The sequence below is a fragment of the Dipteris shenzhenensis genome, chromosome 29 (genome assembly GCF_047967505.1).
Source record: "Dipteris shenzhenensis isolate YYH24624 ecotype China chromosome 29, Dip_SZ_1.0, whole genome shotgun sequence".
In the NCBI taxonomy this organism is placed as follows: domain Eukaryota; kingdom Viridiplantae; phylum Streptophyta; class Polypodiopsida; order Gleicheniales; family Dipteridaceae; genus Dipteris; species Dipteris shenzhenensis.
The window spans coordinates 2,476,764-2,620,942 of record NC_141624.1 but is presented as its reverse complement, the minus strand read 5'-3'; the positions used below and the strand labels follow the sequence as shown (position 1 = coordinate 2,620,942).

The following is a 144,179-nucleotide window of genomic DNA, read 5'->3' as shown; positions in this document are numbered from 1 at the left end:
AGTTGTGAAAGCCAAAAGAACTCTAGTACAAAGAAAATAGAAGAACCCTATATGTGGGTCTCAAACCAAACTCAACTAACTAAGGTGGCATACTAACTGAGCCACAAACTAGAGTAGATAAGGATAGCTGTCATCCAGCTATTATTCGTGGGCGGTGTACCAACCGCATCTCCAACTAACAAGTCGGTGACATAAATGCACAACAGTCACCCTAGCATATCGCGAGTGGAGCTCGATATCTCAACACTCCCCCTCGAGCTCAATCCCAATTCCTGCACACCAAGCAGGTCTCTGAACTTGCGCAGCTTCTCTGCGCCCAATGCTTTCGTGAATATGTCAGCTACCTGATCCTCTGTGCTGACATAAACTAGATCAATAAGACCTAGTAAAACCTTCTCCCGCACATAGTGATAATGCACCTCAATGTGCTTTGTTCTAGCATGAAAGACTGGGTTCTTTGCCAAATGTATACTACTCATGTTGTCACAATAAATGACAACCGGCCCATCTGTAGGCTGATGCATATCATAGAGTAGCTTATGCAACCAAGCTACCTCACATGCAGCCATTGCTGCACCTCTGTACTCAGCCTCTGTGCTCGACAAGGCAACTGTAGGATGTTTCTTGCTGCTCCAAGTGACTGCAGCACTCCCAAAAGAGAACACATATCCACTAGTAGATCGCCTATCAGAAATACTACCAGCCCAATCAGCATCAGTGTATCCATGCAACTGTATCTGAACCCCAGCCTCATAAAATAGTCCATGCTGCAATGTGGACTTCACATACCTGAGTATGCGTCTAGCCGCATCCAAATGCGGTTTCCTTGGAGCCTGCATAAACTGACTTACCAACCCAACAGAATAGCTCAAATCTGGCCTGGTAATAGTCATGTAAATCAAACTTCCTACTATGCATCTGTACATAGTAGGGTCTTTCAGAAGCTCACCTGCATCTGCACTCAGCTTCACATTCTGCTCCAAAGGAACTGAAATAGGCTTACAGCTTGTCATCCCATATTTGGACAGCATGTCCAATCCATACTGCCTCTACAAGAGCTGTATCCCACTTGGTGATCTAATCACCTCAATGCCCAAGAAATAATGCAGCTCTCCCAAATCCTTCATCTCAAACTTCTGTCTCAATAGCATTTTCACATGAAGGATATCTTCATCACTATCACCTGTGATGATCAAATCATCAACATAAATGACCAGCAGCATAATCCCTTTCTCTGTTTTTCTTACATAGAGTGAGAAATCTGCCTTGGAAATCTGAAAGCCAATAGTGACAAGATACTGTCCTATCTTGTCAGACCATGCTCTAGGTGCTTGCTTCAAGCCATACAAGGCTTTCTTCAACCTGCAAACAAACTCAGGATGAATAGCATGAACATAACCTGCTGGCTGCTCCATAAAGACCTCTTCTTGCAAATCACCATGCAAGAAGGCATTCTTTACATCCATCTAATGTAAAGACCATCCCTTTGATGCAGCCATAGCAATGGCTGCTCTTACGGTTGCCATCCTTGCAACCGGGCTGAAAGTTTCTTCATAATCAATGCCATATGTCTGTGCATACCCCTTGACAACTAATCTTGCCTTGTATCTATTCACAGAACCATCTGCATTGTGCTTGATCTTATAAACCCACTTACAGCCAATTGCATTCTTGTCTTTACGCAAAGGCACCAATTCCCATGTAGCATTAGCATCCAAGGCATCCATTTCTTCATCCATGGCTTTCTCCCATTTTTCATTTCCCATGGCTTGCTCAAAAGAAGTGGGTTCTGGTTCCTGTATCACTTTGACCATATAGGCATAGTGAATGGCTGTAAATCCATCATATTTCAGCCTATCCACAGGATACCTAACCTTGGTAGACCTGCGCAAAATAGGCTCACTTCCAGGTGCTCTCAAAACATCCCTGGTCTTCCTTACTCCAGGTGTAACAATAGAAGGAATACCCAACACATCATCAATGCTCTGTTCTGAGCCACTGGATTCACCATCCACATAAGAGTGACCTGCATTCACATCAAACATGGGCTGATCTACCTTCTCTTTTCCTTTTCGTGATACCTGCATACCACTCTCTGCATTGCTTTGAGGAGATTCTCCTAATCTCAATCTGCCTGTCCATGGTGAAGTATGTGAACCACTGCTAGAGGACACTCCAGGTCCACTAATATTTTGTGATTGCTGCTGTGAAATCTGTGCAGCATTACCATTTTGTGCATCTACATCAATCATCACATTCACTGGTTTATACCAGCTGCTCATCTCATCAAAAACAACATCTCTGCTCACTGTGAACTTACGTGTAGAAGGGTTATAGCATCTATACCCTTTCTGCTGCAGAGAATAACCAATAAAGATGCACTTCTCAGCTTTTGGATCCAACTTGGACCTCAACTCATCTGGCACATGGACATAGGCAACGCAACCAAAAATTTTCAAATGAGAAATATCTAGTTTCCTACCAGTATACATCTCCTCTGGCGTCATGCCATGTATTGCTGCAGTGGGAGTCCTGTTCCTGCTGTAGCAACTGCTTCAGCCCAATAATAATCTGGTAGATCTTTTTCATTTAGCATAACCCGTGATACCTCTCCAATATGCCTGTTTTTCCTTTCTGCAATTCCATTTTGCTGTGGGGTATGACTGCATGAATATTGCTGCTTTATACCATGCTCCTGTAAGAACCTTGCAAACTCATTTGAGAGGTACTCTCCCCCTCCATCTGACCTTAGGCATTTTATTTGCAGGCCTGTTTCTTTTTCAACCATAGCTTTGAAAGCTTTGAAGTGCCCAAACACTTCACTTTTCTTTTTCAAAAAATACACCCAAAGTTTTCTGCTGAAGTCATCAATAAATGTGACAAAATAGTGACAGCCACCAATAGATGTAGCTTTAGTAGTCCACACATCAGAGTGGATTAATTCCAATGGCTTTTTACTCTCTTGAACATGCCTAGGAAAAGGTTTCCTTGCCTGTTTCCCAAATTGACAGGCTTCACAAACCTTGTGCATTTCTGCAACCTTGAATTTAGGCAATCCTGCAACAATATTTTGGGCTTGCATTGATTTAAGTCACTGTATATTAACATGACCAATGGCGTTTGTGCCAGATATCAATATCTGCAACTACACCGGTCCCATGTGCAAACATTGCTGCACTCAATTCAGGCATGTCCACATCCAACGTAAACATCCTGCCCTTCTTCTTTCCTTTTGCTATCAAGCGACCATTATTTTTCATATCCTCAACAAAGCATCCATGAGGATTAAATCTGACCTGCAAGCCCTGCTCCACCATTTGACCAACAGAAACCAGGTTCTTGGTGATGTTTGGGACATGAAATACATCAGACAAGTATTTCTTTTTCCCATCCTGCATAGACAAAGGAATTTTGCCAATGTGCTGTATCATCACCAGTCTCCACAAATCCTGGTTTTTCCATTTTCCTTGCATCTTGCATCCATTCTACATGACCTGTCATGTGGTTTGATGCACCTAAGTCAACATACCACACATCATTTCATTCTTCTGCACTTGTCACAGAATTGGTCATATGCTGCACCATAAATAGATGCTCATTTCTGTCATCACCCTGCCTACTAGAAGATGCATAATTGCCTTGCTGCAATTTTCCAGTCATAATGTCATTCTGCTTTTTATAGCAGTCCTTAGCCATATGACCCATTTTGCCACAATAGTAGCATTCAACATTGCTGTTTGCATTTTGGCCTCTCTGCCATCCACCACGGCCTCTTTGGCTCCCCCTGCCTCTAGAGTTACCACGTCCTCCTGCATAGGACTGGTTTTCTTGCATTTGCTGCATATTCTGATTTCTACCACGGCCTGCAGATCGGCCTCCTCTACCTCTGCCTCTACCTCTGCCAGCATTTGAGTAGAAGATAGTTTCTTTTGAAGTTCCTACTGAAGAAGATGCACCCCCATTTCTCTGCTCTTCAGAAATTAGAAGAGCAATCAACTCCTCAACATCTGGAAATTTTTCACGGACGGCAATGGATGTCCGGAATTGTGCATAATCCTTTCCTAGACCATTCAAGGTCACAGAAACCAAATCGTCATCATCCACTGGCGACCCAATGGAAGCAAGTGCATCCGCAATTTTCTTCACCTTCATGTGGTAGTCATTGATGCTCATGTTTTCTCTCTGCACATTGTGCAGCTCCTGCTTGAGCTACATTTTCCTGGCTTGCGTATTTGTGCTGTACATTTTTGCCAAAGTATCCCATGCCTCCTTTGGCGTACTTGCATCCTGAATATGCACAATCATGGAGTCCGAAATACTGATAGACAGCCAGTACATAACTTTCCTGGCTCTCTCATGCCATCCTTTGAATGCCTGCATTTCCTGTTGACTGGGAACATTAGGAAGAACAAGTTCTTCTTCATTTCCTGTAATGAACTCCCAATAGCCTTTTCCCATCAAGAAATTCGTCATTCTAAACTTCCATGCCTGGAAGTTGTTCTTGTCAAGCTTTTCAGTGACAATCTATGAAAGAGAATCAGATGCCATTACAGAACACTGCAAAATATTCTGTCACTGCAAAAAACACAGCTTTCGCCTCACACGGGCAGAACTGCAAAACTGACGAAAGTGGTATTTTACCACACAGTCACTTCCTAGTGACGATTTTGCATCAACAGGCAACAAGCATGAATTTGCAACTCCCAATATCTCTGCACAAAGGCATACGATGCAATTTCTGCGACAACTTTTCACCGACCCGCAGAACAATGGTCGCACAACAAAAACAGGGCCTTTTTCTGAGTGCCTGCGGAGAACTTCTGTCTCCAAAACGGGCCCCGAAATGACCTCGAATCAGAAAAATAACGTCACACCGCGAAGGGTGTCTCAATCTGAGACAGTGCACTCTTGCACTTCTGGTTGTGCTACCTGCAGAGATTTGCTCCCAAACTCGAAATAGGAAAGCAACACCGGTCCTCTTACTAGGACACCACGAACTTGGCTTGCTTTCTTGAGCTCCTTACCACGAACAAGGCTCTGATACCATGTAAAGATAGTGGGAGAGAGGGAAGGAGTCTCACTTGCGGCTTTCTCACATGAACAATTGGGGGAATACACACAAAGGTGGAGGCTGAAAACAGTTTTCCTCTTCTTAGTTGTGAAAGCCAAAAGAACTCTAGTACAAAGAAAATAGAAGAACCCTATATGTGGGTCTCAAACCAAACTCAACTAACTAAGGTGGCATACTAACTGAGCCACAAACTAGAGTAGATAAGGATAGCTGTCATCCAGCTATTATTCGTGGGCGGTGTACCAACTGCATCTCCAGCTAACAAGTCGGTGACATAAATGCACAACAGTCACCCTAGCATATCGCGAGTGGAGCTCGATATCTCAACAGTTTTTTGGAAAGAAAGACAAAGACCACTGCATGGAAGAATGCATCAATGTACAGGTGAGTGGAGTTACCAGTAAAAATGGAATCATATACAGAAGCCGATCTACTAGCGTTTCAGGCTGAGAGTATTCAGTGTCTAATTGCTACCATTGGGAAACAACCTGAAAATATGACTACATTGCAGCATGTATGAAACCTTATCTTTATACTTGTATGCTTGTTCAAGCCTTTAATTGGGATGTGTAAATCTCATAACTTTTTTATATTTTCCTCCAAGAGGAGAAGAGACTGAGTCTAATGAAAGCATGCTATCTTTATACTTCTATGATTATTTAAATCTTTATTTTTATTTGGGATGTGTAAATCTCATAAATTTTTAAATTTTTCCTCCAAGAGGAGGAGAGACTCACTCTAATGAAAGCATGTATGAAACCTTACTATTTAAATTTTCGCTCCAAGATGAGGAGAGACTCACTCTAATGAAAGCATGTATGAAACCTTATCTGCTTGTTTAAGCCTTTATTTGGGATGTGTACATCACATAACTTTTTTATATTTTTATAGCAGAAGGAGGATGTAGCAGACATAGCAAGTGAAGAAGAATACGATGTAGACTACTCTCTCAATAAGATGAGTCATGAAAATATGACTCTATTGCAGCAGATTGGAAGTTCATTCACCGCTATGTTGTTAATTCGACAACAACCTCATTTTTTTGAATTTGGTGAACAAGAGATTTTAATCCTCTTGAATCCTAAGAAAGAGGTTAATGTCAAAGTCATTACAACCATCCTTAGGTTTGATGCAGCCTTTTCCTTGGCTTTATACTTTGCTTATTTTGATTAAACCCAAGAAGCTAATTTTATAGTAATGTTATAGCAAATTTTCCTCAAAATATACAAAGCGTTTCATATATGCTCAATCCTCTTATTTTGGAAGTGCTTAGCAACAAAGAAGAAACCATAGAGGATGTCTGCAAGTGGTTGAAGCACGTTCCTATGAATGAGGCACGAGTTATCTTTACAGCATAATATTATGAGAAGTAAGCATCAAACCCTACTTGTTTTTTCTATTGCATTGCTAGAATTGTCTCAAACACAGTAATTATTCTTTATTGATAATGCAGCTCACATTAGAGTTTGGTAGTCATGGACATCTTTGCTAAGAAGTGCTTCTTTGCCAACTCAATGACATCCGTCCATGGCACTGTGTTAGAGTAAGTATAGACTACACTTGTTGTCACTTCTTGACATGTAGATTGATATGCAATTCACATATTCACTGTTGTTATATGTTTTGATGTGCAGATCGGCTCGAAAGCTAGTAGGTGCTATCGACACAGTAATGCAGCAATGTGACTTGGCACAACAAATAGAGTATATAACATGTCAGGTATCACATCAAGAGGATAGCCACATCTATAATTGTGGATGGAGGGTGGGCTACAATTGCTTTTTGGTACTTGGTCAAATTTTTGAGATACAAAATGACACCACACTATCAACATATACGGATTTGTATCTCTATGCATTTATAACATGTACCATTCAAGCAATCATTAAGGGTGACATTATGGACCCTCCCACAAGGCAAATAGATAATGGCTCAGAGGAGTGCAAAATGAATGCCGTCAAAGAGTCAAAGGGGATAGAAGACCTCAACTCCACAAACATGGCTTCATTGGAAGAATTGGGAAGCTCTTTTAATGTTAGGGTTATGATTCAACATAGACCTCAGTAGCTTGAATTTGGGGGAGAGGAGATTTCAATCCTCTCTAGAGCTTCAAATGAGGTCAATAACAACGTTATGATGGCCATTCTCAGGTTTGATACAAACTTTTTCTCTGCTTGATAATTCAATATTTTGATTAAATCTAATAAGCTAATATTCATTTATTTGTTGGTGCAGTATAGTTATCTCACGATTTTGTAGAGCCGTACAAAACCGTGTGTATATGTTGGATTCCCTCCTTTCTCCTATACTTAGCGATAGCAAAAAGATGATAGCCAATGTTTGTAAATGGTTACAGCCTCTACATTTACATGGCGTGCGAGTCCTATTTATGGCATATCACGAGATGTAAGTATCATGGCAACCTTTATTTTCATCTTATACTGGCAACATTGTGTTAAATGATAATGGTTCTTAATTATTTGTGTAGGGAACATTGGAGTCTGGTGGTTTGGGACCTTGAAGACAAATATTGTTGGTTTGTCAACTCGATTGCAGGCTTTCATGGCTCAATGCAAACGTTAGTAGTTTATTAATCTGTTGTTACTTCTATATTATGTACGTTATGTAATAAACACACTAAGTTTTTTAAATATGTCATGATGAGCAGGTCGATTGAGAAGTTGGTATCTGCTATCAGAGAAATAGGACAGTACAAAGACTCGGTAGACTTCCAAAAGCATTTAGTAGTAGAGCAGGAAGATGGGCATAGTTGTGGGTGGAGAGTTGCCTATAACTGCATGATGTTGATTTTCAAAGAAATTTTCTCACTTAAGCCACAGGTCTCATCGAAAGACTCTTTGGAGCTCAAATATTTAGAGGAGGATATACAATTATTTAGGGCTGAAATCATTTGAGACCTAATTGCTACCATTAGTATTCAACGTGCAACTGAAGCAATATCAGAGCTTGCATTTAAGGAAGAAGAGACTGAGTCTACTATGAAAGCACTGCACACTACAGAAGAAGTAGAGACTCAATATACACCTACAGCACCACAGCCTCCATAGGAAGCATCAGAAGAGTTGCCACAGCCTCCGCTTCTTGCATTTAAGGAAGAGGATACTGAGTCTACTTTGAAAGCACTACATACTACAGAAGAAGTAGAGACTGAGTGTACATCTAGAGCACCACAGCCTCCATTGGAAGCATCAGAAGAGTTGCCATAGTCTCCACTAGAAGCATCAGAAGAGTTGTGATGCATGTATGATGTGTTTGTATATAGGCATGAGGAGCATATTCAAGCATATTCTCATGATGTTGTTTATTACATGAATATTATGGTTGACATTTATTTGTTGCAATGTATGAATCATGATGTAGTTTTTGTTGATTATACACCAATTTGTGACTTATTACTTAAGTGGCATTTAGTCATGATATTTATATATTTATTTCATGCACACAATTTTATGATATGAATGTGTGATGATGTGATTATTTGGAAATATAACCTTCTGTGATGAGAATTTTGATATGAATATGTGATGATGTAATATTTGTAATATATTTCACTCCAAAGTATCAATTCCCATTGCTCCACTCACTTAAAGTACAGCATTCCCAATGCTCTACAAAATTTTATTCACTTGGACAATTTCCACTCACTTAAAGTAGAGCATTTCCAATGCTTCTCTCACTTTATTCCAACCCTTATCCTTATCATCGCGAACACATCGTGCCTTAGTGCACTTGTATTCTTCCATCATAGTCCTTCAACAAACACTCTCTTATTTCTTACATCCTAGTCCTTCTGATTAACTTGTATTCATCTTTCACTTTACGTCTTCCCTCACTTTCTATCACTCTTGAAGGAGGGGCAGCTCACTGTGCATCCCTCGCTATCGCTCCCTCACTCTCCTTCTCCCACTTTCCCTCTAAGACGATGACTAGTTACTACCCGACTTCATTTACTGAACTCAAATTCTATCTTAGATCTCTTTTGTATGGACCAATGAAGGGAAAATCATTCGAGGAGGATATGTTACGCACATGGCTGCTTGATTTGAACTCAGCAGAAGAGGTGAATATCCCTAGCTTTCTTTTTCGCTTCTTTTAATCACGTACTTCTTATGCTAACGAGTTAAATTTGTTGAGAGTTCACGCTCAACATCATGTGATCATGTGTGCATAGCACCATCACGTGATCATATGTGCATAGCACTAACCTTATAGAGTGCTATAAAGGAAAGGGTTAGATCCCCTAACCCTAACCCTAAAAGGGTTTGTATATATTCTATTTTTTCAACTAATTCTAGTGTACAGTTAGTCATTTGTGGTGTGCTCTCTAGCTGTGCCCTCTCTCCTCATCTCCACTCTTCTCCTCTCCCCTCTTCATATTTTGTCATGGTATCAGAGCTCCCTTGTCTTCCGCTGAGACATTGCGATTCTTGAGAGTGTGAGAGAGATTGTGAGATTTGAGAGTTTTTTCTTGAGTGATCTTCTCTTCCGTTGAGAGAAACTTCCGTTCACTTGAGAGATTATTCCGTTCATTGTGAGATTTCATTCATCAGAGATTTCCGTTTGTTTGAAAGAACATCTGTTCTTTCCATTGTGATTTGAGAGTGAGAGAGGTGTTTTCTTCTTTAGAGAAGTTCTTTGTAAGGTTCATTTCGAGATCTCTGAGAGAGAGATAGGTGGGAGGATCCATCCAAACGTGCACTCCCAGCTCTCGAGCTTCTTCAAAGGCTACTACAGGTGCATCTACTCCATCGACATCTAAGGCCCTCCAGTGATTAGGAGCTTCGATGTGGCTGGCTGACCACCGGCTCTGCAATGAGCCTCTACATACAAGCGCAACTAAGCTTCTCCAACGTGCCTCGCCATAGTTAAACGCAGCCAAGGTTCCTTCTGGAGAAGGCCCAACTCTCGACCGGGTTGCTCTTGCTTTGCTGCTGCTAGCCGAGTTTGAGGTCGTAGCGGCCGAGCCAATCCCTCCAAAGCAGTTCTCTGCCACCAGGCACGTCGAATGGTGCAGAAGACAAGACTCCTCCCTGAAGCACGGCCGATGGCAAGCCATACTCAGTGTGGCTGGATTCTCCAAAACCGATGTAGGCGCAGGTTGCTGAGGTTCGAGAGGAGTGAGTGTAGGGCGCAGGCGCGCAGGTGAAAGCAGGACGGAGCTTCCGCAACATGGCTTCAGCATCATCCACGCTATTACTCGGTCGCAGTAGTGCTCCAGTCTTCGAATGATCGTTTGAGCGGCTCCTCCCTGCACAGCCAAGGCTTCATAGCTCGCGGGGCTCACAGAATACCTCAGCGCCGACTACCCAAGCCTCTTCGTCGACCCAATCTATGAGCAGCGCCTCTGACGAAATGGCCTCCCAAGCAAGGATAGCGTGGCTCCATCGATGAGCAGTCCAAAGGAGACAACGGGCCTTGCTCAACGAGTTCCGCCTCCATAGCCCACGAGTCGACGGAATCTTCAGATTTCACCACCTATCACTCACCTTGGGTTCCGATTAACCCGGGTGTAGTTAGGAAAGGATAGGGTTGATCCACGTGGCATCTTATCTTGCCACGTCAGCAGACTCCAGCATCTGCCACGTCACCATCTTATCATCTGCCACGTCATCAGCCAATCCTATCTGCCACGTCAGCAGCGCCACGTAAGTGGGCCACGTCATCACCGACTGCCACGTCAGCACCGACTGCCACGTCACCTGCCATGTCATTAGTGACACGTCATCAGCCACGTCACCTGCCACGTCATCAGTGACACGTCATCAGGCCACGTCACCTGCCACGTCATCAGTGACACGTCATCAAGCCACGTCATCTGCCACGTCATCTGTGCCACGTCATCTACCACGTCACTTGTGCCACGTCATCTGTGCCACGTCATCTGCCACGTCACTAGTGCCACGTCATTTGGCCATGTCATCTGTGCCACGTCATCAGTGCCACGTCATCAGTGACACCTCAGCACTGCCACCTCAGCACAGAGCTTCACTGGCACACCTCTTGCTAAGCACAGTGCCACATCATCACTGCATGTGACTCACAGTGACACATCATCATTGAGCACCATTTGCACTCCTTTTGCCCCTCCACCTAGATCAAGTCATATCTCTTGATCCAGGAAGAATTTGAGGGTGCTCCAAAAAGGAAAGTCACTCGATTTTTTGTGCTCTACGCGCTCGTTACATCACGCGCACATTTCGGCGCAAGTTACACTCACATTTGAGCCTCGCCGACAAAACCACTTCCTTCACGCACATTTGCCTCTACATCGACGCATCTGACCCAGCACTTAAAAAGAACAAAGGAAAAGGAATTATTTGCTGCTCTTTCATCGATCGACGGTTGGTTTAGATTTAGATCAGAGTAGACTAGATCGCCATAGAGGGGATGCTTTGAATTCCCCAAGTTGCCAATCTAAGCCATGCTCGAAATTCCCGACTAGTACCTACTCGGAGTCAGTCCATACGCTCACATCCGATTTCACATCATTACATTACCTGAAACCTTACGTTCATCAGTTCAGTGAGCAGACTTCAGAGTTCAGAGGCATTGCAGATTGATTCAGTGGGCAGATAGCACTTGATTTCACACACACATGCCACCATTGTAAAGCCTATTTGGCTATCTCACGGCATCGTGCACATCATTTTTTAGCCTTGTAAAGCCTCTTGGCTATTCCCGGCATCATTGCCACAAGCCTTGTAACACAGGTCAGATCTTATTTACTACAGTTCTATCTTCACCGACGGTACAGAGATTTCACTTGGCATCTTCAGTGTATTTGCAGTTGATTCATACAGAGTTTTCCAGGACACTTTTTTGAGTACATTGTTTGGAGATAGGCGATAAAGCGAGCGATGAAAACCGAGCGAGGTAAGAAAAGCGAGTAGTGAAAACCAACAAAGTACACTTTATATAGTTAAAGTCATGATTCCAACATGCAATTGAAAACATGATGTTGCATTCCTATCCTATCAAGTAACACATTGAACATGGTACATCTAAGAAATACATGGTCCATTAACAAATTAAACATTAATTTTTTGACTAGAAGGACATTAAGATAAATAGTGATGTTGTATGTGAAGTCATGCAAAAAGGCAAAAATAATAAAATAAAGCAAGCATTTGCCTTCTTGCAAATGGGAAAATAATAGTCCCATCATCACCAAACCAACAATAGCCCCATATGGCTATATTGTAGCCCAAGTGTTCCTTTATAACTTTGTTCCATGGAGGGATCCCAACATTCCCCTCCATCTTAAAACTATTTAGGAAGTCAAAAATTCCACCCAAAATTTTTGCACAACTGCGATCTTATTGGACCTCTATGAAACAAAGGTTTAAAGTTGAAATAGGCTAGTATATCCATTTCGTTCCACCCATCATTTTTGCATTCATAGTGGCCATATAGTATTTACAACTAGATCCATTCATCCTTCAAAAATTTTCTATCCAATTTATACAAGAGGAAAAAAGGATGCATTATAGAACATTATTTGGATGTTGACATCTGTCCTTCAAGCATGGTGATGGAACTCCATGAAACAAATTTAAGATAAGAAAAAACCTAGAAATATTGATCACGAACTATTCTATCCGTGTGATCTCGAGGCCTGTAGGTGGTTCGAGGATTCAAAAACCCAATGCAAGAGTCAGGCGCACCCCATGATACCAATTGATACCACTCTAACTGAATTGATCTAATGGTTTACATTCATCACATTAAATCCAAGGTCCCACATTCTCTGAATGATCCTATCCAATTGGTGTGCTTAGTATATTATAGATATGACAATTGACTTAGTATCTGACAACTAGAAACAAAAAAAGCCAAAAAACATGATCATAGAAGCACTAGAATATCTTATGGTACATGATAATCCATCACCAATAGTCTTTCTTAGTTTCCTTTCAATAATTGAAGATCAAGTTGAAGCAATAAATTGACTTATAATTCAACAACAAACTAAAGCTCAGGTTGAACTTGTTGAGCATTCATCATCAATAAAGATGCAATGAACTTGTTTCATCTCTTTGATCCTTTGAAGAGTCTTATCTGTTTTTACCATTTCCCTTGCCATTGCTTTTGCATAGCATGGTAGTTCACTACACACACAATATACACCGTAAATATATATGAATGTACAAATAGCACTAAAGTCTATGTGACTATTTGACTATTGAACATTATTGAAGTATTTTTGCGACATATCACATTTAAGAATGCAAGCAATGAGCTCTACACCCAAGCACACCATGCTCCATTCCTACCTTCAAACAACATGTATGACAAGACGTACTCATCCTAAAGCATTGCATTTGACTTTCTAAAAGAAATTACTTATCATTTGCACTTCATAGTTTGTCACATATCACATAAGATCACATGGAGTGAGTCTTTAATTAAGTGTGGCATAAGATAATATTTAGATGAGTGCTAGAATTCATGTGTCTTCCTTCAATCAAAAGTATTAAAAACACTAATCACCATAAATGGTCATTACCCTTGACCATGTTAATCACATAACTCTAAAATGTCACTAAATATCACCAAAACAAGCACAAAAAAGTCAAGATAAAAGTAGCTCACTATGAGTCATAAGGGTTTTTGAGAGGCTCAATAGCATTCTCATCACCCTCAATGTCTTGATCAAGAAGTTCCAATCGAGCTCTCTTTGCATTGGCGGTCTACACAAGTGGCTCCACAACACTACTCACAATGAAAGCATCATTATCAAAAGAGAATCATGTATGCCGATTTGCCAAGAATGCTCTCATGAGAGGTGCAACACCACATCCTATCTCCATGCACAAGCCACCAGGAGGACACAAAAGGATCAACAGACACTCAATGAAACTAGCAGATTTCTCTAATGCTCCCCAAGCTGTCTTTTGTATGTCACGGAGATAATGAGTCCAGTGGTCACTCATTTGGCAAACATTCAACTTGTCAAAAAGAGGTTTACTCTCTACATGGAATGTTGGTGGTTTATGACCCGCACACCTCACAAACACAGAAACAATGAAAGCCCTTTTTTCAGGTAAGTAACCTTCATATTGAAAAGCACTTTTAAGTATTGCCACATCAGACCTTAGACCACGTACACGAGCATATGGAATCATCCTACACAATGGTATTCGTGGACACTCATCAGAGCTAAGGACTTTGCATCTGCCAATGACATCACCTCCTCTTGCCATCTCCACCTCCATTTCTGCAAGATCCACATCTATCTCTTCATCCTCTTGTGGAAGTGACCGCTTAATGTCTTCATCCATACCCTAAATTGCAACAATATCCACTTTAAGAACCTCTCTTTCATTCCCAACATTGTCATGCACAGATCCCTTACTCGAGGGGCACTCTCTTTTCCTCCTTTGTTCCCTTGCACGAGTGGTAAGAGGAGGCTTTTTGTTTTCACAAAGTTTCAAAGCCCTCTTCTTTACCATGATTCCAAGACTGAAATCCACCAACAACAAAAAGCAATCCATGATGAAAAAACAATCAATCCGTTACTTTTCACTTCAAATGGGGAGGAAACAAAAGTCACAAATGAAGTCAGAGAAACATGGACACCATTGTGGAGGGAAGTTGAAGGTGAATTTAAAAAGGAGCTTACAAGTAAGAAAGAGTGGCAATTTATGTGTAAGAAGATGTTTTATGTATGGGAGGGCAATCATCGTACCATAGCATGGATGCAATTGATTTTTGAGGCCTACCCATAGTATATGTAAATATACTGTTCATATATTGGAGTTGTACCGATAGTATACTTACATCATTGATATATTGATGTAGGTCAAAAATCACCTTTTTGCTTGAGCCCCAATAAATGGCTCCAAGAGTAAGCAAGAGCACAACACTAATATGCCCTCCTAAATTTACACGAGGTACAACCTTTTGCACAGCGTATTAATACGCTGTGCTACAACCTGCAAATTGCCTTGTTTAATGACCTCTGAAATCTTGCCTTCCTCAAGCACAAATATGGAATTGTCACAATGTTTGGAACCGTATTAATACATTGTTCCTTAGCCAACAAATCATTGCCTAAAACACATCATTCTTGCCAATAAATCACCTCAATGGAGAACTAAAAAAGGCAAACTATAAAATATTTGTAGCATGAGACAATGATATAATATTTGAAAAAATGCAAGATTTAAAGGTTTCCCATTGCGTATTAATACGCATTCTCTACCAATGAAAATAATGCATTCAAAGCTTGCCTGCAAGCCCTTCATTCCAAACTTGCTATGGTACTAGATTTTATCTCCACGGCTCTAGTAGAGTAGGAGATGACAATTTGAACGAGAAGCATTGTGATCTGTGAAGAAGTGGTTATTCAAAGAGTGATTTAATTAAAGATAAAGTGGTAATTCAAACTAAGAGGAAGTGAGAATTCAAACAATGATTCAAGTAGAGGCAGTCATTTCAGCTTACTATAATACCAATTTGGCACCGCGTATTAATACGCGGTGCTCAACCCATGAAAGGGCGAAGAGAGCTTGTAGAGAAGGCAGCCATTTCAACGTACATGAGACCAGTTTAGCACCACGTATTAATACGCGGTGCTCAAGCCATGAAAGGGCGAAGATGAAAGGGCGAAGAGCGCTTGTAGAGAAGGCAGTCATTTCAGCTTACATGAGACCAGTTTAGCACTGCGTATTAATACGCGGTGCTCAAGCCATGAAAGGGCTTGGAGTTTCATCCCTTGAGGCTAGAGTCTAGAGGCTTTTTTGGCTGGAGGCTGGAGTGTGGATGGATGCGTAGGAGCGAGCGAGCAGGCAGGAGTCACAAGCGGCCAAGGCAAGAGCGGAGCCATTCTGAGAGCCCCAGAGGCCAAGCCCTGTCTTCAAAATCAGAGAAAGGGCTAACAGGATCGTTGGGCTTGGATGTGAATTTGAAGGAAGGGCTGGCAGGAAAGAAAGTCCCAACATGGATAGCGAGGTCTTGGCCATTGCCCAAGGCGATGCCCGAGGAGAGGGGGATGCCTCCCACAGTGAAGGGGAGCTTGGCCCAAAGCAAGGGGCATCGCTCCTCATGAAATTGGAGCGACGATTTCATGTTCGGCAAGCAAGCAGCAGCAAGAAACAACTGAGCCAAAATGATTGGAAAAGCGGTTCTCAAGCTTCGATGCTTGATAACTGGGGAAGACGATTTAAAGGAAGTAGTGATGATACGTATCAAGAAGACTAGCACCACGGTCAAGCAAGACGACCACTATAAGAAAGCAATATAATGCCTCCAAAAACCTCATTCATCAAGGAAAACGAGTTGCTCTTCCAAAGCTTTTTTCAAGTGTGTGAGGAGGAGGTGACGGAATCTGTTGGATGACAATGGCTGACGATGGAGCGTGAGGAGCACGGGCAAGCAATGCCAAGCAAGTAAAAGAATGGATGGGGAGGATGGAGGGGAAGCTATGGCGATGGAGATGTGAGGGGAAGCTATGGTGATGTGAGGAGAAGATCATAGGCTGTGTGAGAAAGATGAAGAAGACCATCAACAACAAGTACCCAAATCAAGCAACACTACATTTCCTCTCATCGGTCACTCCAGCAGAACACGCAAAAACCTTTCTTCCTCTCTTTGTCGTCATCTTCCTCCTCCTCAAACTCCCCTTTTCTTTGAATCCCCTTTGCCTTGCATCCCGCACCATAGCTCACACCTTTGGGACCCAACTACTCAACTCATCAACACCCACCGTAGAGCACAGACTCTCTGCCCACATCCCTCACACGATGCAATAGATAGACACACTCGCAGACAGACAATTGCGAGTCAATTCTTGAGCCTCCCCCATCATGCAACATCAACAGGGAGACATACAAATAGCAACCGAGAATTGCTAGTCAGTTTTTGAGCTTCCTCGCCAACCAGAGCATGCACCATCAACAGTGATTTATATCATGCTCGTGAATGCTGATTTGAGGTTCAAGAGTGCCCATTATGCGAGATGGTGAGGAGTCCCCTCTACCATTTATCATTTGCATCGCCTCGTTCCCTGGCAAATGCACTCGTTGCATGAGGTGCTATGCTTGAACGATCTATGGATTACTATGCTAATTTGTTTGCAGCCCCTCCTCCTTTGCCTGTACATCATGACGAGAAGGTACCTGATGAGAAGGAGAAGAATGCGGAGGAGAAGGAGTGGCTGGTGCTGCTAGTGAGCTCACAAGGCAAGAGTCTTGGCATCAGGATTGAGTCTTGGCATCAGGAGCAAAGATGCTGGAGTCTAGAGGAGCAAAGATGGAGCAAAGGAAGCTTGAATCAAAGATGTGTAGGATGTTTGAAGCAAAGCTTGAAGGAAAGATGGGGAAGCTTGAGAGCAAACTTTGCCTCTTAAATCCTTGACCCTCATAGAAGCAAAGCTTGAAGCAAAGATGGGGAAGATGGAACAATGGAGAGAAGATGAAACAATGAAGGAGCAACTGACAAATTTTCAGCATCCATTTTTCAGTGTGATGGGGCGTCAGTTTTATAGTGAAGATGGCAGCCGCTTTGGAGCATGATGGAGCATCAGATTTTTGGCAGCCGCTCACTTAGGCAGAATGCTCAGTAATTTTTTTCCAGTTAGGCAGAACGCTCAGTTTGGCAGAACACTACTAATGAATCGTTCAGCTACAAATATTTAGAAGATTATTAGCATGATCGTTAGAAGTTAGCATGATGGATAGTTAGATCCTTAGCATGAAGTTAGAGGATCATAGTTCTGTTGATGGATAGTCACAAGGATAGTTACAAGTAAAAATGAACTTCGAATTTAGCATGATGTTAGAAGTTAACAAGAACTTGGATAGTTAGCATGAAGTTAGCAAGAAGAGCAATCAACTCACTATGTAGCTATTCACACTCTCAGGCTTCATAGTCGACATCATCACTTGGTTTCCTCCAAAGTGCCATGAAGAAAAGTGGTAGGTTTCCTCCAAAGTGGCATGAAGAAAAGGAGTGGTGGGCTACCTCCAAAGTGATGGGCAGAGATTCACACAATGAATACGTATCTGACAATGTGCACCATCTACTGGTCCGTTGTTTTGGACTGTTCTCCTGCTAATAAAAATAACGCATCATGTACAAGTTAACTGAATCAATTCGTATCCACCAATGGTAATTGGTAGATTTTATCACATTGAAACCTTTGCAATACAATAATAATATCAATTTAAAATTGTAGATTCAAGATTAATACATGTATTCATTCTTGTCACCTTTCTACCTATGGTGAGTGTTCTCCACTTCTTATCACCTTCTACTAGTAGCTTTGCAATTCTCAAAGCTCTCCATTTCTTATCACCTTCTACTAGTAGCTTTGCAATTCTCCAAGGCCTCCCCTTCTTCTCACCTTCTACTAGCTTTGCACTTATGTCCTTCTATCTGAGACAATAAAATGTCACCTCAAACTATTCTACTACAATATTTGTAATCTCAAACACTTGTTATTAGATATGATACTGAGTTTTTTGAGGTTGCGTTAACAGAAATTAAGGACCATTTTGCCATTGGAGATCAAGAGATTCAAGTACATCAACACATTGGAATTGAAGATGTTGCTATCTGTCAATCGTTGGTGGATTTGGAAGGGGGAGAGAAAGGCTTCAGATTGGATGGCCGAACCCATCAACATTTCATGGTGGTCATAAGAAACATAGTGTCAAATGCATCATCAACTTCTCTTGAAGAGGTGAGTGTACTTACAATTTGCAAAGGCTTCCATTGTCTAGCTCTTTGCATGTCACCTTTTCAAGTGCATAATCGATGCATGTCATGCAAGAACTTCCAACGAGATATGATGGATATGTTTTGTTTGAGCTACCACCAATAAGTTCAAGCTCTCCTATGAGAGAAATGGATCAGAGGTGTGATGGGCATATTTGGACAGAGTATATGACAAGCACACAAGAGTTTTTTAGAGGTGGTGTGAGATTTAGTAGATGTGGAGGTTATTTGAGGTATTATAATGTGGATTGTGCTTAAAATGAGTGCACTGGTTTAGTAAATGAAACACAGTGGAAAGGCAACCTAAAGAAGACACCTTTGTTGAGATATCCAGCTCCACTCGTGATATGCTAGGGTGACCATTGTGCATTTATGTCACCGACTTGTTAGCTACAGATGCGGTTGGTACACCGCTCATGAATAATAGCTGGATGATAGCTATCTTTATGTACTCTAGTTAGTGGCTCAGTTAGTATGCCACCTTAGTTAGCTGAGTTTGGTTTGAGACCCACATATAGGGTTCACCTATTCTTTTATACTTAGAGTTCTTTTGGCCTTCACAAGTAAGAAGAGGAAAACTGTTTTCAGCCTCCACCCTTGTGTATATTCCCCCATTGTGTATGTGAGAAAGCTACAAGTGAGACTCCTTCCTTCTCTCCCACTCTCTTTACATGGTATCAGAGCTCGGTTCGTAGTAAGGAGCTCAAGAAAGCAAACCAAGTTCGCAGTGTCCTAGTAAGAGGATCAATGTTGCTTTCCTTTTTTTCGAGTTTGGGAGCAAATCTTTGCAGGTAGCACAACCGAAAAGTGCAAGAGTGCACTGTCTCAGATTGGGACGCCCTTCGCGGTGTGGTGCAGTGTGGTGAGAGGTGTGGTGCGGTGTGGCGAGAGGTCATTTTGGGGCCCGTTTTGGTGGCAGAAGTTTTCCCCAGGCACTCAGAAAAGTGCCCTATTTTTGTTGTGCGACCACTGTTCTGTAGGTCGGTGAAAAGTTGTTGCAGAAATTATATCGTATGCTTATGCACAGAGATATTGGGAGTGACAAAATCATTCTTATTGCTTGTTGATGCATAATCGTCAGATTGGGACGCCCTTCACGATGTGGTGCGGTGTGGCGAGAGGTGTGGTGCGGTGTGGCGAGAGGTCATTTCGAGGCCCGTTTTGGTGGCGAAAGTTTTCCGCAGGCACTCAGAAAAGTGCCCTATTTTTGCTGTGCGACCACTATTCTACAGGTCGGTGAAAAGTTGTTGTAGAAATTATATCGTATGCCTATGCACAGAGATATTGGGAGTAACAGAATCATTCTTATTGCTTGTTGATGCATAATCATCACTAGGAAGTGACTGTATAGTCAAATACCACTCTCGTCAGTTTTGCAAATTCGCCCTTGTCAGGCAGAAGTTGTGTTTTTTACAGTGACAGAATATTTTGCAATGTTCTATAATGGCGCCTGATGCCCTTTCATAGATTGTCAGTGAAAAGCTTGACAAGAACGACTTCCAAGCATGGAAGTTTAGAATGACGAATTTCCTTAAGGGAAAAGGCTATTGGGAGTTCATTACTAGAGCTGAACAAGAACCAGTTATTCCTAATGTTCCCAATCAACAGGAGTTGCAGACATTTAAAGGTTTGCATGAGGGAGCCATAAAAGTTATGTACTAGCTGCCTATCAATATTTCAGATTCTATGATTGTGCATATTCAGGATGCAAGCACGCCGAAGGAGGTGTGGGATACTTTGACAAAAATGTATAGCACAAATACACAAGCCAGCAAAATGCAGCTCTCAAGCAGGACAATGTGCAGAGAGAAAATATGAGCATCAATGATTAGCACGTGAAGGTGAAGATGATTGTAGATGCACTTGCTTCTATTGGGTCACCGGTGGAAGATGATGATTTAGTTTCTGTGAACTTGAATGGTCTAGGAAAGGATTATGCACAATTCCGGACATCCATTGCCGTCCGTGAGAATTTTCCTAATTTTGAGGAGTTGATTGCTCTTCTAATTTCTAAAGAGCGGAGAAATGGTGGTGCATCTTCTTTAGGAGGAACTTCAAAAGAAGCTGTCTTCTACTCAAATGCTGGAAGAGGTAGAGGCAGAGGTAGAGCAGGCCGATTTGGAGGCCGTGGTAGAAAAGGAGGTAGTCAATAGAGCGAGCGAGCCCAAAAAAGTGAGCGACAATTAGTTGAGGTGGTTGGAAAATCAAGCAAGCAAAGAAAGAATCTAAGTTTTTTATAAAATAATTGCTTGAAGTACAAAGTATTCAAAAAGATAGTTATGTGTCACAAAATTTATATTCTAATGCACACAAGTTTTTTAGATGGTGCAAAAAGGCATGATATTCATCTAAATCATGCCTTGTCATTTGATTTGATATGTAACATTATGCCATTTATATTTGATAATCAAAAGATGCAGGGATGTTAAAAACTCATCTTTTGGGCCAAAACAATCAAATGTTGACATCTTGCCAAAATATAGGGATGTGAAAATGTCCTCTTTTAGGCCAAAATAGGGAGCGCGTAAAATGTCCTCTTTTAGGCCAAAACAGGGAGCGCGTTAACGCGCTCCCTGTTTTGTCCTAAAAGAGGACATTTTCACATCCCTGTATCATTTGATTTACAAGTCCAAACGAGGTCCTGTTACATATCAAATCAAATGGCAAGGTGTACTTTAGACGATTATCATGTCTTTGTGCACCATCTAGTAAAATTTAATGCACCAAAAAATGAATTTATGGCCAATTTGCTGCATTGGTAAGATTAGTGGGAGGTAAGAATAAATCATTAGGGAAGGATATTTTTGCAATAACAAAGAAACATGGGTTTTGTTCCAAGAGTGAACAGAGTTAAAAAACCTAAGCATTTACATATGCATGGAATCTAGACTAATCCATGCAAGGAGTCCTTGGAAAGATGATCTCAATTACTCTAGTGGAAAGAGAGAATTTGATTGTAGTAGGGTTTGTCTTTGATACAAACAATGACTTGAAAGTTAAACATACAAACTGTCTCATGGATGATGTGAAATTAGTGTTAATGGCTTTAAAGTTATATGCATGTTTAACCTTCTGGCATTGAGGGAACATATGCACTTTTGAATAAGTTATTATTTTTTACTACTAAAATGGGGGATTTGTAAGTCTTTTATTGTTTTTTATCGCTCGCTTTTTTTGGCTTGCTCGCTTTTTGTCGCTCGCTTTTTGGTAATCCTCCATTGTTTGCACCATGTCGACTAGCAACCTCAATCTGGAGGCATCTGCTAAGTTAGACAACTCCAATTACGGTACATGGAAATACCGAATGGAGACCATTCTTGTGCTTCAGGACAAATGGGAGTATGTCGATGGATCCATACCTAGACCATTGGCCGATCCAGCCACCAGTAGCTCTACTCCATCTGATGTCACAGCACCAGCAACGGGATCTACATCGGGATCTACATCTACACAAACAGTGTCCGCATCAGTAGCAGATCCTGCCATTGCCCGAGCTCAAGCAGAATGGGATAAGAAAGATAAGTATGCCTATCACCTGATCAAGCAGAATGTGCAAGATGTCATGCTAGGACAGCTCAACACAGTCAAGACATCAAAAGAAGCATGGGATATGTTCGCCGCTCTCTACGAGTCCAAGAACACATCCAGGATTCTCACCTTGAGAAACCAGATCAACCAGAGTTTCCGCAATAGCAATGAAACCAGTCATGCTTATGTACTCCGCATCAAAGACTACAACAATCAACCAATCAAGGTCAGAATCAGCATCAGCATCAGCAGCATCCTCAGCAACATCAAAATCAGCAAAGAGGAAATCATTCCAACAGAGGAAGATTCCAAGGACGAGGGAATGCATCCACCAATGTGTCAAACATTCAATGCAACTATTGTCACAAGTTTGGACACTATGAAAGAGATTGCCGCAAGAAGCAGTATGACCAAAGCGGTCAATCCAGCAGTAATCGAGGGAATTCCCGAGGAAGAGGAAATCATCGTGGTGGACATTCTAGTCACAGTCATTTTGCAAATGAACATGGCAATATGTTTCTTGCAAGTGAGGAATTGCATCAGACTGATACAATGCACCTAGACACTGATTTCAATGCCAAAGAAGATTTCAGCTATCAAGTCGACCAAGTGGAACAGGATCCTTGGTACATCGACAGCGGTGCATCATCTCTTATGACAAATCATCAGGAATGGTTCACAGAAATGAAGCCATTAGAAGGTCAAAAGAATGTCATCTATACAGCAGACAATACACCGAATCCGGTTCAAGGGACAGGTGTTATCCCTATGAACAATTTCACTGGTACAAAAGGATTAGTCAAAGATGTGCTCTATGTTCCGAAGCTCAGCAAGAACCTTTTGTCAGTAGGTCAAATGACGGAACACAACTACAAAGTCATCTTCGACGGTGATGAATGCACTATCAGAGACAAATCCAAAAGAGGTCAGCTAGTAGCAAAAGGTGTCAACGAAGGACGCTTATACAGGATGCTAGCTACAGTATCGGATAAGCATGCCATGTCAGCTCAAATGCAACAGATGCCACTATCTGCAAAATGGCATAAGAGATATGGTCATGTCAACTTCAAGTACTTGTTAGATCTCAGGAATCAAAATATGGCAATTGGGATTCCGAAGCTATAGTTTCTTGGAAAGGTTTGTGAAGCATGCTGCTTCGGCAAACAAAAGCGAACCAACTTTGTCAGAAGTACCTCTCGTGCATGAGGTATTCTTGATTTAATTCATACAGATGTATGGGGTTATGCCCAAACCCGCAGCATCAATGGTTCACTTTATTACTTGACCTTCATCGACGACTACAGCAGATATTGTTGGGTCTACTTTCTGAAAGAGAAATCTGAAGTGTTTGCCAGATTTCAAGAATTCAAAGCCATGGTAGAAAACCAAACAGGCAGAAAGATCAAGGTCATGAGATCAGACAGAGGAGGTGAATACATGTCTTCAGCATTCATGAACTTTTGCAAAACTCACGGCATTCAAAGACAATTCACATGCGCAGATACTCCTCAGCAAAATGCAATAGCTGAAAGGAAGAATGGGACTTTAGCAGACAGTGCTAGAGCAATGCTTAGTGAAAAGCATCTTCCGAATCAGTATTGGGCAGAAGCAATAGCTACAGCTAACTACTTGCTTAATCGGCTTCCTACCGAACCGATACAAGGTATGACTCCTTATGAAGCATTCACTGGACACAAGCCACGCATTGGGCATCTCCGCATATTTGGTTGCATAGCATATGCCCACATACATGATGATCATCGCAGGAAATTGGATGCGAAGTCACGCAAATGCATCATGGTTGGCTACAGTGAAGAAAGCAAAGTATACAAATTGTATGATCCCATCAACCGCAAAGTCATTATCTCCAGAGATGTAATCTTCGATGAGGAATCAGAATGGAAAACCTCACCTACACAGGAGATAGAAGCATCGACTTCACAGTCATCTACAGAACAGGTTGATGAAGAAGAGCAAGAATTGCCAGCAACACCCCAATCAGCGTCACAGCTGCCGACCTGCACCCCACAAGAGAGTTGGCTATTTCGGCAAGTAACCAACTAATAGCATAGCAATCTGACATGTCGGACCATGCGCCATTTGATTAAGATATAGCATCATTTCTTGCATAAAGCTCTGGTGTAAACCAAGGAAATCTTGAGTTTGGAGCAAGCGCCTGAACCTGCTCAGGGGCTCGCTCTCGATTCTATGGAGACACCTTCCCCAATCAATAATGCTCACCCGCACAGATTTCCCATCTGGTGTGAAATCTAGCACATGTTTTTCAGCATTCAAATTAATGTGTCTGAACCCCCTATCATACAATGCTTTCATTGCACTAGCACATTAGGGGAGAATCGGGGTCTCAAAAGGGCCTCTAATCAGTGTTTCCTAATTTCAAGGGATTATAGAGTGATTTGAGGTGTACCAATGAGAGTGCTAGAAGGTGTGGGGCAATGGTATTTTGAGGTGGAGGGTGGATAGGCCTGCAGAGAGCCCCTATTGGTTGCTCCCCTTACACTAGGGACCACCCAAACCATCCCCCCCCTCTTAACCCATGTTTGATCCTCCTACCAGGTGCACCTCCCCCACATGAGCCCAAAACTACCTTCAATGGGATGGTAGGGCCCTTCTAGTGAATTTTCTTCTCCCCTCCCTCTTTTTAGGGCCTCTGCCCCCCACTATTCTGGTCCAGCCTGCCAAATTACTCCATTTGAACCAAATCCCACGCATTTTCCCTCTTCCCCCTCTTTCTCTACTCCCTCCTGCTCTGGGCCTACTTGTTGCTGCAGCTCCTCTCTCTCTCTCTCTCTCTCTCTCTCTCTCTCTCTCTCTCTATCATCAAAATAAAAAATATTGTTTGAACTTACTACTACAGCGTCATTGGCTTCTATCCCTTCCTCATTTGCAATGTTGATGGGACCAGGTGCTGTGTGATGTTCCATTTGGGAGGTCGACGCTTTCTCCTAACCTGTGTTGGAGGTGGAACCTTCTGCATGAGAGGATTGTGCATCGTATACAGACATGTCTGCATCCCTCATTGAAACCAACATCATCAAGAGAAAGTCTTCCATTGTCTGGTCTTCGATACCTAAAACCCCAAGATCTTTGACACTTGTGTCAACATCGAGACTTCTCCATCGATGATGAGGGGGGACAAGGACCATAATTTTGAGTCTGGGTCAGCGGTCTCTGATGTAGATTCTTGCTCTACTGGGGGCTCTTGAAGTAGGCTCAATGCTTGAGCTGCTTCGGTCTCCTCTATTGGATATTCAAGACTCTCTTCCATGTAGATGTCCGAGTCTAGTCTAGGGACGACAACCAGATCAGCAGTTCTACTAAAGGGGGTGCTAGACAATGAGGCTTCTTCCTCTAAATTTCCTTCTTGGAGAAGGAAGATGAATTATGTCATCTCCCATGAAAGGAATTGGGTGCCTGTATTTCCTGTGATCCCTGCATCTAGGATGTCTTGAACTTCGACTGTCCTAAACTCTTCGTCTGTAAGGTTGTCACAAAAGCGGGCCAAGCGCTTTACAAACTTGAGTTCCTCTATGAACAAATACTTTATGTAATCTATGGGAATCCATCTCTTTGAAGAGTGGTCAAGTGTATAGGCAAAATTTGAGAAATTATCTTGCATGTAAAGGATGAGATCTAAGAAGTCATCCTTGGCTCGCATATATGTGCCTAGGACATCTAAAGTCCTATCAAACACTAAAAATAGCTCTTCTTCATGATCTGCAAATGCAGTTCGTGAGATGAAGTCATGGAATGTAGTTCTAGCTGAATCCATGGCAAATAGCAGTTGTTGATGGAGGGAGTGACTTCTGAGGATGGGAGTTTCTATGGCTCTCTAAATGTGAAAGTGAGAATGTGATGTAAAAAGGGCTCTTACCCCTTAATATATATTAAAACCCTAAAAATTAAAATTAATCATAGAATCCCCAAATTTTTTGAAAAACATTTACCAAGAACTGAAAGGAGAAAACATTAAAAGAAATAACATTTTAATTAAGTTGTCCATCATCTTTTGAAGCAATAACTAGGATTTGAGAGACTGCACTAGTCAAACACATTGTTAGCAATCTTCAAAGTTGCAGGAGGAATAAAATTGGCACTATGCATGCACTTCTCCACATAGCGGCTGATCTTACCACCATTTAAGGTAAAGTAGAAGGACTCTGACATGCCATCCTCCATGACCAATAGGTGTTCTCGCACATCCCTTAATGTCCATTGCGATGTGACATTCACATTCTTGACATCTCCCTCTTCAACATCAATAGACAAACTTACCCTTGTATTGTCTTCATCATTAGAGTCTAGGGGAAGCCACCGGCCATTTGTTTTCTTCCAGCGCCTGTACTGAAAATCTAAATACAACATTTGGCATGACAAATGGCATCTAATAACCACATTGCTTTTACATGCGTGACATTGAAACACATCACCCTTTTGGTCGCCTGACCTAGTTCCCCAATTCATCCCAAGTAAATCTTCAAGAGCATTTTCATCTACACGCTTGCAAGACCACATAGTTTTTGTTCTATGTATATGTATATTCTGAAATAAAGAAGCAAAAATGTGCAGAGGCATAAACCAAGATAACCTTGCCCATTTGGATCCAAATGTAAACTTCATGGCCATGCCCACATCCTTTGCAATCTTGTCCTTGTATGATTGCAATGTCCTCGAGTCCACATTGCTGCAATCCATGTCTTGAAGTTGTGGTGGTGCAATGGTTTGCAGACGGCCATAGCTTGATGATGTTGTTGGAGTGATGTATGTTGCATTATACCAATACACATTCTTCATTCGCAAGGAGGCCAACTTCTCCCTGGCATGCATTTGCTTACCTAAATCCTCATGAATCGCAGTGAACTGGCCTACGAATGATTCAACCGGTTCCCACTCCTCAAAGTTCGAAGGGAAAACATCTGCCAACATGAATAAGAGCTCTTAGAAACCAAACACAAAATTTCCAAATGGACTCATTACACTTACAGGTGAAAGAGGTACATAGATAGAAAGGCTCTAAATGAAAACATGAGAGAAATACAAACACACAAGCACACAAGAACATGTACAAAAAACAAACATAGAGTTTTCAAAGACCCCTATTCTCGATGTACTCGAACTAGCCAAGAAGAAAGACAGCCTGTAAGGCCTTTTGTATATATAAACATATATTTAAATGAATATTTCAATGGATACATGACTACATGTCTTTATTATTTGTTTTAAGTTATCATTGCTCCTCATGAATTCCATTGTATTTTTTTTAAGTCGTTGATGATATATTTTCTCCATCATTTTAATTGTGTTAATTTAATACATTTCTAGCCAATTTAGTATCATTTTCACCAATTATGGGTATCAAAAGGTCATTTATGTCAAATCTTGAAGGAATTTCACCGTCGCACAGAAGGAAAAAGTGTCTGACACGTTGCCAGGACCCCAGAAAGCCCAAAACTTACCACGGCACAAATTTGGGCATTTTGGTAAGTTTTGGGCTTTTTGGGGTCCTGGCGACGTGCCGGACACTTTTCCCTTTTGCGCGATGGTGAAATTCCTTCAGGATTTGACAAAATTCAAAACTTACATTAAAATGATCAGTTACTGCAGTCATAGAAATGGAAAATGCACAGCAATGCGATGGTGTAGAGAATGTCAATATATTTTATTAAAAAATATTGGCCCTTGGGCCTTAGATACAAGATAGTGCCTTCAAGGGCAGGGGGTGGTCTAAGTCCTAAGAGTGGGCTGCAAGAGAATCTAGGGCTTCAAACTTGGGTCACTAAGTTAGCCACTTCGCCAGAGCCGTGTCCTTGTCAATGATCGTGATCCGCTTTGCATGGGTGGCACACAAGTTGGCATCCTCGAACGAGCGGTGGTCACTTGCTCTACAGCTTCCTGGAGTGTGCCCCCATAGCTCCTGTGCTGAATCGCATGTCGTCCTTGTATCCCTGTGCTATCTCCCATACCACACGTTGGAAGGGATCATGCGAGATCAGGTTGCCGGTGGTCTTCTGCATTCGCCTGATCTCCCTTAGGGCCCGCGCTCCTGGCTTTGCTCTGTACAGCTTCTTGACTCTCTAGAGGCTTTACAGAGGTACCCAAACACGATCCCACGGCCTGTCTGCCTTGAATTTCTTCCACTACTCTTGTCTACGTTGATGGATTCCTCGGTGTCTACTTTACCCTCTTCATGGACACAGGGATCATCTCTACCTCCCTCCCCTCCCTTCCCCTCTCCTTCCCCCTCCCTTCCCCTCTCCTCCCGCTTCCCCCCTCCCCTCCCTTCCCCTCTCCTCCCTTCATCCCTCCCCTCCCTTCCCCTCTCCTCCTGCTTCCCCCTCCCCTCTTCTCTCGCTTCTCCCCTCCGACGAGGATTTCCTCTCCCTCCCTCCCCTTCCCCTTCGGTATGTCTTTTTTTTTGGGGGGAGCGGGGAGGCGGGGGGCGGAGAGGTGCTCCGTCTTTTTTTTGGGGGGAGTGGGGAGGCGGGGAGGCGGGGAGTGGGTAGGCAGAGAAGAGGTAGAGGGGGAGGGGGGGAGGTGGAGGACAGGAGGGAGGCGGGAGGCGGAGGAGAGGAGGCGGGGAGACGAAGGAGAGGAGGGGGGATTAACCCCCCTGAAGCTGTTGCACGCGCAACAAGCTGACACACGGGCTAGCCTGTTGCGCGTGCAACAAATTCAGGGGGGGTTAATCCCCTCCCCTAATTAGGCCCCCAAAGGGGGCCTGTTGCGCAACAACAAGCCCCCCCTTTAGGGGCTTAGGGGAGGGGATTAACCCTCCCTTAAGGAAGTGCGGGCCCTTTCGAGCTCCCCAAAAAAAAAAAGAGGACATTTATTTTTTTTTTTAAGAGGACAAAATATAAATTAAATTTTAAAAAATAAAAAATTTTAATTAATTAATTAAAATTTTTAATTTAATTTTAAAAAATAAATTAATTGATTAAAATTAAATAAATAAATAAAAATTAAAGATTTTAGATAAATTAAATTAAATTTTAAATATAAAGATAAATAAATAAAATTTTAAAAAAATCAATGAAGGACATTCAAGGGAGGAGAGGTTGAGATCCTCTAAGAGTGATATAGATGGAGGAGATCAATGCAAAACTCTCTTATTTGTTATACACAGTACGAGTTTGTATACATTTTTGGGATTTCATGTGCCTTATAGATTCATGTCCCGATGAGGGAATTTCTGTACATATCCCTTGGAGAATTAGATATCCATGCCCCTTGGAGGGAATTTTTGTAATCCATTTGCAAATACGTTCATGCCCCTTTGAAGGAGTTATTCATTGAGTATGATATCTATGCAAGTGCATAGCTATTATAATTGAGATGTACAATTAAAATAATTGAGAAAATTGTTGTCCGTTTTTAGGAACAAGATATAGAACTTCTTTTTTGTGGTGTGGGTGGGAGTGAGAGAGAGAGAGAGGGATTTCTCCTTGATTCACTCAAATCACATCTACTAGAACTCTTACCCACTCTAGCACATCTACTCTCACACACTCCTAGCATAGGACTCCTAGCCCTTAGGCACACACCGATACATCAGTTTGACTCTACATTTATATCATGCTAGCAACTGGGACTCAACAAGTGAATCAAATAGAGTAGTTTATTCAAGAGAGGAGAGGCCCTTATAAGGGCAGTTGATACAATGCATGTGTCCCAAAGGAGAGCATCTCAAGATCCACAAATCACTCCACTGATCTCTCAATCAAGCCCATGAATCTCTCAATCACACCTAATAGAACCTTCTACCACCAAACCTAGTCACACTAACCTACACACAACCCTTGTACCCCTTGGTACACCCTGTTACATCACTTTGTCCTTCATACCCCCCCACAAATTGATGACCTCATCCCTATAGTAGTAGATGGGAAGCTTCATGGTTTGTTCACACCTAGTAACAAACTCATGACCCCAACGTGTGACTCACTCTAGTTATGGCTCTTGGTTTACAATTGGGAGATTGGACAATGACTATGTATTGAAATCCCCATGGGTCCAACAAGGTAAAACCTCAAAACATAAGAATAAAAATCATTTAAGGGGGACATCCTAGGGTCATCACCCTTGTCAAGATTGACTTGGGTGGTGAAAGCAGTGAGAGCTTTAACATCCTCTGGTTCTTCTTCTTCTTCTTCTTTCTCTGCTTCTTCCACAAGGTTTGCTGAAAATTTATTCTTTGTAGAGCACTCTTTCTCAAAATGTCCAAGCTTTCCACAAAATTTGCACTTCATCTTGCTCTTGCCATGGATCCCTTGAAGTTGCTCTTGACCAAATATGCCCCATGTTCTTTGTATCATTCCTCTGTTTGATTTTCCTTTCCTCTTCTAAGAGGAATGCCTCTATTTCCACCAAACTAATCTCTGGTATATTGGTGAGAGTAGTGACAATATTGCCATATTCCTCAATTAGACTTTTGAGCAAGATAGCAATTACAATATCATCATCAAGATCAACTTGATGCTAGCTAACTAAGTTAGTATGCTTTTCATTTAGTTCAAATGTGAAGGGACTGATTCTCCTCTATCCAATTTCAAATCAAAGAATTTGATGAGCAATCTAAACTTGGAACACTTCCCCTATGCTCCAAAGACAAGCTCAAGATGACTCCATGCAGCACTCAAATAGTCTCACAACCATCAATATGGTGGATAAAAGAATCACTCAATCCAAGAGAAATTATGGCTAGTGACTTTTCATCTTAGGGAGTTATAAAGCCTCTCCGTCTCTAGTGGTTGGCTTCTTTTCCTTCCCATTAGCCACATTCTGAGGGAGCTATAAAGCCTCTCTATCCCTAGTGGTTGGCTTCTTTTCCTTCCCATCTTAGGGAGCTATAAAGCCTCTCCATCCCTAGTGGTTGGCTTCTTTTCCTTCCCATTAGCCACAACCATTAGGGAGCTATAAAGCCTCTCCGTCCCTAGTGGTTGGCTTCTTTTCCTTCCCATTGGTTCAGAGGATGGGGGAAATGGCTCAAAGAATGGAGAGAACAAGCCTAAGCAAACTCTGTGGGAAGAGAATGAAGAAAAACTCCATTTGGGGAAGATGATGACATGGCACTCAAAGAGGGCTCAATGAGGGTGGACGTGGCTCTGATACCACATGATGGAATAGCAAGAAGGACTCAACAAATGAAGCAAATAGAGTAGTTTACTCAAGAGAGGAGAAGCCCTTATAAGCGTAGCTGATACAATGCATGTGCCCCAAAGGAGACCATCTCCAAATCCACAAATCACTCCACTGATCTTTCAATCAAGCCCATGAATCTCTCAATCACACCTAATAGAACCTTTTGCCACCAAACCTAGTCACACTCTCCTACACACAACCCTTGTACCCCTTGGTACACCCCATTACATCAATTCTCCATCAATTTGTCCTTCACTTATGATAGACTCAAGCTACGAAGCTTGAAAGATGGAATAATGTCTTGCAAACAGTGAAAAGATATGGGCAATATTGAGATATACCCTCTACACATACTGCTTAAATCTACCAAGTGTGACTCAAAACAAAGTTAATTGGAATCTCATAAAAGTCATGACCCTTAACTTCCTCCATGACATCACTTGACGAAGGCAATCATTGTCTAGGCAATTTTCTTCAGCATCAAAATCTCAAACCTTTGATGAGTCCTTGCTCTTGCTATGAGGATTTAATAGAAAAGAACCAAAGGAGAACAAAGACAAAAGATTCTCTCAACCAACCATCTATGGGAAGGAATGGGTGAAAGGATGGGTAGTGTGAAAGTACCACAAGGGAAGTTAGGGAGGAAATGGGGGAGTAAGGAGAGTATTGCATCAGAGCAAGAGAGGGGCTAGTCAAGTAGAAGGAGCATAGAAGGGAGAGTATCTTGCCAAAGAGAGGAGAGGATAAAGGAATAGGGAGCGTAGCTCAATAGAGAAGAGAAGGGATGCTCAAAGACGGGGGAAGAGAGCCTCAAGGGAGAATACAAGAGCAAGAGTGGTAAGCGGGAGGGAGAGAAACGGGAGCCCTCAGAAAGAGGAGAGCTTGCAAGAGTATTGTCAGAGATGGAGAAATGATGAGAGGAGTATCTATATTGATGCACAACAAGACAACTTCCATCATCATTCTAGAGAAACACACGAAGGAAAGAGTAGGAGAACAACCACAAGAAGGGAGGATAGGGGGAAGTAAGGAAGAAAAGATGAGAACTGGCAGAGAAAGGTGGATGAAGGATAAGGAAGGAGGATGGACAAGCTGGGGTAGTAGATGAAGAGTTAGCATGAAGGTGGCCGAGGAAGATAGCCATAAATGCTTAGTTTGTGAGGTAGGAATCTATGGGAGGAGGTACATTGTTGTTAGGGTAGGGGAAGACATTAAGAGTTAAAAATAGATTAGGGATTGGTAGTAGGGGGGAGGATTTTTAGTCCTACTACTTTTTCATTGGATAATGAGATTTGGAGCCATGCCACCGCTCTAAATTTATTTGGAGGGTATGTATGGAGTTGTGTATACCTATGCTCTTGTCCAAATCTTAATGGTCATTTGGCACCATCATTCAAACTGTCAACTGTACTACTAGGGGAGGAAGATCCAAAATGGAAGGTTACTTAAAGTTACCATGCTACTTGTGAGCCCAATTCTTCCTCAAAGAAGATTGGGTAAACATCCTTCTATAAAATAGTCCTATTTGGAAAGAGACAAGGAAGGTACCAAGAGACAAGGGATAATTGGATAATGAGCTTTGGACAAAGCTTTGGACAAGGGATGTACCAAGAGACAAGGTACCCACAATTTTAAAATTGTGTCTTGACCATGTCTAATTGCATGTTTTTGATCATGTAGGAGTTACAATTGAGTATTGAAAGAAAGGAACACTATGGATGCAAGCTTCAAAGGGCAACACAAACTTCATGTTATCGTATTCCAAAGTACATAAGTTATGAACTTGTTCATTCCTATTTACAATGTGCTAAGTTGATGTGCCACAAAATCCACATTGTCTTAGCTCCAATGATGTGATCTATAAACTCAATTGTTCAATGCATTAGTCATATATTATTAGATTCCAATTTTCAAAAACTATAAGAACTCAACATTCTTTAATTGGCTATTAACTTGATAACAAAAGTGGTACCCTCTAATACTTGGCGGGGGGACACGTCATTATGGACCACATTCAGATATTAGGTACATGATTCCATTTGTTCATATGTTTTCAATTTTCCAATTATGAAATTGCATATGCTTCATCTAAACATGTAGGACTTAGAAGTTTTTTGTTGCATGCTCCTTGATGACATTGTATAACATCTCAAGTTCAATTAGAATATACCAATGAGATTTGAATCTATGAAGTTATCAATATTTGCAAAGACTAAATACATGAAACCTAATTGCATACGTATACTTAAATTGAATTGACAATTCTGAAAGTCTATTGCCTTAAATGAATTAAAACAATTTCAACTTGAAAGCAAGCACCTTTTGATTTTTCATGTTGGTTCCTCTTTGAGAGGCTTACAATAAATATTACATAAATTTATATTCACGGCATGAGGTACATGAAAATATATATTTTGCAGAAAAGTGTTCTTGTCGAATCAAACAAATATTTAACCTGCTTTAGTCGGATCATCATCACAAATTGTCATGATTAGAGTTCCCTAAGTTTTTGGTACTCATGGAGGTTGTAGATGGTACCAGTAGTCTTCTCCTTTTAAGCATACTAGTTTTGCCAATGTGTAGCTTAATCACAATTCTCTCGAGGCATATTAAATCAGCATAAAGGATATTTGTGGAGACCCTTTCATATTAGATTGACTTTCAAGCCACAGAGTTAAGAGGCCTTTCAGGACAGGACCTGGAGAGTCATCTTCAAACGTGAAGAGAGGGTAAATAGAGGCACTACAAGACATAAGATTGATTCATGAGCTGCTCTGGAGCGTTAACGACTAAGAACTCAGAGTGTAGAAGTATGTAATATTATGGTGTTCGTTGCTGTAAATGATAAGATTTCGTCTTCGAACTATCTTTATTTAAGATGGTATATGATATATCTGCTTGGAGAACCCTGCAGGCAATTTCCCCGGCTATATATTGTTAGTTCGAATGTAGATTTTAAGTAACTGAAGATCCGAAGATCACATCTATGTGCTCAATAGAAGAATTGCCTTTTCAATCACACGGATCAAGATTCAAGAAGCAACGAATCTAGCAACAGTCAAACCTTCCAATCCTTAGCGATCATCATCATCGTCGTCGTCGTCGTCGCCGTCGTCACCGTAACCGCCGCCGTAACCGCCGTAACCGTAGTTGCAGAAATTGTATCCTCTACACTCTTGGAAACCAAAGGGGAAGCCCCCAGGATATACCCCATTGCCTCCGTAATTACCATAGGGGCCTCCGCCGTAACGACCACCGTCGTCGTCATCGTCGTCGTCGTCATCATTGCCATACTGCCCACCACCATAACCACCATATCCACCACCCTTGCATCTCGTGGTCAAGGCCATGACACTTCTGCAACAACGGCCGCGGCCACGGCCGTACCCTACAGAAAAGAACTTCTCTTCAATGCAGTATTTCTTGACAAGGAAGAGCAGGGTGAGGCAGTCCTTTCTCTCGTAGTACTGGTTGCAGGGCGGGGGAGGAGGAGGGGGAGGGGGGGGAGGCATGGGTTTTGGTTTTGGGACTGGAGGGGGAGGAGGAGGGGGAGGAGGAGGAGGAGGAGGAGGGGGAGGGGGAGGGGGAGGAGGAGGAGGAGGAGGAGGAGGGGAGGGGGAGGAGGAGGAGGAGGGAGGGGGAGGGGGAGGAGGGGGAGGAGGAGGAGGAGGAGGAGGAGGTGATACTGTTGCAGGAGGTGTAAGAGAAGGTGGTGAGACTGTTGCAGGAGGTGTAGGAGAAGGTGGTGATAGTGTTGTTGCAGGAGGAAGAGGTTCAGGAGGAGAAGGTGGAGTAGTGTCGAGGCTGACGAGAGGGGGGTTGAAGGGACCAAGAAGGCTTGTTCTAAGGCTGGGCTTGCTCTGAACAAGAGCATGGTTGATGTTGCTGTGGGCTGGGGGGAGGAGGAGAAGCATGAGCAGACATATTGCATTGGAGATGAAGGCTACATTCGCCATGGTGGTGAGCCAACTGGTGTGTTGTGTTTTGTGATGATGCCTTCCATTTAAAGAGTCTCTGTTGGCGCCCTTCAAGCTTTTCTCCTCCCTTGTAGGAAAGTAGGGCATGAGATGAGCGTGGGAGCTCCACATTCCTCCTCCAATTCTCTCTTTTCCCATTGTGCATGGGGGATCAAAGTCTCTTCCAAACAAGCCCCACCACCATCACAAATGCATGTACTCCCCAAAAGCATCTAAACGAATCTCGATTATTCAACACAAACATATATAGTGTCACGTTATTATAGTTTTACTTTTTGATATAACGTTTGTAGATGAACCCCACAAGGATTACGCACCATCTTCACTAAAAAACAATCTTTAATAAAATAGGAAAAAAACTAAATGATTTTCTAGAGGGCACTGGGCTAGTAAAGGCCGATTTTTGTAGGATGATTTCCATAAATGACAATTTCATTTATTTGTTTTAAAAAAAACACGTACGAATTCACAAGAGTAGTTTCGACCCTCCACTATAGCACTATCTCGTAGGAGGCAATGCTAACAAATGGAGGAAGGCAACTAGGGATTGCACTAATCTCAATGAAGTTATAGTATCCATGAGAGGGGGAAATCATAGGAAGATCTCTTTAAAACATCCTTAAAATCTTCTAAAGGTAGGGCCCTTCTTCTTGGGAGTGATACACATGTAACCCCCCTTCTGATCAAGATGATCAAGAGAATGTGAAGATTCAACCACGATAGAGAATAGTCTAGGAAAGAAATAGCAAGTGGATAAAAATCGCCTCTAGACTGATGTACGCTTCGAAAAAAGGACATTATTCTGTTTACTCCTCTCAACATCTCAGACACCAACTATAATTTCTAGATTAATTTTCTTTGTTTACCACCCCCATGCCACCTTCCACATATAGCTTAATCTGTCTAAGCAATTGTATTTCCGTACGACCCCCTAGGTTTGGATGATGAAGGCCCTCACCTTTTGGAGTCAAAGTATCATAGTGGGCAGGTTTTGCTAAATTAACTCCTTTAGCTTGTGTTAAGGTTAGTTTAGGGGTTTTGGGACCCACTTCATGAATGTGTTTCTCATTCTTTGAATTTGAATTTGGACCTCCTGCATCCTTTAATCTTCTTCTCCCTAGCTAGCCATCTCCTGGCCATTCCCAATGGTTTGTATCTAACACATTTATGATTCCCTTTTTTGTAGGAACAATGAATCATAATAGTCCAATGAATTAGATCCCCTTTGAAGTCCATGAGGTCAACTATCTTCTATCTACATCGAGTGCCTCATAACCTCTTCCACTTCTTTTCATTGAAACTAGCAATAACTAAGCAAGCTCGAACAAGGCCGGCAAGAAGATGTACGCACGTCCCTGGGTAAGATGAAGAGATTAATCGCCAAATGTGACGCACGCCCAGATGCAAAGTACCTCACAGCATGGTTCATTACAGGACTCAGAAAGAAAATCCGAAAGGATATGAAAAAGATAAGCCATGGATCAAAAACTTCACTTGTCTCAGCCGCCAACTCAAACATATCCACGGCTTCATACACAACCTTATGGGCATGATCGGTATGCTAGTCCTCCCTTGCTATCCCTACTAGAGTTTCGGTGATTTCTCTTGCTTGCAACAAGCGTTGTTGTTGTGGTAGTGCAAGTGAGAAAGGAAGCAAATAAGGAAGCACAAATGGTCCACCAATGGGATTCTTCTCATTCTTTGTGTAGTTGCATGCAACACTAATTATTTATTTTGTCTAATTAGCCTTTTCAAATTGGTCACAAATTGCCTGCTCAACTCATCCACAATGTTGGAATCCTTGGGTACCTGTTGGGATAGCCTTCCTCTATGGCAAGGTTTACACGAACATTCTCCAAATTCTAAAATAATAAGCAAGCAAACTAAAATTTGTCCTTGACTATAACTAGTTACAATCGCTCTTGCAATTTCAATTGGAATTTTTTTAAGTGTGTCATTTTCCAAGCTAGCTATGGTGCAAGTATTCATCTAAGATTGGTCAAGTATAAAAATGTGCTATTGCTATTATTTTTTACCAATTGATGAATCTAGAAATATGTTATCTTCCTATCATAATAGACCCCACTATATGCAATACCTCTTGCTTCCCCTCGCCAGGTTTATAATGGTCAACCTACAAAGCACATTTTAAGGATCCTTTCCAACTTTGAAATTTTCACTTTCGATCTCCTCCCAATATCACTCCTTTTCCATATCCCCATTACTCTAATGGAATTTAAGGTAGAGTAAAATGTCCTAATGACCTAGTTAAAGTCCCTATAAATGTCTCTCAGCAATTTGCAATGGCCAAGCCTTATTTTTTGGATAAACATATGCATGTTATAGGGGTCCTCTCCACAATTAAAACTTGTGATTCTAGTATGCTCCCCATGGGGGAAACTTTAGAAAATTGTGCGCTTTATTAGGTTTGGGGCAAAAAATTAGGTGGCATCCAAGCAAAAAACGAGAAAGAATGTGTATTGATCACCAAAAAGTGGCCAAGCTGCTGCTGTTGTTGCCATTTGTTGCGGTGGCTCGACATGTTTCTCTTTCCCATACAGATGAGCCCTTGGTCCTCTTGGTTGGTGCCCTTACACAATGGTTCAATTGCTTTATCTTATACTCAAATGCTATTCTTGGTCCTCTTGGCGGTCGTCACTCTTTGAGTAGGTCATCCTACATTTTATCCAGACTTGGACTTGTCTGAGACGGTCTGTTGGAATTTTGGTTTCGGGTTCAAGGGGAGCAAATCCCTCTACCTTGCACTATTTTTTATTTCCCCCCTATTTCCCTTGCCCGTCAACACTCTTCGGTAAGGGCATGAATTGTCTTCTTACCCCCTTTTGGAATCAGCCCTGGCTACAACATTAGAGGGCTTCCGCTAGTGTCAACACATTGGAAAGGGATAAATAGATTCTTTTTTTGCAAGAATTCGGAGCATGCTCCAGCTTGTTCTACAATAGGTAGTAGGGGTCTTTTGTTGTTCTTGATGGGCTGGGGATTGATTGTTTTTTTCCTATTCCCGTTTTTTGGTTTCTTTGTGGAGTATATGTGGTGGAGGTTACTCTCCAACCTCTACTATAATCATGTTCTGGCCATTTTGAATGGAATATACTACAATTTTATGTAAAAATAGCCAAACTTTGGTAACCCATATGTATGTATTTCCAAATCTAAACGAGGTCATCTTATGTATCAAATTAAATGGCAAGGGATGGTTGACATGATTATTGTGTTTGTTGCACCATTTATAACTCTATACTTATAAAATAATCATTTTATGAGGTTATGGCTAACTTTCTCTATCAAATCTAGAGCAAGGTCACCCATTTTAGGACACCATTGGGGATGGTGGATAGCCCACTTGGACTATCTTTTTTAGGGGGGCTCCTAGGAAAAAACCACTACCCCACACACCTTACCTAATGCAACTTCTAGCATGCCTCCCCTCCTCCTAAATGCTAGTATTGCACTAATTGAATGATGCATGATTCACATTGTTGATAATTTGAAGCTAATAGAGGTGCAAATCATGGACTACAATAAGCATTATCAACAAAGAGAAGTGTGGCAATCGATAAAGTTCTCAAAGCATGTATGCCTTGTAGTTGCAACTAATCGTCCTCTGTCACCATTTACGCCAGAATTCTATCAACCCATGTGCCTCTACCCTAGGTGACCACTACCCAATGATGTTCTATAGCTTATCCTTGCCCACCCCCTTTGAACCCTTGCCCTCATGCCGTGGCTGATGTGCCTCTTACAGGCCCCCCTCACCATCACCATTCGTTCTCACCATCTTTCACCACCGATGACCTTTATCACCCATCTCCCCCCAAAAGAACCTTTTAAATAATCACTAACCTAAATACACACTAACCTAACCAACCACCTAACTTAACCTAACAAAACTAACACTAGGTTAGAGGCTAGCTAAATTAAATTGGGTGAGTTTAAACTAACCCTTGGTTAGGTAGAACCAGTAGTGGTTAGACTAACCTAATCAAGTTAGCTTTGGGTAATCTAAAGCTAATGTGAGGCTTAATGATTAGTTAATCTAACTAACATATGTTTAGTTTTCTAAAGATTGAGTCCATTCACATATTACCTTCAATTGTAAAGATTGAGTCCATTCACATATACCTTAAACTCTAAAGTCTTGTCACACAGACCTTAAACCCTAAATTCTACCCTAAGTTTGACTAGCCTTAATCAATTGTCCATCAAATTGAAACCCATTCAAACCCACATTTTGCACACAAATACACCACCTATAGGGAATTTTTCCAGCCCATTATGTACCAATTCAACATCAAAAGAAATCAATCAATTGGCACTCCTCATTTTTGCTATTATTCGTACTAACTCACTCATAACTTTCGCTCATGACCTCTGATTAACAATTTTTTTGCACTCTCACGTCCCTGCTCTCAAGGAGGATAATCCTAGGCACATTTCATAGCATGATGGTCCCTAATACATGAACACTACTCTAACCCACCTTGACACAAAAATTATGAATGACACAAGCACACATCAAGTTTCAGATGTGAGGACTCGGACGTGTCCAACGACTTTTATTGACAACTTGGCATTGTTCAAAAAGGACTTCATCAATTGGATAATTCCAACCTCAGGACAGGACAAGGTAATGGAATCTTCATCAATACATACCATAATCTCATGTCAAGTTAAATTCAACTGATTTGGTGGCACCAAACAATAGTTCAAGGAACTCATGCATTCAAGCAGTTTTTTTTTTTGGGCAAAAAGTATTAAAGAGAACCGCAGTCAAGCAATTTCATGATTCTTTGTTAATAAAATTGACAAGCTTTTACCTTGGTTATCACAATTGATGAATGTGACAAAGGTTAACTAGTCATGAATTACAATCCTTGCAATTCATAACTCTTTCACAAGACAAAGGCCTGACCAATATAAAATCTCACAATGGAACCCATGGGTAATCAAGTTCTAAAAGACTAACCCTGATACATAGACATGTAGTATGCCAACAATACAATAAAATGGTTGGAGTCAATCCCACAAGAACTTGGTGTGTAACATGATCCACTTGTTATGTTCTCATATAGAGGTAATCCTAATGACTTTGTTTAAGTAGACATGGTTAGGAAAACCTCAAGGTAGAAAAAGATTATTTAAGCCTCTTTCCACAAGCTCTCATAGGAGAACGTTGTGATTGGTACCTCATGCTATGAAAACTTATGGCCCATGCTATGAAAATTTTATACTATTTATAGAATAGAATGTGCCATTCACAAATTTTTACAATCTTCAAGGATCAAACAAATGATTCAAAAATCAGTGTCACCAAGGATAGTTCAAAAGAATTACGACACAATGATAGATTAATGCAGCAAGCTAAAAAGTGTTGTCATAGAGGGAACGTTGTTACTAATAGAGAACTAGTTAATCATAAGTTTTGTCAAAGTATTGCTTGAAGAAATCAAAGAGCGACTGGATCACTATTGTTACAAAACTATAATACAGATGATGTCGCAACGATGATTGAAGAATCAATCGATAGAGATCAAGCAATGATTGAAGAATTTGAGAGATAGCTTTCCAACCTCTGATGTTATACAAGTGGAGCCATTCCTAAATTTGCAGACCCACATAGGTCAAAGCCTGTAGAATCATCAAAGAAATTGAATAGTAATGCAGATAGTCTACCAATGTGTTCAAAAGAATCACCTATCACTTACATGTACTCAATGGAAGATCGACCAATAATTCAAAAAGAAGAAAGGAGCTAAAAAATGTGTTGTGAATGCCTAGTCAACTGATGACTCAAACCAAACCTAACAAATGTAGATAGAAACATGCCCTAATCCCATGTTTTGAAGGGTTTCATAGAAAAGCCTATTCTAGCCTATCCTATGCTTTATCAAAGTCAATGTTTAGATCTATCCTCCTTGGAGTGATTCTCTAACACACATGAAATTGTTCAATGGGATGGGAATCTCTAAGGGAAGAAACTCTTCAAGGCTCTTGAAGGTAGTCCAGGTTTACACAACAAGGGTGTATTTGTTATTTGCCTCATGCAAGTCAAGGGAGATATGTCATGGAGCTTGTCTCTGTATGAGAGAAGGTTCATTCAAGAATTGGCGCACTGATATTTTGGCTCTTCTATGAAAGAAAATACATTTCAAGGATTGGTCAATTGATCTTTTGGCTACTTGGATAGTATGAGAGATGTGTCTTAGAAATGATTACCTAGCCTTGCACCATCTAAACTCCCCTTTCCCTCTCCCTGTCCCTTTCCCTATAGAATTTTCCTTACCTCTCTCATCCCACTTAAGCATTCCCCTCTCCCTCTCCCCTGCCTTCTCTACAATTCATTTTCATATTTCATCCCACTCTAGCATTCCCCTCTCCCTCTCCTTCTCCCCACCCTCCTCTAGAATTCCTTTTCCCCATCCCATCCCCCTTTAACATTCCCCTTTCCCTCTCTCTTACTTGGCCTAGAATTCCCTTTTTCCCTCTAGCCCCTTTTGCAATTGAAGCATGTGTAACCAATGTGATGATCTATATTTCAATGAAGCATACATTTTAAAAAACATCTCAATCAAGAATATGCCACATTTCATCTACAACTCTTACAACGGCCAATGTATCCTCATGTAATTGATTCAAAATCTGTTCACATTACTGCCATGCAAAATTCCTTTGAATTAATGTAATCTACATTTCTTTTCATGACTATTATTCTTGTAAAAACTAAATTTCAAGATTTATTAATATCTTGTCACTAATATTTGTGGGCGTGTCCACAGAACAAACATAAATTTCTCTTCATGCAAAAAGTGGAATCCTTCATGTTATCATTCATTAATGAATAATGGCTTTGGTCCATAAGATTACTTTTTTCTCAGGTGATCAATGCCACAATGATGCCGCTCATAATCATGAATCATGTGTTAGGTGCATCATCTCAAGTCATATAATTTATGTTCTAATTTTTCATGCATTGAGGTGATGTTCATGCATCAAATTGATCACGCCAATCATTTTTAATATGCTTAATATCTCAACTCTCAACCAATTCTCTTCCCAACCTTGTAAAGGAAAGGAACAACCACAATGAATTTCTTGCCTCTTTTGCTCTGAAGACTAAAAAAGAGCAACAATGCCACATCATTCCATCAGGGTGGTTTTCCTACCCCACCCAATTCGAAGATCAACTAGAGAACTAATGCCACAATGAAAGCCTAAAACCAAAGACTTCCTATCCCCCTGACCTTCAAGGAAATTAACAACCATGACTCCCCCCCCTTCTACTCCAAAGACTAGAAAGAGCAATAACACCACATGTTTTTCATTATGATTCTTTCCTTACCCCACCCAATCCTAGAGTGATCCCATGATGGAAGCCTTAGACTAGAGACAAATTTTCTCTCAAAATTTCAATGCAGTCAATTATTCTCATGCGTCTTACTTTTCATGTGGACAATAAAACTCTTCATGTGGTTATTCATTGACGAATTGTATCTTAGGTACAACCCTGGTATAACTATGATTTGTGAATGATGATATGATGTCCCTAAGCTTCAATGGAATGAGGCAACACCCACACATCCTTTCCAACCTAATTATTATACTCATAATTATGAATCATTTGTTAGGTGGATGCAATGTCTTGATTCATGGGATACTACAAAGACTAAGAAGTTGAGTAGCGCCATAACATACTCCTTTGAAACATACACACAAAAAATACCACAATCATGATGCATTACCTATCTCATCTATCCTAAAGAATCACTTAGAGCCGTGGCACCACAATTAAAGCCTCTATCCAACACATAATAAAATTTACAAGGCCACCATCATGATGCTTTTCCTACCCCACCCAATTTGAAGACTGGCCAAAGCCATTACACCACAATGGAAGCCTTTAAAAAAATAGAAAAACTTGCTCCAAGATCTCCCAAGTTAAAAAATGGGCAAGATGTCTCCACTTATCTAAAAGATATACCAATAGAATAAGCCCATATACCCATAGTATATGTAAATATACTGTTCATATATTGGAGTTGTACCGATAGTATACTTACATCATTGATATATTGATATATGGGCATATACTAGCAAGATATTTCTTTGTTACCAAATCATCACCATTCACTCTATAATTTAGGACTAGTAACTTATTTGCATGATCATGAACATTATTACCCAAATTTTTGTAAGCTAAAGATATAATGGGTGTCGCCATTGTAGTATATTCGTAGCTTAGGGACTCGAGAAATATTCCAATAACAGATGTGGGATCAAGTGTGAAAATTAGAGGCTGACCATGTTTATATGAGAGTTCATTTATCAACATGGTTGGGGTAATGAAGGCTTTCACCTCCATTGGGATTTTAAGGTTTAGAAGGAGGTTCCAGGGTTCGAAATGAAGTTTTAGGGTTTAAAAAGAGGTTCCAAGGTTTAGAACAGAGTACACGGTGAACTCATATCCCTCATAGATGTTGGTGGATAAGGGTTGAGAAACTAACCTAAGATTCAAAAGGAGCATAAGAGTGGGAGAGAAGGAATGTGTAAGAGGAAAGTTGGGGGAGAACTCATCTCTCATAGATGTTGGAGGATAAGGGTTGAGAAACTAATCTAGGATTCAAGAAGAGCGTAAGAGTGGGAGAGGAATATGTAAGAGTGGGAGAGAAGGAATGTGTAGGAGTGGGAGAGAAGCAATGTGTGGGAGAGTGGGAGAGAAGGAATGTGTAAGAAGAAGGGGTTGGGGGAGAGAGATAAGAAGAAGGAAGGAGGAGAGGTCCGAAGGAGGAGTTACAAGGTTAGAGAAGAAAAGAGTAGGAGACATGTTAATAGTGCAAGGGAGCATGGACAACTGGAGACAATTGCACAAAAACACAAAAGTTGAACTGAACACAATGCCTTAAAGAGTGTGGGCCTCATTCCATTATGTGATATTTATAGAAGTTTGGTGATCTTCTCTCTTTGCACGGAGGAATTGTAGGACTGCTTGTCTCTACATTTTGGAGTTGCACGTAGAAGTGTAGAACTCATATGTAGGAATTTTAAGTAGGGTGAGCATGTAAGAATCACATAAAGGAATTTTAAGTACTGGTGGGCATGTAGGAATCGCATAAAGCATGCACATATAGGAAGTGCATGTAGGAGTAGGAATCACATGTAGGATGTGCATGCATGAATGGCATGTAGGAGATGCATGTAGGATTAGTAAAAGATATTCTTAAGAGATCATTGCTAGGCAATGTAAGTATAAGCAGAGCTTTGCTACTACTCTACACACACATTTTGTGCTGCTTATATCCTTGTTGATAAAGGGTTAGCATCCCCTTGGACCGATTTCATTACCCATCGTTGGGTTAGGGATTATTGGGATCACAGAGTTGGGAGACCATGCGCGTAACCCAAAAGGTGTGAAACTTGTCAATCATTATGCAATGCCTTCACACCATGGAGTTTCGGGTTGAAGTAGTCCTTGCCTTGTTGAAAGTGCTTCCAGAGTCTATAGATGCACATGTTGATAAGCCTTGTGTTTGATTACCTTGTTTGATATCAGATTTGGCTCCCAAAAACTTACTCTTTTACTTGATGTTTTAAGTTTGTATAGGACATAAGTCTCCTTGGACCTTGGCAGTTGATTCATTGTTTGTCGAGAGGGATTTTTGTAAGAGAAACGGATGAGGTTGTTAGTGTTGAGGCTTAGGACTTGTATGCATATCTTTGGAACCCATGGGTAAATTTGTGGTTTTAACAATGTCAATAACCTTGAATTGAATTTCCTTTCTTCTTGTACTACTATCATATGTTGTGCTCTTACCAACTTCCTATTGTCACCTAGAGATTATGAGATAGCACGATTGAAGATAGTGGGTGTCTAGTGCTGAATAAGGCAAATATTCAATATGACCACCTATTCACCTATGGACTCCCAAGGATGTGCATTGATTTTGAGATTGAGTGTTGTGCCCTTGCCTATTCAATGGGGATTTCTTAATGCATCTATTGTTTCTCTGGACTCCCGAGGATGTGCATTGATTTTGAGATTGAGTGCTTGAGAGTTGGTGCCCTTTTCTATTCAATGGTGCATCTTTCCTATCAAAAGTGGAAATACTTATGCGTGTCCATGGACCTAACATATGTGTCTAGGTGCAAACTTATGGCGTTGCAAGGTTTGAGAGAACCTTATTTGCAAATTATATGCATTAGAACAATTGTTGGAAAACCATGGTATTATTTGTGGTTTGGTCCCAAATGGAGTTTAATACGATTTTGCATTGCTTTTATACATTACAAGCATCGATTTAAAAAGAGATTTTTTTGAAATGATATATCTCAAAGATTACTATGATTTTTGCATTCTTAAGATTTCATAATAATTATTATTGCATGCTCTTGGCATTCGAAAAAAACAGAGCTCATTTTCAAGCCTTTTAGGTTAGAAACAATATCAAGATCCTCCAATGAGAGAGAGGTCGACGTTACATTGAAAATGCTTTTCTTTTTATTAAAAAAAAGACTTTCTCTCTCTAAAAACGCTCGACACACTAACATTTTGAAGTTCCCGCTCGTTTTCTAGTGTCATAAATGCTACACCAAATCTCGTAACAGATAAACAGACCTCTATAACTGGTTCGTACCCTTGCCACTCAACCCGAGAATCAAGCCTGCCTAACTCTAAGCCTCCCCAAGCTCCCTGAGCTAGTCTTGTGTATGCAATACACATCAGATACCAATCCGTGCACATGACATACTTCCCCTCCCTCTAAGAACTCACTCCTGAGTTCACTAAAAAACTCGAGAATGTCCTCTGGAGCTTCTGTAATGTCTCCCATGTTGCATCCTCCTCAACACGATCCTTCCACTTTATCTTGTATTCCGTGATAGTTCTATTACGAATCTGTCGTTCACGAAATTCAAGAATACACTCAGATTCGTGTGAAATAAAAGTCAAATATGTAACTTCGATTATTTCTTGAGGAGAAACAAGTTGATCATCCGCACCGAGTAACTCTTTCAGTCTACTGACATGAAATACTGGATGTACTTTAACATCAGGAGGCAATATGCAACTAGTCCAATTCTTTTAATAACCTTGAACGGACCACAGTATTAGGGGATAACTTCGAAACCAAACCAGTACTTAGGCTCTTGGATTCCTTGGGAATATGTAAATATACCATCGTTCCTTCAAAGAACTCTCTATGTGAACGATGTCTATTAGCATAAAATCTATCCCAATCTTGGACACTTCTAATAGATTCCTTGGCAAACTACAACATTTCTTGCATGTCTTGCAGGAAGGTCTTTGCAACATCATTTTGGATTCCCTTTAACTCAACCATAACTGGTGACTTAGGTTGAAACCCATACATAAGCATAAAAGGATTGTAACCAGTACTCGAATGCTTCGCACTGTTATAAGCAAATTCTATCATAGGTAGGTAATCTTCCCATGAAGACTGTCTCTTAGAAACATATGCCCGAAGCATATCTTCAACCAATTGGTTGACCTTCTCTGTATTGCCATCAGATTGTGCATGATCTAAGAAACTCATACTTAGAGTAGTTTCTAACTTCTCAAAAACAAGTATCCAAAAGTTACTTGTAAACTTCGACTCCCTGTCACTGACTATGTCAAAGGGCAAACCATACAGCTTAAACAAGTGATCCACAAACTCGTAAGCCAGCTGAACAACTGAAATAGTTGTTCTAGTAGATAAGAATCTAGTCATTTTTGTCAGACGATTCACTATGACCCAAATGCAGTCATGCCCCTTGCATGTTCTAGGTAAATTGGTAATAAAATCCATGGAAATACTTTCCCATTTATTTTTCACGATTTGCAATGGTTGTAATAAACCCGCGCTTTTAAGGCATTTTGCCTTAGTAACCTGACAAACCCGCCAACCTACCACATAGTGTTCAATAAATGCACGCATCTTAGGCCAACAAAAGCTATGTTTCACAAGAGACAGAGTCCAATGTATACCTGAATGTCCAGCACTAGGAGCATCATGACACTCCCAGAGAATCTTAGATCGAAGATCCAAAACATCTGGCACACATCTTTCCATTCCAGAACCTCATCCACTAACCTCGCACTGCCTGTACCGTAGGTATCACAATCCTTGAGTCCTGGTCAACCATGGAGCTCCCATCCTGGACTTTCTACCAATAAGAACTGAAATGACTATCAGATGCGCAAAGCTCTCTCAAGGATTGAAATAGGTCTGAGGATATTTCCGTAAATGACATAGCATTTACAAACTTGACTCGACTTAAGGCATCCGCCAGTGAACCCTTTCGATAACGTATTTCAAAATCAAAATCTTGCATTAATTCTGCCCATCTAGCCTTCCGTCCCCGCAATTCAAACCCATCACACACATACTTGATTGACTGATGATCGATCAATATAAGAAACTTCGAACCATACAAGTAGTATCTCCAAACCTTCAGAGCATACACAATCAAATAGAGTTCTTTTTTTAGTGTGAGCCAACGATATTAGGTGTCGTCTAGCTTCTTACTCTCAAAAGCTACAGGTCTGCCCTCTTGGAATAAAGCTACCCCAATCGCAAAATGACTCGCATCGGCCTCTAAAACATAAGGCTAGGTAGGATCGGATAATGCAAGAACAGGTGCTTCCTTGATAGTTAACTTCAAGGTTTCAAAAGCCTTGTTCAATGCATCATTCCAAGAGATCGACTAGATAGACCTGCGTCCACGACCTTTCAATATGTTTGTCAGGGGTGCCGTGATGTGTGAATAATCACGCACAGACTTCTGTAGAAATATCGTGAATCCTAGGAAAGAACAAAGTTGTTTCACAGTCTGAGAGATAGGCCATTCTAAAACCTTCTAGATACGATCCAGATCAATGCTAATACCTTTAGAAGAAATCTTGTGTCCCAAGTAAATAATCTCCTTCATAAAGAAGTCACATTTACTCATCTTGGCATAGAGCTTATGCTATCTTAGAATAACTCATCTTGGCATAGAGCTTATGCTGACTAAGACAATCCGGAGGTGTCCTATGTTACATGTGATCCTCTAGCGTTCGACTATATACCAAGATGCCATCTAAGAACACGACAACGAATTTGCCCAAAAAATCTCGAAACAAATCATTTATCATTTGCTGAAAGGTGATAGGAGCATTGGTCAAACCGAAAGGTAATACAAGAAACTCGTAGTAGCCATACCTAGTTCAGAATGCGGTTCTATCTATGTGTTTAGCATAGATATGGATTTGGTGATAACCCATACGCAAATCAATCTTAGTGAAATACTTCGCTCCGACCAAACGGTCTATCAAATCATCAGAACGAGAAAGAGGGTATCGATTCTTAATTGTCACTTTATTCAATCACTGAGTCGAATGTTTCTTGGAGGCGGCGTCTAAAGACTTTGACTCCCGGTACCAGGGGTAGACTGGAAGAACTTCCTCTTGTTCTTCCCACCCATGTCGGCAACTATGGTTTCCTTTGCGCTGGCCATGGTATCATCATAGATGCGCGCATAATTCATGGCCTCTTGCAGAGTGGTACACTTGTTCTTGATTTGTAACTTGTACGAGTCAGGCAAACCATCCACAAAGAAACCCAACAAAGTCATTGGATCCATCTTTGTAGCTCTGGTTTGCAAATCCCAAAACCTCTGAAGATAAACCTCAAAAGTCATATTCAGCTTGGACATATCGAGGGCTTTGAGCTTGCCTACGATATCTTAATCTTCCTCCTCCTTCAGAAACTCCTTCCTGAAGACCCCTTCGAATTCTATCCATATTGCAAGCTTGGGTTGGAGTTCCTTCCACCACAATAAAGCCTTTCCTGACATAAACCCTGCTGCAAGCTGTATTTTCTTGTCATCTGGATAAGGGTGAAACTGAAGTGTACTTGCCACTTGTGCAACCAAGTGTCAACAACCTCCTTGGTACGAGACTTTTGATCTCTGAGAAAAGGATCTGGAGTGATGTTCGAACCTAACACTGAAGCCATGGCATCCACATGCGTGAGTGCCTGAACACTGCTTGTCAAAAGTGTGAGTGTAGTCTAAATCCCTTGGAGTTGCTGTGTCAACCCCGTTTGATTCGTGTTAACCTGCTGAAACTTTTCATCAAGAGCAATGGTGAATTCACTAAAGGCTGACTTCGTAATCAAATCATCATAGAAGCCCTGGTCATCTTCCCCATGGTAGTTCATATCTTGATCACCCATAGCGCGCTTGAGGTCTACTGAATCTGCCATGAAGGATGTGGAGTGAAGGAGCTCTGAAGGCCAAAGGGAAGGGAAAGAAAATCGTGAGGAAAGGAGTGGGCAGCAGTGAAGGCGGAATCCCAAAGCAGGCTGCAAGCAACGATCTGCCTGGAGATTTCGTTAGGGGGGAGAACGATGAAGCAGAGGAGCAGCAAGATGGCAAACTGGAAGGCTATGAGAGGGGGCTGTTCCGAACTCAGAATTGCGATGAACCAGCCCAAGCTAACAAGTCATACCCGGTGATGGCAGGTGGATGATTAGCTGTGCGCACTCATGGACTGCAAACTGGCGCATGCGAGATGGCTGCCTGAACAAAGAGCGCCATAATCCAGGCTTATAGTAGCTTGCAGCCAATAAAGCAGACCCCTACTTTTGGTAGGGCTTTTGCTTTTTTAAGCTTTCAAAGCCCAATTTGGCATAGCTTTCCCAGCCCGCTTCGCGTCCAAACCAGCCCCTCGAGACTGTCATCTACTGCGCACCACCATCCACACTCCAGCCATCAACACCCACTCCCTAATTCTCATCCCGAAGGATGCACGCGGCCTTCCATCCCGTCCTTGCTCTCTGCTTTCATTCTGGAACTCGCTCCTACTTTTTTCCTTGCGCCAACTCCTACAACTAACGATCTACTCCCAAGCTCTTCCCCTTACAGACGACCTTTCTCATGGCCTCTCTTCCACTCCACCTTGCTTCCTGGGAATTCACCCTCTCTCTCTCTCTCTCCTTCCTTCTTTCCCCATCTAACCACCACCCTTAACCATGAACCATAAGGCACGTGGAAGGTAATGAACATGAATTTCGAAATTAGGACATACCTGGAGAAAAAATCGTCCTAAATTCTCGCAACAGAAGTTCCTACCTCAGGAGTTGGCTCTGATACCAACTAACACGACCCCAGCACTCCTGAAACCTCTAATCTACAAGCAAACACAAGAACACACCAACGTGAGGAATCTGAGCAGGCTGCTCACCACCCAACCATGACGTCTACGGGATGCGATCCCGAATCAGGAGATGTCCCCTCGGAGCCACAAGCTGAGCCACTGGCACGAACTCCCAACCAGATCCTAACCAGCCTGGTGTCCCATAACACCAGGTGGCGCTGTGAAGCCTCGGATCTGCTGCTGGGCCTTGGGCTAAGCTATGATGCAGGCGCGCATCCGCGACTCAATCCAAGATCAGACCTAGCACCTGGGAACGAGACTTGCTCCCATCGGCTCACTTAGAACTGAACCCCTGGGCCCCTTCTCGAGCCCCAAGCGCCAAAAATAGCAAAGATCTCTAACTGGTTCGTACCCTTGCCACTCAACCCGAGAATCAAGCCTGCCTAACTCTAAGCCTCCCCAAGCTACCTGAGCTAGTCTTGTGTACCCAGTACACTTCAGATACCAATCTGTGCACATGACAGTAGAGAGTGAGGGCCTTTGCTTTTGGGCGTGCCCGCCCCCGTGAGGTTAGGACAGTCCGGAGAGAGGGCCTTGTTGTGGGTGTGCCCGTCACCCGTGAGGGTAGAGTAGGGTAGAGAGGGCCCCACTTGGGGGTCTATCTAAGCCCAGTTGCCGCCACCTATCAGCCCCATTGTGAGGCGCACTGGGTAGCTCGGGTGTAGGGCCTGCGTGGCCATTCCTTTGGGCTGCAGCCCCACCTACAGCAGCCCTCTTGTAGGGCAGGAAGGGTCAGCCCCCTAGAGCCTGCTGGTCAGGGGCATAGGCAAGAGGCCCTCCATATGGGGCCTATGGCAGCCCCCATTTAAATGCTGGAGCAGGTCAGCCCCCATTTAGATGCTGGATCAGGTCAGCCCCCATTTAGAGGCTAGAGCAGGTCAGCCCCCTGGGGCAGTGAGGCAGCCCCTTATACGGCTGCAGAGCAGTCCCCTTTTTGTGCAGTAGGGGGCTCATCTAGGTGTGCTGGTGGGTCAGCCTACCAAGGGCAGGAGTCGGCCCATACGATGAGCCGACCAGGGAGGGGGAGGCAGCCTATATATAGGCCCCCCTCCCCTCATTGTTGTCCATCTCTTGTGAAGCAGTGTCGAGAATCTATAGCAGAGGTTTTCCCCCAGCAGTTGGTGGGGTTTTGGCTGAGATCACTTGCATCCTCTTGTCCTTTTCTCTCTCTGTGAGCAGTTTGTGTGAGTGTGCTCTCTCTCTCTCTCTCTCATTTCCGTCCAGAATCTACTGCACTTCTCACATGGTATCAAAGCCACGGTTGGCTAGAGACCCAAGGTATGGAGGGAATGTTGAGCCAGCACACAGAAAGGAGGTCTAGGACTGTTGATTCGGAGGTGTTCGTGAGGAGGATTGTGTGACGTGTGGACTGTTTGGGAGTCAAGGAAGGTACAGGCTTTGCAGAGTGTTTTCAGATTTGAAGGGAGGTTTTCTCAAGGTGGGACAGCAAGGTGTGAAGCTCTTGTAGGCTCCTAGCCCCTTCTCCTTTTCTTTCCTTCTCTGCTTCTATCCCATCCATCCCTTTCTCTCCTTCTATCCCATCCACCCTCTCTTCTCAGTTTCATTCCCTCTTCACTCCGACATGGCAACCCTGTCCGAGATGGCAGAGAGCAAGACAAAAATTCCAGTTTTGCCGATGTTCCCAATCGACGGTCAATTGGATGGACTCAATTACCAAGTTTGGCGTGTCATGATGGAGTTACAATCCTATGATCTGGAAGATTTCATTTTGGTGGGAGTTGCCAAGCCTGATCCCCTTGCATCCAACCTTTGCATCCTAGAGGAGCAGGAGGCCAAGACCATGGCTCAGCTCTGGGACTGTGTCAATGCAAGGGTAAGGTCACTTATCTTTCTTAATTGTACTCCTCAAGTGATTAATCACGTGAAGCACATGACGGTGGCCAAGAGTATTTGGGAGCACTAGGCGTCCCTGTACAATCGAACCTCTCCCATGAAGGGGGTTTCCCTGGAAGTCTAGATGAGATTGATGGATCCCAAGAAGTCTTTATTGATGTGGGAGCACATCAACAAGTTACAGGAACTTCAGCAGGAGAAACTCCAAGCAGGGAAGCAGATATCGTCCGAGGCCATGGCCATAACTCTACTCTCCCAGCTATCCTCTCAGTATGGTGCCTTCTATTCGTCCTTGATAACCAGAGGAAGGATGAATGCGTTGACCTGGGAGGAACTGTGGTCACGATGGTGCTTGACCAGGAGGAGAGATTTGTGGATAGTACCTATGAGAGTCAACCTGAGGCTTTGGCAGTTGAGCAGAAAGGACAAAAGCAATTGACAACTAAGGAACGGGAAGCACTCAAGGCGTCACGTACATGTAGCCGATGTGGCCAGAAAGGTCATTATTGGCGGTAGTGTACTCAAAGGAACGGTGAGGGAACGAGTCGCCAGCAGGACAGTGTTACCGCCGCTACGACGTATACTCTCTGGTTGAGACAGGCTTTCATGCAGGACATCAAGCCACAAGGAGTCGCTCCCACTGACTCAAGTGGTAGTATGTTACTACTTTGTATTGTATTTGGATGTTATGACCTCGCAGATCCAGAGGGGGTCTCCTAGTGTTCTGCTGCAGCTATTGTCTGATGAGCCGCTGAAGGTTCGGATGGGTCAACAGATTGCCAATGTGTGAATCTGGACATAGCTGATTGATTCTTGTGAGCTGTTCCATGCCCATTGTCATTGGAGCATTGAAGTTCGAGCATTGAAGTTCATCGAACCACACACGGCACAGAGAGTCACCAAAGCACATATGATCGAGGTCCAGGCCTATCTCAGTTCTCCTCATAGGGGACTGACTGAGACAAGGCATCAATCTTGACATAGCACAACAGATCCTGAGATCGAGGAGACCACGTCCCCCGCCACAACGCAAGACAGCTCGATCCGGGACATTCTTGCAACCCACCGGAGAGCCACCACAGTGCCACGATTTGGCTTCTGAGCCTCAGCTGTCAGCTTTCAATTTTCAGTTTTCAGTCTATATTTGAGTTTTGTTTAGAGCTGTTGAGCACTTAAGCTTAGTATAGCACATAGAGCAAGGGCCCTAGCACGCCCTTTTCTTCAGCCCTTCTTTCTCACCCCTAGCACTATGCACGGTAACCCTAGCTGGGGATCGGATCTCTCAGATGCAGAGTGGGCTCAAGTACAGCCTCTCCAAGTTCTCATGTTGTTGAGGATGATACGCAGTAAGCCATCAATCCCCCACCAGATAATTCAAGCTACATTTGGGTCATCCCCACCGCAGCTTGATGCAGCCTTCCAGGTCATCACTTATATGTACATGATGTTGCAGTTATGACTGTGTCATACTGATGGTTTCCAGGACTATGTAGCATTTGGCATCTAGCAGGGTGATGATGCTCGTTTTAGTAGCTCCTCCCTGTCAGCTTGTTGTATCATGTTTCTTATAGTCTCACAGACCCATCAGTCTTCCGAAGACTTTAATAAACTCTCTCTCTCTCTCTCTCTCTTTCTCTCTCTCTCTCTCTCTCATTCTCTCTCTCATATCTCCTCTACCACTCTTATCCTCTATGGCGATGAGGTATCCAATTGGATCGATGCCTTGTCTGTTCTCTCGGGCTGTGTCATGCTGTGGTGGCGGAGGGGGACATGCTCTCCTCGATCTCTTTACCTATTGGGCTATGTTCAGGGTAACCCCTCGCCTCGAGCGGTCTCCCCTGAGGAAAGCTGTGATAGGATGGACCTCAATAAAGTGTGCTCTAGTCACTCTCCATGCTGTAGGTGGTCTCTGCATCGCTCTATCAATAATCCAAGATGCCCGCATGTCAACTATCTCCTCCACCTCCATCCCGATGTGTCTTGGAGTTGACTCAAATGCATAGAAGTCTGTCGTGCGACCCTGTGCTCTGTTAGACTCTCTGTCTTGAGGTCTGATCACCTCTTGCCGCTCTCTAATCCGTCGTAGTAGGGTCTCCCTGTGTCGGTGCATCTCAAGTAGATAGAACCCAATGCAAACCTGATCCTGGAAGTGGATCAATCGTGATAGTGGACCGAAGCCATTCCCTGCCTCGTAGAGGCAATGGAATCGTCCCCACTGATCTCACAATAGGCTAGGCAGACACATAGGAAATACTCCTCTATCTCAATCACTCCTAGTGTGCAAAGCATACATAGCCGCTGCTCCTTGGTGCCTGCTCCTCTTCCCGTCTCGATTCTCAACTGATGAGATGAGACACGGATCTGTCCAATGGCAATCCTCAGTGCATGCGAGACTCCTCTCTCCTTGAGATACTGGGCTCTGATAATGAGTCCCTCCTTTTGATACTCTCAGGAAGTGGTCATGGCAGAACTGGGACTTGGTGGGGAGCTCCTGGTATCTTCCCCAAGTTTGAGCTGAAGGAGATCTAACTGTATGATACAGTTGATCTCATCTCGCAGGATTGACTCGGGGGGTGCGTCCATGCTGTACTAAAAAAAAGGGAGCCTGTCCATTTGGATACCATGCCTGGTAAACCATGTGGATATCCGTGCATACCTTGTGTATGCTTCGCACTCTGCTAGTCGTTTGGATGACTCCAAGGCCAAGCTCGGCAATCTCCATCGAGGCAAACCCCAAACTCTATGGATGAAAGTCACTGTCTGAAAGATGGCATCAATCTGCAGGGGAGTCATGGCAAACTCTGCTTGTACTATCTCATGTGGAAATGAGGGCTTACTCCGAATCATCCTGGATCCCATAGTCACCTGTAGCCACTCTTCGGTAAGTCACATCCCCAGAAGGGTGCTGCATAAATGGACGTCGGTCGCACTAGTGTGTCGAAGAGCCAGCTCTTCCTTGGTGGGTCTTGAAAGTGTGCTTGGAAGCACTCTCTCTCTAGTCGGGCCAAAGCCCGTCCTCGTGTGAGTCGTGCTTGGGCTGCGTGGGTCATCGTGAAAAGGGGTCCCTGTGAAGACTGCCGCTAGATATGTGTAGGATTGCACTATCTCCGCTGGCTCATCACGATAGGTGAAGCTGAGAGAGAGAGAGAGGGTCTGGTCCTTCCCGAAGGTCTATTGCAATCAAAATCGAAATCTCTTGTACAACTGGCTCATAAAGGAGCATGAAGCTTATTACAAGTCTCAACTTCTCTACTTGAGCACAAAGGCTCTCAATTTATAGACTTGGGTGGGCAGCTAGAATGTGTATGATTTCTAAAAGCTTTTCTCTGGATCTTTTGATGGCTGTAAGAACCTGAGAAAAGCTTTTGCTTTGTCTTGAACATACCCATCAGTTGCAAAAATCTCATCCTTGGTCCTTAGGTCCTTAGAATAGGTGTTTGCAAAAAGAAAAAAGCTCCTTAGAATAGGTGGTAGAATCACCTTTCCATAGATCACTTCAAATGGGGCTTTTCCTGTGGAACTGTGAGTGTTGTTGTTGTACGCAAGCTCCATTAGAGGAAGGTACTTTTCACACTCAACTTTCTGCTCGGATGCACAGCATTTCAAGAGATCTAGCACCGTGGAGTTTGCAATCCGCTTTGACCTTCTGGTTGGGGGTGTAAGAAGATGAGAAGTCCAACTTCGTCCTCATGTTATCAAATAAAGCTCTTCAAAAGAAGCTAGTCATGCGGGTGTCTTGGTCACTTACTATAGACTTAGGCATGCCATGGTGCTTGAAAATCTGTGCCATAAACAAGTTTGCCAGGTGGTCCTCTTTGATGGTCTTGTTGACAAGGATAAAGTGAGCTTGCTTACTAGGTCTGTCAATAGTAGCCCAAATCCTGTCAATTCCATTCTTCGATCTAGATATAAAATGAAATCCATGGCTATACTTTACTTTCAGACAAGTGAGGCATTCTACTACAAACTTGTGGATAGCCTTCTGCATTCTTGGCCAACAAAAATACCTTTCAGATATCTCGAGGACCTATATAGGGCGGTGCATGAGATTCCTCCGTAACTTTCATCCGCATGTCTTGGGTCACACACAAATGATCGTCCTTCATGAGATACCCATCCCTGTGGGAATACTGGTTGGTTGATTAGCCTTGCTGAATATTCTCCATGATCTCCTCGAAATCTGGGTCTTGTAGATAGTGCTCTTATATGTCCTCAAGGTCTCTAAGATGAACTATGGTGACATTATTGGCTTGAGGCGCTTTAGATAGTGCAATCGCCACTCTATTATGTGCCCTTGGAGTATGCACAATCTAAAAATGGAACATGGACATAAAGTTTGCCCATCATGTGCTTTTCTGACAGCTTAGTCTGCTTCTAAGAGCTTAGTTTGGGTCAAGAAATACCTGAGACTTTGGTGATCTGTCTTGAAGGTGAAATCAACTCCCAAAGGGTAATGCTTCCAAATAGTTAAGGCATGGAGTACAGCCATCAACGATGTAGGAACTAAGTCCTAGAAAGGTGTGTATTTCATGTACGGCTCTAAACTTTGGCCATTCCATGATGTTGGATAGGGGAAGCAATAGAAGGAAGCTGGAATGGAAGAAGGAGACAAACAAGCTGAAGGAACTAAATGCGTTTGCAAATGGATAATGAGAAAGTACAAGAGATGGCCATATAAGGCTCAAAGTCAATTTAGGACTAAAATGTCCCAAGCGTACTAGGTGTCCCAATAGGACGAAGTGTCCAAAATAGCCTACAAGGCCAATATCAGGGCCAAGTGTCAACAAACCCCCCTTGATGGTATGGCTAAAGTATCCTGGGTACATCTCTGCACATATTTGTCTGTGATAGATATAGCAACCTATGATAGTATAGGAAGCAAAATCACGCAACAAATGGTACCAAGTATAAAGCTTGCTGAAACGCTTCAAACTTGGTTCGTGGTAGACCCCTCGTGATTATGCTAAGTTATCCTCCGTTGCAATATAGGATAAATGTGTATCTCCATTTGACAGTCGCTCTCGAACATAATGATAGTGCACCTCAATGTGCTTGGTATGTGCATGAAAGACAATTACAACGGCCAAAGCACTCTAGCTGTTAGTGTAGATTGTGGCTAGAAGATGCTTGGTTGACATCAAGATCTACAAGTAACTTTCGAAGCCAAACACACTCTATAGGCTGTGAAGGTGGTACCCTGTACTCAACTTCACAGCTCAAAGTACGTTGCTTCTTACTGAAGAAAGAAAGGCATGAAGAGCCAAGCATGAAGAACCAAGAAATGCATGAAGAGTGATGAGGTGCACTCTTTTCCTATGGAACCAAGGCATTCCCAAAACTACATCGAATTGATCCAATGGGAAACAAAAAGTCCTCGTGATTGACACAGTCCTGAATATGGATCCCAACTTTGTCAATAAGAGATGTCACTAGTACTAACTGTCCTTGGAATATCTGCTGGGCATCAAGAAGTTTCCCTAACACTTTTGTCTTGATCCCTAGACGCAAACCTAAATCGTGTGAGATGAAGTTATCCATCGCTCTTGGATCAAACGAAATCAACACATTCTGGTCTCTTATTTTGTCCCATGAGAGACAAAGTTCTTTGGCTTCTGGATCGGCCTCTCTCCCAAGTACGTAAAGTCTTTGGCAGTTCTTTTGACTTTTTTTGCTCCTTTGAGCTCTTGAACCTTTCGGGGCAGTCGGTAGCCAAGTGCCTCGCTTTCCCATGTCTGAAACACTTGCATTCCTTCTAGAAGGATTTGTTTTGGAGTGAACTTGGACTTTTCTTTGTAGGGCTTTGATTCACCTAGTGCTTTCGTGGTTGAGACTCTTTCTTTTCAAATCACAGTGGCAAAGAGGACTTCTTCGCCAATCTTCTTCTTTTTAGATCCCCTTTCTTTGCTTTCTCAAAGGAAGTGTGATCCTTTATGTGCATGAGAACTCCAAGTGGAGCTGAATCCATCAGATCCTGAATCTCTATATTAGGAAGGATATTCACAAAAGCTCAATATCTTGGGTGGTAAGCCTGCCCTATACTTCCGAATCCAAGATTTCTTGAAAGGAAAGAAACTTGTTGCAAATATGCGTCCCAAAATCTCTTATTGTAGACCTTAATGGGCTCGTCTTCATCCAGCAAAGACCCTCCCATGCCATGTGCAACTTGTCTACATATTGTTTTGGAAGAAACGGCCGATATAATACTTTCATAAATTCTACCCATGTCTTCAGAGCTTTTCCAGCAATCAATTGAGCACTCCATCAGGCACCGGCCGTGTCTATGAGATGAAGACTCACCATCCGAGCTTGGAGGATTCTTGAAATTTCTCGATCACATCAAATTGCCGTATAAACTTCATAGCTTTCTCTATTTGTTTATAGGCACTATCATAAGTGATGAAGCAAATAGAGGTGCCTCCTTCTTTGACCTTGTTCCCCTTGGTTTTTGAATGCCTTCCTCAATGTCTCGTACATGAAGAGGAAGAAGAGGAGGATGACCTTGTGTTGGAAGAAGTACTAGAGCTTCTTGCTTTGCGGAGTAGGCGATCTTTGTCGTCTTCTATTGGAATTTGGGCTCCTCCCTCGTTCCTTCAAACAATGATGCTTTCGAGGTGGCGATGGGCTATGACATCAGTTTCTCAAAAATTTGGCTAAGAGACAGTATAAAACAGTGTCTTTGAGGGCTAAGAGAGCGTCTTCAGTTTGCTTCCTTAGAAACTGTCACTTGCTTGGACATGTGCTTTTCAAAGAGATACTGAAATCAGGGGATCTTCTTCAAGGTCTGCAAATCCTAGATTCTAGCTTTTACAAATTCTTCGTCTAGATCCAATACATTTTCACCACTCACAGACAAGCCACCACGGTGCCGGGCTTTGGCTTCTGAGCCTGAGCCTGAGTCTTAGATCTCAGACCCCAATATGCTACAGCTCTGAGCTAGTCTCCAGATTATATCTGATTTTGTTCGAGCTATTGAGCTCTGTTGAGATATCAGCTTATCAGTTTATCAGGTTTTCCGTTTTTCAGTTTAGCAATATTAGTACTCAGCAAGGGCCTTAGCGCACCCTTTGCTCCAACCCACTGAGGCCTTTTGGTGTACTTTGCCTCTCTCTCTCTCTCTCTCTCTCTCTCTCTCTCTCTCTCTCTCTCCCCCAATCGTGTTGGCCCCAAAGACGGCATACACAGGTCCAACCACTCAGACGGCATACACAAGTCCACCCACTCATGGCCAGGTGATAGATTGACAGACCAACACGAATTCTCTTTGGTGTTTGCTCCCGCTTGTGGGTTTCTCTCGCAACGATAGCGCAATGTACTACTTTTATTAGGCATCAGACTTAGGTAGGGGTGCCCATTTTAGTAGCCCCACCCTCAGGTTTCATTATATCTGGTTTCTTTTCAGTCTCATAGACCCTTTAGCCTTTTGTAGCAGACGCTCTCTCTCTCTCTCTCTCTCTCTCTCTCTCTCTCTCTCTCTTTCGATGAGATATCCAAAATGATCGTTGCCTTCTCACTTTCCTTCTCCTATGCATGATCTCTTGGAGTTAATCATTGCTGCCCAAAGCCAGTCCGAGTTTTCCAGGCTGTTCATGAAGTTTTCCCTTCCATCGCATATTTAGTGTCAATTTCAAGAAGTCTTTAAGGTTACGTCCTCTCTCATGTTGTCACGACAATTGAAGCTCTTGAAACTCCTCGGTACCGGTAGTGCTAACTGGCTTGAGTCCACTTTCTGACCAACTAAAGCCAGTTCAGCTTGCACCACCTCCACCTCCCTCAGATGGTCATCTACTTGATCCCCTTCCTCCATGTTCATGAGCGCTGGAGAGATAGGATCCTAGAGCTGTTGTTTGTATGAAACAAACCCTTTAGAGCTATTCACGCCTCACCAGACATATTAGTGGTCTGGAATATGCGGAATGACAGAATCCACAGTCGTCTCTATGATCAGTGCATGAGCTTGAGGTCTTTGTCCTCCCATGCTTCGAGCTTGTTTGGATCTACAGCCATTCTAATCTTTCTGAAGCATCCTTGATGTTCGTGGGCTTTGCATCCACCCCTGTTGTGATCTTCCAAAGCTTCCAAGCCACCAGATCGCTATGGATCTTCATCTTGCAGATGGGATAGTTTGTCCCATCAAGCTTCCCTGCTTCTCGAAAATTTAGAATTGTCGTAGAAGGAGTGGTTCTGGAAGCAGTAGTAACCTAAGGAATGGGAAGTAGGAACGGAAGTAGACATAGCTTCTGAAAACCATAGAGAAATAAAACGAATCTTGCTGTAGCAACCAAACAGACTCAGTACACGCCTTTCTTTGAATCATGGTTCCTTCGAACTTGGAGGGACTCTTCGTTCAGGGTGAAAACAAGAGTTCCAACGTTGGCTCTGATACCACGTCAGAGAATGGAGGTATGAATCATTCAAACCTCAACCAAGCGGAATGAACTAATGAACTCTTTCCAATCACTCCTGCAGTCACTAAAGAAAGCCTCACTCAAGAGAGTAGACAGCAGATAGAAGAGGAGAAGAGAGAGAGATAACTCAGACTTTATCCATTCACTGAAAAACAGCTCTCAACAGAGCACAAAGCTTGAGCAAAGAAACAGTAATCCCAAGTGATTACACCACTGAGATCACTCAAGTAGAACAGTCCACACTCTCCTGGTCCACGCTGCCTTACAAAGGGCTTCAGTGAATGTTACCCTTGTGTAGATATGTTGAGAAGGCTTATATAGGATGGAAACCAGCCCTGAATCAGCCGACTAATACCCAACTTGGTCTGTAAACTCCACCGACCGGATCTGCCCTGAAAACCAATCTGTTGCACCCGCCTCTGCAGCAGACTGCCCTGCCTACTGCCAGGGCTATGAATAGGTCATGGCAATTGCCTACCCTTGCTGTTCATCTACCCAACTGCCACAGGACTGCTGTTGTCCATTGCACCAGTTCCTGGGTGTTTCCTCCACGCAAACACTGCTCCAAAACACTACCAACAAGCTGCACAGACCTCTACTTCAGCTAATCCTAACTGCTACAGTCAACAGACCCCTTGTCCTCCTCATTTGTGGGCTCACAGGTGGGTCAGTGACTCCTAACAAAAATGTCCATAGTCTCCACATGATTACTCTTGTAGAAAAGTATTGGCTAGATGTCCTTATTGGTTTTCCTAGGTTTGTATTCACTGTAAGCCCACTCTGCTAGTCCAAGATAACATCATACCTCGTAAACAAGGGATTTTTCTCCTTGGTGGAGACTTCACTTCTAGAAAAAGTACAAAGCAAGCAATTTGTGACAATGGAGAGCGAAGATCCTACTTTGGATGAAACAGTGGGACACAGATGAACTGACCAGCCCTTGACCAAGGCCAACCAGAACGCTGATATGTAGCTGATCAAGAGCCCACCTGTAGCCAACACGAAGCCAACTTGCCACATGACGAACGTGCCAGTTGCCAGCCGACCCTGCCAAGTGATGTGCCACAAGGCTGTGCCTGACCTGTGGCTGCTACAACATGACCTGCTGACAGTACAAGTAGCTGTCCTGCCATGTCAGCAGCCATACTATCTATATGACATGAAAACATCATCTCTTTGGGTGGTCTCTATGTGGCTGTGCCACCTCATCACCCCCGTGGAAAGCCTGGAGCTGTCCTCAACATGCATCCCCTCCTGTCATGGTGATGGTAGATGGTAGAAGACTGTGCCTGACCTGTGGCTGCTACATCACCTGCTGACAGTGCCATGTCAGCAGCCATACTGTCTATATGACATGAAAACATCATCAAGAGAAGAAAACTGAATGCTCCAATCCTATTACAATTACGGCCGGTTTGCACACCATTGCATTTTCTTGCGATCGCCCTCACTCTACTGCATTCCCTTGCAATCTTCCTTGCCCTACAGCAAACGATTATTCCAAAAAAGTGTGATATATTGAATCACAAGGTTCTTCTCCTACAGTGCACATTTTCTAATTTGACAGGTTATAAATATTTCCCAACATTCTCCTTTATAATACTGCACCTTGTGGATTGCTGTGACTAAATTGATGTGCTCCCCAGAATTGAGATCGTATCTTAATCTGTGTTAAAGAGGTACAACATATGTGGCCTAGAAGCTTTCATGCAAAAGGTGTGGAGAGCTGGGAGCTGATAAACAAGTCAACACAAAATTGTGCTAGTGGAGAGAGCTTTCTGGGCCTGCTCTAATCTTGGTGTTAATGGAGGGCTCCCTAGGAAAAAGAGCTCCTCTTGCCCACTTGCAAGAGTGGAATAGAGACTTAATGAGAGCATTTTCACCTGAAGAAGCCACATCTTTGTGTCCTTCTGTGGAATCTTCCTGATAGGAGGTCTTTATGGATACAAGTTCAAGACATACAACAACCAAGGACAACTTGCAAAAGTGGCATCTGAACAGACTTACATCCTCTAGCATGTACAGAACAATTAAGCACAATCCTTATCACAATACTATCACCTGTAACACAGGCCCTTGCAGATATAGTCACATAAAGCCCAACCAATGAACAAGACCACTCTAGTTTAACTGCTTTACCCCCATGAACTAGAGGCCCGGGCTTTGCCACATTGACATGTCACTTATGAGCTCACGCAGCTGATCAATCAGAACTTTTAACAATTTGTTTTTTTTGTTAACTTCCTGCAAGGAACAAAAAGCTTGTCACGCATAGCATAGATGAGAAGATCAAAAAAACATGGTCAAAGTCAAGATAGCTGAACATTTTGTCGTATTACAAAGGATCCCAAAGAGAGAGGGAAGACATAAGTATATAGAGAGAGGTAAAACCACCAAGACAAAGTAGTGCCTCCAGAGTTCTGCAGAACACATTACCTCATGTAGCACAGTGACCCGCTGCTCGAGCCTTTCTACTTCCTCTCCATCACATTTCTCTGTAACACTATTTGGAGGATCTGTTTCTTGCTCTCTCATCTGCACAAAAAGAGGACACAATCACAACCAACAAAAGTAAGATGGAGCTGACAAAAAGGGTTGCAATCCCTCTAGAACAATGCATGCATGCCCAATCAAAAGATTAAATTATAGAAGACCTGCAAAACCGGATATTCCAGTAAAACCAAGGCTGATAAATATACTGTGTACTTTGCTCAACTACAGAAAAGATATATGGTCTTAATGAAAAGCTTATTTCAAATGACAATATCAACACCCTGTGAGGGTTTGTGTGTTTGTACTAGCATATAGTTTAGGCCCAACAACAATGCAATGCAGCATATAGAGAATAACCCCACATACAAGAATGCCATATGGAGGGAACAATAATAGGTTTTTGTATCAGAAGTTTCTTTTCTTTGTTACCAAATAGTAATGCATACATAATTAAGTACACATACAAATAACCTAGTTACTTTCCAAAAGACAAGAACCTATCTTTTTGTATCCTCTAAAGCAAACATACCTTGTAACTCCTCTAAATAGGACACTGGGCATCGATAGTTTGTGTTAATGAGTCATTATTTTGTTTAGTAACAACTTTTGTTGAAGGCTAAAAAATTCATGCCATTTTAAATATCGTTTTTTAAACCTCTCTACTTTTGGTAATCAAACAACTTATGGTGTGAGTGCAGTCATCTGTCATTGTATCTGAGCAAGTGTGAAGCCTATGACGCGAGAGAGCCCAAGTCCTTGTCAATTGCACACCTGCCGAGAGAGAGAGAGAGAGAGAGAGAGAGAGATGTATTAACGTCTTCAGAAGGCCTCGCGGGCCTATGAGACAAAGTACAATATATTAGTGACACATGCTCATACAAGCCGCTATGGGTTGAGGCAAAGGGCTCACTATATCACCAGCATCCACAGCCCGCGGCATGCTTCCTAAGGGCTGCAACACCATCAAATACCGCTAGGCAGCCTCAGAAGACAGAACAGGTCAAAAAATGCAGAGTTGAGTTTTTGGTCAAAAGTCAACGCGTTGACCTTTTTTGTCAACATAAAGAGAGCGGAAAGAGAGAAAAGAAAAGAAAGAAAGAAAGAAATTTTATTAGAGTCTTCGGAAGACCGATGGGTCTATGAGACTGAAAGAAAACCTGATACAAATCCAGTAAGGGTGGAGCTACTAAAACAAGCATCATCACCCGTGCTGAATCCTAAGTCTAATCATACATAATCAAATACATCTGGGTATGACAGTGAAAAGAATACAGACTGGAGCAGAACGTAATCCTCCGTATGTCATGTCGCCCTGGCTGGTGCATAGCCTGTGATGGGGCGCTGGCGTCCGTCAAGGGGTCCCGCGTCTCAGTCTCTTGGAGCAGGCTCGACGCAAGACCAAAGCCACCGTGACTCCCGTGGGACGTATCCCGGGTCTAAACAATGACGGGAGGTCCCCCAAAGTGATCTGTGTCCCCTTGATGTCTCGTGTGTCATGCTGCGGTCGTCAGGTCAGGATCTTTGTCACGTCTCTGGCTAGAGACTGGACGATCAATGTCACTCGATGGGAAGAACTCTGTGATCTTGCTTTGAGAGGTGTCTGATGGTGTGGCCAAGCCCCGTCGCCTGAGTAAGTACTCTCTGTGTCGGACCCCCTTGTGAATGAAGGCGGCGAGGCATCTCTGATCTGGGTAGGCGAGGAATCTGGAAAGGAGCCCAAAGCCGTCTCTGAAGAGACAACTCTGAAGAGACAGTGGTAGCAGCCTCGGATCTCGTAGTACACTGGGCACCTGAAAATAAAATGCTCCTCCGACTCAACCTCCTGACAGTCGCACAATATGCATCAGGATGGTGGGTGGGAGTTTCGGAGGGGCATCTAAACTGTACTGAAAATGAGGTATCCTATCGATGTGAAACCCTAGTCTCACAAACAATCTGTGAGTCCGTGCATACCAACATCGCTCGTCTCCCTCTGCTGCCAACCTCATGGAGGAATCGAGAGCTAACCATGGCAACCTCTATCTCCCTGATGTGTAGTCCCCATATGATCTAACCCGGTGTAGATATGTGATGGTCTGAAAGGCTACATCTAGCTGGAGTGGAGAAGCACCAAACTCGGCCTGAATGATGTGATGTGGTACAGATGGTTTCCCCCGGATCATCCGTGTAAGCATGAGGATCTGCAAGCGCTCCACTCGTGTCCACTCTATCTCTGACATGTTAGGTCCCCAACAAGGGCTGCCATACATACCGGCTGGTCAGACCAAGGAGTCGAAGAGAAGAGCCTTGGTTCGAGGGCCCTGAAAGTGTGAGTGGAAGCACTGTCTCTCTAGCCGAGCCTGTGAGGCGTACCCTCTGCTCAATCTGGCTGCATCGTTGGTCTCATCATGAAGATCGGGCCGAAGAAGATGACCCCTAAGTAAGTGTATGAGGATACGATCTCAACCGGTGACCCACCGAAAGTAAACTGCTTCCGTTGCATGATTGCTCGAGAGGTGTTAAAGATCATGACCTTGGTCTTGCCAAGGTTGACCTCCAAATCATGGGATAGACAAAAAGCCTGCAGTGCATCCAGGTGTCGCTGGAGCCTCTCGAGCGTGGACGACAAGAGTGCCACGTCATATGCATAAAGAAGAATCCTGATGATGATCCCGACAAGTGAGCAACCGGTCCCTCCAAACGCCCCCATGAAAGTCTCCAGCTCAACGATGTAAAGGCCAAACAGGGTTGGTGATAAGGAACAACCCTGTTTGACCCCTACGGTACTCAAGATCTCATCTGTGCAACCTGTGCCTGTCCGAACTCAAACTGAGACTCTCTCATAAAGTGCCATGACTGCCCGAATGATCTTCTGATCAAATCCCAGTGTCTGTAGGCGTGTGATGAGACGAGCTCACCTAGCACGTGCTCGTCCTGGCATTGAAGTCCCCAACAAGGAGAACTTTCCCGTGGGCTGAAAGGTCCGGGATATCCTGATGTAAGGGTGCATATGGCGATGTCTCACCCTCCTCTCGTGCCACTCTGGGGAAGTGGGATGTGTCTGGCGAGAAGTAGCATATTGCTATGAAAAGGTCACGGGTGTCTGTGCGTCGGATCCGGATCCACATGAATCGGAAGTGTGTGTCCTTCCTCTCAATGGAGATGGCTCCAGCGAGGGAAGACCTGTACAATACTACGACCCCGCCTGATCCTCAGACTCCTCCTATATCCCTCGTCTCATCCCTGAAGGCTGACTCTCATGTGTAGCCACTGACTATTGGTAGTGGAAGCTCTGGGCTCTGGTGTGTCTCCGTGTAAAAGACTATGTCTCGTCCTGTATAAGACTCCAAGAAGTTCCCTGGGTCCGTGATGCTCTCGTAGGGCGGCTCGACGTCGGAGTGTCGCTAGTCGAGCATGTGAATCTCTAAAGCGAATGACTAGGGGCTGCTCTCGGTTGGGGTCTCTCCCAACACGCCATGCTCCCTCTATGCCATGGTCGGGGACCCCCATGGTGGTGGTCACAAAGGTGATCGCCTCCTCCATGGGCGTCGTAGTGGTGCTGGTGTTGTCTCACGTGATCCCTCGTATCTAGATGTTGAGGGCCTTTGAAGCCCTCTGCTACTGCTCCTGTATGACGGCTGAAACGGTTGCCTTTGCGGGCTCCCGTTTCGCCACGTCCACCCATCTAGTCGTCTCTGCTATAGCCGACTGTATCGTGGCTATCTGTGCCTCCATCTCTGTGACTGGGGTCCCTCCAGGCGCTGCTCTAAGGGTCCCGAGCTCCTCTCGAAACTGTGTGATGTCGTGTCTGAGCCCCTGGATAAGGGTCCCCTACTCGTGTATAATGCGGGCTTGCTCCTGGGTGTATCGGTGCTCCTGAGTGTAATGTGTCAGCTATTCCTGACGGGCCCGGATGCTGTGTATCTCAACCAATAGGGAGTCCCAAGCATCTAGTGGGGACCTAAGATGCCTTGGTCCATGTGGGAACTGGATCTCGAGAGGGGTTGGAATGAAGGTGGGCTGCTGAGGTTGTACTGAGGATGGGGACGCTGTGATCTGGACGGGGGAGTGGTATGTAGGAGTAGCGAGGCCGGGCGAGGTGATGATGGGTGGCTGACTGAGAGGTAGAGGTGACATGAGGGAAAAGTAATGTGGAGCCGTGGCCAGTGGAGCTAGTGGTGAGGAGTGGTGAGGCTACTGGAGAGGAGACCTGTGATGATGATGCACGAGAGGGAGAGGAGAGAGGTGGCATAGATGATGAGGCGGATGATGATGGTGAAATAGTGTTGGCAACCATAGTGGTCAAGGATGTGGTTAGCGGCATGGGCTTTGGGTGGGCCCCTTTCTTCTGGGCCGCGGTGCTATCCACTGTCAAACCGCTCCGGTTGCTGCGTTTGTTGAAGTCCTCCAGACTGAGTTGCTTTTGTGTTTTCCCCTTGTCACCGTTCCCCTTCCCCATCTCCTCGTGTATGTAAATTTGGACCGAAGGGTAACCCGCCTGTTTTCCCCTTGTCACCGTTCCCCTTCCCCATCTCCTCGTGTATGTAAATTTGGACCGAAGGGTAACCCGCCTAGTCTCCTGTCTTCATCCCCCTGTTCCCTTCATTATGGGGGAGGCAGCAGCAGGCAAAAAAGGGATTGCACGAGGTCGGAGCTCCAAGCAGGGGGGGGGGGGGGGGAGAGAGAGAGAGAGAGAGAGAGAGAGAAGGAAAAAAGAAAGAAAAGGAAAAAAAAAAAGAATAAAAAAAAGTCAGGGCTGAAAAAAAAAAAAGGGTTCAAGACTGCAAGTGCGAGGGGGTGAGCGGGGGGGTGAGCGAGTGGTGAGCGGGGGGGCTGAGCGGAGGGGTGAGCGAGGGACTGAGCGGGGGGGCTGAGCGAGGGGCTGCGGTGCTGAGCGGAGGGGTGAGAGGAGGGGTGCGAGGGGGAGAGCGGAGCGGCTGAGCGAGGGGGTGAGCGGGAAGGTTGAGGGAGGGGGTGAGCGGGGGGCTGCGGGGGCTGAGCGGAGGGGTGAGAGGAGGGGTGCGATGGGGTGAGCGGGAGGGCTGCGGAGGGCTGAGAGAGAGAGGAGGGGTCCAAGGGGTGAGCGGAGGGGTGAGAGGCTGAGCGAGGGGCTGCGGTGCTGAGCGGAGGGGTGAGAGGAGGGGTGCAAGGGGGGGAGCGGAGCGGCTGAGCGAGGGGGTGAGCGGGAAGGTTGAGGGAGGGGGTGAGCGGGGGGCTGCGGGGGCTGAGCGGAGGGGTGAGAGGAGGGGTGCGATGGGGTGAGGGGGAGGGCTGCGGAGGGCTGAGAGAGAGAGGAGGGGTCCAAGGGGTGAGCGGAGGGGTGAGAGGAGGGGTGCGAGGGGGTGAGCGGGAGGGCTGCGGAGGGCTGAGAGAGAGAGGAGGGGTCCAAGGGGTGAGCGGAGGGGTGAGAGGAGGGGTGCGAGGGGGTGAGCGGGAGGGGCTGAGCGAGGGGGTGAGCGGGGGGGGGCTTGAGCGAGGGGGCTGAGTCTTAGGCTTGCCTGATTATAGTTTAAGTAGAATCTTGTAACAATAGGCTCCCCTGCTCACCCACTCATCTTCAGCAGGCCTGCTATCACCCCCCCTCGATGCTTTGTATTCCAAATGTTATTTGTCTTCTCATATAAGGTGATTGCGTTGCACTCACCTGGAGTAGAAATGCTAGCACTAGTGGAGACCCTTCGTTCCCACAGTCGATTTTCCACACCTCTGCATGTCACCACCTTAGATGACATGCACAGAGGGCCTCTTTATGACTGTGCTGTATGGGTTCCCCCTAGATGTCAACGAAGGCCTTAGTATTTTTAGAGCAAAGTACTCTCAACTTGTTGGGGGGTCGTAATCTGAGTCCTGGCAATGTGCATGGTCTTCGGTCTATACATCGTATCCTCCTTTGGCTCCCTAAAAACTTTTAATGCAACAAGCTAGAGTGGCAGAAAACTAAGTGCATAAAATACCATTACAGTTCCAAATGGTGTAGGCTAAGGTCTCGGAAACCTGAGTCTCATAGGCCCCGTCCCCCTAGGAGGTACGAGTGGAAGCCTGACGGGTGCCAGTCAACAACCTACCATCTCGGACCACGGCCCATTTTCCCTCCTTACAGACAACATCCCGCTGCTGCAAAAGAACTCGTCGCTCCTCAATCTGTAGTGGTGTCAAATCCTCGTCCATGGACAGGGGGCTGCGGGGGCTGAGCGGAGGGGTGCGAGGGGGCTGAGAGCAGGCTGCAAGGGAGTAGAGGGAAAAAGAGAAGGGAAAAGAGACCAAATGAGAAAGAGAGGACAAGAGAGAAAAAGAGAAGAGACAAGCTTGCAAATGAGAAAGAGAGGGTAAGAGAGAAAATGAGAAGGGAAAAGCCGACCTGGTCAACAGTCAGCATTGACCAGCCGACCAGGTCGGTCAATCTGCCTTAAAAGCCTATATAAGGCCAGCCCCTTGGCCTCATTCTTCATCCAAGTCTTCTAGTGCTCTAGCCCTCAACTAGCAAGTCCAAGGATCAGGATCAAGGAAGGAGAGTCTGCAGTAGCCTAGCAGCCCCTTCCAACCCTCCTTCAAACGATCCTCATCCGGTTCAGTCCGGTACAGCAGTCTATAATTCTCTCTTTTGTAGGGAGGCTTCTCCCTGCATACAATACTTGTTTCTTTGCAGTTATATTCAGCCCTCTGGGGCACACACTGTTCAGTATTTATTTCTCCTCTTCGGAGCCCCATTAAATTCTCTCCCTCTGATTCTCACACTAACTCCACAAGTCCACTTGTGTTTTAAGTGCATCATTCTTTTAGTTCAGATAGTAGTAAGCAGGAGAGAGAGTGAGTTAGCTATCTCCCTATTACATTGCTATCAAAGCTTCAAATCTTCTTTCCTAAGATAGGGAGGGCCAGTTTAGGGACAGCCCCACTATTTTATGGTACAGACAAGATCCGGGAAGGACACCATGAGTACAAGTGAGAAGTCCAACACGGGTGGGAATGAGGGATTTGCTTCCCAAACCCTACCACCACAAAACCCTACAGAAGTTCCGAGGTCTGCCATGATGGCCATGATGCATGATGCAGATGCAACAACAGCAGTCGGAGAGTCTCTTCAACTGCATGGTAAAGCTCCACGAAATGCGGGACGATCGTAAGCAAGCTGCCCTAGAACGCGATAGAGCAGCTCGAGAGGCAAACGAAGAACATGATCGGGAGGCTCAAGTGGCCATACGAGCATCCATAGCCCGTGGCATGCTTCCTGCGGACTGCAACGCCATCAAATACCACCAATCAGCCTCTCAAAAAACAGAGTTGAGTTTTTTGTCAAAAAGTCAACGCGTTGACTTTTTGTCGATGTTGACTTGTGACCGACCTGGTCAACGGTAGGCGTTGACCAGCCCACCAGGTCTGTCAATCTGCCCTAAAAGCCTACATAAGGAGGACAGCTCCTTGACCTCAGCTTCATCCAAGTCTTCTAGTGCTCTAGCCCTCAACAGCAGCAGCTCCAGGGATCAGGATCAGGGCAGGAGAGTCTGCAACAGCCCAGCAGCCCCTTCCAGCCCTCCTTCAGTTAGTCCTCATCCGGTTCAGTCTAAGTACAGCAATCTTTAGCTCTCTCTTTTGTAGGGAGGGTTCTCCCTCCATACAGTTCTTGTTTCTTTACAGTTGTGTTCAGCCCTCTAGAGCAGATATTGTTCAGTATTTACTTCCCCTCTTCGGAGGCCCACTATATTCTCTCCCTTTAATTCTCACACACTCCACAGTTCCACTTGTGTTTTGAGTGCATCATTCTTTCAGTTCAGATAGTAGTGAGCAGGAGAGAGAGTGAGTTAGGCTATCACCCTGTTACACACTAAGACCCTTTGCTGAGTACTGTACTCTAGAGAGAGAGAGAGAGAGAGAGATCACCTTGCTGCTCCAATGTCCTCCTAGATGGCACCTTGAAGCTGTCTGGAATGCTCCCACAAATGACTCACAACATGGATAAAATGAGCACAGAATGGGCTCCCTTTTATAGGCTGGTGTTCCAGCCCCAAACAGCCAACTGAAACAGCCAACCCCCCAATCTATGAATCCGACTGGGTCTGCTGCAGTTTTCTGCCCCACCAGGCCCTTTATTTGGTCCAATCTCCATGGTACCAGTCACCTACATGCTATTGGTACTCAGCCTGTATACTGGATCTGCTCCAGCCTGCCACAGCCTTGTTCCAAGCATCCGTACTGATCCATACAGAAACACCACCTGTCAGTACATCCCTGCAGCGTGTACCAGCTCCAGTTGCACCTGTTCCAGGTCTTTCCCAGCCCACACAAGTGCACCAGCAGCTCCATCAGGTACACATGTCACCCCAACAATAAGCGAACAGCCTGGAGTCTTCCAAGCACCATGCTCCCAAGGTCTGTTTCAACTTGTCCTTCCTCTGGCAAGGTCCACATCCAAATAACCAACCTGAACACAAAAACCCTTGTGGCTGATCCACGCAGATCTCCCAACCCAAGTATAACTCCAGAATGCCTGGACCATGAGCTCTCAATCAAGTACTCCAGCACAAACTGTAGATGTCCTTGTCTTCACCACTGAGGCTTCGACAAGTCCACCATGTTCACCTTCCAGCACCTTGCATCTGAGCTTTGGAGAAGCACCATGTCTTATCCCTCTGGCTTCCAGGAAGGCATACACCTTCCAATCTCTCAACAACTGAGAAATACAAAACTCAGAATCTGCCCAAAGCATGCTATTAAGGTCCAAATGACTAAGCAATCAATGCAATACCAGATGATCCATTTGCTTGTCTGCTTGCTCTAAAACAAACCATGCACCTCATGGAGGCACACTCAACTTCCCTGTGTAATCATGAAATGCCCCCTTCAATATTACATCTCCCATTTGACCTTGAATCCATAGGTCTGTCCAAAGAATTCTCCCTCATGTCAGTGATACCAGCCAAGCACCTACAGCAATCCAAGCACTCATTGTTGTCCTTCACCTTCACAAAGGTTACTGACTCCTCTCTAGACCACCTCTCAATGTCAGACATCCTTACTATAACACCAAGGTCTGCATGCCTTACCTCAGTAATACCTAGAGATGTCACAAAGAAAGCTGTTTGGAGACTACCACATAAGCTGACGTCTTTGACTCGTCTCATTCTGAATTGGACGACGACTCCTTTTTATCTACCTTGTTCTTTTTGCAATTCTTCGCTAAGTGTCGTGGCAAATCATCATCTGAAGTGTCCTCATCATCCTCAGATTTGTTCGTCTTGGGCTTGTCGTCACTAGGCTTGCCCTTCCCTTTGTCTTTGCTCTTGTCTTGAGCAGTAAAGACCTTTTTACTAGATCCACCATCGTACTTCTTTTTCCAAGCTTCTTGCTACCAAATAAAGGCATTAACTCCTTAAAAGTCACTGGTGCCGACCGCTGCCCCACAATCACTGTTGTGACAAAGCTCTTGTAGTTCCTCGGAGCATGCCAAGCAAAAGCCAAGCCATCCTTGCCGAATCCGTTGGCTGACCAACCACTGAGAGTTAGCCCCTCACCACCTTCATCTTGGTGATGTGCTCCTGTATTGAATCCCTCTATCCATGCTCATGCCATACAATCCCGTCTTGAGGTCAAGAATCCTCGCATTGTTGTTCACCTCGTGCATTTCTCAATATGGTCTATGCGGCAATGGAAGTGTGCGCCAACTAAATAAGTGGGAGCACCAAATCCACAATACAGCCAATAACAATGGCCAGGGCCTTTGCATCACGCGTCACCCAATCTCTAACTACTACGGGAGCTGACAGGTACCACAATTGCATTCACGGTGGCTGGAGTCACGGTGGGCTGAGCCATTAGCTCCACTTCCATCGCAATCTCCCAAGTAGACAGCCACGATAATGACATGAAAGAGAGAGATTTTGTACACATGCCTGAATCTGAGTCACCCTCCTTCTAGCAAGGGTACTGGTCCTTCAAACGTAGAGGCTGATTTTTACAGGCTTGAACCAAGGTCATCGTTACCAAGGTCCTTGCCTTCAAGCTCCCACTACTTATGAACCACCTTCAAGGCTCTAATACCACATTATAGAAACAGAGGGTACACACAGCACAAGATAGCCCTAGAGATGAGTTACTGAGCCCAAAAATCATACATTGGTGTATTAACATCCAAACTTCACTTGTGGGTGTTATTTAGATGTAAGTAAGCAAATAGACAATGCACAAGAGAGCGATGTAGAACTAGCAAAATATTTTTTTGTCCAACGTGGACACAATACAAAGGCTATGTCCAGAGTACCACCTCTATCAACGGAGTGCTGACTAGATTGGACCCCTGTACATACCCATGGCTGTTCTACTACCTTCTTGGAACTTCTAGTATACTTGCCCTGCGATGCTCTCCTAAAGCTTGAGTTGGCCTCGTAAGTGTGCCTCACAATCATGCCTCCTTGCTGCTCCTCTGGACAGCCAATTCCAACGCAATGCTTGTTGTGGTTCCTTGACCTGCTTGCTACTCTGAAGACAGACAATTGTGAGGCACAAGCTTCCTCCATGATCCCATCTTCCTTGCTGATGGGAGGGCAGCCAATCGTCAAGACCGGCGAGCTGCTTGTATGTTGCCAATGGTAAAGACCTAGTAGGTAACCTCCCATAACGCCCTCCTTTGCTTTCTCATCTAGGATCTTCTTAGGCTTGTTGTCTTTCTTTCCCCCAAACGACTGTTGCTGGTCTTTTTTCTGATTCTACGTGCCTTTATCCACCCCCCGTGGGTGCAGAGAGCTGTTGTGGGGTCTTGGTGGCTGATTGGACCTGCTTGGATTTTTCCCCCATTCAGCATCATCTCCTGACTTTGAGCGAGAGTCAGTGCTCGCTCATGAGTTAGCGGGTCAAAGTTCTGTAGAAAAAAGTGGATGTTAAAGTCCACATCTCTGATGAACTACTTTAACTTGTCTTCTTCCTACACTCCCTACTATTGCATCAGCGTGACAACCCTGTCACTGTACGACAACACAAGCAAGCCATTATGGATAGACGAGAGAATTCATCCTCCAAGTTAAGCATGTATTGGGTGAAATTCGTAACTTTAGTGATAGGGTCAATATGTCTACTGGCCCAATGTTGCCACCACTTGACCGCCTCACCGGTGAGATAAGGGGCTGCTAGGTGGACTTTGTTTTGCTCATGTACAGCAGCCCTTGTTGGGGGCCAGACTTCTCGGATACAAAGTGGGCCCATGTGGAGCGGCTATAGGTTCTCATATTATCACGGATGATTCGTGGTAAGTCATCCGTTCCTCACCAGATCATTCAGGCTGAGTTTGGGCTGAGTTTGGGTCACCCCCTTTACAGCTAGATGCTGCATTTCAGGTCATCACATATCTGTACCGAGTTAGGGAATATGGGGATTATACCTCGGGGCATAGCAGGCTACCATGGATAGCTCTATCCTCTTCTATGGTACAGAGCATGGAATGCAACTCTAAAGCGAATACTGTGCACACTAGAGCAGACCCAAAGACCTGACAGGAAGTTCCAACCAATAACCACGACCTCAAAGCTGTCCATACTGTAGATATAGAACACTCTGCGAGGCTAATGATGAGACTAGTGCTGTCCACGGGCATGCAGGGTTACTACGTGAGTGAGAGATGAACTGAGAGGAATATGGACAGAGAGCTGAGAGAGATGGCTGAGAACTAAGATTTGACTGAGTGCTGAGCTGTAAACTAGAAAAGACTGCTGAAACAGAATACCCAAGCCTTGACCTTGATGCTGTCCAAAACCCTGCTTCGTGGATAGGATCCCTCCAACAGTGATTCACAGACCTGCTGTACGGTTGATTGTACGGCTGTTCTTGAACTTTATTGGGTGCGGCAAAAGGGGCTGGAGCTGAGGCAAAGGCTGGCAGAATAAATCAGCTAAAAGGTAAATAGGCCAGCAACCAGCTGACCTAGCCAGCCAGATTGGCCAACGAGGCAGGTCGGTTGGCCATTTCTGGTTGACTGGCTGGTAGGGCCAGCTTTAGCCAGCCCTATGGCTTAGCAGCCAGGTCTGCCTATAAAAGGCACCTGGCCCAGCCTCTTTCTAAGCCATTTTGGCTTGCCTTTGGGGGCCCCTTTGGGGCTCCTATCGTAGGCTGAAACCTTGAAGGATCAACCTAACCCATTGAGATCTCTGAAGGGTACAAGTGACCTAAGGCTGAGAGACCGACCTACATAGCTCGTGCCTGATTGCCCCTGGACTAGGGCACACAATGGGCCCCCGACAAACGACAAAAATACCCCATCTTAGGAACTACTCCTGTACATAATGGACTTGATGTAGAGTCCAGTGTGTCACAACAGGGGTGCACATGACATATACCAAGCGGTAACTCTAACGGAAATACATCAGCAAATTATGTTTTCATTTCAGCAAGTGCACATGTTTCCCATGCATCTAATCTAGAATATTCATGCAAATTATTAACCTCAGATGGAAAAACACATTGGTACACTTCATAATCAGAACTTGCCATCATATTTATGATTTCCACAGAGTTTACAACACGGTGGAGTCAGACATCAAAATCACCCTGCAATACAAAGATCCTCCTCTTTGACAAAAGTTACTATAAAACTCTACCAATCTGATGGGACATTGACTTTGTGCAACAATTCTTTCCCTAGAATTACATCCACCCTATCTAAATTCATAAGCATGAAATCTAGATCCTCGGAGTAACTCTCAATAGTGAGGGAAATCTGCATCGCACGACAATCCCATAATTGCTTGCCCGCTGACATGTCCACCTAGTAGACATGGTCACTCACCTACGTTGGGATTCCCAACTTCTACACAAGTTTAGCATTCAAGAAATTATGAGACCTCCCATAGTCAACCAAAATGTGCACTACCCTACCCATGATCGATCCATATGAGACCATTGGGTTTAAAAAGTCTATGGCAGTTTGCAGCTATTTCTAGCTGTCCTACCCTCATCCACTGAATCATACTAACCCAGCATGCGTTTGAGTTCAACACCAGTTTGTTTCACAGCAGATCCTTTCTTGAAAGTGTAAACTACTCGGTGCTTTCTATCAATTCAAACAACGGATTTTGCAGAGGCAATTGAATGAGATGATTGCAAGTTGCCAAACACATATACTTGAACTTAAGAGTTTGCAATTAAGCTGGAATTGACTTATACAGCTTAAACACAAAGTGACATCATTGGAGAATGCAATATGATTGAGGGGCCAAGACGAGGCCCCCCCCTTATCCAAGCTCACTTTATTCTTGAAAATGGAGATACAAGACCAAGGTGCAATGCACCTTCCAAACTGATGAACTCAGTGAAAACCTAGGACCTAAATACAAGACTCAAGAGCATATGTACAAGGTAGACAACAAAAAGGAGGACTCCAAGCTCAGGTTTCAGCTCTTGGCTTGCCCAATCCACAAGGAAGAAGCCTGCAACAATCACCACTTACATCCAACATTAGAGACAAACACTAGTTTCTAGAAAGATAGTAGAAACAACATGAAATAGTGCTGTAAATGAGATAAACTTGACAATACAGGCTCCCTTCGTGACTTGGCCTTTTTGTAGATGAAGTCCTTGATGCCTCTGAAGCTACCTTGGGTGAGGAGAGTGTGGAAATGGGGCTGGAATGAGAACAGCTTAGAAAAACAGCCTGTAGGCTAGAGAGAGAAAGCTTTTATGGAGTGATAGCTGTAGAGAGAGAGTGCCTATGCTGATCCCAAGGGAGGAGATGTAAGAGAGGAGCTGTTGCTGTTCCAGAGGTGCACAGAAAGGCAGATTTCTGCAAGGGAAATGGGCTGGAACAGTAGAGAGAGAAATTCTGCAGTAGAGAGAGAAAGACTGCAGCAGGAGAGAGAAAGGGGCTGTGGCTGCTCCAGGCTAGGTGAAGGAGAGAGGATGCTGCTGCTGTTCCAGAAGAGCTGAGAGGGGGCAGATTTCTGGAGAGGAGGGGCTGGAACTGTAGAGAGAGAATGTGCTGTTGTAGAGAGAGAAAGTGCTGTTGAGGTGAGAGAATGGCCTGTGGAGAAGCTGGCTGCACCCAAGGAGCTGGAGAGGTTTTGCTGCATCATCTAAAAGGAGGGAGAAGAAAAGTGACGAAATTTTCATGTGTGGAATGAAGGGGAGAGGCCTTCTTTTATAGGCTCAGCCCCCCTCCTAGGCCTAGAGTGGAAGGTGGACACTTGTCCCAGATTTTTGGTGGGCTGCAGTCCCAAAGAGGACAGCCCACCACTTGCCCTAAATCTACCAGATTTGGGGCCAAACACTTGGCCTGCATGCCCTGCCACTTGCCATGCATGCTGCCACATGTGTGGGACAGGTGGACTGACCTGCCAGCTCAGATTCCAAGTGGCAGTCTGCCACGTGTCAGCTGCCACGTCACTCCCAAAAACCCTAAAATTTCAAAGTTGTCAGAATTTAATTCTGATCGCACACACGGGTTCCTAACAGCTTAGACTATCTATTGACGTACTCTAAGGTCATAATTGAGCCATACTGAGCTCATTTGTTTGTCGTCTTATCTTGTATCTCCATTACTCTTGGCATGCTGCCAGGCCCACACCCAAAGCTCAGGGAACATTCTCTTGAATGGTTCCTAGGTCGGTATGCAATCTGTTCCTTTAGTTGTGCCATGTTTGGGTACTCAGGTGGGGTGTGGTTTCTAGATGTCCCTCTCAAAGAGAGGCCATCACTCTTGTGGGTCACTAATGCCCATAACCCCAAGCAAGGCGGTCCACCCTCAAATGCTAGACCTAGTCCCCATTGTCTGTAACTGAACAGAAGGAAAACATTTCATTTCTTAATAAGCATACTATTGAAAAACAAAAAGAAATAGTACCAAGCAAGTGGATACATGTTGAAGAAGGATGACATTTCGTCCAGTGTAAACTACTCGGTGCTTTCTATCAATTCAAACAACGGATTTTGCAGAGGCAATTGAATGAGATGATTGCGAGTTGCCAAACACATATACTTGAACTTAAGAGTTTGCAATTAAGCTGGAATTAAGACTTATACAGCTTAAACACAAAAGCTTAAACACAAAGTGACATCATTGGAGAATGCAATATGATTAAGGGACCAAGACGAGGCCCCCCCCTTATCCAGGCTCACTTTATTCTTGAAAATGGAGATACAAGACCAAGGTGCAATGCACCTTCCAAACTCATGAACTCAGTGAAAACCTAGGACCTAGATACAAGACTCAAGAGCATATGTACAAGGTAGACAACAAAAAGGAGGACTCCAAGCTCAGGTTTCAGCTCTTGGCTTGCCCAATCCACAAGGAAGAAGCCTGCAACAATCACCACTTACATCCAACATTAGAGACAAACACTAGTTTCTAGAAAGATAGTAGAAACAACATGAAATAGTGCTGTAAATGAGATAAACTTGACAATACAGGCTCCCTTCGTGACTTGGCCTTTTTGTAGATGAAGTCCTTGATGCCTCTGAAGCTACCTTGGGTGAGGAGAGTGTGGAAATGGGGCTGGAATGAGAACAGCTTAGAAAAACAACCTGTAGGCTAGAGAGAGAAAGCTTTTATGGAGTGATAGCTGTAGAGAGAGAGTGCCTATGCTGATCCCAAGGGAGGAGATGTAAGAGAGGAGCTGCTGCTGTTCCAGAGGTGCACAGAAAGGCAGATTTCTGCAAGGGAAATGGGCTGGAACAGTAGAGAGAGAAATTCTGCAGAAGAGAGAAAGACTGCAGCAGGAGAGAGAAAAGGGCTGTGGCTGCTCCAGGCTAGGTGAAGGAGAGAGGATGCTGCTGCTGTTCCAGAAGAGCTGAGAGGGGGCAGATTTCTGGAGAGGAGGGGCTGGAACTGTAGAGAGAGAATGTGCTGTTGTAGAGAGAGAAAGTGCTGCTGAGGTGAGAGAATGGCCTGTGGAGAAGCTGGCTGCACCCAAGGAGCTGGAGAGGTTTTGCTGCATCATCTAAAAGGAGGGAGAAGAAAAGTGACGAAATTTTCATGTGTGGAATGAAGGGGAGAGGCCTTCTTTTATAGGCTCAGCCCCCCCTCCTAGGCCTAGAGTGGAAGGTGGACACTTGTCCCAGATTTTTGGTGGGCTGCAGTCCCAAAGAGGACAGCCCACCACTTGCCCTAAATCTACCAGATTTGGGACCAAACACTTGGCCTGCATGCCCTGCCACTTGCCATGCATGCTGCCACATGTGTGGGACAGGTGGACTGACCTGCCAGCTCAGATTCCAAGTGGCAGTCTGCCACGTGTCAGCTGCCACGTCACTCCCAAAAACCCTAAAATTTCAAAGTTGTCAGAATTTAATTCTGATCGCACACACGAGTTCCTAACAGCTTAGACTATCTATTGACGTACTCTAAGGTCATAATTGAGCCATACTGAGCTCATTTGTTTGTCGTCTTATCTTGTATCTCCATTACTCTTGGCATGCTGCCAGGCCCACACCCAAAGCTCAGGGAACATTCTCTTGAATGGTTCCTAGGTCGGTATGCACCCATAACCCCAAGCAAGGGGGTCCACCCTCAAATGCTAGACCTAGTCCCCATTGTCTGTAACTGAACAGAAGGAAAACATTTCATTTCTTAATAAGCATACTATTGAAAAACAAAAAGAAATAGTACCAAGCAAGTGGATACATGTTGAAGCAGGATGACAGAAAGCATGCAAATTGTCACCAAAGGAGCTGCAAACTGTTCCAGATCAATTCATTGCCCTCCTAAGCCCACGATTGATTAGAGCAACACAATTTTTACAAAGCACTCTCAAAATCTCAGCAACTCACAACAGAAATCAGATCTGATTCAATTGGCAATTCATGTACAAACCCCCCCTTCAAGTTTCAGCACCCCCTCAAGGTTTCTTGCACAAAAACCATTGTGAACTCTTCCCAGCACTATAGTTCCACAATTCGCTCAGATTCCAAAGCTCAAAGCATCATTAAAAACCATAACTTTAACTGTGTAGAGGATTTCTCTAATACCAACTGAAATACCCCCGCTAGGATCTAACCCGAAACACAGTCCAAACATGATTAGCAAAACCAAAATAGAAATCAGCATGCAACTCGCCTCAAAACCACCCCCCAGCACGCAGGCTAGAGATAAGACTCCCACAAGGCTATGCCCATAGCTCCGGCATCCCATCCCACCGGAACCATCCACTAGGAACCTTCAACGTAGTATCTTGTGATCCACCATGTAGAAGGCAAGAGTCTAGGCTCGTGATCCAGACTAGACCAATCAGTGGTCTCAACACACCGAATGTCATCCCAATAGCCTTGGCCACTTTTATAAAGAAGAGCACCCTGCTTCCTAGAAAGCGACCTGGCTAAATATAGCAATCGGACCAACGTTAGCTTGCTTCCCTTAATCCCTGGGCCCCCCTAACCTTCTTGGATTAAGTCCACTAATTAGAGGATTAGCAACCATGTAGATAACAATAGCTATAACATTCACTGCATCATGGTCATCATGTTTGTTGGCCTCAATGACACATGGTGCAAGACCTTGGAGTCTTGGAGAGAAGACTCCACCTGCTCTTTGTTGGGTATTTGGTAGCAACAGCATTCATCGCCTCAAAAGACCTTTTGGAACTCAGCCCCAACATGCAGCTATGGGCTGCACATGGCTGACGCTTATCTTGAAAACAATGGGGTTTGTTACATTTTTGTTATATGGGAGGCTGGCCACTAATGCTTCAAGCTAAGGTCTGGGGAATGAATGGCTGCTTTTGCCGGCATGGCAGGCTTGTTGCTGCCTATTAGGCTGCTAGGAGCATCTTAGGAGTGGATGTGCGTGACAAATATCCTTCATGGATAATGCCGCGAACTTAAAACCCAACTTATGGAGCCTTAAATGTTCAAAGTCTCCCTCAACATTATAAAAACTCCATACCCAAACATCGCCCCTTCAAGCTTGTGGGAGAAAGCCCTTAAAGAAAGCTAAATAGCTAACTTGGGAAGGTAGACAAGACCACTATCAACGTCCTCCCAACGATTCAAGGTGGCAAAGGAGACTTATATATAATTCTCCACTAAGCTCCTACATAACTAGAAGATGGATGTACGAGAATGACTTGAAACAGGGAAGGAAGAGAACCTTTAAAAAGCACTCAAAAATACGCATGAGAGAAGACAGTTCAAAAAGAGGTAGAAAAATCACACTACAGTGTTCTAAGGAGGTAGGGCTAATAAAGTAGTTTTGTTAGAAACTTTTCCTTAGGATTGCAAGTGTCATCTCCTTCATTCCTGACCACATGATTTCAAAAATCTAATGTTACTAAAATGTGAGAAAGGTGCCGCACTTAACAGTCTTAACTAGCTGCCCTAGAGAGCCATGCATGAAGGGGAAATACGTCCAGAGCAAGGTCTGCACCTGTGGGGAATTGAATATGGCTGTGATCACAGCCCTCAACGCTGTTGTGGAAGCCCTCAGGCTCAAGCGAGCCTCATCCAAGGCTGCCCACCCGGCCTCCTGTTGGGCAAGGCCTTCTGTTCCTACCTTCGCACTACCGTCCGAGATGGCCGGAGGTGCTTGTTGGGTTCCATTTGTCGTGACCCACAGGGCGGGATTGCACAGGACTTCATTCATTGAACGTAAAGTTTCATGAGCGGCTTCAACCGTGGTCTCCAAGACCTTCTGCCCTTCCATGGCTAGCTCTTGCAAGCATTTGAGACTCAAACTGGACGATAAAGCTGCCTCATCCATTTCACCACAAACTGAAACCTCCTACTCACACTGTCGATGAGAGTAGCTGAGGGCAGGTCAAGAACGTAAAACAAAGTTAATTTTCAGCCGACAACATAAGCCGATTCCTCGGTTTTCGATGAGATCGGCAACCGCGTCAACAGGCAGCGGATCACACATGGCATCGCATGATTGGCAGATTTCAAACGTGTGACATGTGCGGAAGACGCTTAGGTCATGGCTTGCATGCGCCACCTGTTCTCTCGGCATAGACAGACCGTTGGATTGAGCGTAGATCTAAGGTTTGTCGTGGCCACTTTAACCTATTGATTTACAAAATCCCCCGCCTAACGCCTATCATCATTATGACAGGTTTGGGATGGGAATCTATTAATCATCATTATTCCCATCCTAGAAGAGTTGTTCTTTCTCCCATCTTAGGGGGCTTAGCACATGGGAAGAAATAGGATGGGAATGGGAAAAGGTGGTCCCATGCATATTTCTATCCTATTCCCATCCTACCATGTGCTAACCAAAAAAGAACTAGGGATGGGTTTAGGAGGAAGAGGACACATGGCATCATTTCATATGATTAAGCGGTGGGGACCTTGTGGGGACAAGACACATGTCATCCTTCCATGTTTTTGAATCCCTAAAAAAGATCCTAGACCACTTGGTGTAGGATCGGAGTAATGATGACAAAAAGATTGCCATCCTAAACCCATGCTAGCCCCATCCATGTGCTAAGGCCCTTAGAACCATGGCCTTAAGAACGTTTAGGGCTTGGAATCTCACCTAAATCTTGCATGCCCATGCACATTGAATACATTTGGGTCCTGGGTGGAATGTGGGGTGGCAATCTTGCCCATCCATAATATGTGGGCATGCCCAAGTTGGTGTAAGTCTGTAAACACCTGTAACACATGCCGGGCCACCTTTTTCCCTTCCTGTCCCATGTGCTAAGACCCTAACTTCCCATGTGCCACTTGGTTTGAGCTCTGTCGTGCATGCCCTTGTCTGCTGAGGAGAGTGGTCGGGGTGACCTTGCTCTAGTTCGAGGAGTTTGGGTCAAGGATTGTTGGCGGTAGTGCGGATCTCGAGGAAGGGTTGGTGGGTTTTTCTAATGTCCGAAGGACTTGATGAGGGACAGAGGACCCTAAGCGGTTAATGGAGATATTGACACGAAGCAGAAGCTGGACATATCTGCATGCAAACCTATGCAAACTTCGTTTCTCGACATTTAAGTGGTGGTTTTTTTTTAACTCTTGGGACGATGAGGCTCAAATACTTTTGCATGCAAACATTACTAGGAGAGCAAAGGAAGGGGGTGGAAGGAGATGAGGCACAAGGAGGTCTGGAAAGGATCGAGTCTAGAACTAGGTGAAATCGCAAAGGAGGGGGGGGTCTATCTGTTCTTCACAAGACGGATCCCATCCTTCACAAAACTTGAGAAACTATTGGGCGAGTCCCATCCTTCATGAAGCCCGCTTTCTAGGCAAAGGGTTCTTTCTCGTCAATACTTATTGGAAACAAACTTACACTTGATCCTTCCAATTTACGGGTGGTGTTGTTCTCGTCTTTCCCTAGAACCCCTCCGTTTCTATTAATGAGATCTTGTTCCAGAAGTGCCTAGTATGGGCATCTTTCCCTAACTTGTCGATTTGGCTCGAGGATGGAGTATATTGCAAGTACCTTGGGGCAAACTATTTCTCATCCCCCCTTGACGATATTTCCTTTTAGTGCTTGATCCTATGAGATCGAGAGCCTAAGAAATCCCAGATCGTATAGATATTAAGTTGTAAATGGTCTTGTCCACACCCAATGGTGGTGGAGTCAAAAGATGGCAACAAGTGGTCCATGGTCCATATGTGGAACGAGACATCATGTGTCAGGGGCTAGGCAAAGAAGGTTGTCAAGGGCAATGCAAAGGCTACCTTAAGATTTGGAGTCAAACCAGGGGGAGGGGCGGAGATGGTATCAAATGGAGAGAGTCTTCAGCATGCCCTCACTTCAAAGTCGGTTGCTCAAGAAGGTCAAATTGCTAATCCTAAGGTTGTTGATGTTTATGCTTAAGCCAAGGTTACTGACACATCAGCCAATGAAGATATCTTGAAGGCAAATCACCTAAAGAGGTATCTTGAAGATAAAAGCTCATAGAAGCCACTTTGCGAGACTAGCGGTTCAAACAAAATACTACCCATTAGGCTTGTCCCCAAGCGTATTAAGGAGGTGGCCCAAAACTTAGGGAAATCATTTCAACTTTTCCATACCATGCCTATAAAGTTATCACTCAACGATGCTATCATGTGGGGAAGGGAATGGGCATCATGAAACCTTCAAGGTGGTTGTGATAAGAATAAGCAAGAAAGATGCTTGAATGTCATTAAAGAATCTAAGGTGCAGATTGTGCTTCTTCAAAAAATAAATTGTGGAGAGGATGATTTCTCATGGCAAGTGTTTAGAAACGAAGATTTCTCTATGTTTGTAAACAATCTCTAACGGGATAAGGGCGGGACAGCTACGATGGTTAGTACTCCAATTTTGGCTAAAGAATTGCTCACGGATTCTGAAGTTCATGTACTGGCTATGGATGCTTCCATCTCTAGTTTTGTCTTTAGTATTGTTTGCGTGTATGCTACTAAAGGTGTTTTTGATGATAGGATATCTGGTGGTAATTGGATCTTAGGAGGGGATTGGAATATGACTGTGAGGGTCATTGGTATGACTCAAGCGGAGTGTGTCTTCTACTGAGCCAAAGGAATGGGAAGATATTTCCTTAGCATGGGATTTGATCAACTGCTCAAAGCTAGATATAGGGGGTCTACAAGGATTTTCATGAAATAACAAGCACAGAGGTGAGGAATATTGGGTGGGTAGACTAGATAGATTTTACACCTTAGGGGAGGGTTGGTGGATGAAACCCTGTTGGGGGAAATTTATATCTTATCCTCTAGCTATCCGATCATGTCCCAGTTTGTTGGTAGTTTTCCCTTCCAATCATATAAGATCCCTTTAAGTTTGACAAAAGGCACTTGAAGAATCACTCTTTTCACGATTTGACATCTAGCCAGTGGACCAAGTGCCATCAGGATTTTGCTGATCCCACTCTCACATGGGGCAAGGCAATAAAGGGGGTCATCGCATGTGCATCTGACTAGGATAGAATACGAAAGTTCAAGACAATAGTCAACTAAGCATCTGATGGTAATTAGAGAATCATGTATAAGGCCCTAGCAAAGGGCCCTTTATCTAAAAGTCTATCTAGAGCTCACCCTAAACTAGTTGGAATTGGAATGGGCTGAGAAAGCTTGGTTACAAAACAAGTAATTTTGGTTATAGTTGGGGATTGTTCTTCACATGTCTTCCTCCAAATTGAAGCATGCGAGGGATAATGTTGATAGAATCATTCAAGAGGGATCTTGGGGAGATTGTGGGAGAGCCTACAGTTGGAGAATCACAAGTGGACTTCTACATTTCAAGAGGTGCTTGCATCTATGAATTGTAGGGTGTCAAAGGGGTATCAAGTTGGGTTTACAAGTTGCAAGGATGTTCATAGAGAAGCGCTTGTGGGAATCCTGATGCTCAATGGAAAAAGAGAAGGCTCTGAGCCCTAACAACTTAATGGTAGAATTTAAGTGTCCTTCTAGGACTAAGAGGACTTTATAGACATGGTGAACGCCTCACTTAGGTGGCCTTCTAGGACTAAGAAGACTTTATGGACATGGTGAACACCTCACTTATCAGAGTTTATTTGTCAGAGGATGTGAATATTGGGTTAATGAAAATGTTTCACATGCATCAAAATACATTGCAAGTGGGGAATCGGTGCCCCATTTTTATGTTGTATACATAGTATAAAATTTTAGCTAAGTGTTACAAGAAATTATTTCTCAATTCTTGTCTTGAAATTTAGCAAAGTATTTTGCAAATAGGACAAAATCGCACCAGATGTGGCGGGGGTTCTATCAGTGTTCTTATGTGGTTTAGTTGAGGGACACCTAGCTAAACAAGTGCCATTTAATTAAGTATTGTGGGTGATGCCATTATGAAATACTTGAATTATTTGGTAGATGCATGTGATGACCATTTCTTAGCATGTTGGTACTATGACGGGTAGTCATGAGTATTTTGCTGTATGCCATTGGGATGCTAAGTGTTGAAGGTATTGGTATTTAATGTGAGATGCAATTATTTACTAATATGTTTCGGTTTCATGAGTTCAAGTGATGCTAAGGAAGATCAAAAATATTAAGGCTCAAAGGAACATTGGCAAGCGTTGGCAAATATTGGCATATATTTGAATTATAAGGATCTGTGTGTCACCTTGGTATATTTGGTCATATGAATTAATGACCTTGGTGCAATTGTTGATTGCAATTGATAAAGGGCTCAAATGCCTTTTACATTTATTGGCTTATGATCTTGGAAGAGTGGTGTTGAATCATTGTGGATTAATGCTTTATGCCATGCAAAGGCTTTTGTAATAATGGCCAACAGCCTATTTCAAAATGTAGTAAGGGAAAGTGCTCTAAAGCCTTCCCATTATTTTTGGGCATGTATTTTGGATGTGATAGACTCAATCATGAGTAAAAGAGTAAAGAAGAGAAAAGTATGTATTAAAGGATATACAAGAGAAAAGGATGGCTAAAGGCAAGGACATGCCTTGGCAATGAGAGGATCACGTATCCTTGTATTTTGGCTCATGCATTACTTTTAAAATATTATAAATACTCAATGTGTGGGATCGCGAGCCACACTCCTTGAGGGGGGAGATTGTACCCCTTCCATTTCATGGTTTTCTGTTCTTTCTTTCATGTATTTTAGTGTATTTGTATTTTTAAGCTAATGTGTATTTTGGCATTTGCAATTCACATTACACTAAGGCTCTGGCACTTAGGATTAGAGAGTTGTGCATGACGGTAGTTGACAGGGAGCAAAATGGTTTTATTAAAGGAAGGGACATCGATTAGTGTTGCAATCAACATCATGCCATTGAAGCCATTATGAAAATTTGACTAGTCATCAAAGTCCCTTAGAATGACTAAGCACTCATTCAAGTCCATAAATAACCCTTAAAATCTTATACTTATTATATCCTAGAGCTTAGATCTTCACTTCTAATGGTTTAATGTTTAAACAGATTCAATGGTTTTGTCTTTATTGAAGGAGACTTGAAGGTTTATTATTTTGATGGTTCCAATGCTGCTTTAAGTTAACTGATTCATATCTTGATGGATTAAATAGTTCAAAAAATTGGTTTCGGGTATTTAATACTTTGTGGATTAATGTTGCTTACTGCTTAAAGAATAGCAATATGCCTTGGCACCCTATGTGCCCAAGAGCCTTTCATTTAAAGAGAGGGAGAGGGGTAAAAGGAAAAAGGTTGGCCCTCCCTTCAAAAGGTGACATGTATAAAAGGCCAAAAGGTTGACTTTGGTCTTCATTATTGTTTGCACAAGTTTGAATACAAGTTCCCTTGTTTTCATTGTAGTGCCCTTGTGTTTGCCATGCCATCCCCCTTCACTCTCCTCTTCCCTTCTCCTTCCTCCTCCCTTCTCCCCTCCCTTCTCCCCTCTCCCCCTCCCTCTTCCTCTCATGGAAACACATTGCAACAATCCAGAGGCTGCATTGCTCTCACAAGGAGTACCTTGGAGTGGAGGCTCATGTGCATGTGAGTCTTAAGTGGGTTACTAAACCCATTCGTTTAGGGCATTTAATACTTTGTTGGATTAATGTGTCTTAAGTGGGTTTATGGTTTAGTAATGCTCTTTTGGGTTAGGGTCGATCAATGTTTTTTTGGGTTGATCAACGTTTTTTTTAATGGTTTAATGTTGCTTCAATGGGTAGGGTTGCAGTGTTGCTCAATGTTTATAGGGAATTTATGATGTAAGGTTGCATGTCTCAAATGTCCATGGGGCCCATGCTACTCTTGACTTACAAAGGTGCTAATAAGTCACTCAATATGAACCCCATCAAGAAGTTGTTTGTTGTAATAAGAAGCTGAGAATCAGTAGTATCTTTTTACCAAAATTTTCATAATGGTCTCTTCGAGACCCCACTAGAATCATGCGAGGCTCACCTTGTTGTTGACTCATGATTTTGTTGGGATAAATGTGATCAAGGGCTTGCTCTAAGGTGCATGTGTGCATCTAGGGGAGTCACATGTGTGTATGTGTATGTGTGTGTGTGTGTGTGTGTAGCAGAAGCACACCTAGTGCTATAAGGTGTCTAGTCTATGACATAAGTGATGATGTAAGTACAAAGGCCCCCACATCGGAGGTTCCTTTGATTTAGCCAGTTCCATTGATGTAGGGACTGATTGCCATTGATGTAGGAGAGGTGCCATTGATTTAGGCCACCCTCTCTCCCATTTTATAAAAGAGGGACTTCCCTCTCACAATGAATAGAACACCCATTTGAATATCTCATGTGTTCCCACTCACCTCCATGATGAAGCTCTCCTCTCCCCACGTTCCAACATTTGGTATCAGAGCCTCCTTAACTTCCTAGCCCATTCTAGCTTCAATATGCCACCTCATCATCTTCCTCTCCACCCTCCATCTTCTTCTTCATTTCTGCCCTCTTTCTCTCCAGATTTTGCTTAGCTCTATTCTCCTCCATTAAGCAACCATTCTCAAAGCCCTCTAAGCTGAGCTTGCTGCTCATGAAATTTGAGCTCAAATGCTTGCTGGATTAAGGAGAAACAAACAAAAGACCAGTCGGAGAAGGTGCTACTGTCATGAGCAAGGCTGCACGTTTTTTAGCAATCTCTCTATTGGAAGTAGTCCTTAGTAAGAGCTTCCATTTGCTTTTAAAAGCCCTCTCAAATCTTTTCTCTTCAGCTTCAATTGCACCCTCCAATTTCAGACTGCTCAATTTGGGGGTAACATTGATATCTACTTCTAAGATGAACCATTGAATATGGTTAAGTGCTAGAAAGTTTTATTATTATCTTAGTTCTCTTTGGTCTTTTGGATGTTTGACCATTGGAAGTGATCTGAGGCATTTTTTAGCTTATCTTTGGAGCAATGTCCTGTAGTTTGACAGTTTTGGTAAATGCTCATAATGCATTTATGATTTGAATATGCTTGCTATCTTTTGAAGCAATAGACACTGTATTTCCTTTATGCTAAAAGTTTGGGGTATCTAACTATCTCTCCAACCAATTATACTTGTGGAGAAGGAGACTTATTTGTAAGGGACTAAACACTACCACATTAGTGGTAAGACCTTCCCAATATGCCTTCATCACATTGTTCCTCTAACATTGATTATGTATCTCAGAGGAAAGCATTCCAAAAGAAGCCTAGAATGAGAATAAAGCCCTGTAATGGTGAATATTTCATCAAGGGGAACACCAAGAAAAAGATATGTGCCTTCTGTGGAGTACCCAATCATACTATGGAGTATTGCCACCTAAAAAGGTTTTCTCTACAGCTGCTCTCCAAGAGACAAGCCCAAGAAGAGGAGAGGAATGACTCCCAAGAGAATGAAGCATTTCATGTGAAGAAGAGCTGCATCAACAACAAAGAAAATCTTGCTAAAGGAAAGACTCCATCAACAAATGAAGAATCAAACTTTGTGGTAGAAGATAAGGACTATGCCTTTTAAGCACTTTGTCTTTGAAATTTTTTTTATCATCACTTGGTCAATTTTTGAGGTTCTTTGCCTGGAATAGTACTCCAAAAAGAATGTTATGTGTTTTGTCTTTTGTAAATCACCTTTGGTCCCCATATGATGTAGGCCATGTGATGTGTGTTTGCTCCCATGGTACCTCTAGCAAACATGAGAAACTAGGTCCACACAAAGGCCTATGATTAATCCTCGTAAATGCAAGAGAGAGAACCATTTTGGGGGGTCTATTCCATTTTTGTAAACCTTGACCCTTGGGCACCTTTGCTAGCATGAGATCCTAGCCATAGATTTATCCTTGACCACCATGAGATGGCATGTGTGACCACCATGAGATGGCATGAGAAACTATGTGACGATGTATCCTTGACATAGCAAGAGGCAAACCCTTGAGGGGGGGTATGTTGGGATAAGTGTGATCAAAGGCTTGCTCTAAGGTGCATGTGTGCATCTAGGGGAGTCACGTGTGTGTGTGTGTGTGTGTGTAGTAGAAGCACACCTAATGCTATGAGGTGTCTAGTCTATGACATAAGTGATGATGTAAGTACAAAGGCCCCCACATGGGAGGTTCCTTTGATTTAGCTAGTTCCACTGATGTAGGGACTGATTGCCATTGATGTAGGAGAGGTTCCATTGATTTAGGCCACCCTCTATCCCATTCTATAAAAGAGGGACTTCCCTCTCACAATGAATGGAACACCCATTTGAATATCTCACGTGTTCTCACTCACCTCCATGATGAAGCTCTCCTCTCTCCCCAAGTTCCAACAGATTTTACCAAAGAAGATCACAAATTTCATGGATTTCTCTAGCAAATGAGAGGATGAGTCAAATGCTAAATTTAGCTCTAGACAATATTGGCAAAGCCAATCAAGTTTAGGGTTTAGGGTTTAGAGTTTAGGGTGGCAAAGTTGATGAACTATAGGGTTTAGGGTGGCCCCAAGGTTTAAAGCCTTAGTGAACTTTCTTTAGCATCAAGGGATCCTTTTACCTATCTAACTTTTCCATTTATAAATATTGGCCAGTAGAGCTGTCATCATGGTGTAGACATTTTATAGAAACATTTGTGCAAAATTTTGCACTGGTACCCTCGAGGCCTTAAGTAGTTATAGAAGAGCAGCCTTCTATGTTTATAAACCTTAGGCATTCTCTTTCTCATTACATATATATATTCCCTCATTAGGTTTGTTCTCTTATGATGAAAGACTCTTTTTTATGATGTAGATGTGAAGAGGAGTACAAAAGGTGCTAACATATGTTAATTGTGTTTCGATAATATGCAGTCGAGAGTTTACCTGACTGACAAAAGTTTGGTCCATCATAAAACAATGTCAATGGAGTCTTTGGAGTTTCAAGGACTAATTCTAATGTGCTATTGGAAATTTGAATTGTAACTATCCAAGAAGTCCTAAAGAAGTTGAGAAGCTAATCCATTCCAAATACCTAAAGTATCATCCATGTAGTGTGCACATCAATTTTGCCATCCTAGCCTAGCCGCATCATCATGGCATGTAGTAGTGCCATGTCGATAGGTCCAATCAATATGCCACATCAGTATATACAAATCAATACCTATGTTAGCATGACACATTATTAGTGTGACCTAAGCACACAATGCCCAACATGCACACTTTTGTGACAACATGTGATTAGATAGTGCCATAGCATCACATTTTGGGCATTGGCATCCATTTTTAGAGGAGACCAACCTTATGTTAGTCAAGAAATATCTCAACTACCTGCCATCAGAAGGTTCTTAACAAGTATATGTACCTTCTATACTCTTGGCATTTTTAGTGTAAAAAAGAGTCTTTCATCACACAAGAACTACAAAGGTTACAAACATAGAAGATTTTTGTTATATAACCAATTGAGGGCTCAAGGGTTCAATGTTTAGGTTGTAGGTTTTAGGGTGTTGGGTGTGGGGTTTTGGGCTTAGGGTGCAGGTAAGATTTTGTAAAGATTTGGAGTTTGAGATACTATATGGAAGAGATGTCTTTACACAAAGTATTTTGACCTTGGGTGATATCAATCTTTAAGGTAGAACATTGATCACGATGATTTTAGTTAGGGTTAGAGACTCTAAAATGTGAGATCTGGATTAGAAGAACCACTTAAGATACATCAGCCTAGTAGAGAGTACATACTCAATGAGGATGCCAGGAGGGGGGCAAGGTTTAGGAGGGGAGATATAACTTAGGCCTAAGCCTAAGAGAGTCTTTTTACAAAAATTTGCTTTTGCTAGAGTGTAGAGATTTTGCGTAAAGGTATTAGCCACTCTACAATAAAGAGTCTTTATACTAAAAAGAATATGGGTGTAAATGGAGGGTATTAGTAATGGGACACACAACATTCATCCCCTTTAATGCAATTTCTATTGAAGGGTAGAACTGAAGCATTCTTTTGCATGCTGCATAGGCGAATAGTTTGTCCTTGAAGAGGAAGGTTGTGTATTGGAGGTGTGGAAGGCTTGCACCTTTGTGGAGAATGGTTGTAGGGTTGTTTGTTCCTTAATTTTGGCCTTGTCCCTAATTTTGATTCTAAACTTTGTAGTTGTTTGGGTGTTTCCTCAATCTATTGACCTACCTATTCTGATTGTTGTCCTATCTGGTTCTTTGGCCTTACAAGTTTCATTGCATGTTTCCCTATTTATTGATCTAGTCTTGTATGTTTCCTTTTTTATTGTCTTATTTTTTGTTGGTACCCTTTCCTCTTACTTGAGGTTGTTTGAATTGTTACTTCCTATTTTTTACCTCCAATGTGGATCCAATTTTGTCAATCGACCTTGAAACTCTTACTGAATTATCTTCCCAATAGATTCTTCCTATGGCAAAGTTCATGCATCATCCATTGCAAACTTCTTGAGTTGCTTGTCTAATAGAATGGGTTGTTTCTTTGATGTCTTCTTGAAGACATATTTTGATGGCCCAAGAGTTGATAGAATCTCTAAATTCATTATTGATTTCAAATAGTCAGTTTCTCATCCTTATTCCCAAAATAACAGCATTCACATCGAAGAGATTGATGTTGGAAAATTTTTAGATCGTTTGTGTCAATATCCTTTCTTGGAAAAGGTAGACATATTTTAAGTGATCCTTATTAAGAGCTAAGGAAGTCTCATCTTGAACATGGATAAGGCATTTTAAACAAGCTCACTTGTAGTTCTCATTGTGACTTTTCAGTTGGCTAGGTTGTACATTATGCTTAATTGAGAGCCATTTTGCCCTCGAATCAGACCGTAAGTGCTGATGTAGCACACAAGTGCAAAGTGATAAGTGCTTATGCACTACATCCCACTTATGGCCCAATCCAAGGGTATTTTTGCTTTTTGATTGGACGATAAGCTTTGACATAGTGCACAAGCACTATGCATCCACACATCTAAGCATTTGGTCCAATTTGTGAGTGAATTCACTTTCCTATTGGAACATATGCCAGGATGTAGCAAATAAGCGCTTGTTGCATAGCACAATATATGCTACATAGGCTCATATGGTCCAATTATAGAGCCATTTTGCTTTCTTTTGGATCGTGTGATAAGTGCTTATGTCACAAATGCTTATATATGCTACATCTTGAGCATAAGAGCCGATGTACGCTATGTGAAAAGTGATTAAACACTTAGTCTACATCCGAGCATGTGGTCAATTGGTGAGAAATTTTGCTTTGCACTATATGTGTTGATTTTACACAAATGCACTACATGGGCTCATATGATCCAATCAGAGTTTGTTGCTCTCTGATTGGACCTCTGATTGGACAAGGTATCGACATAGCACATAAGTGCATGTGATAAGTGCAATGCATGAAACCACCACCTATGTCCAATGGGAGAGAACTTTCACTCTCCGATGGGACTGTAAAAGCCATTGTAGCATATAAGAACTTGTTGGAAAGCTATTATGCATTACTGATAGTGAAAGTGAGGGAGGGGGAGAGAGAGAGAGAGAGGGAGGAGTGCACACGATATAGCTACTTGTACATTATGTTGTATTGAACATGAACATGAACATGAAGATATACATGTGGACCCCTTAGGGTTAGGGTTTGCCCCTAATGCCCTAGAGCTATGGTGCAATTTTCACCATCCTCAACACCCCCACTTAAAGTGCACTAGGTAAGTAGAGGGTGCATGTACAAGACCTTTTTGTGTTTTGTTTGGTGCATATGATAGCATCCAAAACTTGAAAAGAAATTAGAGTAGTATGTGCATATGTGAGCACAATAGCAGAAGCATGTACAGTGATTACAACTTACGTGATCCTGTACATAGAATGGATTTCCCCCTCTTAATTTGTGGGTCATCCTTCACCTTTGGGACTAAAACCCAAAAGATAGGCCAAAGGGAAGAGGAAGGAAATATGCAAAAAGTAAGGTCCACTTGGATCAAAGACCGCCGGTCGATCAAAAGATGACTGTGTGGAGAACTGTGTGTATGGCTACGTGTTGGACATGTCATAAGTCACTCTGGACTATAGCTTCTCTATAGAAGAGGCATCTAGATGTGAAGCTAGTCGATGTATCTGTGAAAAAACAATCTGGTAGGTTGTGACACACGAGGGTGTGACCAACCCAAAAGAATTGACAACAATGGCGGAGGTATGCTGCAGTAGAGCTATGATCTCTGTAGACAGGCAGAAGATATTTTTCTCATCTTCGGACAAGTCTTGGCAAAGTATGCACAGAGTTTTGGTCCCTATGGAATGTTCCCATTTGATTGTTGGATGAGCGGGTATGATCTTGATTTGGAGTTGCTTCCATTGGATAAGCACTCGTGCTTTGACGTGATCTTCTACTTGTAGAGCGGCCACAAGCTCTTGGTACACCATCGTTGTGCATTGTAGTGGGACTTCATTGTTGGTGTTGTCTTCCATTGCCTCATTGTTGTGCACTAGCAATTGTAGTTCAAGCTTGGAGATGACTACCTTTTGGGATTGCATCTCATACATTTTTTCTTTATATTTATGGTAGATGGATGTATATGCCTCCTTAAGCTTTTTCATTTGTAAGGTGACCTGTGCTTGTTGAGGAATGACTTCAGTGGTATTGGAACATTGGTCCAAGACTTGTGCTTGAGAAGAAGTATTGGCCTCTTTAGTGGTATAGCAAGTTGGTCTTTAAGATTCAGCAGACTCAACGCAATGCCCCAAAGAGTGTGGGCTTCATTCCATTATGGGGTATTTATACAAGTTGGAGAGCTTCTCTCTCTACATGTAACACAAATTTGTAACACAAAGTTGTAACACAAAGTTGTATCACAAAGTTGTAACACAAAGTTGTATCACAAAGTTGTAACACATTCTCTTTCTCCATGTACAAGTCGTATGTAGAAGTTGTAACAAAGTTGTAACACAAAGTTGTATCACAAAGTTGTAACACAAAGTTGTAACACATTCTCTTTCTACATGTAGAAATTGTATGCAGAAGTTGTAACACAAAGTTGTATCACAAAGTTGTAACACAAAGTTGTATCACATTCTCTTTCTACATAAGTTCATGTTGGCACAAAGTCAACATACTTCTGGATCCATTTTATTACCCGTCCTCGGGTTATGGCTTATTGCGATCACGTACCTGGGTTGCCATGTTTTTAGTCTAGTGGCTGTGGAACTTGTGTCGTGCCAGTCGATCTTGCTGTAAAGCCTTAGCACCATACAATTTTTGCGCAGTTTCTAGGTAGCCTGTATCCACCATTTGCTCGAACAGAGATATGTGGCATGCCTCTAAGAAGATCACTCTTTGATAGAGCCGGCTTGTAATCTGAGCATCAATCCTTTCATTGGGATTAAAGCTAAGTGGAGGCAAATGGGAATCAAGATAACATGGGACCTCCAGAATGAATTCCAATGTTTTACAGAATATGGCACTTTGGCGAAGGAAGCGATCAATGTTTCCGTGCATTATTTGTTCATGCTGTTGAAGTGCTCGGATCATGGTGCCTTAGATATTCCATTCTACACCAGAGTAGGGTTCGATCATTGGCCAATTAATGCCTCGATCTTCAGCCAAAGTGTGTATGTTGGCTTCCCATTTTTTACACCGTGGAACTGCATAGAACTTGGGATGGGTTCTGAGACATGGAGGTGCCCGTAAGTACTCCTTTAAGGAGATTACATCAAAGAGCTTGGGACGGCGCCAATCAGGTTGTGGATCCAACTTGCTAATCCAACCTTCACTAATTTGACGCTGACGAAGGTTGGTAGGAAAGTTGTCCAGGGTCCATCCACCTCGAGTTTTTATATCAGGATATTTGCTCCAAATTTCCTTGATGGGGTTACTGGGAAGTGGTATCTCATCAAAATCATACCCATCGTTGGAACTTGGCATGGGTGTACGAATTGGATTATGCAGATCCTGACATTCAAAATCAAATACTGTGTCATTTTCTGCTGATGGAAGCACCAGAAGTGTCGGAGATGATGATGAGGCAGGGAGAGAATCGGGGTACATTGGGGAGAAATATGGCAGAGTGATAGTGGCGGAAGGGGGAGCAGAGGGGAGGGGGGAAGAATTGGGCAAATGGTTTGAACAGCTTGGTAATCCTCAAGGGTAGGATTAGCAAGGGAGGGGAAAAAGCTAGGTGTGAGGGGCTCGTAAGTTTGTGAGGTCACATCCCTTACTGCCTTCTCTTGAGCTTGGAGAGCTTGGTTCATGCGCACTTCTTCTAGCTCCTTCTCATCTATCTATGCCCAAAGTGCCTTGACCTCTATGGTGATTGCCTAGAATTGGTCTTTGATTTCTGATGCAGTCTACCTTTCCAATTCTCTTGCATATCCTTCCTTGGCCAAGCTAGTGAATAGTTCTAACATTTGGATCATTTGGCTAGCTTGATGTTGGAGAATGACAGATGGTGATGAGGTCTAGTGATATTGTGATACAAGTGGTACCCATGTAGCCATCCCGATGATTCTGTAGTATTTGGGGGAGGTTGTTCCAATGGCATTTCAGTCCCTTGTGTACAATAGGCATACTGCTAATCTAGCACTAGCTCCCCTTATGGCTCATCGAATGGCATGGCGTCGATGGGCGGTTCGAGTGCTGATGTAGTCTCAGGCTCTGGTGCCGATCTTTCCTCCATTTCGGGTACCGCACACTTGTCTCAAGCTCGGGTTGGTGCTGTTGGTGGAGACTTATTGGTTGCGGTTGTGCACCGAGCTATAGCATTTCGTGGGGCAATTCTGCAATCCCGACCTCCAAAATAGGTACTTCTGCTAAGGCATCTGCACTTACCAATGTGATAGTTGGAGAAGTTGGTGATAGCTCCCATACTGGTGAGAAGGGTATGTCCAACTCCTCAATTGGTTTTGGTGACTGAGGCAAAGTCATTTCTCTTTCTTGTAGTTCTTTTTTTATGATTATAGCCAATAAGTGTGGAATTTTACATTTTTGGCCTGAAGAACCATCGAGTTTTTTGGTAAAGAAAATGACGAAGTGCTGGACCCAGTCTTGTTTTAGCTTCCTACTCAGCAAAACAAATGTGCGGACTGGAAGGGAGCGATCTTTGCTGTACTTAATTCCCAGGATTGTGGATAGGAATTGTGCTGCTTCCTTGAGGCGATGGTCAAGGATTGTGCGAAGCAATATGCCATCTCTATGGATCAGTGTGCCCTTGGTGAGGAGATACTGTACTTCGATAAACTTTGCATCAACAGACCGTTAGGGTATTTGCCACCTTGTTGTGGCAGTGAGAAAGCCCGTTGAATGACTGTACTATTGAGGGTAATGTTGAGTGGGTACAGTGACTGTATCGTACTTGCCATCCTTTGCATTGCTGGAGTAGTAAGAATGGAGAAAGTCCTTGATGTAGGTGGTCAGGGTAGGACCTTCCTCCAAGGATTTGAGGCTCTCATGCAAATTGCTTAGACCCTGTTGCTCTAAGTAAGATGTTGCTTCCTGGGAAAGAGCATAAGTCGATGTGGTTGGCCAGACAAGTTCTAGTGATTAAGCCTTGCTAATGGTTGTGTAGGCCGGTTGTGACTAGGGTGGCATTTGTTCTGCTTGGTCATGCACTGAATCTTCTTCGGAGCTATCGCTTTGGACCACGAATGCTTGTGGTCTCCATGGTTGAGAGGATGTAGATGGCTGCGAACTCTGCAGGGGGTCCCATGGTTGAGGCGGTGGGCTCTTTCTATGCATCCTCTTTAGTGGTGGCATCTTTTCAGAACCTGCATCCATGTGCATGTAGTGTATCATTGATCATTAGATTGATTGGCATGCCAGTATGAACTTTATGTGTGTGTGTGGGAGAGAGATCTTTTTTTTATACATCCTTTGAGAGTGTGGAATGAAAGTGTATCGTACAATTATTCATGCAATCATCTATGTGTCTAAGTGAAATCGTGTGAGTGCACATGACCTAGTAGCTAGGTAGGGACTAACTATATGCTTTTTTGCTGGGATTTTCATAGGGCAGCTAGAACTCATTCATCACTTTTGAGCCCTAGGTAAAAGCGATTGATGCTACCTATATGTGCGAAGATGTACATATGCAAGTGAGTGCTCATGATACAATCTAATCCTAACTAAGACTTGGTTTCCCAAATCTTCGTTTTTGTGGGGGATGGCTTGTGTGTTGATGTAGTAGCGCTTCAATCGGCTCCCGTTTATTGTTGTGTTGAATTGGACTCCATCCAATGTTTCAAGTAGCACAGCTCCGATGGGATTCATCTTTCGTACTTGGTATGGTCCTTGACCTAGATACTTTAGTTTCCCCTTGTGTACTTTGGCATTGTATAACAGGACTAAGTCACCTTCCTTGATGTCTTTAGCTTTCAGGTTTCTGTCAAACCATGCCTTTCTTCTGTGTTTTTCTGTTGTCATGGCATGGTAGGCAACTAGTCTTGTCTCTGTATGCTTTTCCAACTGATAGAGCATTTCTTTCAAGGATTCATGGTCACCCATGCATTCCTGTACTGCGATGCATAGACTTGGTATTACAAATTCGAGTGGGACCACAGCTTCGAGGCCGTACACCAATTGAAAAGGTGTGTTCCCTGTACTGACCTTGAATGTGGTTTTGTATGCCCATAAGGATGCATTCAGTTTCTCTACCCAATCAGAATGCTATGGTTCTACTACCTTGGTGAGAATAATGCATATGATTTTGTTGGTGGATTCTGCGAGTCTATTCCCTTGGGGGTAGTAGGGTGTGCTTTTTCTATGGATTACCATGAAGCCAGAAAACAGTTCTTGGATTACCTCATTGACAAAATGTGTGCCTCTATCCGACACCATTTCAATGGGACATCCGAATCGGGTGATCACATTTTCGTATAAGAATCTTGCTATGCTTCTGGCATCTGCCTTTTTGACTGCTTTAGCTTCAGCCCATTTTGTAAAGTAATTTGTGGCCATAGTGATGTAGCGTGCAAGGCGTATGTTGAAATTAGCAAGGCACCTAACAAATTAGTAAATGCAACTATGCCACCCAGTACACATGACACATGTCAGTCTAGTTCAACACCATCAGAGGCCGATCTGGAAGAAGTGCCAGAATACTTCAAGAATTATACAAGTGGAAGTGCGCCAATAGCAATGCCAAGACCACTCAGAGAATCTGAAGTTCAAGAAACCGATAGCATTGGAGAAACTCCAATCTATGAGGGACCGGCAAAAACATGCACAATAAACCTCACCCTTGAAGGGGAGGAAGAAAAATTGGTTTTCATTGGGAAATAGCTTCGTCAAGAAGATGAAACCAAACTCAAAGAACTCCTAATGGAATACCGTGACTGCCTGTTGACTCTGTGCCAACATGAACTTATGTAGAAAGAGAATGTGTTACAACTTTGTGTTACAACTTCTACATACGACTTCTACATGTAGAAAGAGAATGTGTTACAACTTTGTGTTACACCTTTGTGATACAACTTTGTGTTACAACTTTAAGTTACAACTTTGTGATACAACTTTGTGTTACAACTTTGTGATACAACTTTGTGTTACAACTTCTACATGTAGAAAGAGAATGTGTTACAACTTTATGATACAACTTTGTGTTACAACTTCTACATACGACTTCTACATGTAGAAAGAGAATGTATTACCAACTTTGTGTTACAACTTCTACATACGACTTCTACATGTAGAAAGAGAATGTGTTACAACTTTGTGTTACAACTTCTACATACGACTTCTAAATGTAGAAAGAGAATGTGTTACAACTTTGTGTTACAATTCCTACATGCAGAGAGAGAAGCTCTCCAACTTGTATAATGTTGAGTCTACTTTGGTATTCCAAGCATTTGTCTAAAGTGTCCATGCTTCCTTGCACTCCACATCCAAAAGTATGTCCTAACCTTGCAACTCCTCCTCCCCTCTCCTCCAACCTTGCAACCCATCCTCTCCCTCTCCTCCCTCCTCCTCCTTCCTCCTCCTCCTCCCTCCTCCTCCTCCTCCTCTCTCCTCCTCCCTCCTCCTCCTCCCTCCTCTCTCTTCTTTCCCCCATGCTCTTACACCTTCTTCCCCTCCCACTCCTATGCTCCCCTAAACCCTTTGTTCCTCAACCCTTAAAACTCCGTGAACTACGAGAGAGATGACTTCTCCACCATGTACTCTACCCTGACCTTAGAACCTCCTTCTGAACCTTGGATCCTTCTTCTAACCCTGGACTCCTTTTGAACCTTGGAACCCCCTTTTGAACCTTAGATCCTCCTTCTAACCTTGGACTCCTTCTAAACCTTGAAACTTCCTTCTAAACCCTGGAACTCTTTCTGAACCCTGGAACCTCGTTCTGAACCCTGGAACCTCCTTCTAACCTTGGAACCTCCTTCTAACCCTTAAACTCCTCCTAAACCTTACAACCCCCAATGAAGGCGAAAGCCTTCATTACATCAACAAAGATGATTTACGTTCCTTTTACACACGCATGCACTTTGTTTGCTTACCACACTTAAGCCTACGTCTCTCAACGGAACACGACTTGAGGTCCTAAGCTACACATATACTACAACCAACAATCCCAATATATCTGTAGGTGACAAAAAGCCTCAGAACCCTACAAACATAGAATACCCAGCTCTTCCTACGAAAGCAGTAGGAAAGAGCCAACATTTGTACCTGAAGTGCCTTGACCTCTATGGTGATTGCCTAGAATTGGACTTCAATTTCTGATGGAGTCTGCCTTTCCAATTCTCTTGCATATTCTTCCTTGGCCAAGCTAGTGAATAGTTCTGACATTTGGATCATTTGGCTAGCTTGATGTTGGAGAATGACAGACGGTGATGAGGTCTGGTAATATTGCTGATACAAGTGGTGCCCATGTAGCCATCCCGATGATTTTGTAGTACTTAGGGAAGGTTGTTCCAATGGCATTTCAGTCCCTTGTGTACAATAGTCATACTGCTGATCTAGCACTAGCTCCCCTTGTGGCTCATCAACTTGCATGGCTTCGATGGGCGGTTTGAGTGCTGATGTAGTCTCAGGCTCTGGTGCCGATCTTTCCTCCAGTTCCGGGGGCCGATCTTGTCTCGAGCTCTATTTGGTGCTGTTGTTGGAGACTTATTGGTTGCAGTTGTGCACCGAGCTATAGCATCTCGTGGGGCAATTCTGCAATCCCGACCTCCAGAATAGGTACTTTTGCTAAGGCATCTGCACTTATCAATGTGATAGTTGGAGAAGTTGGTGACGGCTCCCATACTGGTGAGAAGGGTATGTCCAACTCCTCAATTGGTTTTGGTGACTGGGGCATAGCCATTTCTCTTTCTTGTAGTTCTTTTTTGATGATTATAGCCAATGTGGAATTTTACATTTTTGGCCTGAAGAACCATCGATTTTTTTGGTAAAGAAAATGACGAAGTGCTAGACCCACTCTTGTTTTAGTGTCCTACTCAGCAAAACAAATGTGCGGAGTGGAAGGGAGCAATCTTTGCCGTACTTAATTCCCAAGATTGTGGATAGGAATTGTGCTGCTTCCTTGAGGCGATGGTCAAGGATTGTGCAAAGCAATATGCCATCTCTATGGATCAGTGTGCCCTTGGTGAGGAGAGACTGTACTTCGATAAACTTTGCATCAGCAGACCGTTTAGGGTATTTGCCACCTTGTTTTGGCAGTGAGAAAGCCCTTTGTATGACTGTACTGTCGAGGATAATGTTGAGTGGGCTCTGTTGTACAGTGATTGTACCATACTTGCCATCCTTTGCATTGTTGGAGTAGTAAGAATGGAGAAAGTCCTTGATGTAGGTGGTGAGGGTAGGACTCTCCTCCAAGGATTTGAGGCTCTCATGCAAACTACCTAGACCCTGTTGCTCTAAGTAAGATGTTGCTTCCTGGGAAAGAGCATAAGTCGATGTGGGTGGCCAGACAAGTTCCAGTGATTGGGCCTGGTTAATGGTTGTGTAGGCCGGTTGTGACTAGGGTGGCATTTGCTACTTGGTCATGCACTGAATCTTCTTCGGAGCTATCGCTTTGGACCACGAATGCCTGTGGTCTCTGTGGTTGAGAGGATGTATATGGCTGCGAACTCTAGAGGGGGTCTCGTGGTTGAGGCAGTGGGCTCTTTCTGTGCATCCTCTTTAGTGGCGACATCTTTTGTGGACTTGCATCAATGTGCATGTAGTGTACCATTGATCATTAGATTGATTGGCATGCCAGTATGACCTTTCTGTGTGTGTCTGGGAGAGAGATCTTTTTTTATACATGCTTTGAGACTGTGGAATGAAAGTGTGTGGTACAATTATTCATGCAATCATCTATGTGTCTAAGCAAAAGCGTGTGAGTGCACATGACCTGGTAGCTAGGTAGGGACTAACTATATGCTTTTTTGCTAGGATTTTCATAGGATTTTCAACACAATAATCAGCAAGGCGTATGTTGAAATTACCCTTTTGCATTGGTGGGAGACCCCATTCTTCGTAGAGCTCCTTTGATAGGACATTGACAGCTGAGCCACCATCCACTATGGCTTGGACTTCATTATATGCCTTGTGGATCAAAGGCATAGTAATGTTGCGTATGTCATCTCTCTCACCCATTCGCACAGGGATATCGTCAATGTCATTCATAGGTGGAGGGGGATTTGTGAGTTCGACCCATCCTTTGAAACTCTCCCAGAGATGGCTTGGGAAGAGTTTAGGGTTGAACCCTAAACCTAAACTCAAATCCTGTAAAAACCCACTCCACCATCTCATTCTTCATCTTTCACCTTTTGCCTCCATTCTCTTCTTCATTCCGAGCCCTATGCAAGACACTCGTCCCTCTCCATCGACCACCACCTTACTCCCATCCTCACATTGTAAGTAACTTCGAGCCTATCTCACAGCGATAACCTAGCCATCCACCCACCGTCCATTGTTCCTCAACAATCCCGTTACATCGAGAAAGACTTGGAGAGCATTTAGGTGACCACTAGTCTCTCCTCTTCGATTTCCGTCTGTCAAGTTTTTTATTATTATTTGCTCTCTTTCCCCCCCCCCTCCCATCTCCACCACCCCTCCCGCTCCCCCCTCCATTTCCACCTCCCCCTTCCCCCCTCCCCCTCCATCTCCACCTCCCCCTCCCCCTCCCCCCTCCATCTCCACTTCCCCCTCCCCCTCCCCCTCCACCTCCCCCTCCCCCTCCCCCCTCCATCTCCCCCTCCCCCTTCCCCCTCCATCTCCCGCTCCCCCCTCCCCCTCCCCCCTCCCACACCACCACCTCCCCCTTTCACTCTCTCTCTTTCTTTCTCTCTCTATCCCTCCCCCTTTTTCTCTCTATCTCTCTCTTTCCCTCCCCTTTTCTCTCTCTCTCTCTCTCTACTCTCTCTTTCTCTCCCTCCCTCTCTCTCTGTCTCTCTCTTTTCCCCCACCCCCCCTCTCTCTCTCTCTCTCTCTCACTCTCTCTCTCTCTCTTTTCCCCCACCCCCTCTCTCTCTCTTTCTCTCTTTTCCCCCACCCCCTCTCCCCCCCCCCCCTCTCTCTCTCTCTCTCTCTCTCTCTCTCTCTCTCTCTCTCTCTCTCTCTCTCTCTCTCTCTACCCCTCCCCCTCGCCAGTCGCTCCTTAAAGAATCCTAAGCAAGGGCCCTTAGGTCCTTGCTGTCATGGGCCATCGCCCACAACGCACCGGGCGCTCGCGCGTAGCGCCGCCCATAGGGCGACGTGGTGCTCGCCTTGCCAACGGCGATGCTTGCTCGCCCCACCTCCTCTGCACCACCCACCCCCCCACCTCCCTCGCCCTACGGCGCTGCCCCGCAGCGCTGCCCTGCACACCCTCTCCCCCACCCCCCACCTCTCACCCACCCCCGCACCCCTGCCTCGCCCCCCTCTCTGCCCCGCCCCACCCCCCTCTCCCCTCACCCCCCGCCCCCCTCTCACCTCACACCCCGCCCTCATCGTAACGCCCCCCCTCTCCTCTCAATCCCCCCCCTCTCCCTTCACCCCCCTCTCCTCTCACCCTCCTCTCTGCTCACCCCCCACCCTCACCCCCCGCCCCCTCTCCCATCACCCCTTGCCCCCCTCTCCTCTCCCCCCTCGCCCCTCCCCCTACTCGAAATCCCCCCCCCCCGGCCGCCGCCGCCATCGGGAAACCCCCCACAGAGACCCAAAAAAACCCTAAACTAACTTTAGTTAGGTTAGTTGTGGTTAGGTTAGGTTAGACTACGTTAGTTAGGTTACTTAGGCTAGGTTAGGTTCGTTAACCTAGGCTAGGTTAAGTTAGTTTTAACCTAGGTTACTATTGACCTCGATTAGGTTAGTTTTGACCTTAACTCGGTTAGTCATGACCTTAGTTAGGTCAGTCTAACTGTTCATTAGTTACTCAGTTGAACTAATTGTGGTCAATTTAACCCTAACTAGGTTAGGGTAGCCTAACTAATTAGGCATCTAACTAGCCAAATAGGTTAGTTAACCTAACTAGATTAACTTGGTTCCAACCCCTCAGTTGGACCTAAAGTCCATTCACACCACCATTAGGACCCCCCCAAGGCCAATTTTACCCCTACTTTAACCCTCATAACTCATCCATTTGGGACCCAAACCAAACTCGATTTCACACATGGAAACACCCCATTATTTCCAACCCATTGCAACCATTTTGGCATCCTAGCACACGTTCATTCGTGCCCCCATGTGGGCCTCATTTTGCACAAATTCACTCGTCTTTTCACGCCATGACCTTCGATTAACAATCCATCTACACTGGCACATTTCCCTACACATGTAGGACAATCTTAGGCACATTATTAACATGACAGTCCCTACACAAACTAACACCACTCTAACCCTCCCAACAACACCACATCCACACCCACACTTGTGGTAGCGACACCCTTGGTAAATCTAGCCCAATCTGCATGCAGCTACGTTTCGATCAATGCCTTTGACTCCAATGCTTGCCACATCAACATATAACTCCACTGCAACAACCGCCCCTGCCAATCCTCTACCCCGAATCCCCCCCTAAGATTCAACCACTCCCTTTAACTCCTCCATGCCCCAATATTGCTGGACGCCGTCATGACAATGATGGGGATATCGAGCTCGATGTAGAGGCTGACAAGTTCTTCAATCTACGAAATAATAACAATCAAGGCCGACGCCCCTTGGGAAAACTGGAACTTCCCAAATATAATGGTAGGGAAGACCCAGCCCACTTCCTCCAGCATTTTGATGTCGCATGTCGAGCAGGTGGTGATCAATCCCATGAAACCAAGGTGGCTTGGTTTCCAATGGCCTTAAGGAGGTTCCGAGGTTTAGAAGGAGTTCCAGGGTTTAGAAGGAGGTTCCAGGGTTTAGAAGGAGGTTCCAAGGTTCAAGGTAGAGTACATGGTGGAGAACTCGTCTCCCTCGTAGATCATGGAGTTTAAGGGTTGAGGAACAAAGGGTTTAGGGGGAGCATAGGAGTGGGAGAGAAAGAAGGTATAAGAGCATGGGGAAAAGAAGAGAGAGGAGGGAGGAGGAGGAGGGAGGAGGAGGAGGAGGAGGAAGGAGGAGGAGGAAGAGGGAGGAGGAGGAGGAAGGAGGAGGAGGGAGGAGGAGATGGAGAGGATGGGTTGCAAGGTTGGAGGAGAGGGGAGGAGGAGTTGCAAGGTTAGGACATACTTTTGGACGTGGAGTGCAAAGAAGCATGGACACTTGAGAAAAATGCTTGGAATACCAAAGTAGACTCAACACAATGCCCCAAAGAGTGTGGGCTTCATTCCATTATGGGGTATTAATACAAGTTGGAGAGCTTCTCTCTCTGCATGTAACACAAAGTTGTAACACAAAATTGTATCACAAAGTTGTAACACATTCTCACACAAAGTTGTAACACAAAGTTGTAACACAAAGTTGGAACACAAAGTTGTATCACAAAGTTATAACACAAAGTTGTAACACATTCTCTTTCTACATGTAGAAGTCGTATCACAAAGTTGTAACACATTCTCACACAAAGTTGTAACACATTCTCTTTTTACATGTAGAAGTCGTATGTAGAAGTTGTAACACAAAGTTGTAATACAAAGTTGTATCACAAAGTTGTATCACATTCTCTTTCTACATAAGTTCATGTTGGCATAGAGTCAACAAAGGTGAAAGTCTATGAATAAACTAAAACAAAATTAATATGAAAAAATAATATGAAAGAAGGAAAGAATATATTAGGAAATAAATAAGGGAAGATAGGGGAAAGAAATAAGGGAGAAATAAGAAGGTTTTTAAGGAAAATTTAGAGAAATAAGAATAAATAAAGATCTCCTCCTCCTCCTAAACACACAAGCCCACTCTTTCATAAGCTGTGATGCAAACTCTACTAATGTGTTGTCATCTTGGGTGGAAAGAGCTTGGAAAGCGGCTAGCTGGCTCTCCATCCCTCCTCTATCTTCCCTTAAGATTTTGTTGAGGCCGAATCTCCCAATCAATAGCTCTCCCTACCCAGCATCCAATCTCAAGCTTTTGTTGCACATCAGCAACTGCTCGAGTTGAATCAGGCTAATCGTAAGTCATCATACTGCATTCCGTTTCTTTTTCATCAAAGTCTTCGTCATTCTAGATCAACACTACTAGGTTGCATGGTTGCCAGCGACGATGAATCAACACTACTAGGTTGCATGGCTATTTGCTGTTGCTAGTAGCGATGTAATTTTTTTTAAAAAATGTGCATGATTTCACCATTTTTTTTGTGCTCCTTTCCACAGGTAGTTGACCATTCTTGGAGGCTGACAGAATAGGCGTGAAGGTGAATTTCAAAAAAAACTCGTTGTAGATGGGTCTGAGTACTCGTTCATATAAAAACCCACTCCACGCCTTCATTCTTCTTCTTTCACATCTAGCCTCCATCCTTTTCCCCATTCCGAGCCCTATGCAAGACCCTCCTCCCTCTCCATCGACCACCACCCTACTCGCATCCTCACATGGTGAGTTATTTCAAGCCCTTCTTGTAGTGATAACCTAGCCATCCACTGACCATCTATTCACCCTCAATAATCATGTTACATCGAGAAAGACTTGGAGAGCATTGCAAGTGACCGTCTCCTCCTTTCTTTAAATTTTCGTAAAGTTTTCCGTCCGTCAAGTTTCCACCACCACCACCACCCCCCTCCACCTCCTTCCTCCCTCTCCACCACCCCCCCCTCTCTCCACCACCGACCCACCCCCCCTTCCACCCCCCTCCACCACCCCCCCACCATCCCCACCCCCCACCCCTCCCTTCCACCCCCCTCCACCCCTCCCCTTCCAACCCCCTCCATCACCACTTGAAGAACAAATTAAGCTAGGTAATGGACATAAATATGTTGAGCTCACAATTTCAAACATTTCACCTTTTTACAAAAGAGCGATCCGAGCTAGCCATGAAAAGTTATGGCCTGGGAAGAGTTTAGGGTTTGACTCTAACCCTACACCCATTCGTATTAAAACCCACTCCACCCCCTCATTCTTCTTCTTTCACATCTAGCATCCATCCTCTTCCCCATTCTGAGCCCTACGCAAGACCCTTCTCCCTCTCCATCGACAACCACCCTACTCCCATCCTCACACAGTGAGTTATTTCGAGCCCTTCTCATAGCGATAACCTAGCCATCCACCCACTGTCCATTCACCCTCAACAATCCTATTACATTAAGAAAGACTTGGAGAGCATTGCAGAATCTAATGATCAATGGTACAACATATGAACATGGATGCAGGTTCAGAAACAACGCCACCACTAAAGAGGATGTGAAGAAAGAGCCCACCGCCTCAACCACCCATGAGACCCCCTCCAGAGTTTACAGTAGCCATCTCAACCATGGCAACCATAGGCATTTGTGGTTTAGAGTGATAGCTCTGAGGAGGATTCTATGCATGACATGGAAACCCAAGAAGAACAAATGCCACCCCAGTCACCACCGGCCTACACAACCATTAACGGGGCCTAGTCCTTGAAACTTGTGTGGCCACCTACATCAACTTATACTCTTTCCAATGCAACAACATCTTTCTTAGAGCAAAGGGGTGTGGGCAGTTTGTATGAGAGCCTAAAATCCTTGGAGGATAGTCCTACAATGACCACATACATTAGGGACTTTCTCCATTCTTATCACTCCAGTGATGCACAGGTTGGCAAAAGTACGGCACCATCACTGTACATCAGAGCCCACTCAACATTATCCTTGATAGTACAGTAATTCAAAGGGCCTTTTCACTCCTAACACAAGGTGCAAAATACCCTACAATGCCTACCGATGCTAAATTTATCAAAGTACAGCCTCTCCTCATCACCAAGGGCACAAAGTTCCATAGGGATAGGATATTACTTTGCACCATCATTAACCCTTGCCTCAAGGAAGTAGCACAATTCCTATCCACAATCCTGGGGGTTAAGTGCGACAAGAATTGATCCCTTCCACTCCGCACATTTTTTTTGCTGAGTAGGAAGCTAAAGCAAGACTAGATCCATCACTTAGTCATCTTCTTCACAAAAAAACTAGATGTTTCATCAGGCCAAAAATGTAAAATTCCACACTTATTGGCTATAATCATCAATTAAGAGCTATAAGAATGAAAAATGACTCTACCCCAATCACCAAAACCTATTGAGGAGTTGGACATTCCCTTCTCATGAGCATGGGAGCCATCACCAACTTCTCCTAATATCACATTGGCAAATGTGGATACCTCTGAAGAAATGCCTATTCTGGAGGTCAGAATTGAGGAATTGCCCCACGAGATGCTACAGCTCGGTGCACAACTGTAACCAATATATCTCCAACAATTGTAGCAGCAACCAGAGCATGAGGCTACATCGGCACCACCACTGCCCATCAATGCCATGCCAATCCATGAGCCACAAGGGGAGCTAGTGCCAGATCAACAAAATGACTACTATACCCAAGAGACTGACTTGCCATTGGAACAATCCCCAACAAGTACTATAGAATCATCAGGATGGCTACATGGGCACCAATTGTATCAATATTATCACCAAACCTCATCACTATCTGTCATTCTCCATCATCAAGCTAGCCAAATGCTCCAAATGTCATAACTATTCACTAGCTTGGCCAATGAGGAACATGCATGAGAGAATTGGAAAGACAAACTGCAACAGCAATCAAAAACCAATTCCATGGAATTGCCATAGAAGTTAGGGCACTTTGGGTGCAAATAGATGAGAAAGAGGTTGAAGAAGTGCACATGAACCAAGCTCTTGAAGCTCAAGAGAAGGCAATGAGGGATGTGACCTCCAACCTCCACCAAAGCCAAATACAGCTGACAGCAGCAGTACAAGCTATGGCAATCCTATAGACCTCCTATGACTACTTGACCTCCACACATGCTCAGTAGATGAAAAAACTAGCACAAGCTTGACTCACTCTAATCCACAAAGAAGAAGAGCTCCAGGATTGCCAAGACAAGCTTGAAGACATGCAACTATCTTTGGCAATACGCACATTCAGCATTGTTGGTATTCCAAGCATTTGTCTCAAGTGTCCATGCTTCCTTGCACTCCACGTCCAAAAGCATGTCCTAACCTTGCAACTCCTCCTCCCCTCTCCTCCAACCTTGCAACCCATCCTCTCCATCTCCTCCTCCCTCCTCCTCCTTCCTCCTCCTCCTCCCTCCTCCTCCTCCCTCCTCTCTCTTCTTTTCCCCATGCTCTTACACCTTCTTCCTCTCCCACTCCTATGCTCCCCCTAAACCCTTTGTTCCTCAACCCTTAAACTCCATGATCTACGAGGGAGACGAGTTCTCCACCATGTACTCTACCTTGAACCTTGGAACCTCCTTCTAAACCCTGGAACCTCCTTCTAAACCCTAGAACTCCTTCTAAACCCTGGAACCTCCTTCTAGACCTTGGATCCTCCTTCTAACCTTGGACTCCTTCTAAACCTTGGAACCTCCTTCTGAACCCTCGAACGTCCTTCTCATCCTGGAACCTCCTTCTAACCCTTAAACTCCTCCTAAACTCTACAACCCCCAATGAAGGCGAAAGCCTTCACTACCTCAACGAAGATGATTTACGTTCCTTTTACACATGCATGCACTTTGTTTGCTTACCACACTTAAGCCTATGTCTCTCACCGGAACACAACTCGAGGTCCTAAGCTACACGTATACTACAATCGACAACTCTAATATATCTATAGGTGACAAAAAGCCTCGGAACCCTGCAAAGATAGAATACCCAGCTGTTCCTATGAAAGCAGTAGGAAAGAGCTAACAACCTCTTACTTCCTTTTCTATCTTAACTTTTTTCTAATTTAACCCCGATTTTCCCCCCTCTTTATTTTCTTTCCTTTTATTTTTAAAATTTCCCTAACTTAGTCTTTTCCTAATAATAAATTCCCCCCCCCTCGTCTCCCCTCCTATTTTCCTCTAAAATTTCCCTTAATATTCTCCCCCACCCCAACCCCCCAAAGTACTCCTTTATGAAACCCAATAAAACTACCACTCCCCTAACAGACTGAGCCTTGACATTCTAACTTCTCGCTCCCATGTTAAAGCCCCGACTGCTCCCACGTTAAAGCTTGACTGCTCCTGACTACATGATCCCCCGCCCTCTCTCCATTCACTGCCACCATTATTCAGACCCCTTACTATGCACCTATTGCTCTCAGGCACCCATGCCCAACTCCCTAGCCCTTTACATTCCGTCGACTCCATAAACCTCACACCCATTTAAGGAGGTACTACCCTCCACCCACGTCTAACCCTATTGCTCGCCTCTACACTGTTGAGATATCGAGCTCCACTCGCGAGCTCCACTCGCGATATGCCAGGGTGACTGTTGTGCATTTATGTCACCAACTTGTTAGCTAGAGATGCGGTTGGTACACCGCCCACGAATAATAGCTGGATGACAGCTATCCTTATCTACTCTAGTTTGTGGCTCAGTTAGTATGCCACCTTAGTTAGTTGAGTTTGGTTTGAGACCCACATATAGGGTTCTTCTATTTCTTTGTACTTGAGTTCTTTTGGCTTTCACAACTAAGAAGAGAAAAACTGTTTTCAGCCTCCACCTTTGTGTGTATTCCCCCATTGTGATTGTGAGAAAGCCTCAAGTGAGACTCCTTCCCTCTCTCCCACTATCTTCACATGGTATCAGAGCCTTGTTCGTGGTAAGGAGCTCAAGAAAGCAAGCCAAGTTCGTGGTGTCCTGGTAAGAGGACCAGTGTTGCTTTCCTATTTCGAGTTTGGGAGCCTCTGCAGGTAGCACAGCCAGAAGTGCAGGAGTGCACTGTTTCAGATCGAGACGCCCTTCGCGGTGTGGCGAGAGTGCAGTATATGCTGCGGGGCCGTTTCGGGGCCTGTTTTGAAGGCGGAAGTTCTTCGCAGGCACTCAGAAAAAGGCCCTGTTTTTTGCTGTGCGACCACTGCTCGGTGGAAAGGTGCCCCAGAAATTGCATCGTATGCCTTTGTGTAGAGATATTGGGAGTTGCAGATTCATGCTTGTTGCCTGTTGATGCAAAATCATCACTAGGAAGTGACTGTGTGGTGAAATACCACTTTCGTCAGTTTTGCAGTTCTGCCCGTGTGAGGCAAAAGCTGTGTTTTTTGCAGTGACAGAATATTTTGCAGTGTTCTGTAATGGCATCTGATTCTCTTTCACAGATTGTCACTAAAAAGCTTGACAAGAACAACTTCCAGGCATGGAAGTTTAGAATGACGAATTTCTTGATGGGAAAAGGCTATTGGGAGTTCATTACAGGAAATGAAGAAGAACCTGTTCTTCCTAATGTTCCCAGTCAACAGGAAATGCAAGCATTCAAAGGATGGCATGAGAGAGCCAGGAAAGTTATGTACTGGCTGTCTATCAGTATTTTGGACTCCATGATTGTGCATATTCAGGATGCAAATACGCCAAAGGAGGCATGGGATACTTTGGCAAAAATGTATAGCACAAATACGCAAGCCAAGAAAATGCAACTCAAACAGGAGTTGCACAATGTGCAGAGAGAAAATTTGAGCATAAATGACTACCACATGAAAGTGAAGAAAATTGCAGATGCACTTGCTTCCATTGGGTCGCCAGTGGATGATGATGATTTGGTTTCTGTGACCTTGAATGGTCTAGGAAAGGATTATGCACAGTTTCGGACATCCATTGCCGTCCGTGAAAAATTTCCTGATTTTGAGGAGCTGATTGCTCTTCTAATTTCTGAAGAGCACAGAAATGGTGGTGCATCTTCTTCAGCAGGAACTTCAAAAGAAACTGTCTTCTACTCAAATGCTGGTAGAGGTAGAGGCAGAGGTAGAGGAGGCCGATCTGCAGGCCGTGGTAGAAATCAGAATATGCAGCAAACGTAAGAAAACCAGTCCTATGGAGGAGGACGTGGTAACTCTAGAGGCAGGGGAGCCAAAGAGGCCGTGGTGGATGGCAGAGAAGCCAAAATGCAAACAGCAATGTTGAATGCTACTATTGTGGCAAAATGGGTCATATGGCTAATGACTGCTACAAAAAGCAGAATGACATTATGAATGAAAAATTGCAGCAAGGCAATTATGCATCTTCTAGCAGGCAGGGTGATGACAGAAATGAGCATCTATTTATGGTGCAGCATATGACCAATTCTATGACAAGTGCAGAAGAACAAAATGATGTGTGGTATGTTGACTCAGGTGCGTCAAACCACATGACAGGTCATGCAGAATGGATGCAAGATGCAAGGAAAATGGAAAAACTAGGATTTGTGGAGACTGGTGATGATACTGCACATCCTATTGTGCAGATTGGCAAAATTCCTTTGTCTATGCAGGATGGGAAAAAGAAATACTTGTCTGATGTATTTCATGTCCCGAACATCACCAAGAACCTGGTTTCTGTTGGTCAGATGGTTGAGCAGGGCTTGCAGGTCAGATTTAATCCTCATGGATGCTTTGTTGAGGATATGAAAAATAATGGTCGCTTGATAGCAAAAGGAAAGAAGAAGGGCAGGATGTTTACGTTGGATGCGGACATGCCTGAATTGAGTGCAGCAATGTTTGCACATGGGACCGGTGTAGTTGCAGATATTGATATCTGGCACAAACGCATTGGTCATGTTAATATACAGCGACTTAAATCAATGCAAGCCCAAAATATTGTTGCAGGATTGCCTAAATTCAAGGTTGCAGAAATGCACAAGCTTTGTGAAGCCTGTCAATTTGGGAAACAGGCAAGGAAACCTTTTCCTAGGCATGTTCAAGAGAGTAAAAAGCCATTGGAATTAATCCACTCTGATGTGTGGACTACAAAAGCTGCATCTATTGGAGGCTGTCACTATTTTGTCATATTTATTGATGACTTCAGCAGAAAACTGTGGGTGTATTTTATGAAAAAGAAAAGTGAAGTGTTTGGGCACTTTAAAGCTTTCAAAGCTATGGTTGAAAAAGAAACAGGCCTGCAAATAAAATGCCTAAGGTCAGATGGAGGGGGAGAGTACCTCTCAAATGAGTTTGCAAGGTTCTTGCAGGAGCATGGTATAAAGCAGCAATATTCATGCAGTCATACCCCACAGCAAAATGGAATTGCAGAAAGAAAAAATAGGCATATTGGAGAGGTATCTTGGGCTATGCTAAATGAAAAAGATCTACCAGATTATTATTGGGCTGAAGCAGTTGCTACAGCAGTCTATATAATGAACAGGACTCCCACTGCAGCAATACATGGCATGACGCCAGAGGAGATGTATACTGGTAGGAAACCAGATATTTCTCATTTGAAGATTTTTGGTTGCATTGCCTATGTCCATGTGCCAGATGAGTTGAGGTCCAAGTTGGATCCAAAAGCTGAAAAGTGCGTCTTTATTGGTTATTCTCTGCAGCAGAAAGGGTATAGATGCTATAACCCTTCTACACGTAAGTTCACAGTGAGCAGAGATGTTGTTTTTGATGAGATGAGCAGCTGGTATAAACCAATAAATGTGATGATTGATGTAGATGCACAAAATGGTAATGTTGCACAGAATGCACAGCAGCAATCACAAAATATCAGTGGACCTGGAGTGTCCTCTACCAGTGGTTCACATACTTCTCCATGGACAGGCAGATTGAGATCAGGAGAATCCCCTCAAAGCAATGCAGAGAGTGGTACGCAGGTATCACGAAAAGGAAAAGAGAAGGTAGATCAGCCCATGTTTGATGTGAATGCAGGTCACTCTTGTGTGGATGGTGAATCCAGTGGCTCAGAACAGAGCATTGATGATGAGTTGGGTATTCCTTCTGTTGTTACACCTGGAGTAAGGAAGACCAGGGATGTTTTGAGAGCACCTGGAAGTGAGCCTATTTTGCGCAGGTCTACCAGGGTTAGGTATCCTGTGGATAGGCTGAAATATGATGGATTTACAGCCATTCACTATGCCTATATGGTCAAAGTGATACAGGAACCAGAACCCACTTCTTTTGAGCAAGCCATGGGAAATGAAAAATGGGAGAAAGCCATGGATGAAGAAATGGATGCCTTGGATGCTAATGCTACATGGGAATTGGTGCCTTTGCCTAAAGGCAAGAATGCAATTGGTTGTAAGTGCGTTTATAAGATCAAGCACAATGCAGATGGTTTTGTGAATAGATACAAGGCAAGATTAGTTGTCAAGGGGTATGCACAGACATATGGCATTGATTATGAAGAAACTTTCAGCCCGGTTGCAAGGATGGCAACCGTAAGAGCAGCCATTGCTATGGCTGCATCAAAGGGATGGTCTTTACATCAGATGGATGTAAAGAATGCCTTCTTGCATGGTGATTTGCAAGAAGAGGTCTTTATGGAGCAGCCAGCAGGTTATGTTCATGCTATTCATCCTGAGTTTGTTTGCAGGTTGAAGAAAGCCTTGTATGGCTTGAAGCAAGCACCTAGATCATGGTCTGACAAGATAGGACAGTATCTTGTCACTATTGGCTTTCAGATTTCCAAGGCAGATTTCTCACTCTATGTGAGAAATACAGAGAAAGGGATTATGCTGCTGGTCATTTATGTTGATGATTTGATCATCACACGTGATAGTGATGAAGATATCCTTCATGTGAAAATGCTATTGAGGCAGAAGTTTGAGATGAAGGATTTGGGAGAGCTGCGTTATTTCTTGGGCATTGAGGTGATTAGATCACCAAGTGGGATACAGCTCTTGTAGAGGCAGTATGGATTGGACATGCTGTCCAAATATGGGATGACAGGCTGTAAGCCTATTTCACTTCCTTTGGAGCAGAATGTGAAGCTGAGCGCAGCGCAGATGCAGGTGAGCTTCTGGAAGACCCTACTATGTACAGACGCATAGTAGGAAGTTTGATTTACATGACTATTACCAGGCCAGATTTGAGCTATGCTGTTGGGTTGGTAAGTCAGTTTATGCAGGCTCCAAGGAAACCACATTTGGATGCGGCTAGACGCATACTCAGGTATGTGAAGTCCACATTGCAGTATGGACTATTTGATGAGGCTGGGGTTCAGATACAGTTGCATGGATACACTGATGCTGATTGGGTTGGTAGCATTTCAGATAGACGATCTACCAGTGGATATGTGTTCTCTTTTGGGAGTGCTGCAGTCACTTGGAGCAGCAAGAAACAGCCTACAGTTGCCTTGTCAAGCCCAGAGGCTGCTGAGTACAGGGGTGCAGCAATGGCTGCATGTGAGGTAGCTTGGTTGCATAAGCTACTCTATGATATGCATCAGTCTACAGATTGGCCGGTTGTCATTTATTGTGACAACATGAGCAGTATACACTTGGCAAAGAACCCAGTCTTTCATGCTAGAACAAAGCACATTGAGGTGCATTATCACTATGTGCGGGAGAAGGTTTTACTAGGTCTTATTGATTTTAGTTTATGTCAGCACAGAGGATCAGGTAGCTGACATATTCACGAAAGCATTGGGCGCAGAGAAGCTGCGCAAGTTCAGAGACCTGCTTGGTGTGCAGGAATTGGGATTGAGCTTGAGGGGGAGTGTTGAGATATCAAGCTCCACTCGCGATATGCCAGGGTGACTGTTGTGCATTTATGTCACCGACTTGTTAGCTAGAGATGCGGTTGGTACAGCGCCCACACGAATAATAGCTGGATGACAGCTATCCTTATCTACTCTAGTTTGTGGCTCAGTTAGTATGCCACCTTAGTTAGTTGAGTTTGGTTTGAGACCACATATAGGGTTCTTCTATTTCTTTGTACTTGAGTTCTTTTGGCTTTCACAACTAAGAAGAGGAAAACTGTTTTCAGCCTCCACCTTTGTGTGTATTCCCCCATTGTGATTGTGAGAAAGCCTCAAGTGAGACTCCTTCCCTCTCTCCCACTATCTTCACATACACTACTTCACTCCTCTTTGCTCCGCCTATCGCAGCCTCTGCACTCAGTAGCATTTAGTTAAGCTGACCCCTCACCCGCCCGTGCGTCCTTAAGCAGCCTCTTTAGTACTCAGCTGTTGTTGGCCCTTCATCCGGTCTTGCCTCGAGGTGACCTCATGCCATCTCCATGCTCCTTCGCAGCCTGTCGCCTCCCTTCTTCACTCCCTTGCCTCTATTCACTCATACTGGCATATATCCCACCCGTCGTGTGGTTCCACGGGCCAACGCCGTGTTTTGCTCGATCTGTGTTCTATGTACTCCTCCGTCGGCTCCTTCACTCTCCAGATACATCTTGAGCGCTAACCTCTTCTCCATAATCCAAAGCTCCTTGTCGCTCCTTGCATTTCGTGCCTCCCCCCATCTTGGTTGCTTGACTAAGCTTCTCAGCCCTCATAGGATCAATCCCTCTGCTCTAGTGGGTTGCGGGCTGCCTCTACTCTCCACTTCGATCGGTTATCATACGCCCACTCTGCATAGTGCAGTCAGACTACTATAGCTGCTCCTGATTTTTACAGTGGAAAATCCTCCCATCCTTTGCTTTTTCAATTCGGGCCTTGAGGCTTGAGCCTCGGGCCTGTCTCCACCTTTTCATCGAAATGGAAATTTCTTTATATATATCTACCTCTCTTTAATTTCTCTCTCCCCCCCCTCCCTCTTATTTGTTTATATCTTCCTCAATAATTTTATCTAACCTCCCCCCTTTGTCCCCCCCCCCCCTCTTATTTGTTTTTATCTTCCACATAAATTTTATCTAACTTCCCCCCCCCCCCGCCCCCCCCCCCTCTATATATACATACTCTCCCTCCCCCCCCCCCCCTTCTTCCTCCCTTTGTCTTTCTATTTATTTGCCCTTTTATCTACCCTTAGATTTTCTTCTATTCTTTCCTTTTTTATAGAATAAAAATAAAAAAATCCCCCTTAATCTTTTTAACAATTAAATCTCCCTTTTATAAAACTCACCATGTCTACTTCAAAAGGCTCACCCCTCTCCATAGTCTATAAACCTTTTTTTACTCTCTCCCTTCTCTATCTACTAAGAATTTACCCCCTTTATATCTTCTCTTTAACAACTCCCTTTAAATATTTCCCTTTATAATCTCCCTCATACAATATTCCACCCTCAATGGTCTTATTACTTTGGTTAATTAATTTTATCACAACCCCCCTCTCCCTCCAATTTTTTTCAAGTTGATTTACCTCACCACACTCACTTCAAGAGGATTCACCCCACTCCATAACTTTTTTTCAATTATAATTCCACATCAAGCTGTTTAAGTTTGTGGTTAAGCTTTTATTTTATTGTGACCCTGATAACAAGGGAGGGGCATTTATGACACCTGTCTTCCCAATCAAAGTTAAGCTAGTTCTCACCATGTTTTCTTGTTGGATGGTGGCAGGTAGGCAGACTCCCCTATTCAATAAAAGTGATGCTTGCCAGGACTTATCCAAGCTCAACTTCTATACACTTTTTGCAAAAGTCATTTCTACAAAAGGGCCCACTACTAGTTTCCTTTATAAACAAGGATTCACTGACTTGTACAAACTTTTCTGTTAATGTAATTAATCCTATTTCATTGTCTAGCTTCGCTCTTTTGTCTTTTCATTATGCAAAGGGGTGTTGTAAAATCTTCCACACACACACACACTTCTTCTCTCTCTCTCTCTCTCTCTCTCTATATATATATGTGTGTGTGTGTGTGTGTGTGTGTGTGTGTATATATATATATGTATATATATATATATGATACATAGAATTTATATAAATATAATATACTACATAAATATTATATATAATCATATTTATTTATTTGAATATATTTTTATATACCTAATATTTTTAGATATTTATATATAATATATATATATATAATATTTTATATTTATTTATCATCTCTCTCTCTCTCTCTCTCTCTCTCAATTGTTATAATTTGCCACATCCGCGAGACCTACGCCCTGCCACATCATCTGGAGTCACCATGTCATCATTTGCTTGACCCGCCACATCATCATTCACCATTTGCCATGCCACATTGACGGTCCACGTTGGCGTGCGCTGCGTCACATGTCCTCTGTTGGCCCCTTACAGTCGCTGTGTAGTCGCGTCACGTGTCCTCTACCGAGCCTCTTGCAGTTTTAGTAGCCAGGTCTGTCGCGCACCCTTCACAGTCATCAGGACTTGGACTGTCAGTGCACGCCATGTAGACACTGACACCTCTCTGCATTGTCACGCTACCAACCCGCGTGTGTCAGATGGCGTTTGTCACACTAGCAGTGAGCACTGCATGTCGCTGACACGTGTCATCGTGCAGTTTTCTGCCCTTTCAGCTGCCTTAGCTCGAGTTCTTAATCGAACAGTGCGCAAGATCAAACCCCTCCCGAAGCTCCCCGTGCCTCCCCCGAGCCACCCTCTAGAGCCTTAAGATATATAGAGATAGGTCAATACATTTCCCTTTCTTTCATTGAAAGTAGGGCCATAGTGGAATTGTCGCCTTGTTCTCGTAGCCCCTGAGAGCCTATTCACACAACCAAGTTGGTTGCAAACCTCTTGTTTTGTTTGGGCAACCCGGTTGTCATGAATGCATACGTGTAGCTAGCAGTTTGCTGAACGTTTGTGGATAGAGAGACAAGTTCTCATGGTTGGAGAGGACACTATGTAGACTTGTAGGCAAGTCACTCGTAATCATGGCACTTGGTTCCGTGAGTCCACCTGGAGGAGGAGGGGGCCCACCCAGAAATAAGAGTCTGAATGTTCCATTTAGGTTGTTTAGACACGTGCCTAGGTATAGCCAAGCGTGTGGCCGCTAATAGGAGTCCTGGGCAGTCATGAATGGGATCACTCCATTTCACACTAGTTGCTCATCGAAACTTCATTCTTCAGCACCCGAAACTTCTGGCAATTGGTTTTCACTGTAGTCATGAGCTTGCTCGCTTCAAACTCTGACAAAACCATTTGCATCAGTAAAATTGTTGGTCGTATTGAAACAAACCTTAAAACAAAAAGACTAAGGGCTACCGATGACAAGAAAGGAGTCGCTGTTTATGGGGTTGGGGCACAATCAAAAACGTGTGCGAGAAAAAGGCGTCCCAAGGTGCCTAAAGCATCTAGGGATGAAACCCAAATCAACTCTCAGGTCTGGAGTGGTCGGAGATGCTGAGCTTAGGGGACGCACTCAATTCTTTAGAACGGATGCCCCACTTGATTTCAGTTGAGGACTTTGTATGCATCTTGCAGCAGTGCAGAAAAAAGAAAGATCTAGGGTATGCTAAGCGCTTGCATGCCTATATATGCAAAATTGGGCTGGAAGCTCATAGGTCTTTGGGGAACTACCTTGTCCCGATGTTGGTGGAATGTGGAAGCATGTTCCACGCTCACCAGGTCTTCAACAAGTTGCTTGATCGGAATGAGTATTCTTGGACTTCTCTCATCACAGGTTATACTGAATGTGGGGAATCACAGCTTGCCCTCAACTTGTACTACAAAATGCAAGAGGACTGTGTACATCCTAGCAGGTATACGTTTATGGGCCTGCTGAAGGCTTGTGCTAGACTGAAGGATGCAGAAAGCGGCCAGGGGATTCACGCAGAGATTGCCAAAAAGGGTCTGGAAAGAGATCCTTGTGTTGGCAACACCTTGGTCAATATGTATGCCAAATGTGGCTCCCTTTCAAAAGCATGGGAATTGTTCGACAAGATGGCAGGTCGAGACGTAGTCTCATGGAATATAGTAATAACAGCATATGTGGAACATGGGCTTCATGAGGAAGCACTGAACGTTTTGAAACAGATGGAGCTTGAGGGAGTGTCTCCAAGTGCTGTCACATTTCTTTGCAGCTTGAAAGCTTGTGGGAGCATACAATCTAGAGATAAGGGCCGAGAAATACACACTGACATCGTCAGAAAGGGATTGGAAAGGGATTCTATTATTGGCAGCACTTTGGTTGATATGTATGCCAAATGTGGCTTGCTAACAAAAGCACAGGAAGTGTTCGACAAGCTGCCAGTTCATGATGTAGTCTCGTGGACTGCACTAATCGCAGGATATGCAGAACATGGGCTTGGTGAGCAAGCACTAAAGTGTTTTAAACAGATGCAACTGCATGGTGTGTCTCCAAATGCTATCACGTTTGTTTGTGGCTTGAAAGCTTGTGGCAGCGTACAAGCCATAGATAAGGGACGAGAACTACATGCTGAAATTGTCAAAAAGCAGTTGGTAATGAATCCTTTTGTTGGCAGCATTTTGGTCGATATGTATGCCAAATGCGGCTTGCTTGCAAAAGCACAGGAAGTGCTTGATGAGCTGCCAGTTCGAGATGTTGTTTCATGGACCGCACTAGTTGCAGGATATACCGAACATGGGCTTTGTGAGGGAGCACTGAACTGTTTTGAACAGATGCAACTGGAGGGGGTGTCTCCAAATGCTGTCACATTTGTTTGCAGCTTGAAAGCTTGTGGCAACCTAGGAGTCATAGACAAGGGCCTACAAATACACGCAGAGGTTGCCAGGCGGGAATTGGAAGGATATTCTTGTATTGGCAATACCTTGGTTGATATGTATGCTAAATGTGGCTCACTTGCAAAAGCGCAAGAAGTGTTTGACAAGCTATTAGTCCGAGGTGTAGTCTCCTGGAATGCATTAATTGCAGGATATGCGCAGGTGGGGGAAAGTGAAATTGTTTTCCAGATGCTTCAAAGAATGATAGGGGAAGGCACAGAGCCAGACAGGGTCACATTCCTCAGCGCTCTTACTGTATGCAGTCATGCAGGTCTGGTGGATAAGGGCCAGAAGTACTTTGAGGCCATGAGCAAACACTATGCCATCACTCTAACTATTGAGCACCACACTTGCATGGTTGACCTTGTTGGCCGTGCAGGCCAATTAGACAAGGCAGAAGCACTCGTGGAGATGATGCCTTTCCAACCTAATCTTGTTGTGTGGCATATTCTATTGGGTGCTTGTCGGAAGTGGGGACATGTGGAGCTTGGAAGACAGGCCTTTGAACATGCAGTGCAATTGAATGAAAAGGATGCTGCAATTTATGTCTTGATGTCTAACATTTATGCACATGCTCTTACCCAGGAGGACGAGAAGACGGTTGAGGCATGGAGACTGAAGGAACGAGCATGGACTAAGAACCCAGGACATTGTTGGACTGAGGTTGGTGGAATTGCACATACATTTGAATGGGGGATACAAGACATTCCCAAAACAAATATATTTATGCAAAGCTAGTTATTTCCCCCCCATTCCCTTCCTTCCCCAAGAATGCAGGAGGAAGGGCATGTCCCAGATTTGCATGACTGTGCGCCCTGAGATGATTGTGTGGGCGGCTGCCTATGTTTTGTGTGCTTAATCAGTACACCCAGGGGAACACCTATGCCTGTTGTCAATCTCTGGGTTTGTGATTTCTGTCATGTGGCTCCTCCATTTGTATCAAAGATAGAGCAGTGGACTCTTGTCAGAGATGGAAACCATTGGCTTGTTTTCAAGGAAGGAACATGTACTTATGAGGAGTACTGGTAGAGCTAGCGCATCTAGAGGAATGGACAGGCAAGGTGTACTTGGAGGAAGATAAAAGTAAGTTGGATTATGGTTTGTGTTAAGTGAGTCTTCTTTATAAGACGGTGAGTCTATCACTAAAACAAGCTGTTGTCTTTTGCAGATCTGAAGTTTCTGGATATAAGGTATGCAATTCCTAGACCTCAGAAGTTTTTTATTTTGTACAAATTATTGCTCAACTTCGGTGACTTTTGGAGTTGTGATTTTCATGATTCCTCTTGGAATCTCACTTCTATATTGCCACTTCATTACTGAAGCGAATTTCAACTCTGAACAAGCAATTAAACTCTAGCTTGAAATACAAGTTCACCATCAATCGTCACTACTCCATCATAGAGATCAAAACACTGCCTCCATCTCAACCCGCAGCTGCCAGCAGCACCACATGGCAGACAGGCGCCATGAAACAGGCACCACATGGCAGCCAGCCACGAGCTGACAGACAACCCAACCCAACCCTCGATCTGGACAGACAGGGCCTGGTCGGGATAATTCCCTGACATGGTCAGTTCATTTCCAGGTCCCTTATAAGGAGGCCCTCAGGCCCTAATTCTTCATCCACATTTGGGGCAGTTCTCTCAGCCAGCAGCAGCAGATCCTCGCGGGTCAGGCCGGGACAGAGCAGCATCGGATTAGCTCCCATCTTGTGTTCCCTACAAGTCTACAGACAGGATCCAGGCATCAGTGCCTGACAGCAGCAGCAGGCGGCTTCATCGCAGCCCCTTTTCTCCATCAGCGCTGAGTCTTCTACAAGAGGGATCAGTTCCCTCCATACAGTACTTTCTCCATTCTTTTGCACTGAAGGATCTTCCTTCCATACAGTATTTATTCTCCATTTATTTACAGTTGTACTCAGCCCTTTAGGAAACCTTAAATACAGTTATTTTCCCTCTTCAGATGCCCCCTATATTTCCCCTCAAATCTTGCACTCATCCCACCGCTTCCACTTGTTCTTATGAGTGCGTCTTCTATCAGTTCTATCTCTATATTCAGTCAGCAGTTAGTAAGAGAGTGAGTTAGTCAGTCTTCTCCCTGCTATGGGCAGGTTGTTGTCTGCAGCATGCCATGGCTGCAGAGGCCCGTGACATCCCCTTCTGCTGAGTTTAGAACTAGAGTAGGTGAAAAGCCTCCTTATATGCTGACAGGTGGGGATATTTTGTAAAGAAATCCTCTTCGACCCATGGTGCCTTGTGGGAGCCCTTGTGATTGACCTTGATTGTGTACAAGTGCTGACAGTTATTTGTACCCTTCTTGAACCAATGAAGCAAAAATGTGTTTGGGCTCAACCATCTCTGCCTCATCAACAAGCTTCACATTTGGAACCACTGTCATTGCCGGACCCACATATGGTTTGAGCCACAACACATGGAATACTGGATGCATGGTTCTTGTTTTAGGTAGGTGTAACTTCATGGACACATCATTGATAACCTTGGTGATTGGAAGGGGCCAAAGCTTCGATGTGAGAGTTTCGGGCATTTCCTCCCAACCTGCTTAAGTCTCTTCATCATCATCTGAAGATAAACCCATTGCCCTTTTTTGTAGTCCACATCACGCTTGTGTTTGTTGGCTTGCGCCTGATAGGCCTCATGTGCTTTGCCAATGCGATCTTTTACAGACTCCATGATCTGCTTGTATGACTCTGTGATGTGATCGACCTCGTACACCTTCTCGCCTAGTGAGAAGGGACTTGAATTTCTTGCCAAAGGCTGCTTCGTAGGGAGTCTACCCATTGGGGGAATGAGGATCTCTTGGGCTAATGGTATAACTTCTCCCATCGGGACTAAGCATTTGCAACATAACATTTCAGAACGTCGAACGCCAATTGGTTTTAGAATTCTGTTTGGCCAACGGACGGAGGATGGAAGCTACTAGAAAAACTGAGCTTTGTACCAAATTTGTCGAAAAGGGCTCTCCAAAATTGACTCCAAGAAACCACCATAGCCATTGCTATCTTTTGTTATCCATTTCAATGTAGGAGAGGGTCATAGGGTGGTCGATATTGTAGACATTTCAAGGTTACTTTTCCAACTAGGCGCAAAAGTTGGAAAGATTATCTAGAGATATTTGTGTCATTTGGGGGAGAGCTATACACAACTTAAGGCTTGGAGGGAAATGGAAAGAATTGTGGAATGGATGGGACATCAGGTCCTTTGGAATGGGTTTTAGGAATAGGGGCACCTTTACTACTACAGATTCTATAGGACCACTCCTTACAAGACACAACCTAAATACACAATAAGCCTTTAAAAAAAGGGTATTAGAACATGGGGGGATTTGTGGGACTAAGAGTCTTGTGGTGGACATCGGATAATGATACGCGAAGGAGATACAATCTCAAATCAAGGGAAAAAATAGAGGCAAATATTAGCCCAATGGCAATTTAAGAGAATTCTCCAAGTTATTTGGGCTAATATTTACAGTTTTTTAGTTTGATAAATTTGGCCCAAAAATTAACATATCTGTCATACTTGTCTAAATTTAGCCCTTCAAGTATTTAAGGCAATTGACTCAAGTCATTTGTACCCATGTATAAGGTTAGATATTTCAAATTTATCTCATTAAAAGTGTGCATACCAAGTTTAAGTATACTTACACCCATTAAATCTTTGAAAATGGGTTGCAAGGGGCTTGGGTTGCCCTGTAAGGTCATATTTTATGGGATTTATGGCTACAATGGAAAGTTATGGTTCTTTCATGCTATTGTAAAAATATCTAATTGGCTTATGTCCTTAGGCCTAGAAGAATATCATCAAAGATTGTGATGCACATATTGTACATATTACTACTAGTATTTAGAAAGATGTTGCACTTTTGTGTGCCCATCTCATGGTTGGAAAGGACATTTGTTATCTCCTAGAAAATTTTCACAATTCTTTTCAAAAGTAGCAAAAGCACTTGGAGGCAATATTTAGGTCGCTCTCGAACCAAGACTGAGGATAGTATTTCCTTTGGGTATTATGGTGTTTTCCTTGGTTATGGTGTTTCTTTGGACTATGCTTTGCCTTGGTTGTTTTGGTGGTTTATATCAAGCTGCATAATGTTGGGACATATTTGATTTTTTGTTTATTTTGGGATATGGGTAGGAGATGCCACTATAATGTGACTGTCTTATCACTTGTATAAATTATCAATAGAGCCAACCGTTGTGCCCCCTCTGTGTCCTAGGTAATCCCACAATAAAATCCATGGAGATGCTTTTCCATTTTTTGCTAGATGGAATCTCCAATGGGCATAGGAGACTCGTAGGAGACCTCCTACCTTAAACCATTTAGCCTTATTGACCTGGCATTTTTGGCACTTCAATATATAATCTTGGACGTCCTTACCTATTCCAGGAAAAAAAAATTTCCCTTTCAGAAGCGCATGTCTTTTGAATTACTTGTCAAGGGAGTTGTAAATTGAGATGATTCATAAGTTACATATAGCGGGAAATGTAGTAATTAATATTACGATGTGTGTGTTGAGGGGCGACAAAGATCTATTGTGATAACTTGAGCTTGAAAGCATAATTGATAGATTTGATGGGATAGGCATAGGCAAAATACTCTCTATACAATGATAACATTGTGGAGTAGACTCGAATTCCTCACCTATAGGAATTGTATTACAAGTATATAACAATTACCTCATCGCTCATGGCTCATTCTTGTCACCCTATCTCAATATTGGGGAGTAGACTCAAAAGCTCACCCATGGGCATTCGTGTCCGATTCCGAGGTCTAGAAAGGTTGGTGGAAAGGAATGGGGTTCTTGAAACCTCCGGGGTAGCCATAGCTATGGACAAGAGAGAGAGAGATTTATAATAGGATCTACCTACTCTAGACTAATTTCAGATGGATGCGAGAAGATGGAGCAATAGCTAGACACAATATCAACATAACTATTACACATATTTGTACAGAAAGAAAAAAGAAAAAGAAAACAAATGTAAAATCTAAGGGAGACTTTTGAATAAAATCATAAACCATAGCTAAGGAAACTTGTAAACATGACATTGAAGAGAGGTGGGAGAGAGAGAGAACTAATCTTGAACCCTAAACAAAAAAAAAGGACGTAAACCACATGAAAACTTTTTCTAAATCACTCAAACATATAAAAATCCCAACTTAAAAGTATAAAGCAAAGATATGAAAAAACAATGGGAGGGATAAAGAACCAAGTTGGTAGGAGGAAACTACAAAACATTCACTACAACATGCGAGGAGCTTACCGATGCTTTCTTCAAACACTTCGCAAGCGCGGGCACGAAAATTGTTGATATGGCTCACGGGCGAGGGGGAGGTGTGAAGGGGCAAATTGATGTGTGTGTGTGTGCCTATGGGCTTGGAGTCCTATGCAAGAAGTGTGTGAGTGTAGGTGTGCTAGAAGGTTCTAGTTAGGTGTGTCAGGTTGGTGTGATGAGTGAGTGATCATAGGAGGTGATTGATTTAGATAATCAGGGGGATGATTGTGGATTTGGGATCTACCTACATGGAGGCAGTTGCCTATATATGTAACCACTCTTGGAATAAAGATTTACATTTGTGCCTCATTGCTTCTTCCATGGATTCACACGTGGTATTAGAGCTTGCTGAAGATTCTAGTGCCTTTGAAGAGATTCTTTGAAGATTCCCTCTACATTCTCCTCTTCCCCAAATGGAGTTTTCTTCTTCCTTCCTTCCATAAATTTTCTTAAGCTCATTCTCCTCCTACAAGCCACCATTGCTCTAGCCCTTTCAGGTGTAGATTCCCCTAGTTAGGGCGTCCTTCCACCTAAGAGGAATTGAAAGATTATGGCCTCTATAGCTCGTGCTTACACTCGCCCTATCCCGTGCCATTTTTGATGATACAGCTTGTTGGAGCTACCATTTCAAAAACGGTCTGAGGTGCACTTAGGCGACCCTATGGGCTACCTACTGGTGAATTTTGAGAGCAAATGGACCAAGGAATGAGGAGAAACTACAGAAAATCCAGTCGGGTTTTTCAAGGAGACATGTTTTTGGAGGTGGAGAAGATGCTGCTGCCCCTGGCGGTGTGAAGCTCTTTTTGGTGTGAGACTTGCATTGAGTCTTCTACTCCCAAGGATCATTCATTGCACAGCAAATGCCCTCTGCTTGATGCCTTGTGGTGTGAGGTAGCAATCCTCCAAGTCTCTGTTTCTGCAAGCATTTCTTGACTATTTTTTTGAAAATAGATTCTACACTAAATGCTAAGTTGATGCTTGAGGAGTTAGAATTCAAATCAGAGATTCAGAGATTTCTTTTTCAGATCAGAGAATGCTCTTTGAAGTTCAGTTGATGTTGATTTCTTGACAAAATGCCAAACTCTCAATCTTCTTCTTCAAGTGCCAAGAAGACTACAAAGACCAAGTACAAGGTAAAGAAGACCTTAGTTAAGAGGTTGTGGGAGAAGCCAATTGGTTATGAATATGCCAAACAATTAGGATTTTTAGAATTCTTATCTTGCAATTTGCATCTATATGGTGAAGGTGATTTTTTTGTTCAGAAAGATTGACCTTTTGTAAAGGGATTAGACATTGCCATTAACTTGGTAAGACCTTCTCAAAATGGCTTGAAATAGATAAGTTTGAAGCAGAGGGGTTCCACACTTGGCAAACAAAACTGAAGTTTATTCTCATGAAAAAGGGAATATGGAAGGTAGCCAATGGAAAAGAAACTAAACCTACAACTAGAGAAGGAGAAGCTTCATGGCTTCCAAAAGATGAAAAAGCACTTGCTATAATTGCTCTTGGTTTGAGTGATTTCTTAATTCATCACATTGATGGATGTGAGACTCCTCATGCTACATGGACTCATCTTGAGCATGTGTTTGGAGCACAGGGAAGATGCTCTAAGTTTAACTTGCTTATCAATTTCTTTGACTTAAAATTGGATAGAGGGGAGTCCATCTCTTCACATCTAAATTCAATGAAGAGCATTTTGACACAGTTATCTAGCATCAAGTTTAATCTTGATAAAAATATTGTAATTGCCATCTTACTTAGAAGTATCATTGAAGAATATGGCACTATTGTAACCACACTCACCAATATTCCAGAGATAAGTCTGGTAGAAATTGAAGCATCACTCTTGGAGGAGGAGAGAAAGATCAAACAAAGAAGTGATTACAAAGAAGGGGCATATTTGGCCAGAAGCAACTTAAGCAACTTCAAGGGAAAGAGCAAAATGAAATGTAACTTTTGAGGTGGCAAACCTCGACACTTTGAAAAGGAATGTTATGCCACGAAGAGATGTTCAACCAATCTTGTTGAGGAAGCAGAAACTAAAGAAGAAGAAGAACCAGAGAATGTCAAAGCTCTCACTGCTTACAACACTCAAGTCAAATCTGACAATGGTAAGGATCCATATGTTTTCTAAGTTATGTGTGTGTGAGGTCAATAATGGTTCTCTGCCATGGATAGTCCATCCTTAAAAGATTGTTAGTCGTTCTTGTTGGACTCATTGGGCTTTACATACATAGTCAATGTCCATCTCCCAGTTGTAAACCAAGAATCCTAAAGAGTGAGTCACATGTTGGGGCCATGAGTGTTGCCACATGATGGTGGGCAAGCCATGGAGCATCCCATGTACTACTGCTGAGGGATGAGGTAATCAATTTATGGGGGGGAATGAAGGGGCAAATTGATGTGTGTGTGTCTGTGTGTGCCTATGGGCTTGGAGTCCTATGCAAGAAGTGTGTGAGTGTAGGTGTGCTAGAAGGTTCTAGTTAGGTGTGTCAGGTTGGTGTGATGAGTGAGTGATCATAGGAGGTGATTGATTGAGATAATCAGGGAGATGATTGTGGATCTGGGATCTACCTACATGGAGGCAGTTGCCTATATATGTAACCACTCTTGGAATAAAGATTTACATTTGTGCCTCATTGCTTCTTCCATGGATTCACAAGGTGTTGGTATCAATGATGGTATGCTAGTTGAGATAGACGTCGGTATGGCTCGCAGGCAGGGGGAGGTGTTGGTATCAACGATGGTATGCTAGTCGAGATAGACGTCGGTATAGGTGTAGGTATACCTATGCTTATATTGACGACTATACCGACGTCTATCCTGACTTTGTCAGTGTCATTGATACAGACTCTTGGTGAAATTTTCCATACCGACATTTTTATAGAACATCGTTTCCAAGGGGACCCAAAATAATTTTTGACAACAAGTTTGATCATTTGAAAGATTTTTTTATATAAGAGTATGAGATCAAAATTGAGATCAAGACACTCATATATTGATGGTGAACATTAACATAAAAATGTACAAAAGGCCACTATAAAAATGAGAGGGCTAAAGATAGGAAGCCTTGATGTCAAAACAATCAAGCAGTAGCATTTACATCGATGGCTTTGTCTTGAGCCAAGTCTTGTGTGCCAAATAAGTCTATCTCTAGGTTTACATACAATTGATCACCTATATCATCATCCTCTATTGTATGTCGTTATCTTCATCCTCATCCCTAGATTCATTGGCATCATTAGTTGGATCTATTGACAACATCTCCATATCCACATTCCTATCTTCTAAATTATGTTTTCTTCAAGGAGTAACTTGGACCATGTACCACCATCTTGCATTAGGGGAATTTTAGACTCAAAAAGGGCCTCATAAGGAGTGGATTAATAAATGGATTAAGAACTAATAAGGCCTATAGAGGGTCCCATCACCCCCATATGGGGACAAAAAAGTACATCTCTCTAGGCCCTGGTGGTCCCCAAAAGTGCACCTCCCTCTTCCACTTAGAGAGGCTCCCACTCTAAAAAAATTAACTCTCTTTACAACCTTTAGGTGGTCCATGTTCCCAAAAAGTATCTCGTAAGTACACCTCTCCCAAAAAAGTGTGAATTTTCAAAAGTGCCCAAAATGGCCCAAAACGCTTCCAAACCTTCCCCCAAACCATGCCTATGCACCCATGTAAGCACTTTTCAACACCCAAATCCAATTTCTTCTCATCGTTTTGTCCCAAACTTGATTACAGTGATCCTATTCTATCCTTTATCCTTGTAAACCTTTGCTCCTTTGCATTTTGATCAAAGGCCATATTTCTAAATTCCTCTCATGGCTCTATTGGAAGATCGCACCAACAAGCCATGAAAAAGCATCTTGCACATTGAAGTTGCACCAGAGTGCGCCATGACTTGTGAATGCCATGGCCACAAGATTGTCAACAAAGAAACACTACATCAACTACGACAACAAGGAGCAAAGCAAAAGTCTCATTATAGAGCTCGAGGTGCTTATTTCAAGAGTACATGGCATGGAGGTGGGATTAATGGAAGTAATGCTCTTCAAGAGATGTTCAAGTGGCTCTATCATGGTATAATTGGGTCCTCCTATGCAAGGAATAAAGCTTTGCCCAAGCAGTTCATCAAACTCAAATAAGTAAAAGAAGCATTCATGGATATCTTCACGACCTTCCCAAAAACATAGAAGTTGGATAGCAACCAGAAGTCATGTTGGAAAGCATTGGATCGCTAAACCAAATGTAGATTGATGTTAATCAAAAGTGTACTTCAATATTTCTTGTGAAAATTTGATTAATTGGCTCATTTTTCTTTTTAAAGAAGTGTTAAAATTTGTACTTGTGGACCCAACACTTAATTTTTACATTCCAACACATTCAAACAATAATTGTTACAAGCACAAGGGAGCTTAAGTTTGAGATTTGAGAGGGCGGCCGATGAGAAAGAGGTGAAGGGGGGGGGGGGGGACGAGAAGGTAGGGGAGGGGGAGGGGGAGGGGTAATCAATAATGACGTGTAAAATAGATGTACCTCTATATAAATGCAAATACCTTCATTATCTCAGTACCACAATACTCTCTCGTACTAGCACATTCCTTCCTACCTTCACATCTCTCATAGCCCCACCATCACCAATATGGCAAGAACAAAGCAGACTGGAAGATCGGTTAAGACAAGAACAAGACTCCCAATCCCAGTCCATGCATATAATGCAATGATCAAAGAAAGATGAAAGAGGAGATAGGAGGAGGAGAGGTCAAAAAGTGATGAACACACAGACAATGAAGAAGGAGATGATGGGGAACAATCAAACCCTCAGAGATAGCCAAAGGTGGAGTAGCAAGAGATGGACCAGCCCGAGGCACCTCAATAGCTAGAAAGCAGACTAGAAGAACAAGAGCGCAAAAGACACAAATTTGTGGTCTAGCGGAGACACACGTGTTGTGGGGATGCTGGAAGTGTGTCAATGGAGCTCCTTACTCTCGTGCTACTCCTTGTGGGAGCCTTGCATAGTGAAGCCTTTACTCGTGTAACTCGAGTGCTTATCAGATCGTTGCAATAGGGTTTCCGTTGAGAAGGAAGAGGCGAGAAAGAGAGAGGGAGAGAGAGGGAAGAAGGGAAGGGGAATCATGGCAAACACCAAAGGCAAACAAGGAGAGCGAGCAAACCTCAATCGAAACACATGAGCAAGAAGAGAGCTTGTATTTCTCAAGGGTTGCATATAATAATGAAGACCAAAGTCAACTACTTGGCCTTTTATACAAGTCACCTTTTGAAGGGAGGGCCAACCCTGTTTCTTCTGTTGAGATATCGAGCTCCACTCGTAATATGCCAGGGTGACCGTTGTGCATTTATGTCACCGACTTGTTAGCTGCAGATGCGGTTGGTACAGCGCCCATGAATAATAGCTGGATCACAGCTATCCTTATGTACTCTAGTTCGTGGCTCAGTTAGTATGCCACCTTTACTAGCTGAGTTTGGTTTGAGATCCACATATAGGGTTCTTCTATTTCTTTGTACTAGAGTTCTTTTGACTTTCACAACTAAGAAGAGGAAAACTGTTTTCAACCTCCACCTTTGTGTGTATTCCCCCATTGTGTATGTGAGAAAGCCACAAGTGAGACTCCTTCCTTCTCTCCCACTATCTTCACATGGTATTAGAGTCTGGTTCATGGTGAGGAGCTCAAGAAATCAAACCAAGTTCGCGGTGTCCTGGTAAGAGGACCAGTGTTGCTTTCCTTTTTCGAGTTTGGGAGCAAATCTCTGTAGGTAGCACAGCCGAAAAGTGCAAGAGTGCATTGTCTCAGATTGAGATGCCCTTCGCAGTGTGGCGAGAGGGCAATATATGCTGCGGGCGAGGGCAAAGCCCTCAGTGACTTTATTTTTTTGATTCGAGGCCATTTCGGGGCGGAGGCAGAAGTTCTCCGCAAGCACTGAGAAAAAGGCTCTGTTTTTGCTGTGCGACCACTGCTCTGCAGGTAGGTGAAAAGTTGCCACAGAAATTGCATCGTATGCCTGTGCGTAGAGATATTGGGAGTTACAGAATCATTCTTATTGCCTGTTCATGCAAAATCGTCACTAGGAAGTGACTGTGTGGTCAAATACCACTTTCGTCAGTTTTGTAGATTTGCCCTTGTGAGGCAGAAGTTGTTTTTTTTGTAGTGACAGAATATTTTGCCGATTGTTCTGTAATGGCGTCTGATTCTCTTTCACAGATTGTCACAGAAAAGCTTGACAAGAACAACTTTCAAGCATGGAAGTTTAGAATGACAAATTTCCTTATGGGAAAAGGCTATTGGGAGTTCATTACAGGAAATGAAGAAGAATCAGAATTTCCTAATGTTCCCAATCAACAGGAAATGCACGCATTTAAAGGATGGCATGAGAGAGCTAGAAAAGTTATGTACTGGATGTCTATCAGTATTTCAGATTCTATGATTGTGCATATTCAGGATGCAAGTACGCTAAAGGAGGCATGGGATACTTTGGAAAAAATGTACAACACAGATACGCAAGCTAGCAAAATGCAGCTCAAGCAGGAGTTGCACAATGTGCAGAGAGAAAATATGAGCATCAATGACTACCACATGAAGGTGAAGAAAATTGCAGATACACTTGCTTCCATTGGGTTGCCAGTGGAAGATGATGATTTAGTTTCTGTGACCTTGAATGGTCTAGGAAAGGATTATGCACAAATCCGGACATCCCTTGCCGTCCGTAAAAAATTTCCTGATTTTGAGGAGTTGTTTGCTCTTCTAATTTCTGAAGAGCAGAGAAATGGTGGTGCATCTTCTTCAGGAGGAACTTCAAAAGAAACTGTCTTCTAATCAAATGCTGGAAGAGGTACAGGCAGAGGTAGAGCAGGCCCATCTGGAGGCCGTGGTAGAAATCAGAATATGCAGCAAACTCAAGAAAACCAGTCCTATGGAGGAGGACGTGGTAACTCTAGAGGCAGGGGGAGCCAAAGAGGTCGTGGTGGATGGCAGAGAGGCCAAAATGCAAACAACAATGTTGAATGCTACTACTGTGGTAAAATGGGTCATATGGCTAAAGACTGCTATAAAAAGTAGAATGACATTATGAATGGAAAATTGCAGCAAGGGAATTATGCATCTTCTAGTAGACACGGTGATGACAGAAATGAGCATCTGTTTATGGTGCAGCACATGACCAATTCTGTGACAAGTGTAGAAGAAAGCAATGATGTGTGGTGTGTTGACTCAGGTGCGTCAAACCACATGACAAGTCATGCAGAATGGATGCAAGGTGCAAGGAAAATGGAAAGACTAGGATTTGTGGAGATTGGTGATGATACTGCACATCCTATTGTGCAGATTGGTAAAATTCCTTTGTTTATGCAGGATGGGAAAAAGAAACACCTGTCTGATGTATTTCATGTCTCGAATATCACCAAGAACCTGGTTTCTGTTGGTCAAATGGTTGAGCAGGGCTTGCAAGTCAGATTCAATCCTCATGGATGCTTTGTTGAGGATATGAAAAATAACGGTCGCTTAATAGCAAATGGAAAGAAGAAGGGTAGGATATTTACATTGGATGCGGAGATGCCTGAATTGAGTGCAGCAATGTTTGCACATGGGACCGGTGTAGTTGCAGATATTGATATCTGGCATAAACACATTGGTCATGTTAATGTACAATGACTTAAATCAATACAGGCTCAAAATATTGTTACAGGATTGCTTAAATTCAAGGTTGCAGATATGCATAAGGTATGTGAAGCCTGTCAATTTGAAAAACAGGCAAGGAAACCATTTCCTAGACATGTTCGAGAGAGTAAGAAGCCATTGGAATTAATTTACTTTGAGGTGTGGACTACTAAAGCTGCATCTATTGGAGGCTGTGTCACTTTCATTGATGACTACAGCAGAAAAGTTTGGATGTATTTTATTAAAAAGAAAAGTGAAGTGTTTGGGCATTTCAAAGCTTTTAAAGCTATGGTTAAAAAAGAAACAGGCCTGCAAATAAAATGCCTAAGGCTAGATGGAGGGAGGGAGTACCTCTCAAATGAGTTTGTAAGGTTCCTGCAGGAGCATGGCATAAAGCAGCAATATTCATGCAGTCATACCCCACAACAAAATGGACTTGCAGAAAGGAAAAACAGGCATATTGGAGAGGTATCTGACCTACCATATTATTATTTGGCTGAAGAAGTTGCTACAGCAGTTTACATAATGAACAGGACTCCCACTGTTGCAATACATGGCATGATGCCAGAGGAGATGTATATTGGTAGGAAACCAGATATTTCTCATTTGAAAATTTTTGGTTGCATTTCCTATGTTCATGTCCCAGATAAGTTGAGGTCCAAGTTGGATCCAAAAGCTGAGAAGTGCATCTTTATTGGTTATTCTCTGCCGCAGAAAGGATATAGATGCTATAACCCTTCTACTCGTAAGTTTACAGTGAGGAGAGATGTTGTTTTTGATGAGATGAGCAGCTGGTATAAACCGGTAAATGTGATTGATGATGTAGATGCACAAAATGGTAATGCTGCATAGAATTCATAGTAGCAATCACAAAATATTAGTGGAGTGTCCTCTAGTAGTGGTTCACATACTTTGCCATGGATAGGCAGATTGAGATCAGGAGAATCTCCTCAAAGCAATACAGATAGTGGTATGCAGGTATCACGAAAAGGAAAAGAGAAGGTAGATTAGCCCATGTTTGACGTGAATGCAGGTCACTCTTATGTGGATGGTGAATCCAGTGGCTCAGAACAGAGCATTGATGATGAGTTGGGTATTTCTTTTGTTGTTACACCTGGAGTAAGGAAGACCAGGGATGTTTTGAGAGCACCTAGAAGTGAGCCTACTTCGCGCAAGTCTACCAAAGTTAGGTATCCTATGGATAAGCTGAAATATGATGGATTTATAGCCACTCACTATGCCTATATGGTCAAAGTCATATAGGAACGAGAACCCACTTCTTTTGAGCAAGCCATGGGAAAAGAAAAATGGGAGAAAGCCATGGATGAAGAAATGGATGCCTTGGAAGAAAATGCTACGTGGGAATTGGTGCCTTTGCTTAAAGACAAGAATGCAATTGGCTGTAAGTGGGTTTATAAGGTGAAGCACAATGCAGATAGTTCTGTGAACAGATACAAGGCAAGATTAGTTGTCAAGGGGTATGCACAGACATATGGCATTGATTATGAAGAAACATTCAGTCCAGTTGCAAGGATGGCAACTATAAGAGCAGTCATTGCTATGGCTGCATCAAAGGGATGGTCTTTACATGAGATGGATGTAAAGAATACCTTCTTGCATGGTGACTTGCAAGAAGAGGTTTTTATGGAGCAGCCACCAGGTTATGTTCATGCTATTCATCCTGAGTTTGTTTGCAGGTTGAAGAAAGCCTTGTATGGCTTGAAGCAAGCACCTAGAGCATGGTCTAACAAGATAGGACAATATCTTGTCACTATTGGCTTTTAGATTTTCAAGGCAGATTTCTCACTATGTGTGAGAAAAACAGAGAAAGGTATTATGCTGCTTGTCATTTATGTTGATGATTTGATCATCACAGGTGATAGTGATGAAGATATCCTTCATGTGAAAATATTATTGAAGTAGAAGTTTGAGATGAAGGATTTGGGAGAGCTGTGTTATTTCTTGGGCATCGAGGTGATTAGATCACCAAGTGGGATACGGCTCTTGCAGAGGCAGTATGGATTTGACATGCTGTCCAAATATGGGATGACAGGCTGTAAGCCTATTTCAGTTCCTTTGGAGTAGAATGTGAAGCTGAGCGCAGATGCAGGTGAGCTTCTAGAACACCCTACTATGTATAGACGCATAGTAGGAAGTTTGATTTATATGACTATTACCAGGCCAGATTTGAGCTATGCTATTGGATTGGTAAGTCAGTTTATGCAGGCTCCAAGGAAACTGCATTTGGATGCGGCTAGACGCATACTCAGGTATGTGAAGTCCACATTGCAGTATGGACTATTTTATGATACTGGGGTTCAGATACAGTTGCATGGATACACTGATGCTGATTGGGCTAGTAGTATTTTTGATAGACGATCTACCAGTGGATATGTGTTCTCTTTTGGGGGTGTTGCAGTCACTTGGAGCAGCAAGAAGTAGCGTACAGGGGTGCAACAATGGCTGCATGTGAGATAGCTTGGTTGCATAAGCTACTTTATGATATGCATCAGTCTACAGATGGGCCAGTTGTCATTTATTGTGACAATATGAGTAGTATACACTTGGCAAATAACCCAGTCTATCATGCTAGAACAAAGCACATTGAGGTGCATTATCACTATGTGCGGGACAAGATTTTACTAGGTCTTATTGATCTAGTTTATGTCAGCACAGAGGATCAGGTAGCTGACATATTGATGAAGGCGTTGGGCGCAGAGAAGCTGCGTAAGTTCAGAGACTTGCTTGGTGTGTAAGAATTGGGATTGAGCTCGAGGGGGAGTTTTGAGATATCGAGCTCCACTCGTGATATGCCAAGGTGAACATTGTGCATTTATGTCACCGACTTGTTAGTTGCAGATGCGGTTGGTACACCGCCTATGAATAATAGCTGGATGACAGCTATCCTTATGTACTCTAGTTTGTGGCTCAGTTACTATGCCACCTTAGTTAGCTGAGTTTGGTTTGAGATCCACATATAGGGTTCTTCTATTTCTTTGTACTAAAGTTCTTTTGGCTTTCACAACTAAGAAGAGAAAAACTGTTTTCAGCCTTCACCTTTGTGTGTATTCCACCATTGTGTATGTGAGAAAGCCGCAAGTGAGACTCCTTCCTTCTCTCCCACTATCTTCACATGGTATCAGAGCCTGCTCGTGGTAAGGAGCTCAAGAAAGCAAACTAAGTTCGCGGTGTCCTGGTAAGAGGACCAGTATTGCTTTCCTTTTTCGAGTTTGGGAGCAAATCTTTGAAGGTAGCACAGCCAAAAAGTGCAAGAGTGCATTGTCTCAGATTGAGACGCCCTTCGTAGTGTGGCGAGAGGGCAATATATGCTACGGGGGATGGGAAAACCCTCGGTGACTTTATTTTTCTGATTCGAGGCCATTTCGGGGCCCGTTTTGGAGACGGAAGTTCTCCGCAAGCACTAAGAAAAAGGCTCTGTTTTTGTTGTGCGACCACTGCTCTGCAGGTCGGTGAAAAGTTGCCACAGAAATTGCATTGTATGCCTGTGCACAAAGATATTGGGAGTTACAGAATCATCCTTATTGCCTGTTCATGCAAAATCGTCACTAGGAAGTGACTGTGTGGTCAAATACCACTTTCGTCAGTTTTGCAGATTTACCCTTGTGAGGCAGAAGCTGTGTTTTTGCAGTGACAAAATATTTTGCAGATTGTTCTGTAATGGCGTCTGATTCTCTTTCACAGATTGTCACAGAAAAGCTTGACAAGAACAACTTCCAAGCATGGAAGTTTAGAATGACGAATTTCCTTATGGGAAAAGACTATTGGGAGTTCATTATAGGAAATGAAGAAGAACCAGTTCTTCGTAATGTTCCTAATCAATAGGAAATGCAGGCATTTAAAGGATGGCATGAGAGAGCCAAAAAAGTTATGTACTCGATGTCTATCAGTATTTCAGATTCTATGATTGTGCATATTTAGGATGCAAGTACACCAAAGGAGGCATGGGATACTTTGGCAAAAATGTACAACACAAATATGCAAGCTAGGAAAATGCAGCCCAAGTAGGAGTTGCACAATGTGCAGAGAGAAAATCTGAGCATCAATGACTACCACATGAAGGTGAAGAAAATTGCAGATGCACTTGCTTCTATTGGGCTGCCAGTGGAAGATGATGATTTAGTTTCTGTGACCTTGAATGATCTAGGAAAGGATTATGCACACTTTGGACATCCATTGCCGTCCGTGAAAAATTTCCTGATTTTGAGGAGTTGTTTGCTCTTCTAATTCCTGAAAAGCAGAGAAATGGTGGTGCATCTTCTTCAGGAGGAACTTCAAAAGAAACTGTCTTCTAATCAAATGCTGGAAGAGGTACAGGCAGAGGTAGAGCAGGCCCATCTGGAGGCCGTGGTAGAAATCAGAATATGCAGGAAACTCAAAAAAACCAGTCCTATGGAGGAGGACGTGGTAACTCTAGAGGCAGGGGGAGCCAAAGAGGTCATGGTGATGGCAGAGAGGCCAAAATGCAAACAGTAATGTTGAATGCTACTACTGTGGTAAAATGGGTCATATGGCTAAAGACTGCTATAAAAAGCAGAATGACATCATGAATGGAAAATTGCAGCAATGGAATTATGCATCTTCTAGTAGACAGGGTGATGACAGAAATGAGCATCTGTTTATGGTGCAGCACATGACCAATTCTGTGACAAGTGTAGAAGAAAGCAATGATGTGTGGTATGTTGACTCAAGTGCGTTAAACCACATGACAGGTCATGCAGAATGGATGCAGGATGCAAGGAAAATGGAAAGACTAGGATTTGTGGAGACTGGTGATGATACTGCACATCCTATTGTGCAGATTGGTAAAATTCCTTTGTATATGCAGATGGGAAAAAGAAACACCTGTCTGATGTATTTCATGTCCCGAATATCACCAAGAACCTGGTTTCTGTTGGTTAAATGGTTGAGCAGAGCTTGCAGCTCAGATTCAATCCTAATGGATGCTTTGTTGAGGATATGAAAAATAACGGTCACTTAAGAGCAAAAGCAAAGAAGAAGGGCAGGATGTTTACGTTGGTGGATGCGGACATGCCTGAATTGAGTACAGCAATGTTTGCACATGGGACCGGTGTAGTTGCAGATATTGATATCTGGCATAAACGCATTGGTCATGTTAATGTACAGTAACTTAAATCAATGTAGGTCCAAAATATTGTTGCAGGATTGCCTAAATTCAAGGTTGCAGAAATGCATAAGGTATGTGAAGCCTATCAATTTGGAAAACAGGCAAGGAAACCATTTCCTAGACATGGTCAAGAGAGTAAGAAGCCATTGGAATTAATCCACTCTGAGGTATGGACTACTAAAGTTGCATCTATTGGAGGCTATCATTATTTTGTCAGTTTCATTGATGACTACACCAGAAAAGTTTGGGTGTATTTTATGAAAAAGAAAAGTGAAGTGTTTGGGCATTTCAAAGCTTTTAAAGCTATGGTTAAAAAAGAAACAGGCCTGCAAATAAAATGCCTAAGGCCAGATGGAGGGGGAGAGTACCTCTCAAATGAGTTTGTAAGGTTCCTGCAGAAGCATGGTATAAAGCAACAATATTCATGCAGTCATACCCCACAACAAAATGGACTTGCAGAAAGGAAAAACAGGCATATTGGAGAGGTATCTCGGGCCATGCTAAATAAAAAACACCTACTAGATTATTTTTGGGCTGAAGAAGTTGCTACAGCACTTTACATAATGAACAGGACTTCCACTGTAGCAATACATGGCATGATGCCAGAGGAGATGTATATTGGTAGGAAACCAGATATTTCTCATTTGAAAATTTTTTGTTGCATTGCCTATGTTCATGTGCCAGATGAGTTGAGGTCCAAGTTGGATCCAAAAGATGAGAAGTGCATCTTTATTGGTTATTCTCTGCAACAAAAAGGGTATAGATGCGATAACCCTTCTACTCGTAAGTTTACAGTGAGCAAAGATGTTGTTTTTGATGAGATGACCGGCTGGTATAAACTAGTAAATGTGATTGATGATGTAGATGCACAAAATGGTAATGCTGCACAGAATTCACAGTAGCAATCACAAAATATTAGTGGACCTGCAGTGTCCTCTAGTAGTGGTTCACATACTTCGCCATGGAGAGGCAGATTGAGATCAAGAGAATCTCCTCAAAGCAATACAGATAGTGGTATGCAGGTATCACAAAAAGGAAAAGAGAAGGTAGATCAGCCCATGTTTGATGTAAATGTAGGTCACTCTTATGTGGATGGTGAATCCAGTGGCTCAGAACAGAGCATTGATGATGAGTTGGGTATTCTTTCTGTTGTTACACCTGGAGTAAGGAAGACTAGGAATGTTTTGAGAGTAGCTAGAAGTGAGCCTACTTTGTGCAGGTCTACCAGAGCTAGGTATCGTATGGATAGGCTGAAATATGATGGATTTACAGCCACTCACTATGCCTATATGGTCAAAGTCATATAGGAACGAGAACCCACTTCTTTTGAGCAAGCCATGGGAAAAGAAAAATGGGAGAAAGCCATGGATGAAGAAATGGATGCCTTAGAAGAAAATGCTATATGGGAATAGGCGCCTTTGCCTAAAGACAAGAATGCAATTGGCTGTAAGTGGGTTTATAAAGTGAAGCACAATGCAGATGGTTCTGTGAACGGATACAAGGCAAGATTAGTTGTTAAGGGGTATGCACAGACATATGGCATTGATTATGAAGAAACATTTAGTCCGGCTGCAAGGATGGCAACTGTAAGAGCAGTCATTGCTATGACTGCATCAAAGGGATGGTCTTTACATCAGATGGATGTAAAGAATGCCTTCTTGCATGGTGACTTGCAAGAAGAGGTTTTTATGGAGCAGCCACCAGGTTATGTTCATGCTGTTCATCCTGAGTTTGTTTGCAGGTTGAAGAAAGCCTTGTATGGCTTGAAGCAAGCACCTAGAGCATGGTCTGACAAGATAGGACAATATCTTGTCACTATTGGCTTTCAGATTTCCAAGGTAGATTTCTCACTTTGTGTGAGAAAAACAGAGAAAGGTATTATGCTGCTTGTCATGTATGTTGATGATTCGATCATCACAGGTGATAGTGATGTAAATATCCTTCATGTAGTGGTCAAGTTGCCATGGGGTGATCCTTGAAATAAGACCGGTACTTTCAAAAGTGGGTGGTATGCATGTTTTCTAATGTTCTAATGTGATGGCCATGTAGATTTTATGCATGAAGTTACATGCGTAGGTCTTGGAATTGGGAGGGGCCAATGTTGGGGTCAAAGATAATTTGGTTGTTGAGATTGTGAAGTTTGATGTCGATTGGACCACTGTTGAGATTGTGAAGTTTGTTGTCGATTGGACCAATGTGGATGAGGAGATCTCGGAGAGGATAAGGCGGTTGAAGTCCACCACTGTGGACACCACAACAGGGTCGGGTACTGAGCCGTAAGTATCATTGAATGATTGAAGGCGAAAGCAAAATCCTTCTTGAGTCATCTCCTTTGGGAAGTCATACTTAGGGAAGTTGAATGAGTGAAGGCGAAAGAAAAATCCTTCTTGAGTCATCTCTTTGGGGAAAGTTGTACTTAGGGAAGTTGTATAGAATATTTGGATCCTTCTTTTGCAGCTCCCTAAACTGGGCCCATGTCCATCGTGATTCCATGGGTATATAGAGAGGATGGATTTGCTGCTCAAGGGGTGCACTGCAATAATAGTACCAAAATTGCTCCTTCTTACAAAATGGGATGCACCAGTGGGGTTGTAGACCTGCATCTATGTTGATGCAGAGAGCTGGCACATTAGGAGCTAGTTTGTAGCTGCTACGTGTGCGCTTTTGGGTTGGCCCACCTCCAATCATTGAAGGATTGAGTGATAAAAGTGGTGAGGGGACGGACTTCCATTAGTTTGTACAAATGAAGGCGGGAGCCTTCAAGCTGGGCCTTCCAATGATGCATGAGAGCATTGTCTGGTAAGTCCTGGAAGGGCTAGAGGTCAGGGGCCACCATTGTACATCTTTTGGCAGTGCTGATGCGGGAGTTGGAGGAACATCATCATCAACATTCGACATTGGGCTCTCCTTTGCATGTCTTGTGGTCGAAAGGTCTATTTGTCAAGAAGATTGGCTATCCGCCACAGCAACAAGATATTGAGAGCTTTGTGTGGTAGGTCGATAGGAGCATTGGATGACATGGACTGGGAGGTCTCGTGCTGTGCTAGTGTTCTAGGCATGGGAGGAGTACTCGGGCTGGTTGTGCAGAGAGGGGGAGGTAGGATGGGATTGATGGGTGGTGGAGGGGGGTGTGTGGGATCTGTGGGTTTTGTGGGATTGGGGTTAGGAATATCTGCGGGTGGGGTAGTGGCATTGAAGACGGAGATGGCTTTCTAACCATCCTCCTCGGTGATAACTTCAGGATACGCTACATGGATTGTTTCAAAATTGCTAACCAATGACTCTTGTTAGTTCTATAGTACTTGTAACACCCTGTTGAACAAAATAATGATTCAGAAAGGGTGGTAGGTTGTGAAGTGATAGGCAAATAAATGCATTTGATCTTGAACTGCCAAAGTGTGGCCATAGGTTTGCATCTAGTCAATGTTAGCTTGTATGACTACAGACCCATGGGCTTAGTTCTTCGGGCTTGCATCATTGTCCTGTGGAAAATTAGTGGACTCAGTGATTATTCTACACCACGCCTGGAAGTTTAAGAGGATGGGATGGGTGGATAGAGTCTGAATGTCAGAGGGACGGACTAGAGATATGCTAGCAGGTTGAAGATCTAGTGAAAAGTATGACATAGCTAGAATGAGATGACAGTGAAATCGGGATTTCGATGAAGGATGTTAGAGAGTGTTTTTGGAGGGAGAGGGGCAGTGAGATTGATGTGAAAGATAAGATTTTGTGCATGAAGTGCATATGTAGGGTTTGGGAGATTGTGCATGGGGAGAGTGTGTAGGTGGCGACCTGTGCAGAGACCTCCTTGTACATAGTGAACTCTTGCTCCCTATCTTCTAGTGTGGACTCCTCTGGGAATCTAGAGGCATGAAGTTTCTCATTTTCAGCTTGCAAGGTGAGGATGAGGGTTCGATCCTAGGAGAGGTCTTGGAGCATCTAGATTTTTCGTTCACATCCCTGCTGATGCTATGTGTACATTTCTTTGGCTTGTTTCAGTTGTACTTCGACAAATCTGAGGTCTGATTTTGCTTTTTCCAACTGGTCCATCATGGTGTGAACTAGGGATTCACTGGCAAAGAGCTCATCCTTGAGCTTTGTGATGGTCACCTCTAGGTCCTCGACGTGACCTTGTATACTTCTGCTGTCCAGGGCAGTTTACTCAATAGCCTGTGGGGCGATCACGAGCGCGTGCCCTCCTGAGCGTGCAGTAGAGAAGAGGATAGTTGGGTGGTGTGCTCTTGCCTCGGCTACAAAATGGTGCAAAGTACCTGAGGAAGTTGGTCCATGACCTCTAATATTGCAGATGCCCACCACATCTTCGAATTCTAACTAAACCATAAAATCCTGTCATATTACTTGTGATATCATCCATCCAAATATGGCTATAATATTTGGTTTCTATCCCCTCAGGATGGTTAGGGAGGTCTGAAGCGGGAAGCTCAAACAAAATATTGCCATCATACTTTATTGGAAGTGCATCAACTTCTTGTATTGTTGTTACAATGTCCATAGCTTTTTTGAGTGCATTTCTTGAAGGAAGGTTTTTCAAGAGAGGAACCAAACTCATGGTCTTATCGGATTGTTCATCTACTTATTTTTTATCCGACACTTCCTTACTGATTCCTATCATAAGCTTTACACCTCTAACAATGAAGGTGGTTCCAAACTAAGTGTCAAGATGAAACAAGGACTCCTCACCTACAAAGGAAACCTCAAAGGACAAGTCGTCACACTTGCTATCAGGTAGTTGATGCAAAGAGATTGAGCTCGGTGAAAGTCCAAATGCTAAGTGAAGGTCTTCCCTACTAATGCGTGCAACACCATTAGTTGTTGCAACTTGTAGTGTCTTCAACCTATTGTCATTAGACACAATTGCAAAATCCACATGGAACTTGTGGAACACAATCTCCCTTCCTTCAAGTAAAAGGAAAATTAGTCATTACCAGTGTTGAGATCTATTGCTAGCAAATGAGGCACAAGTGAGTAAGCATGTGAGCAACAGTAGTTCATGCACTTGTCTCCTTTCGAACTCTATACTGACCAACTCTGCACTTGCAGTGCAAAAGCATAGAAAGAGGCCATCATTGTTCTTTGATACTAAATCAACTAGAAGATCAAATTCATAATATAACCACATTCATTGCCACTGCCACGTCCCACGAACACAAGTCCTTGTAATTGCC

At 43.5% G+C, this 144,179-nt stretch overlaps 2 protein-coding genes across 2 annotated transcripts; one reads left to right on the top strand and one right to left on the bottom strand.

Annotated features, from left to right (window-relative positions):
• Nucleotides 1–62,850: 62,850 nt before the first annotated feature.
• LOC147882308 (mediator of RNA polymerase II transcription subunit) lies at nucleotides 62,851–82,193 on the bottom strand. The gene is made up of 3 exons (XM_087400771.1): nucleotides 81,755–82,193; nucleotides 63,385–63,483; nucleotides 62,851–63,192 (listed from the first exon to the last, which is right to left on the bottom strand). The coding sequence occupies exons 1-3, from the start codon at nucleotides 82,085–82,087 to the stop codon at nucleotides 63,097–63,099; spliced, it is 528 nt and encodes a 175-aa protein (XP_087256897.1). The 5' UTR covers nucleotides 82,088–82,193; the 3' UTR covers nucleotides 62,851–63,096.
• Nucleotides 82,194–119,428: 37,235 nt separating this feature from the next.
• Nucleotides 119,429–122,142, top strand: LOC147882307 (pentatricopeptide repeat-containing protein DOT4, chloroplastic-like). Its single transcript, XM_087400936.1, has 2 exons — nucleotides 119,429–121,966; nucleotides 122,052–122,142. The coding sequence occupies exon 1, from the start codon at nucleotides 119,540–119,542 to the stop codon at nucleotides 121,619–121,621; it is 2,082 nt and encodes a 693-aa protein (XP_087257062.1). The 5' UTR covers nucleotides 119,429–119,539; the 3' UTR covers nucleotides 121,622–121,966; nucleotides 122,052–122,142.
• The last annotated feature ends 22,037 nt before the right edge of the window (nucleotides 122,143–144,179 follow it).

Coding starts and splice junctions, on each gene's coding strand:
- LOC147882308 (XM_087400771.1), bottom strand. CDS start 82,087: ATGGATGAGGCAGCTTTATCGTCCAGTTTGAGTCTCAAATGCTTGCAA. Junction 63,484..81,754: donor CCATATTCAATTCCCCACAG/GTGCAGACCTTG, acceptor CTTTTTGTGCAG/ATGAGAGAGCAAGAAACAGA. Junction 63,193..63,384: donor GGGTCACTGTGCTACATGAG/GTAATGTGTTCT, acceptor TGTTCCTTGCAG/GAAGTTAACAAAAAAAACAA.
- LOC147882307 (XM_087400936.1), top strand. CDS start 119,540: ATGCTGAGCTTAGGGGACGCACTCAATTCTTTAGAACGGATGCCCCAC.